Source organism: Bradysia coprophila, unplaced genomic scaffold (assembly GCF_014529535.1).
Source record: "Bradysia coprophila strain Holo2 unplaced genomic scaffold, BU_Bcop_v1 contig_94, whole genome shotgun sequence".
NCBI lineage: Eukaryota > Metazoa > Arthropoda > Insecta > Diptera > Sciaridae > Bradysia > Bradysia coprophila.
Window position 1 is genome coordinate 7,525,580 of NW_023504022.1, and position 130,604 is coordinate 7,656,183.

A 130,604-nucleotide genomic window follows, 5' to 3' on the forward strand; every position below is an offset into this window, starting at 1 on the left:
AGGTCAATTTTGGATAAAGTGAATTTCAGGCCAGGTCGATTTCGGATCAGGTCAATTTTGGATCAAGTCAATTCCAGATCAGGTCAATTTCGGATCAGGTCGATTTCAGATCAGATCAAATCTAATCTGAAACCTGAAATTGACCTGTTATAACATTAGAGATAAGTTTAGTTAAAATCACAAAATGACTAGCGGTTATCTTATATATAGATAAACGTCTGGAAAAATAAAGAAGTAGAAGATTTGATACCAAACACTGAAAGAAACTTGACTTGAAACAAAAGAAGTAATAGATGCAATCGTACATTATGGCATTTTGATGAAGTGTGAGAGTACAGTTTGTTGACTGTACCGATAGCTGAACACATTTTTATTTCAGTTTTGAATTTTTTCTATGACCGTCATCACCATCACTTTCGAGAATGAAGTCATTTATTCAAAATTGAATTAACATTTGAGAAGAATAAAATTGATTGCAAGCACAGATCACCAAAAAGTTCAATGCCACTTATTTGACGGTGTGGTAAAGAGACCGCTTGTTCATTATTAACATTAACTAAAATTTAACAGCTTTCGAGTTCAGCTAACAAGCTCAAAATGAAAATGCAAATTTTTGGGACGATTATGCATTGATTTTAGAGTGTTAATGATAATTGGAAAACTTGATATACCCGAATTCTAATTTGAAATACATATTTTTAGGTAAGATGTAGTTAAAGTGACTTTTGCACACAGGCGTGCACACTTATAAAAAACATGTGCTAAAACTGAAGTAAACACACGAGTGGCATACAGCTCTGTGTTACGCTTTAGCAACGGACCATCTCGAATACAAAAGTGTTGGAAATGATGGAATGTAGTGTGCTTGTGAACATGCAATTCGAAATAAAAAATTTGCACACAGGTTGGAGCAAGTTCGAAATGAAAAGGTGTGGTCATTATAAATGTGAGACCACACTCGCTCGTAACGAATTGAAAGATGCAAATTTTACTTGTGGGCGCTTTTAAAAGCTTATTCAACTAAGCTTTTGTTTTCTTTAAACTATTGCAGTTAAATACAACATCGAGTCGTCAATCTATCTCGATCATCTCGAAACAACGAATTTGACTTAGGGGTTATTCATAAATGACGTAATGCTAAAGTCTTCATTTTACTGTCATCAAATTTAGACTTACAAAAATTAGTATGTTCTGTCATGTACACCCTCTTGAGTTACGTAATTTATGAACGGCAGCTTAGTGAGTGCTGAATTTAAAATTGACGAAATCGACCGGCCGCTGTTCTACATTTAACATCCCTTTTAACCATCTGTTATCACTTCTCTGGAATTTACTGATAATTTTCAAGCTTTACGGCAACTTCTAATAAATTTAAGTGAAAATTGCAATCTCCAACAGCAGCATTGATTCGTAACTATCAACTACTAGCGACACCTATGTTCTAATAGAACAATCATACGATTTGATACAACGATACAAGAGGCTCATTTGCAGCTTAGGTGTTTGGAACAGTCAAGGTAAATATAGTGTGGAGGTTTTGTCATTCAGACGAGCGGTGTAGCACATAAGCTCGATGCCACTGTCAGTGGCACACTGTCATTTTTTTTTAAAGATTGACTATGATTTACTTGCATTTCACAAAATATTTTTGCTATCCCACAACAGATGGCACGAGTTTCTACTCCATTTTTTGACATGGACCGTCGCAGTTTCATTATTTCCTTTTTTAAGACTCTTATCGCCAAGCCGATATAAGGTCGATTTAAAAACTAATTACTGTTCCAGAGTCGTGAGGTCGTGTGCTATACGATGAAATTGTATTTGACTAAAATCCGTCGAATAAAAAATGAATTATTTTTCTGTTGACACAGGGTTTGTTGCAGCGACATCTTTCGAAAAATAGCGAACCGTTCTCTATCATCAGTGAGTGTTGAGAAAAGAGAACTGACTATCCCTTGCCTTCGGCTCTGGATACTTCCTCCTCCTCGTGAGCTTTCGTATATCGATGTTTAAGAAAGGTTAATGAGTATATCGGACAGACTCAGACAGAATTGGTATTGTAGATGATGCGAATGCGATCATTTATGAACCATTTATAGAAAATTTATTATCAAAAATATGTTTTGTATTGTCAATGGAATTGCACTAAATAATTTACAAGGTATGTACAATGCACGACACACGCTTTACGGATGATTTATTTTTATTATTTCTGTAAAGTAATTTTTTACGGAAAAATCCTGAACAATAAAATTATAAACGTTCAAAAAAGAAATAAATGTTTTCTTGTGCAAAACAAAAAAAATTGCAGAGATTTTATTTCATCTTGTAAAATAAATACCTCATCTTGACTAAAACGATTTTGCACAAAATGTGAACGTATGTCTTATGTGTTTATTTTATAATTTTATTGGTAATGTCACGTAAGTACCAACATTTTTAATTAACTTGTTTATTGTGAGGATTTTTTTTTCTTTCGTTCTTCAATTCGTATTAAATGCATTGGCTGAAGTAAATATTTTTTTTATATTACTTACATGCTCATGAGCTTTGCATAAGATAAAATTAAACTTTATGCTACATATAAAGATCATGAAAATTATTTATTGAATTTAAATTTGTACAAATGAAAAGATTTTATTATATTTTAAATAATATGAAGGCAATTTGCAATTATAAATAAGGTTAAGTGGTTATGGTGAGCCAGTACGGCATTTATAAAAGTGCAGAAAATTAATTTGTAAATTTACAAAATAAAAAATTGAAAAAATTACAAAGGAAAAACGTGTTTCAGCGCATTGTACACATATAGTAAGGATGGGAGACTCATTCGGTACGGCGACAGTGATATGATTAGTCAGAATTTAATTTGTTATGGAAATATTTACTTAATAAGAGAGGAGCATTGCACCAGTTTCTGCAAGGATAAATCTTCCACTTCAGATTGATCGATTTCGGTCATTTTTTTCTCATCATCACGTTGCTCCAATATTTGAAGCAGGGAAACTTAAGAATAAGCTGAATCTGACAGTTCGAAGTAAGATAACTTGAATGTTACACTTTGAAGTCAGGTAACATGAATCTGACACTTTGAAGTCAGGTAAATTGAATCTGACACTTTGAAGTTAGGTAAACTGAATCTGACAGTTCGAAGTCAGGTAACATGAATCTGACACTTTGAAGTCAGGTAAATTGAATCTGACACTTTGAAGTTAGGTAAACTGAATCTGACAGTTCGAAGTCAGGTAACATGAATCTGACACTTTGAAGTCAGGTAAATTGAATCTGACACTTTGAAGTCAGGTAAACTGAATCTGACAGTTCGAAGTAAGGTAACCTGAACCTGACACTTTGAAGTAAGGTAACATGAATCTGACACTTTGAAGTCAGGTAACCTGAATCTGACAGTTCGAAGTAAGGTAACCTGAACTTTGAAGGCAAGTAACCTCAATCTGACAGTTCGAAGTCAGATAACTTGAATATGACTTATTCAATTTTCACCTTAAACCTGACAAGTTTACATGAAAAACTGTGTGAAACTATCAGATACATCTGAAACCTGACCATGGCAATATTTTCGGAAATCAGATTCGGGCCATATCAGGTGTTCATTTCTAGAAAACTGAGTCCGTCCTGAATGAAATCTGGTGCGTCGTGTTCCGTTTCAGGTTAGGAAGAATCGCAAGACTCTGAAGAAGCTGTCGATTTTATTAAGTTCAACAAGTCATTAGTTCCTGAATTTCCCACCCTCGTACATTATTTAGTTTTAATCCAAAAAAAGCAGAGAGTGTTCCATAACTGGCCGAGTTCAATGATTATTTAAAAAAAAAATCTAATTTTAAGTTTTAAGGATCCCCGAGCAATTTTTGAGTTCACCATTTTTAACGTGTCAGGATTTTTCAAGCATTTATTGCGCAGAGCCCATTTCCGATGGGTACGATTACCCATAATGTATCGAGAAGTTATAGGCTACAATCAGGCCGTACAAAATTTACTTAATCGGCTGATAACGACTTAGGCAATAAATAGAACTACATAGTATTGGTAGTCGACATGAGAGGCATTGCTTGGTACATATTGATTCTGCAGTGTACAATAGGGAACGTATTCAAATTTAAGTCTCGTAAAATAGGTCATTTTCAGGTTCAACCTCGAATTAAGTTGTTCAGAGACTTTAGTATGAATACAATATGTTACCTACTGTAATACCAGTAGGTGCATCAGCTCTCTATTTTTCCTACACACTATTAATTTTGCACAGCCTGAATTTAACTTGTTCCGAACCTTATTTGGGATAACCCACTTGGTTTAAAAATGGCTGTTAAGTAAGAGCCTTATCCCAAGATAAAGTCATTGTCTTTGAATACCATTGGGTTTTTTTGCTTTTATTTCTTATTCATGTTTGAAATGTTCCGAGAATGCTGAAGGTGAAAATTGATACGAAAATAATTGATTCAAGAAATCTGACTGTGAATTAGTCCAAGGTGTTGCTAATAGTTTCTGTGTACTATCGACTCCACAAAAAGAAAACCACAGAATTGCCTTATACCGTAGAAGAGTTGATCAAGAAAAAAAAATTGTTTTTTTCATTTGGTTATGTCTAAGCGTAAATCGTAACATCGACTCTACAATTCTACATATATGAATAACTGATAATGATTTACAGATAAATGAGCAAGATATTTAAATTCTTATAATTTTTATATTTATTATCGGCTCTATCGCATGTTGCATCTCTAAAAATTAACATTTTTATGGATGTTTGGAGTATGTTTTTTCAACAAAATAATTTTTTTTTATTCGAAAACAAATTCGTAAAATTGATGGCGACAAATTTGGTTATCATAAATATAAATTTTGTGAAACAAAAACCGAATTAAACATTCATTTGACCAAAGAAGAAGAAGAAAATAACCGATTCACAAGAGAATATCGTATTATGCGCCTCACATATGTGAAGAAATCTACCGACATTCAAACATTGAAATTTTTATTTAGTAAAGACGCTAGTCTAATTAACGCATTCCAAGCGGTTTGATTAAATCAAAAAATGCAACAGCCCACAATTTCGGGTATTATTGTGTTGTGGAGCAGACAATGATAAATTAAAAATTAGTTTTTTCACTGCTATGAACGGGCTACGGTTACAATCTTTAATTCCAGAATTATTTGACCTGAATTTTTGTTACTCCAGTTCCAGTGAAAATTTGATAGCGAAACTAGATCCGGAAAATCTCATTGGCTAAGAAACTTGTTATGTTATCGAAATCTTATTCTTTTATCAAAATAATGTTAAAAGTGTTGAAGTAAAAGATTCCGTACTAACAAAATACTGAGATCAAAATAAGTAGTAGATTCGACTTTGCCGTTTTTTCAACATTGAAAAGGATGGCTTAGTGGTTACGTGATATAGTCTTCCACTAAAACGATCCGGGTTCATATGGATATGGAATATTTCTATCGCATCGATAACATCTTAAAGTTCACTCAAGCTTCATGATTTGGGTAGCTGCAGTGTGTTTGGAGGCTGTAACGATGTACACCCTAAATGACTTGTATGACCCAAATACGATGAATTTGTGTACATATGTCTAGCCTACATTTAGACGAGGTATCAATTAGTCCCTAACTTTTCTCAGAGAGTATTTGACATCTAGCTGTAGTTCGGAATTTAGATATTGTAAAAAGGCTGTTGTACGGGTGTTAAGGAGGTGTTAAGGAATCTCGCGCCGCGTCATTCACAATAATTCACAAAGTGACATCTTCCTTATACAAAATGTGTCAAAATGTGAATTATTGTGAATGACGCGGCGCGAGATTCCTAGCAGCCGTTGTACGTACCAAGGCTGTAAACTGTGGGGAGATCATGTCTAATACATAATACCTAATATCTAATAAAATAGCGATCTGCATGATATCCCCAAAGTTTACAGCCTTGGTACCCTTGCTACATATGGTCTATTTCTTCCATCGATCAAAATAATTTCAATCTGTTGATTTCAAATCTTGTACTTCAATTTATTTAAGATGAATTTTACGCATAAACGACCACATTACCCAAAGTTTGTCATTGTTTTTGTCGTCGTTATCGATAACAGATGAATAGCCGTATGTGACAGGATAAATTTAGATTAGGCCGTTCTTCCTTCGCAAACTTTCAAATTATCAACAATTTTGCATCGAACGTGTGTCCTATAACTCTTATTGAATGGAACGTTTTTCTAGTTGTAAAGAGGCCGCTACTCATAAAACTCACATAATTTTTCCAAATCTTTCTCTGTTGTTTATGGTTTTGTTCGAAACATGATTTTATTTATTTATTCTTTTGAGCCAAAAATTGAACCAAATTGAGTATATTTTGAGACCCTTCGGTAATTTGGTTTGTTTTTATTAACTCAAATAAAAGATGCAGAGCAGCATGAAATTTGTCCCTATAAGTCTTTACACCGAAATGATAAGCGCTTCTCAAAGCCATCCAATCTGAATTGGGCGAAATGCTTTATCGACAAATTATACAACGACAGAAATTTTGAAATGTATGTAGGCAGACGTGCAATGGATTATTATTACTTTCGTTGTTGATCACCAAATTCCTAAAACGTCGATACGAAATTTCATAACCAGTTCAACCATTTTCGCTCCCTCTCTCTCTCTCAATATATCGGTTGTAAAGGTTGGTCCCGATGTAGAATTTATTTGTTTAAGCAAATTTGTCGAAATTGTTTATTTTCTTTACTCAATATCCAAAGAAAAAAAATTATTAAGATTTCCGGTGCTTAGGCTTTACCTACAGAAACTCAATGGTAAATTGTTGGTAAGATATGGTATTCTCCAATATATTTCGTTATTAATTTCAAGTAAATCAAGTCCGTGCACATGTACATCTGTGTTACATTCATAGATGTGATCATAATAATGAAGACTGTTGAAATCTGTCTTGCGTGGATCGGGCTTAATACACACAAAAATGTTAGAAAAACCGAATCAACGTAAACTATTATCGTGGTAAAACGGCGGCTTTTTATCGTCTTTTCACTCGTTATGTTTACGAACATTCATTGGGATATTAAGTTAAATATTTAGTAATTGGAAATTAATGGAACAAGTTATTTTTTTGGTGAACGAAATGACCATTATTTTTGGAGATGACACCCATTCATATACGACACATTTGTCATCATATAGCCAGTTTGAAGAGCCAACACTCTTTGAAGGGATAAGCGATTTTTGATTTTTGTTTACCGAAAATCCTAATTTCTTTGAAATAAAATGCGTCTTCTTATTCATCGTAATTGTATTCATCTTCTGGTGCAGCAAAGGCATTATTGAATTGTCAATATTGGGATAGGATTATTTTAATTCTTTTCTAATTTCTTTATTTGCTCTCTTTTTACATTCTTCTCTTTCTGGATTGATATGACGTTTTAAAACATGATATAGTACTGTGGAAGGAAGCAAGCTATTATCACTACATTACTACACAGTACTAAAAGACAATTGGATCTTTGAACTATTCTTAGAGTAATTATACCAATTTCCTCTCTAGTTATAATTACTCTTAGGAACTATTGTCTTATTAATGGGCTTAAAAAAAATCTCGAATATAGCTACAATATTGCTGGCTCATAAATCTTTGTAACCTTTATGCAACTCGGCATCATAATGTGCAGAATCGTCACACGTTAGGTGTCTCTGTTGCATAAAATCGAGGGCAGGTATTTGTAAATTTCGTTGACAAAGGATTTTCAAAAATCCTTTCGTTTTCCAGGGATTTTTTTACTGATTCTTGATGGATTTTCCAAGGTTTTTTTTTATTTGAAGGATTATCTTCTTTTTATTTGATTTTCTTGAAAGGATTTTCTTTGATTTTGAGGATTTTCGATGGATTTTCATTCATAGTTTTTAAGGATTTTCTAAGGAAAGCCTTTGTCATAAAATGAAAATCCTTCAAACGTTTAAGAAAGAAAAACCTCAAATTCATAGAAAATTCATAGAAAGTCCGCAAAATCATAGAAAATCCTTTAAACGGCAGAAGAAAATCCTTGAATCGATAAAAAGTCCTCGGAAAATCCTTGGAAAACGATAAGAAAATCCTAAAAAATCCTTTGTCAACGAAATTTAGGAAGATTTTATCGTGTAATTTTCGCACGATGCCGCAGCACTTTGCACTTTGTGCGAGAAATCTTTATCGGATTTCTTTATCGGAGTGTCGGTCGGTGAATTATTAAATTGCAAAATTGCAAAAGTGAGAACAATCGCATTCAGAAGAACAATAGTGATATTTCAAAGTGAAATACGGTCGTACAAAGCTCATTAAGGATTGGAATGGCTCTACATATGGAACAAGTACAACAGAATTAGTCAAATTTCATGGCTAAGGAGTCGAAACATACCCATTATTTGCCAATTTTTCAATTTTTCGTTTTGTGAAAAACGTGGCAAAGTTTCAAAATGGCGTATCCTGTTATCAAAAGAAGCTCCGTAGCAGCGAGCGACGTGAATACCATTTCTTCGTTTCAATGTGGTGCGTTCGTCCAGCAATTGCTTTGCCTGTTTTCGGGTATTCAGAGTTACGAGGATTTTCATATCAACATGCTCGTATCGCATGAAGGGTCTACAGTTTTATATTTCAAGAGTGGCGGTCAATATTATTCGCATCGAGTATTTGAATCCAGAGAGAAAACGAGTGAAAAGTGCATCAGTGCATCCAGCGGTTTCGGAATTTTTATGGTTAAATCCAGCAGCGTCGCCTATGAGTCATGTCGTGGAACAGGTTTCGGTTTCAAAAAAGACTGTTCTATTTGCACCGATGTTTAATTTGGCCGATTCCGGATCTACCGCTGTTGGTGTAGAGTGTTTTGTGGACATTTTTATTTATCAAGAGTCGCGAATGTCTTCTCCATGCAATCATCAGGAATCGCGTAGAATGTTTACTCAAATCGTATTATTGGGCACAGCGACATCAAAGAGTTTTTATGTCGAATTTCACACATTGCTGAAAGTATCGCTACAAGTTGTGAGAATAATGCTGAAAGTATCGCTAAAGTTTAGCAGGACGAGTGACGAGCGTCAGTCGTCGGAGCCTATCCAGGGGCTGCACGATTTAAATGAAAGCCTGCATCATGGGAAGCTGAGAAAGTTAAATCCAAATTACGATCAGAAAGAAGGTGTCATCAGAATCGGAGGCCGCCTAACAAATGCTCACATTTCATACGGCCAAAAGTTCCCGATTGTTTTGCCGGAAGATGGTCATTTGACTCAGTTAATTATTGCCGACGCCCATCTCCATTCGTTGCATGGTAACGTTCAGCTGGTGTTACAATATTTGAGGCAACATTACTGGATTTTTGATTCACGACGAATCGTTCGGTCATTTATTACGAATCGATGCAACACGTGGATCAAATGGTCGTCTACGAAACAAAAACAACAAATGGCTCCATTGCCGCGTCCGAGAATTCAACCGTCGACATCTTTCACTTTTACTAGAGTGGATTTCGCTCGTGCTGTTTATATTAAAGACAAGGGACGTGGAAAGAATCAGCCAGTTGGATGTCAGAATTTAGTTTTGCACGAGGGGTAACCGACTGGCCAAAATGGTGGCAAATCAATTTCTAATTCTTTTCAATTCAGTTTAATTACTTCAATTACCGGACCAACTCGTCTAATTGCCGGATTCGCTCTATTTCCTTTCAATTCCGTTCAATTCCGTTCAATTCCCTTTCAATTCCCTTTCAATTTCTAAAGTTACTTCCTGTCAATTCCTTTTAATTGCTCTTAATTCCTTTTATTTCTTTAATTAACGGATTAACACCACTACTTGCCGGATTCGCCCTTCAATTCCTATAATTACAATCAATTCCTTCAATTCCACGAATTTTCGAAATAATTGCTCGATATTTTCAAATAGATTCAAATTTAAAGTCAAAGTTAAACCCTTAAGCATTTCGGAAAAAGAATCGTCAGACTATATCAAGATAAAATTTGGAACAACTATGTTGTCCTACATTTGAGACTCATTTTGTTAGAATCGTTAATTTTTACTCATACTTTTAGAAGAGATTTTTCAATTTCAATTTAGATTAAGCCGTACAATTGACTGCAGTTTTGTTTAAAATGATTTCACATCGCACGTCATTGTTTATTTTAGATAAATAGTATTTTTCGTACCAAGTCAGGAAATGACGAAAAACTTTTGTGCATCCGACAACTGAAATATGACATATTTTGCCATGATTTTTCATTAAGAAACGTCAGTTTTTCCCGAACTATATATCGTGCAGGAATAGTTATTTACGTATATGTTGTGTACGGTATATTTTAGGCAATTTCGCGGATTGTAGCGCGAACGAAGTGAGGGCGACAAGCGAAAGTGCCTAAAATAAATCGTCCACAACAGATGCGTATACAACTTTTCATGCTGAGGGCCTAAGTTACGAGAAAAATTCCGTAATTTATGTCCAAGCCATGAAAAAAAACTTCATGACTATACGACTGATTAATATGGTGAATGTGAAATGTGTATGTTTCAGTTGTCCGATGCACAAAACGTTGTTCGTACCTCGACAGGAAATGGATTTGTTAAGCACACGTCAGCAAAAGCCATAGCACTCAATTTTTTGTTTCGTTCAAGTGATCGACATCGTAAGATTTTAGGCTTTTGAAAAGTTGATGGAATAGATGATATTGTCGGTGATGCATTTTTTTGTAAATTTGGTTTGAAACTGGAGCATTTCGCATCGGCAATGCCCCAGCCTACCATTCCCCCGACGAATATTCACTTGTTTGTTGCGGATCAAACTCTTCCGTATCTGACTCACAAGAATCCTCTCAAGAAGAATCCTTCAGTGTGCATTCTTTGAACATAAAAGGACGTTGGACCTGTTCTAAAATGGAACTGATCAACACTGTACACTGTTATTTATTGTGCGGGAGCCTTTAAAATTAAAACAAAAAGGAAATAATGGGGTTTTGCATTCGCTGGCCCTTTTTTCCGATAATCACACTTATCAGCATTTACTCTCATTTACTTTCAATTCCTTACAATTCCACATATTTCCAGTCAATTCCTATCAATTCCGATCAATTCCGATCAATTCCTGCCAATTCCGGTCAATTCCGTCAATTCCAATTATTTACCGGATACTCCGGCAATTCCTTTCAGGGTGTGTAGTCAATTACCCGAGTCGGTTACCCCTCGGTTTTGCATTTTATGAGTAATTTTTCCGTTTCATTCATTTTATCTTCCGAGCCAATTTCATTTCATTTTGAATTTTTTGTGTTAGTTTTATTTGAAGACGATTTTCAATGTCTTGGCCGGGAGTATGTTCAGAATAATCTGAATGTTTTTTTCATGATAGTTGGTAGAGTCAACGACGTTCTTAAAGTCATGTAATCAATGCTTTGTACTGCTCTATTATTTTAGTTCGAAATATAACGTACAAACGAAAACACCGGTCTTTTTACTCGTAAAATAAAGGGAAGAAATAAAAGCGATAAATCTAAAATAAGAATTGATCACTTGAAAATAAAAATGATTGCAGGAAAATAAGAATGTGATCACAACCAGTTTTTCAAATATAACACTACGAAATAAGATTCTATCAACCTAAAATAAGAAGTGATCACAAGTAGTACCTACCACCCGCTAAATCAAATGTGATCACTAAAAATAAAGAATTTGATCACTAAAAGTCCGAACGAATACACATAAAAAGCGTTTTAACACGCCGGAGCGAAGCGGAGGGCCGCAATGCGAGCCGGGCGCCGGAACGGTGTTGGTAACTTAGGTGTTAATTTTTTTTCTCTCGCATCGTCTAATAATTAGTCTGTGTAATTCATTGCACATAAAAAGCGTTTTAACACGCCGAGCGATCCGGCCCATTGCCCCGTAGCGAAGCGGAGGGCCGCAATGCGAGCCGGGCGCCGGAACGGTGTTGGTAACTTAGGTGTTAATTTTTTTTTCTCTTGCATCGTCTAATAATCAAACAGAATAATAGATAGCATATCCTTATTTCTTGCAATCAAATTTTTTATTTTGCACGATCATTTCTTTATTTTTTGTAATCAAATTCGTATAATTGTAGATCATTTCTTATTTCGAGACGATCATATGTTAGTGGTAAAATTGCATATATTTAGTGATCAAATTCTTATTTTTTGGTGATCAAATTCTATTTTTATTGCTATCATAAAAAAATTGTGATCATTTCTCTTTTTCTAGTGATCATTTCCTATTTTCTTGTGATCATTTCTTATTAAATAGCTATCACTTTAATTACATGCCTAAAATAAATTAGCCCATGTTTACCCTAGACACTAGATAGTTATTTATACCATCGAGTGCAAAGGACTTTATTTGGCTTTAAAAAAATTAAAACTTTTATTTCACGAATTTATAAGAGTTTTTAAGGATTTTAACTGAAACTGGACCATTTTTGGCACTGTAAAAAAATTTGTAACGAATCTTCATACAAATTAGTACTCTATTTGGCAGCTGTCATTAGAAGCCCTTTGGCTTGAAGTGCGTTGGGTGCTTTTAAGAATGTCATTCCAAAAATCGGACATGACTCACAGACTCTTTTTTACACCCTAACTCTGACGAGTAACTTGAACTATATTTTTCTCTCCTCTTGATGTTTATTTGTATTCCCAAAGACTAACATCTCCATATGACGACCAGTATGTAATCTGAATCGTGTATTTACTAATTTTGAGTACGAGCTGTCGTATACACATATATTCACATTTCAGCTATCTATGCAAGCAATTTTTGTTGTTGTTGTCCTACATTCGTTTTAGATGAAATAATACATTTAAAGACAGACGTAGATTGTCGACAAGTTGTCTCACTGGTCTCAAGACGGTTTCTTATCATTTCTGCGAAATGAAAAAGCAATCTGCTTCTTTTATTAGTTTAACCTTCTTCATCGTGCGAACTTAAAGCAGGCGAAAAATAAAAATAAAAAAAAATTTACAAACATTTTATATCCATAAATTTAATTAAGACCTGATAATGACGATAACGCAATTCATTTCAATTTGTCAAAATAACTCCTCTAGACGGGGAAAAAAAAATTTGGTTTGTTTTTTGTTGCTGTTTATTATTTCATTGGCCATAAAAACACATTTAATTATTAAACCAAAAAATAAAAATTAACAAAACTGATAACAACACTGGTAATTCAATTAAAAATTTTCTGAACTTTTGTTTCGCTTCTTGGGTCAATTTGATAAAAATTAATGTGGCAAATCATAAGTTGTTTTTCTTCACATTTGCTTTTTTTTTTGTTGCGGTGTTGAATGAAATCATCCCATTGAAATAAAAATTCGCTCATCATTTTCGTTTATGTCAGAGACCGTGTCATTTTGATCGGTCAGAACAGTAATCATTCTGATGGGCTCAAAGTGCGGCACATGGAGTACACGAGACATCAATTTCATTTGATTTTTTTTTAAATTATTAATTTTAATTGAAAATCGCAATATAGATTGAAAGTCTTTCATAAGACATCCGCTAATGCAGAAGGTCTAAGGTGAACAGGGGTTATTCATCTGCCCTACAAGATTCTATCTACTCTAATTCCTCATAACAGTAACAGTCTGTGAAATTTAGACTTGAATTTATTTGCTTTAGCTGTTTTTTACCTTCCCAAAGAAAACAAAACTTCCGAAACGTCGTCCTACGGTTTTACCACTACCACGAAGCGTAACTATTACATCCGTAATGAGTATGAGTGGACCAGCTGAAAAACAATTGAAGCAAATTCATACCCAAATTTCACTAACATCAATTGTAACTCTTCCCAAACGCGGTAAACTTCCATTGATCCGCTTTATTGTTATGAAACTTTCGAGTAGTGCAGATTTTATAAAGTTTAAAATTTGATTCCCCATCAATTCGACTATAAGGACTGGAACTGTCGCTAATCTCTTGCAAAAACAGCAATCACTTCGCCAATATAGTTCTTGGGTCTACTACTTCCCTTGATAGAAATGTCAACAGACTGATCTTCTACTTCAGAGGGATTCTTTTGAAAAACAGAATCTTGAAATCCTACGCATTTTCCATTGGACTTTTTTATATGTGCATAGATTGGTATTGGTTCCTAGAACCAAAAACCACTTTCAAAAAAATTCTTCGAAGCTTGTGTAGCTGGTGGGAGGTGATCGAAAACTGAAAACATGGACTTTTCTTAAAGAAATTTCTCCAGGTACACGAGCCGTACAGGGACATGTGAGGTATCATATGAAAGGTAATTGCATGAACTTTCGGGCAAATAGGGTCTTTTTGGGTTTAAAATTCATCCACACTGAGATATGTGCAGTTGACGTTTTCAACCGAAAAAAGACTGAAAATTTAGAAGAGAGAAGAGAATAGAGAAGTCAGAAACGGAGAAGAACAACAGTAACAGACTAGACAAAAAATGTATTTTTTTACGTGGGCAAATCATTGAGAGGTGGTCAAAATACGACTTGTTTTCACTAAACAGCAAATTTCGCTGTTGTTCCAATGAAGCGACGTGCAAATAGACTTTTCTGTCTACTATTCAGCCTGACACTCGCTAAATCCATTTTGATATTAACTTATACTGCTTTAGAGTGAGCTAATCCATGTTAGAAAAATTCTTTCTTTTTTCCTTACTGAAGCATGACTGTTTCACATCGAGTTCCACTGGGCATCTACCTTGTTGGAAACTCAATTTTGAAGACAGTTGAAACGGTTTACTCCGATTAGGACTCCGTAAAAAAACGTAATTTTTAACTTTACTTTATTGCTTTCCAATTATAAATTCGATTTGACTTTTCGAAACGACCGCAAACAGAAACATAACAATCATTCAAGTTGTCCCACAAAATGTTAAACGAATTAAGTTACTTACGCCACGTGATTATATAAGGAAAAAAATCGACATTATGCTCGAATCTATCAGAGTGATGATACTAGTGATACACACAAAAATCGTATAAGTTAAAATATGCAAATGAAGTGGATAATGCCAAGACATAACTCGCGCATATCGAACGATTTAAAGAATTTATTTTGTCTCATCATCATCGCTTTGAATTATAATAATTTCCATAAAATGTTTTTTTTTTGTTCGTCTTCATTCTGTTTAGGCTTTTAAATTTTATTATGGATTTTTTTCCACCATTCGTCATTAAATTAATTCATTTCTATAAGGTTTTAATGTCCAAATATGGATTAAATTGTAACTGAAGATGTACCACATATATATTAGCACACAGATCTTTAACGTTTTTTTTATTATGGAATGATTAAGCGCCAAGCGTTTAGTTTACACGAAATCACGTCGTTTATCAATTCTACAAATGCTTGAGGCAAAGTCAATATTAAATTTCTGTATTTTTTTTCCACTCTCTGTTGTTTCGTGCTTTTGCATATTTTATTACAGGAAAAAAAAGCTGAATAAAAAAGTCAAGTTATGTTTATTATATGAAAATGTTTTTTTTTCTCTTCTGAATTAATTGAATATAAATTAATCAGGGCCAGATTATATTTGTCTCATTGGTTTTCATTGCTGCCTTGTTGGTCGTCGCGCGCTGTGTAGTATCAATTTCATATTCGCATACATCGTGTATTTTCAGCGATTATCTTGTTTTTATAATATGCGCAAAGACAATGATATCCAATGCGGTTGCTGTTGCTTTTAAATGTTTTTCCTTTTCTTTTGCTTCGTATGGACATTTTCTTTTGCGAATGAAAATTTGATTGGATGGGCGAAACAGAGAGTTTCCGAAAACGAGTTTTATCCAATAGGTTAACTTATAAGTTCGAATTTATGAGTTATAAGTCTTTCAATCATACGTTATAGGTCAGGTGGCTATAATATAACCATAAGTTATAAGTCGACTTCTTTCAAACCATATTTTATAACTTCATAAGTCTATATGTCACAAGTCTGTAAGTTGAATGATGTAGTGCTGATGAGATGTTTCAGCATGAGAATTGTCGAAATTTTAGGAACTGGCCTGAGCCCATCTTTTTAATCACTAGAGTCCAGTAAACAACCCAAAAAGAATCCCTAAAATTCCTCAGTTCTAGAGAAAAGAAGAAGTGGAAGCGTTTTGAGAAGAAACAACTTTTCGCCTCTCTTCCTCGTTAGATCTTAGGAAATCAGCTCATGGAAGAGATCTTTAAAATACCGTCGGAAAATGAGCTATAGCTGGAAACTGAATTAGAAACATCATTTATCTATGGAACTTCAAGGATTTTTGCATGAAAGGTTTTTCTGATGTCAAGTGACAGAGACAGGTGAAAAGAAATTTCTTCCCCAATCGCTCCCACCCGCCAACTAAAAATAATAAAATTCGATCGAAAAAACGTTATTTGGGGAATTTTAAAGTTCGAAGATTTTTCAAAATTTGATGGGTCGAGATACATTGTGAAAAATCAACTCCATTCCTATGTGGGACGGTGAGTATGGTCGAATGGAGTGTTAATGGATAGGGCGAGAAGTAATCTACAAAACTCCGGGTTAGAGCTTCCTGCTATCAACTTTTCCAACCGGTTTTTTCGATGTTTTTCACTTGTTGCTGCGGCTGGGTGGACCGAACATCGGCGTTTATTGGTCAATAATATTCAGCTCATCGACCTTCATAAATGTACACAATTTGACATTATTCACATTTTGCATGTTGGAGTAATTGATAAGAAACTATTATCGTGACCACTTCGGAGAAAATTTTTCTAAGGGCCATGACAGCCCAACAAATTTTTTTCGTGAAAAAAATTGTTCCACGATATTATCAGAATTGAACTACTCATTTGAGCCATAGCTCGTTTGGAGCGCCGTCGCCTTGAATCCCGATTCCACTAGAACATTTGCCCGAACTCTCTTATATGCTTAGATTTACAGAATCAATCATAGCCGAGCAATTATGAATAAAATTAAAAATTAAAAAAATTATTACGACAAATAATCATGCCACAGTGTCTTAGAAAAACCTTTGGGCGATGACAAGGAAATCAAAATCATCGTCCTCAGATCCATACAAAACGAAGAGTCATAATTCTTTTGGAGGTTGTGTAATCCTAGCTCCAAAATTTAGAAAAAAAATCCAATTGGATTTGGGAAACAGGGGGCAGATCGGTTTGCTTTGCCCACACGTCGGAATATATCGAAGGTCTGCAGGTAGATCAATCGCTGGAGAGGATTGCTTCTATAAATCCTATGAATGACCGTTATATTTTTCGTTGAACCCAACACTTTAAATGCTAATTTTATGGGTTTTTATTTATAAATTGTTTTCTGATTTCTGGTTTTAACATGATAAACGTCTTTTCGACTGACAAATGGTTCGTGAGAGATTAAGTCATATTAATAGGAATAATTATTAAAATCAATATTTAAAGTCTATCTCAAAACATTTCAAAATAAAAACAAAACAACCGAAAAAAAAACTCGAAAAAACCTACAATTTTTTGCCATCGTTTTTGAAGTATGTCTAAGCCATTTATTTATCCTCATACTGAATGAAGGAAAATATTTATGAATATTTATAAAGGAACTGTTGGCAGTGAAGAGTTACAACCAATGTAACCAATGAAAAATCTTGTATAATTAGAAAGGCGATGTTATGTAACGCGAAGCACTGATTTGCACATTTTTTGTAACATTTCGAATCATATTTGTCAAAAAGAAGCGTCTCTGACTAGAATCAATTAGTTTTACCAAATTTCACTGAAAATTTAGTGAATTCTTTAGTGAAATTTAGTAAAACCTTTCTCAATATTAGGCCATGGAGCAGAGTGAATGGACCATTGTTTTCGTAATTTATTTTTATTTCATCAAGTGACACGTTAACGTGAACTTATTTACAAGAATCTGAACACTTTTAGACGAAATTTTAGAATATTTTTAACATATTTACCACTTTTTAGCACTTTTTGCAAATAATTGTCTTCATTGATCTCAAATTTTATCATATTTCCAAGAGCTCGTCGAGACATTTCCTCTTTTAGATGAAGTTCGAGGAAATTTTCGTTCAAACTTATAATTATTTGTACCGCTTTATGTAGCACTGCAGCGCAACAAAAGTATTCAAATTTCATCCTATTTCTTAGAGCTTCTCTCTATACCTTTCCAACAAGCTATCGCACGTACAAATCGAAAAAAATTTAGATTCTTTCCAGATGTAGTACACCTAACTTCATTTCCTTATATCTCGATCTCGGAACAAGTGGTTCAATTGGCACCAAAGTTTGGAGTCCAAACTATTCATTTCCCTCACGAATTTACAAGAAAAATAAGGGAAAAAATCGGAAAATTTAGGAGAACATGAGATGCGAAAAGGTTTTCATAAAAATAGGGCCTGATTTTGAATGTTCTGGTGTGAGGGGTAAGCTAATTTTCAAGAACACGTTAATTGCTAAACATAGCACATTTTCCAAGAAGGAACGAATCCTAGGCGATTAATTATCAGCCCACTAAGAAACTAGGCCCCATCTTTTGGATGGGTCAGATCCTTTGACTGACTGACTACTTTTCTCAAGAAGATTTTTGTAATCCGAGCAAAAAAAAATCACTCTAAAAGTATATAAAAGTATACCAGGGTATGCGTACCCTACTTTCGATACAAAACACGTATATGAGAAATTCCAGCACTTGACCATTTACTGGGTCATAAGTATTTTCAGTACTTAAGAGGCATCGATGATTTGCTGAAAAGTATACATTTGGGTGATTTTTAAATACTGTCTTTTGGTGATATATTTCCACCAGATTCAAGTATGTACGACCGCAATAACGACCACGAATGTGTTAGCTTTCAACATAAAATGGATTTGGTTGTAGCAATTTGACCAACCCTGAGAAAACTGAGCAGTTTATGAAAATTTCGTTACACTGATCACTTTTTTCAGAGCTGGTCAAGTGACTACAACCAAATCTACTTTCTGTTGAAAGCTAATACATTCGTGTTCGTTATTGCGGTCGTGTGTTTTGAAAAAAAGGATTCTGATGAAAAGATACCATCAAAAAGGCATAAGTAGGCTACAATTTTAGCAAAGCATTGATGTCTCTTAAGTTTTATTGTCTTCTAGCAGACCCTGGAAAGAGGCGAATTTCTTGCTTACATATTGAATAAAAATGAAACTCGTGTGATTACAGTTCACACTCGTCCAAACTTTAATGTTTTTCTTATCATCGATATAAAGATATTCCACACACAAAATTTTGGAATAAATCCTAGAATATTACTCCAGTATATTCCATTAACGAGCTTAACCCAAAAATGTCTTTCTTAGTAGGATAATTGTCTTTTGTGGACCATTAAGAATTACTCAACTAATAATATCACGATAATATCACGGGACGATACAAAAATTCTTTTAGGAATATCTCTGAGATCCCCCGACCGTCATAGCCCAACTTTGAACTTATCCTCGGGAATGGAATTCCCCGTCGAATAAAAAAAGTTTTTGAAATCCGTTGAGGATTACGTCAAGTTATCGTGTTATCTAGGAACGAGACAAAAATTCTTTTGGGAATATCTCTAAGATCACCAGCCCGTTACGACCTAACTTCGAACGTAGCCTTCGAAATTTTATTCCCTGTCGATTAAAAAAAAGTTTTTGGAAATCCGTTGAGGATTACGTCAAGTTATCGTGTTATTAAGGAACGAGACAAAAATTCTTTTGGGAATATCTCTAAGATCACCAGCCCGTTACGACCCATCTTCAAACTTAGCCTCAGCAATTTAATTCCCCGTCGATTAAAAAAAAGTTTTTGGAAATCCGTTGAAAGCTACTCGAGTTATCGTGGAATCAAGCGACCAGACAAAAATTCTTTTGAGAATATCTCTAAGATCACCCGTCTGTTATAGTCCATCTTAGAACTTAACCTGAGGAATTTAATTCCCCGTAAAATAAAAAAAAGTTTTTGGAAATCCGTCGAAAACTACTCGAGTTATCGTGGAATCAAGGGACGAGACAAAAATTCTTTTGAGAATATCTCTAAGATAGTCCATCTTAGAACTTAACCTGAGGAATTTAATTCCCCGTAAAATAAAAAAAAGTTTTTGGAAATCCGTCGAAAACTACTCGAGTTATCGTGGAATCAAGCGACCAGACAAAAATTCTTTTGAGAATATCTCTAAGATCACCCGTCTGTTATAGTCCATCTTAGAACTTAACCTGAGGAATTTAATTCCCCGTAAAATAAAAAAAAGTTTTTGGAAATCCGTCGAAAACTACTCGAGTTATCGTGTTATCAAGGGACGAGACAAAAATTCTTTTGGGAATATCTCTAAGAACATCCGACCGTAATAGCCCATCTTCGAACTTAACCTCATTAATTCAATTCCCCGTCGATTAAAAAAAAGTTTTTGGAAATACGTTGAAAATTACTCAAGTTATCGTGTTATCAACGAATCATCAAAGTGTGACAAACATTTTCTGTATTTAAGGTTTTTGGTCATACATTCATGCATTTTCAATCATAGTAGTGATCATTGTGTGACAAACATTTTAGGGTGTCTATCATCCGTAAGACCCATGACTTTCAGTCAAGGGAATTAGCAGTTATTGTGTTCATAAATTCGAGATGCAGATTCGCAGCCTATGGCTACAAGTCTTGAAAACATAATATTCAACAATTTTAGGTAGAAAGTTCTCAGTAACCTTTTATAGAAGGCCAGCAAATCAGTAGTCCTACTATCGGATCTATTACTTCATTCTATCTAAATATTTTTAAGAGATTGATTTCAAATCTTTTACTTCATTTTTGTGAACATACTTTTTGCTTTATATATCTACACCAAGTCGTCATCGATTATAGATGTTAACCATCAGTAGCACGTCAAGGAGGGAACAGTTTTTACCTCACATTCCTTTGCCTAAAGCTTTGCCTTTGCCACTAATCAATACGAAAAGTTATTGTCAGTGGATATTTCCACATTCCTGACCACACACATTTTACATGAATTAATACACCAATGGAGTGGCGCCTACGTTTCTAAAGAGACGTGTGGCTAAAAATCTTATAAATTAATTGAATATTGACATCAAGTCAATTGAAATATTTACCAACAAATTAAACGCACATCAAATTTAAAAAAAACTATTTTCGTATGATGAACAGGTGAAGCGTGTGTTTCTCCAATGTTCCTTACTTTTGTTTTTGTATTTAATATTAACGATAAAGAAAACATTACCTTTCCGATATAGATAAGAAAGTATAATATTTCACTTTAGATAATTATTTGCAAATTTACTGCAGGAGCTTAATGGCTTTCGCAACACATCGTTTCCAGTAGAACCAGTAAAAATGTACGACAAAAAAAAAACCGTATATTCATTGATACAACCGATACACTGCCATTGTTTACATTAGATACGCTCCGATAAATATAGGAAGCGTTTCCAAAAAAAAATTATGGGAAATTATTTATTATTTGTCAATCGGTGTATTGTTTGTGCAAAACCCAAACATTATCACCGCCAAACGACAAAATCGAATTTCTTCGTCGATTTTTTTTTCTGTTCACTTCAAATTTCCATTCAACATTTTTCGGTACAAATGCATTGTCAGTGTGTAATATTGTTGCATTAGCCTTCGATATAGTGAGACAGCCATAAAAATTTAAAGGAGAAAAAAACCCATTTGGATTGGATACATATATAGTCGATATAATCGATCTGTGTTGATATATTGATTGATTTATGGGATACGGTTTTTCGATTTCGCATTTTTGTTCTCTTGCAAATTTTGCATGAAATAGCCAAAAAGCTAAATTAAAGAGGCCGGCAACCGTTTACAATTTGTTCCGATAAATAAATTATGGAAACAACATTTCTATACAAAAACGAGCTTTTGTTGAATTTTTATATTTTTATTATCTCTTCTGTGGTTCATTGACAAATAATCGGCAATTTGTTTGGGATAGAAAGAAAGAAAAAAAAACTTTTTAACAAATAAATTTTAAATGTGTCTCGAGCGAGGCATACACAATAATGCGAAATAAATTGAATTTGGATACGGCACAAGGCAATATGTGATTATATACGCGTTATGAGGACATCCGTTTTGACAAAAAGAAACTTTGTTAGTTATAATTTACTAGCGACACAGTAACGATTTACACATTTATCGAAATTGAGTTGTCTCGAACACAGACAAATGATTTTTTGCGTTTCTGTCCATTATGAGTTTCTATTGGAGAATCCTCTGTTTATTTGAATCGAAATATTTACTAATTCAGCTGGCATATGGAAGCATACGTGAGTCAAATCGGAAGATGGACACTAGGGCTAGACACTTACTCACTTCTGCGTAAATGCGTGAGACAAACGATATTTTCATGTGACTTTACATTTAAATCATTTAATACCAACCGGAAGCTCGTTCTCCGTCAATGACAGTCACTATCACCTTCTAAAGTTAATCCAAATTTTTGGTTTTTGATTCGAATATTCTTTCCGTGAATTTCTCACAACGGTTAAGGACATATACGATAACTATCCTCGCCCCGTATCCTCTGGATAGTACCTGTCCAATGAGCCCTCACACATGTGTGTCCATTTCGAGTTCTATAGTTTGGTGATCATAAGGTCCCTCACTTCACTTATATGAAGTTTCTATTAAAATTTCAAGCCGAATCTATTACTTCAATATGTTTATCGAATAATTTGCTATATGGAACTGCAGCTTAATCTTGTCGTTGTTAGCGGATGAATGGCCGATTTTAAACTGTTAATCCACAATATGTTGCTTGGGAGCGTCCAGAACCCTGTATGAGAGTTTTCATATTTTCACCGTCGCAAACATAATGACAGTTCAACTTGAGATGCAGGAACCATTTTTAATTTGAATATTTTTTAACCTTCTCGGGTAAGTATTTCATCGTTGTTGATGGCAGATGATTGCCGAATTTATTGTTTTATTAAGACAGTATTCTTTCGGCTCTAAATAAATGGACATTGCCTTCTCTAATTAGCAAAGTTTCTTTGAAAAATTGATTTACCTAGCTGCTCTTTGCATTTGTTCATTGAAGAATGTTCAAATAAAGAAAAGAATTTCTCTTCGATATTCGATTTTGTGTAGGAACAAAAAATGGTTCGATGGCATTACTTACCTGCAACATATTTGCCTTAAAATTGAATCTTTGAATCGAACTAAGCGATCAAACCTACGTTGTTAACCATTTTTTTTTTCATCAAATTGATGTTATTTCATGTTCATTCGTTCATGCATGCGTAACACTCTTCACGTACTTCAAATGTTTTTTTTTGCGCTAATAGCACACTACTCGTTAACCAGTCACATGCCTAGGACACCCACGCGCGAAACATTAAAACTATCGCTAGGCGCCACAGATTCTATGGAACTTTCATTTCGAAAATTGAAGAAAAAAATGGTATTTGTTGATCTCTTGTTAATGTATAGACTGGTGCGCTGTCGAGTCACGCCGCCGTGGATCAATAAAGTGAATACGGTATCTGGACACGCTTATGCTGTTTAGTGTATATGTTATCCGCTTATAAATCACTCACTCACCGATGAGGTCACCTTAACATTCAGACTTTCTGTTTCGACAAAAGCCTCTCTCCATAGCTGAAAGTTTTTCAAAACAATCATTGGTGGAAGGAGTAAAAATTTGACCGAAATATTGATGAGTGATGTGCTCCCATTTCCTCCATTTATTTGCTTTTCTTCTCCGATGAGACTGATAAAAAGAATAAGTTTTCTGTCATCAGGCCAATATCTTCTTCTAATATATTTGGAAAACGCATTGACAAACCATTAACCTTTCACCAGACGGCAAACATAACAGCATTTTTACTATTGAATCTATTACCTCATTTGATAAAATTATTTTCAAGAAATCGATTTCAAATCATTTACTTCACTTTTTTGAACTTGTCATTCATTTCTGAAGTCGTACCTCAGACTGACCGTCTCTCGCACACTCATTAAGGAAGGGTTAAACGTTAACAGAACGTTTTTAAATTCGGCCTAATATTGAACAGTGTCAATTTCTGTTATTAGAAATTTCTGAAGAAAATTATGTTTCGAATTTGCGTTGCAAAAACAGAAAGACCAACTTTTTTCGATAAAGAATGCTGTTCTAGAGCTTGTTGCGGCTATGATTTTATAATCCAGACAGTTGCAACAAACAATAAAGTTTCGGTTTGCCATTTATATTTTGATAAACCGCTTAGTTTTCCACAATTATTTGCTGATCACCACAGCTACTTCTAATAAAAGGTGGCGCACAGATCCCGACATGGATGGTACGAGTTTTTCGCTAGATAAAGAAATGATATTTAAAAGAAAAGAGCATTAAGATATAGGTGAAGTGATTTATTTAAGTTTTTATTTTTGTTTTTATTTTTTATACACAAAATGGATTTGCTTTTCAATCGAAAAAACAAATTGTCTAATAATCTATCGTAAATACTTAGTCGTATAAATATTTTAATGAAGAGGGGCGTGTTTGTTTTTTTTTTAGAAAAAATAATAATAAAATTAATAAATTGAAGTTTTACTAAATAATTTTAGGTGATTTCCTCCCACTTCTTTTTCGTTTTATTTAATTTAATTGATGACACATTTATTTAAAATTGTAATTATTTTAAGTTTTTAGTAATTCGTTAAATATAATAAGAGTAACATAAATAAAATAAAATTAAAAAATAAATTTTTTTCATAAAAAAAGAAATCATCGATACACATAAAAAAATGTCCTTAAGCATAATTTCCATTGATTTAAATTTAATTTGTGTGTTTGTGTGTGTGTTAAGAAGTTTGTCATTAAATTAAAATAACAAAAAAAGTTCTATAAAAAAATCGATCGATGGTCGCAGAATTCTATAAAATTGTCCATTTTGTATTATTCGTATAGTTCGCTTAATTTAAAAAATAATAATTTTACAGACAAGAATTGATATTTATGTACATTGCATTTACACACTGGAAACTAAAGACAAATTTAATTTGATAAAATTCTGCAAGCGTCCGACGAAACCATTCAATATTTTATATAATACATTGGTTATACAAATAAATTACATTTATAGTTTCTTGCTTTCTAGACTACATACAATTTGTAATCGAAAGTTTTGTTTTTATAGCCCATTTCAAAATGGATGTCATTTTACAAACTCTACATTCTACCAAAAAGACATAGTAGATGAGATTGGATGCTGCGAAAGTAATTCATTACATGAGGCACAAATTTTGTGATAGCAAACTAACAAGGTACTGTCGAGCAATAAGCTGCGGTAACTGTTTTTTCGATAAATGTAGACGAGGTATGCAACTACACTGGTCGAAAAACATTTGCCGAAGCAAGTTGCTCAAAAACACCCGAGTGACTTTGTCAGTATCACAAAATTGTTTCCGAATTAATGAATTACGTTGCAGCATCCAATGTGTTCCGTTTTGCTGTCAACCGCATACGAAAGTTGATTTTCACAAAAAAATTCACCAAAAATTAACCTAAAATATTCCACATGTAATCGATCATTTTCGTAGCGATCAAATTGCTTTGTAATGGTCAACTTTCTCATGGGGCAGGCAGTAAAACAATTTTCATTTATTGACAAGTTTTACGTTTATTGTCTAACATGATTTTTTATACTTCCAGCTATTCCATCTAAACGAAAAATATCGCTTACGAGCTTAGAAAGTAACAATAAAAACATTTACAACAATGTTATTTAATAAAAAAAAAGACAAAAGAATTTCATTTACCAGAAAGTAAAAAACTTTAACTCATCTTTCGTCATACAAAGTCCATTTTCTTTTCGTTTCTACTTAGTAATGTTAATTTTGAAGGAATGTCAGTTTATTCTTTGTTAAATGGAATATAATGATTATAGAAACTGGGCAACTTTTAATACGGAAATCGGTTAATTTTCTATTTGAACAGAAAAATACTATTTCGGCAAAATGTGCAATGTTTCCCCATCGGAAATATATTCATAAAAAGCTATAAATACAAATCAATTTGGGAGTTTTAAAAATACTGTCTGCGTGTCCTTAATTCATCCACACGTTTCTATTTTGGTCCTACATGTTGAGATTCTTCAAATTTTATTTTCCTTCTTTCTTTCTGCAAATACTGCAGCAAAGATAAGTACACACATCGTGAAAAATGCTTTGGAAAATTTATCTGATGCTGCTGTTGGGTGTGCAATTAAAATTGGTTTTCATTGTAACGGAATCATTAATACTTTTCCAGTTAGCCATCCACTTAGATTTCAAATAAAATCAATAAATTATGACTACAGATGGCGTGTTCTTTAAGTATTCGACTATTTGGAAAGTGATTGTTCCATGATGTGTGTACTGATCTTGAAATTTGTCGAAATTTGTAAATGCCTTTTTTATCTTAGAATGTTGCTGAACAAATAATCTGGGTACGATAACACATTTTCATTGTTTAGATGTGTGCATAATTAGAGACCCCACCGGTGTTTTCATTAAAAGAATGATGATGAAATGATTGACGAATCAGTTTCACGAAATTGAAATTGTTCAGGGAGCTGCTTGTGAATAGCAGAGTCTATTTTTGAGAAAATATTTTCTTAAATTTTAAGCTCTAAAATAGTTTCTGGAACATATCCAGTTTACCAGTTTACACTTGAATAGTCAAATGCAGAAACGGGATGTGTTTCATTAGCGAATTATAAGAAAAATGAAATTTCAATGATTTAGCTACGTTTTACATAGTAAGAGACGTGTAGCGTTGCTGCATTTAACTATTCACTTAGTTGAGCTTTAAGACCACACAAGAAACTGCACGATGCATTTGGTTGTCAATGTCATCTGTTATCATTTCGATGAACAACAAATTATAATTTTGTTCAATTTCAAGAGCAATTCCTGCATGTGAAAACAACAATTAGTATTAGATGTAGGTGTCTAGGTTGACTGTAATGACATACAACCAGAAATTGTCAGCAGAAAAACGTTCTTTGAAAATGATTTAAGCTTCACCGGAATTTTTCCTAATCGACATTCTTACGCCGTACTGCATTAACACTTAGTAATGCCGGTGTTCACCGAAATGTATACACATGCATATCAATTCGTAATAATTTATTCAAATCAAAGCCATTTCACTGAGTCACACATATTAAATACAAAATCATCTATTTTACAAAGTGAATTTGATACTATAATACAGAATCAAAAGACCGACGACGACGGACATTTTCCGTTTCACTTGCACTTAACAATTGGAACAAAATTCTTTTTTTTTTAATTTTATTTTTTTTTTTTGATAAAAAGATTTTTGTGTTCATGTAAATAAAACACCAAGAAAAGTTTCGGGTTTTATGATGTAGGTGTGTGTGATACGATTTCGTTTTAGTGTAACATTTGTATTTTATAAATGTGTGATAAAGTTATAGATTACAAAGTATTTAGGTCAATGATTCAGTTGTTGGGAGAGTACTGACAAACAAAATTGTCGCTGGGCATTGAAATAGATGTTGTGTTGTATGCACTGAAATGCGTATGATCGATGGATGACCAGATTGCTCTCATTTGAAGATCACAGAATTCCAAAATAAATTAGAAACATCTTGCAGAACATCTGTTATGGACAAAGACAACCAACACATACTATGTGTTATCCCTAGAGTTCTCTTATTATAGCAAAATTAATGTAGAACCAAATGAAGTAAAAGATTTCGCATCATCAAACACTAGATGATATTTTCAACGAGGGTCTGATATTGAGAAATATTTCACTAAAGTTCACCGAATTTCACCAAAAAATTAAACAAATTTTGTGAAGTTTGGTGATTTAGTTAGCTCAATATTACGCTTGGCGTTGGTAAACGGTTCGATCATTCGCTTCAGCAACATTCTGTTTCGTTGGAAATAAAAGCTCATCCAAAGACGATTCTAATTAAAAATGATTAGCTACACACGGATTCCATCAATAATATATTGATTTTGCGCATTTGATTATATTACCGAAGGCAACACCACTTATGCAACATCACTCGGATGTCTCCAAAACTGCTGAATCGATTTCGGTTGTTGTTTGAATTAGGTCGAATTTAAGCCCGATTTGAAAAAGTTTCAAAAATTTTCCATCTTTTTAATTTTGTACACACGAGAACAGGGCATGTTCTCATAAAATTGATTCCAGAAAATTTTGAAGAATTTCGTAAATTTTCATGAAGTTAATTAAATTCTTGAAATTCTCAATATTCTTGAAAATGGTCAAAACAGTGAGATTCAAGAATATTCGAGAATTTTGAAGAGTTTGAATTAAATTCCTAAAATTCTCAAAAATGCATGAAATTGTCGAAAATTCCTGATATTCTCGGAATTTCCTGAAATTCTTGAAAATTCTGAAAACCAATTTCTAAAAATAGGCCTTGCAAGAGATGGTCTAACACATGAAAATGGTATTCACAAAACAGGATTTTCTTTGTGCATTTCATTGAGTTTTTCGAACGATTATTTTCCTCTATTTTTGACTGGGAAAGGGCTTTCCATACGTTTATCTGTTATTATAAATGCCAAAGCCTTCCGTCAAATAACGTCAAATTTAACTTCATTTAGAAAGATCTGCAATTAAGTCGAATCGGTTTAGCAATTTCGGATGTGTTGCCCTGCTAGGTTATTAGTTTTGATTATTTTAGACACAATTTTCTTCTTGCAATAAATATATTTAAAAATGAAAAATTATTTCGAGAATTTATTGTCACAAAATACTGATTCGAATAAATAAAGTTGATTCTCGCCTTAAACGTTTACATTCTGTTGTTAACATTAATTAATTAATTATTATAGCTATTAATACACGGATTAATATTGTTACGATTGGATTATGATTTCTCCCATTTCATTAATTTAGTTTGTCATCTCTTTATTTAAGCCCAAAAATTGCTCCCATTTAAACACTCACTCTCAGTAATTGCCCTAACTTGTTGTGCTTGCAATCGGCCAAATAAAGTCTATACCTAGAGAGCTTTTTCATTTGCTTAACTGCTGTTTGACAACACTCAAACACAACACTCGAGGTTACTTCCATTATGGAATATCTTACAGTTTTAGTACTTTTTGTCAAATTTAGAACAAAAACAAAAATTTTTCGAAAGGATAGAACAGCCTGGACTATATGTACCACACTGCTTCCTGTGCGCGCACAAATTTTTCTTCTACATTTTATTGACGCTAGTCTGTCGAAATATTCGGAAAAACGAAACCTCTGGAGTAAAGAATGGTACTAGGTCAGTCAATAACGGCAGTATTTGGAGAATAATGCACCAAAAATGGATTTTAGAGACTCGACAAAGCATACGGTTCATTTCTCTGAATATTGCGCATACTAGCAAAGCTCACATTTTACCCCCAATGCACATTGTACAAGTTTCGACCTATCATTTGCCTGTAATCAACGAAGTACAAGACAAACGGAGAGCTCCCCTAAGAGAAAATTGTCTTAGTATTTTCAGGTCAAGGAGCGTGAACTTTGACAAACTTCTATAGATTCGTCATCCTGCATAACGAACGAATTCCGCTCTCATTTCATTTCATCGTCTAATTTGTGGGACTAGTGTTGCACTCTTGATATTTTATATGAATGTTATGTCATTACAGAATTTTATCGACTTTTTTAATAATCCTCCGTTGTGCATGTTGTGCATGACGAAATTTCGGCAATAAACCGCTATTGCTGTTGGTAACTTTTTTCGGTGTGGCTTTCGGCTTTTTCACAATATCGTCGTGCGTACAATTCGCATTCGGTTCGGTTTCTTGGACATTACTGTAGGAAAATCGTTTGGTTTGGGGTCCATGTCGTCGTCGTCCGGTCGGCCGATGATCTTGCATCCTCCGTGCCATTTCCTTTTTGCGGCGATTGGTTTGCATTTTATGACTTTTCGTTTCGTTTTGAACTACTTCCTCTTTTTGGAAATTATAACAATCCGTATTTATGTGGGGCGCCTTGTGACGCACCGGTTTACCGTTTTTGGTGAAACCCAAGAATATTTTGTCGTTCATGGCCGAACGATATCGGAACCAGCCGTTTTCCAGTGTTTCGTAAAAATAACACGATTCGTGAAGATTTTTCTGTAACAATAGAAAATGAAGTTGCAATTAGTCAGGTGACACAAATTGGTCGACAAGAATTTTTCAGACGAAATCCAAATTAATCTGGGAGCAGAGTCACTGGAAATTCATCCAATTCTTCATTATTGTAATCGTAAAATTATTAATTTCTTTACACATCCTGTCAGTTCACATTAAAACCACCAGAAAAGTGTGATTGATTAAATTGATCGAAAATTCGTCGTGTCGTCTATCTATTACATTCCATTGTCAGGGAAATTCTTCGCTCTTCTTCAGAAAACAATACAAATGAATACAAAAAAAAGAACTTATCACCTTGGTCAGAAACATTTTCCAGATAATAAAAGTAAATCACGGAAAAAATACCTTTTCGTCTGATAAATGTAATTTCGGTGATGCTGATAAGGCAAGTTTCATTCATTAAAAAAAAAAATCCGACCACATCACATTCAATTGATTGTTATTTTGGAACAGTTATCGGTATTCCCTATAGGTATTGATACGTGAAGCACAATAATGTTATGAAATTGGCCCAAAGGCTTAAACTTTATTTCGTCACAAACAACATAATTCCGAGCTATATCGTGGTCACTATTCGCCCCCGTTGACGAATAGTCAATATTCTCTGCGAGGTCTATTTTTCGAGTATAAATTAATAGTTTTGGCAAGTGTGGGAATTGCGGAACGAGTCGAAGGCGAGTGAAATTTCCCACAAGCTGAAACGATAATTTGCAGGCAATTGTAGGTCGAAAATCGTTCTTTTCATCGAATTTCATGCACTTTCGCTGACCATAAACTGCAAAATCCATAGCAAATCTCGGGATAAACGCGAAAATTACTTTTACATGACTAGGGATAAAAAGATGGAAAGTAGAGTTTTCGTGTGAATTTTGTTGATCCGAGGCGAAACCGAGGTCAATAAACACACGAAAACGAGACTTTTCATTTTTATACCGAGTTATGTAATGGATTTTACATGCTGAGGGCGTCGAATGAAGTGCTTAAAACATGAAAAGTACGGTTTTCGACGCATGTAGCATGTAAAATACTATTTCATACCTAGGGCCCGAAAAGTGCGACTTCGTCCAATATGAAAAATACTATTCGTACCACGGACTAAAAGTCTTTTTTAGCGTATTCGAATCCAGACCTCGCCTTCGGCTCTGTCTGGAAACTTCTCACACGTTAAAAAAGACTTTTAGTCCTAGGTACGAAATGTACTATTATGCAACTCGAGATCGCAGAGGTCAATAAACACACGAAAATGAAACTTTTCATTTTTATCCCGAGTTATGTAATATGGACTTTGTAACCTAAACCAATTTTCTTATTTTCCCTAGGTGTGTAATAAGCTACTTTCGACCCTAGGGAAAACAAAGGCAGATAAAAGATTATCGCCTTGTAGACAACAGAATCTACTTATCAAGTTCTACGTGTTCTTCTAAGGAACAAAATAATAATTGTTCAAATCAACCTACGACATTACGACTGATGACAGACACAGATATAATTGGTAAACCAGTACTATCTACTTCTATATCCATACAACAACTTTATTACACCTAACGAAAATTTAGGCGCTAATTTATAACTGGTCCGAACTGGTCCTAATTTCTTTCGTATTTTTTTATTCATTACATTCCAAGGCACACTTATATTCCAGAATGCGGAAGAATTGACGGAAGGAGTCAGATTAAAATTACATACCAAGGTAGTACATAAGCACCAATAAACGTAGTAAAAAAAAGAAGGTTTAACTGGGATCAAGACTCACTGAAGAATGTAAGGTCATTTGTAACATTCTTCATGTCGATGCCAGACAATTTATTGCCTGCCTAATATTGTGAGTGATATTGGAGAAAAACGTGTGCTACCTTCACAACGATTACAGGGCACAGAAACAAACACACCGAATTATGGTAGTGACATATGACGGAGTACTTCCATCAATTAGATAAAATATTTTACGAAAATCACAATAATAAAGTCTTATCATAATTTTGGTTTCAGATTCAAAGCAATGATATAACTGACTTCGTGTGTAGTGTGTCCATATGTACAACACAACAGAATTTTTTTTTTAAAGAGCGTAAGTAAATATTCATTATTTATCTTTATGCTGGTAAAGACGATTAACGCCGTTAACAGATTTAAATAATAAACCTATTCCGTCAAGGTACCGTAATGTTTCTCCTTGTGAGTGTGTGTGTTAGCGTTGGCTTGTTTGATAAGGTTTCGATTCGATTTTACCTGTTTTGAATAAATCATTTACCTCTCAGGATAAACTTTTTGATATAAAGTTGATAAGCGGACGAACTTTGAGCTCGAACCGGGCAGAAATCAAAAATCAAATATTTTATCGACACATGGATCTTCATTCAAGGTGGTTCGGTTATTATACCTCAAAATATCAATGTTAAAACTCTATGCTCAAACCGCAAACCATTCATGTATGATTTAACACACTTGTTGTTCATCCAAAAAAAATTTAAAAATCAATTAGCAGAGCTAGCTAATGGGTAATTGAGTCATTAGTACTTACAAAAAATCGTCCGAGTACGATTAAACTTTATTGCTGTTTTTACGCAGTTCCTATCAAATATTTAGTCGACAACAACGAGCTAAGATCAACTTAAAACTGCGCGTACGTAAATTGTAAACATGTTCAATATCGTTCAATTTGCTGCATCGGGCTGTGAAACACATTCAACAAATTCTAGTCAATTTACAGTGCGATTAAACCATATCATATCATACGCTCTCTACTTTTGGGATTTTTTTTTCTTCAAAAAAAAATCAAATAATTTGAGTACGAGGGTTGCCTTTTATATTTCTGGCCTATGGCACTTCTAGTGTTTTCATATGATTGTCACTATGCTAGCAGATAACTTTGGACCTTTTTAGGAAGAACTACATTTATGAGAGCCGTGAGATGTTTTTCGGTCTAGTCACAGGAGCCCTTCTGACAGAGGTCTTCACTTGATTGGGAATTTTGGGAAAAATGTGTAGCATCGGGTTTTTTAGTGTTTTTTGATGCTAGCAGATAACTCTGGACCTTTCTAAGAGAAACTGTCCCAAAGAGAACAATAAAATTTTATTTGGTCTAACCACAAAAGCCCTAATATCATAGCTCCTCTTCTATGGGAACCTCGGTTCAAATTTTCATATTGTCACCATTGGGACATGGATCGTGGTAGAATGTTGGTGTTTGGAGTGGTATTGACATAGTCTCCCTGTAGCACTATGTTTGGTTCCACCAAGCAACCCCGTATGACTGGAGTAAAGAAAAACATTTTTTGTGAAAATTGAAGAAAATTTGCGAGGGCCTATGGGAGAAGAGCTCCTGTGACTAGACGAAAGACACTTTTTTGTTGTCATTGTGGTAGTTTGCCCTGTCTGCTTGCACAGTAACTAGCATAGGAAAACGCTAGAAGAGAAAACCTCCAAAATCTGAGAAAACCAATTGTGGAAAATTGTTGAGTAAATGACAGAATCCAGCAAATTTAAATTATTTTCCCGGATTTTCTTCATTTTTTTGGCATCAAAAAAATTAATGAAAATTAAAGGAAATAAGGAAAATTCGGGATAATTCCAGAAAATCAAGTCGTGGTATCGTATCCTTTGAAGTATAAGAAATATGAACTGAAACTGAAACAATCTAGTCTTGATAGCTTTTCTGTGGACATTCAAAACAGTGACTTAAATCATATAAATAATGAGTCAGACTGGCAGTAAAAACTTTGCAAAAAAAAGCAATCTATTTGATAAACACAAACCTCTTCAACAGCGGCTACGTCTTTTATTTAGTTCCTTCATTTATTATGCCCGTACTTGTTCATTACTGATAATAAAGTACACTAAAACTTTCCGCAAATGGATTTGAATTTAAATAATTTAATAATGTAGTTGTCAAGGCTTATTGTTGGAAACTTTCGAGTCTTAATTCTCAAAACTCCGAAAACATTCCGAAAAATAATTTCAGAATTTTTTCGGAATTCACATTCCCAAAAATAGGCACTGCCAAAGTTCCATCCTTTCAGAACTTTAATAAAATTCCGGCTCTGAACCCCCTTCTGAAAATCCTGTCTAGCTACGTTCCTGCATCCTTTTCCCTTCATTTATAACTTGCATTCCGATTCAGTTCATCAAAGCATTGATAATCGAAGGCTGTTGAACTTCGAGCAAATGTATCCCGCCAAAAACTAAAGAAAGTCGGATAAGAACCAAGTAAATGCTGTGTCCCACTATATTACCTCGTCGGTTACCCCTAATCAATCGCTAATCGAAAATAATCAGTGGCGACATTCCCTACTGACAAGAAAAACAAAAAATGCGCAGACAATTTGACTAAGATGTCAGGGGTTACTTCCACATTATTGTGTATTACTATGGTAATCCGATAATATGGCCTGATAAGAACATTGATAAAGCTTAGTGTAACAATAACAAGACTTGTGTCCGCACACAAATGTTTTACACACGCGGTACTATGCGCCTATGGAACTTATACATGGGAGTGTCAGTGTATATATATACAAATTTAAAGAAACAAAAATCACAAAAGGTTTGAAAAGAATGAACAGAAAACTTTTTTTTTGTAATTAATTATATAGTTGTGCTTTTATGATTTGCCTTATCTATCTTATGGAAGAACTTTTATTATCATTTTACGCCTAGAATCGTAGAGCGCGTAAATACTATACATATCTCTACCATGAATGTATATATGTATCAACACTGCTCGACAAAAAATACATAATCATCATAATGGTCTCTGTGAACATTTTACAAACAAATAATAAAAAAAAAAAATTATAATTGATCGGTTTAACTTATGTTTGTAATCAGTTCGAAATAGCCAAGAAGATAATCGAAAAAGATAACAAAAAGTTGAACTAATTTAATAGTAATTGTTTATTGATACACATAAGCGCTATAGAGCGCGGTACACATTACATTAAGGTATGGTCGCTTATTTAACAGCTTATTTAACATCGACCGACGTATACATAATATTAAGGTGAGTTGTGCTGTTGAAACTAAAAGAAAATTGCTTGTTCCGATTGGAGAGGTGCATTCTACTGTGTGGAGTGGAGAAAACGAAAAAAAAAATTATTTTATCTTTCCAAGAAATGATTTTCGTTATTTCCTTTTAATCGCACTCGTTTCACAATTGTCTTTCAAAATTTTTGAAATATTTTTCTTATACGTCAATGTGGCCGGTGGCTCATTATAATTGTATGCCAAAGGTAAGCCTTTTTTCTTGGAACGCACTTTTAGGTCAGGTGAGTTTATTAGTACGCAAAAGAATTAGTATCCTCATCGTTTTGATACCCGATATATCTGGTATAAACGTTTTATATGGAAGTTTTCCCACATAGCAACGTTTTACCGACTTGAAATCTCGTCTTACGAGCGCACTAGAAGATAGTTTTATTATAAATTTATAAAATAAAGAATTCGCATTTGATTAGCAATAAACGAAGTAAAAATTACGCGCAAGTGGTTTGAGATGAAGATAAACCAATTACAGCGTAATAACCATTCGCTTATAGTGAGAGAATTGAAGGAAGAAAATAAAAAAAAAACTATTAACGCTGTCGTTAAAACTTTAACGGATAATTATATTGTAACAACTTTACGCTTTTTTATTATTAAATTTTGACCTGTCCTGGTCATGATCACAACGGACACTTTTAATCGAGAATTAGTTTTTTTTGTACTAAATGTACTAAATGTACTAAACCTCTGTGAAAAACATATGTCAAAGCTTTAAATGGCACAGTGACAATGGTTGTTTTGTAATCAAACATGCGATACGATTTGTAATTAGATGTCCTTTTTAAATCAGAACAAAATAGATCGCGCACTGAAATGTAGTAATAGCAGTGCTATTATAGCACTAGTTTCATCTTCATCTTTTTAAGCCATTTTTTGTAAGGCGGAATAAGCAAAGAGAGTAGACGAATATGCAATAAAAAATAGTATTGAAAAGTTCTGTTAGATCTACTAGTCATCTGTTAACGACAACAGAAACAAAATTAACCGATGAGAATTGTCGATTGTTGTCTTAAATGCAAAATTTATGGTGAAGCTATTGAAGTACAAGATTTTTTTACCAGATATTGTGCGTGTAAACGAAAGAAGTAACAGACTCATGACGTTTCAACCCAATGTTTGACTACTTTTTTTTAAATTTCTAAAATTTTACCAAATTTCACCAAATTTTAACAAATTTCACCAAATTCTACCAAAATTCATCAAATCCAAAAATTTAGCAAATTTTACGATAATTTACTGCATTTTACGAAAACTTACCAAATTTTAAAAAATTTATTTTTGGTAAATTTAAGAAAATTTTGCTCGACTGTGAAAAGTCTTGACCAAAATAGACTCTTTGTCAAATTCTAAATAAGGATGTATGGGTTTATAGTAGCTTTAAGCTGTAAAATAGATAAAAAATGAAATTGAAATGTAAGATCACCTTGCTTGGACAATTGACTTCCTCCACATTCATGAATTAAATGGACGGGTACTTAAAGTGGAAGCAAAATAAAATGATCGATTCTGAGTGTATACAGATTTCAAAACCAGTATAGTCTTACATAGCGCCCGTTTGAACTGTTTATGGTGCATTTGTTAGGTTTTTTATCTGTAAACAGTTACAATGCATACGCATAAGCTCGAGTTCGAAGTAGAAACGTGCTCGCTCAAGCTCAATACACCGAAAAAACATTGTGAATGTTATAAAAATCGACCGAAAGCTTGTTATTTAGATCTATACTCGTTTTCAAATCACAAAACTTAATAATCGATGATTTCAATTTAGGTCTAAACTTAAAACTTCCAATAGAACCAGCCGGAATCAACCGCTCTAGCTTGATCAAAAAAAAAGTCGAATGTATCTTATCTCAGTATACAGGTTTCGATGACACGGTAAATATTGCAATTAGCACTCGACCATGTTAAACAAATCCATAGACAAAAAATGTGCTCCACGCGCTTCATATTATGTAACCAACAAAAATTATTTAACATTCCAGCAAAAACCAATAGAATCCCAATTTATCTTTCAATATTAAAAAATCAAAAAAAAAAGATCTGAGATTGATGTTCGGTGTCAATTAATTTAAATAAGATTTCACTGGAATTTCTATTGTTTCAGTAAAAATCAAACAGAAGAATTTCGCAAAGATAAAGTGGTTTAGAGATAATTTTGAACAGAAAAAAAAATTATTTTTATTTCTTCTTCAGTGAAAAAACAGCTCATATATACCGATTTAAAAGTGAGGTGATGCGACCAATGTTATCTCAGAAAATATTGACCAACATGTTCGAGGAAAAAAAAAATTGAAATACCGATTGTGTGTACGCGTTGTTGAGGTAGAAATTGTTTTATTTTTCAATTTTTTTTTCTTCTCTTCTTCAATTTCAGCCGGAATGTTTCTTAAGATCTCTGAAAATATTTACTCAATTTAAATCATTCAAAATTGGATTCAAAGATCATATCGATACTTATATACATGGTTGATGCTTATTTTTGACTGATGGCATCATCAGAAATTGACGCCACCCTTATATATACACACACGTCAATATTGCCACTTACATTGCGAATTATCACGTTTTAAAAAAAAATTGAAACAAAAAATTGAGCTTCGTAACGATAGACACGACATATATCTCCATAATTTATAACCGTTTACCAGGAATCATCAAAAGGATCGGTTGTTGTTTTTTTTTTCGTTATTTTAACAAAGACAATTATGTGTGCAAGACGTACGGACAGGACATAAAATTATGTGACAAAAAAAGTTCTGTTTATTTTCGACCCTATTACATAAATATCAAATCCTAGATTATAAGTTCAAAAACATGCAATTAATAGCTTATTCTACCTGACGTTCTTTTTTTGGTTGGTTCGTTTACATGTCCATCCGAACGACATGTTACAGGAAAGAAGGAAAAAAACACACAACACACAAAAGTTGCATTCTGTGTTGTGTTCTTTTCGTTTCAATTAAGTTACACACATTTTATTTATGGGCGTACGCTTCACTTACCTATTATTTAACTTCTTTGTCAGCAAAAAAAAGGGACATTTATGGGGTAAATAGCAGCTATAAATATAGTTGCTAATCAGTGACTTTAATCTTCGTTTTGTCGCATGGTCATTGTTAATATTTTGTAATATTTATTCGGTATTACGTATGGAATGGTCGGATGGACAGTACTTAGACTATACTTTTTGTTTTGGATAAATTATGATATCTCGATGTTCGGCGATAAGTAAAATGTGTGTCCATGTCCACAGTTAACAATTTTTTTATTTGTTTTTTGCTACTTTTTTTGAGTGAAGGAAAGGTATACACTGTCCGCCCAAATTAAATGGAAAAGCCCTTGTGGTTTTTTTCAATTTCAACATGGAATTCTATGTGTTTGGAAAATGCCAGCAACTACTTAAAAAACAGAAAACAAAAGTAATTTGATCCCAACCATACTCGTAAATATAAACTGTTCTCATAAACGATTCCCTCAATGCTGAATGTGTATTTTCAATCTGATAAGATCAGTGTCGGCGATTACTACTAAGTCGATCGGAATGGAGGAAGGAAATAAAAATCCGATAAGAATGTTTATGGCAAAACTATAATCCGCGATACTTTCAAAACGGTTTTGGAAAAATTCTTTGATTACCGAGGGGAGAAAATAGGAAATGTTAACAAGAGCCCCGATTTCGCGTCAGTTGGAATTTACAGTTTTTCCCAGGGCCGCCAATTTTTAGAATTTTTTTTTGAATTTTTTTCCAAAATTTAAAAAAAAAACCAAAAACTGCGAAGTCCAAAAACCGTATTTTTCTATAATTTCGAATTGTTTTGGCAACTCCGGAGCTCAGCCTTATGTTTCAACCCGCTTTCAATGATTTATGTTTGATTATTGACGCTCTCGTCTTTCATATTAATCATGCTCGTAGTGTCAAGAAATAATCGAGAGTCAGTAAAACGCAAGGCTGATTCAGCAGTTGCCAAAACCGTACGAAATGGTGGAAAAATTTGGTTTTTGGACGTTCGCTGACGTTGGACGTTGAAAAAATTTCCAAAAAAATTCCGAAAATAGGCCTTGGTTTCTCCCAGAGGTGACAAAGTGACAGTTCAAGCGAGAAAAGTTCTGTTTCCTTCCCAAGCGGTGTTGCACTTTTCTCTTTAGAAATGTCATTCAACCAATCGTCATCAAATGTTGATTTTTTCAGCACTAGACCCAAGTTTTCCAAGGAAAATTGGGTCGTGTGCTGAAAAAAATCTCATTACAATACGTGTAACACATCATGCTTTGTGCCAACCGAGAATTGAAATAGACAAGAGCACAAAAAATCATAATTTTCATTGTAAACAATCACTCTTCAAATTTGATCGATCACATTGCTTTGCATTTTCTCAAACGAATGCTGTAACAACTCATACAAATTCCATATCAACACTGCTTTGAGTGTTGTAATATCACATCAAACAGGTGCTGAAATAAGTCACTTTACAACACTAAAATGAGTGCTGAAAAGAGTCGTATTTCAATCCTCGGTGGCACAAAAGGGATTTTTTGTGTGGGAAAAGTAGTAATGAAACGAGTGTGAAAATAATGTGCCAAATAAACATTTCTTTCACTCATTAGTTCAATGAACTGCAACTACCTAAGTGGTCAGCCTGATTAGTAAAATATTCATTTAACTAAAGAATGTATTGCACCAAACTAATTATGTCAGCGGCGCCTCTGTATTCAGTTATTAGCTACGCCAATGTAAAAAGTGTAGAATGAAAGAAAATATAATTACTTACCATTGTAACAAGACGCCACTTCTTTGTGAAGCATAAGTAGGTTTGATTTTTCTCTAAGAAAAGCGTTAATTTGAAGAACTGGTTTTCTGAACCAACATCGAATGAAAAAGAGTCCACATGGAGCGATATAGTTATGATCTCTGAAAAAAAAAATTAAAAAATTTAAATAATCAATTGGGGTGTGAATTCCTGTAGAGGTTTGTAAATTAAGAATTAGGTTTGCTATCCATCATAAAGCATTAAAGTAAATCCATCCGAAATTCATTTGTCTATTCTATTCAACTGTTAATAGACGGATTATTTTGATGATCTAAACTTGGATAACTTGCGTTCGATTCATAAATTTTATGTGGGAAAAAGATTCAAATCTTAAAACAAATAAAATGTACGAAAAGACACAAATGATTAAATAAGAAGACATTTTTTATCGTAGATTTTAACATAAACGTACTTGCTCAAATACTTATAAAGTACGGCATGCATTTATGTACTTTCTAAAATGAAAGCGCTGAAACAGCAAATTGTGGAATATAGTTATATCTAAGTCTCGTTTTAGTGCGCCTTTATTTACATTTTAACAAGAACGTGATGGATGTGTTGAAGTTGAATTAGGCAGATAAATTTAATTGTAAAAATAAAGTAAAAAAAATGTTCAACGAAAACCGAATCGTTTATTTAATTTACCCATTGTTGGCGATAACGACTTCCCATTGTGAACCGTAACCAAAACGTTTCCATTTCAGTTAAGTTAAGACAATAAAAAACCTCAAAATAAACTTCAATTGTTTCGATAAAATACGGGACAGAAATATTAGAATGTTCGCAGTGACTGAACTATCGGACATGATTCTATAAAATCTCTCAAAATTTGTTTTCATTATGGTCGAAAGGGGCTCATTCAACCCTTGGGATGTAAAAGACTTTGTTGCCTTGCAGCCAGAAAACGACTCATTACCGAGTAAATGAAAACAGTTTTTCGCATTTTCTGGCCGCAAGACAATAAAGTGCTGTACTGTCTCGCTGGGAATTTTTTGTTTCGACGTGTGAGATGTATTGTTTGCCTTTCGCGAAACAGTACTAATTGAAAGCTCAATATCAATGATTTTTGTTTTATTTCAAGAATTTATAGTCACGGCGTCGAATGTAACAAACGTTGTAGGATTAACTGAGAATCAGGGTGTATTACCTGAAACTGATTCACGACAGTTCACGAAACATTATAAAGTTTTCGAGAAAATATTTCCTAATCTTATGAGTTTTACATAAAATTCCGAATGTCCTGCAACAAATTATGAATCTGTCCACCCGAAAAGTTGTTAAAATCTTTTGAGAACAGAGAGAAAACCAACATTTTCAATTTCTCACTCGGTGCAACCGATGTTAACATCATTTTTATTTTGGCTGTTACAATGCCGCAATCACATTACACAATGTCTCCTCCTTTGATCATGATAAAATATGATACAAGAATGAGAAGTTTTTTCATTTTATTTATTTTTGATATTTTTTTTTGTATATCAAAAGATACCGATCGCAATGTTTGGTTTAATGGACGCACCAGAACGTAAAACAACCTGTCACTTACATAAAATATTACGTAGGTGTTCGATATTAAGCTGTAATATATAGCCCATCGATCTCTCATAACTTGGTGAAATTAAAAACTTAATGAAACGAAATGAAATGAGATATTATTTCGATTAAATATTTTTTCTAGAAGAATTATTTCAATAACCGTGGTGATGATCATGACTTTGTGGTAGTTGGTTTAACGTAATTGGTTGGCTTCGTGTCAATATAAACGACGGATATTACTTACTAAGGTATCAATCCCTTCAATATCCACAATAGTAAGAGAAAATTAAAAGTTTTAAAAGTTGTTCATCTGTTATTGACAACTACGATCAAAATGCGAGAAATTAGCCGAATTGTTAAATGAAATGAAGTACTAGATTTTGAACAAAAAACCTGGAAGAACATTAAATATCACATTCAATCTGATTTCCAAAAAAAAAGTTTAAACCTGTTCTGATGAACGTGACCCCCTTCTCCCATTTAAAACAATTTGTTTCTTCCAAAATATTACTCACGCTCTTGATTCAATTTATTACCAATCCCGAAGGGTTATCGAAAGTTTAATCAACTCTATTCCAACTAATTTCATGTGAATTACGTCCACAACACATATGGGGATAACATTTTATTATCTGTGACCTGTGCAGATAAAATCTAGATACACCACTGTGTACATCTTAGCCATCACGATTTTATTGTGATATAGTATCGGTATAACCAAGCAACAATAATCATCTATCACCTGATGGCTCTTCCTATTTTAATCGAGAGTCGTTTATAGTTTATTTACATCAATTTATCTTAAATCATTCCCATTTTAAGATTGTTCGAAATGCAATGCCAATTTAATTCGTACCATAAACTGCCAATGCTTAATAAATACAATGTAATGTTAAAAAGCCACAAAAGGTTGGCACTGTAAAGAGTCAATTTGTTTTAAAATTCAATTTAAATAATTTTAATTACACAGAATTTTCAATTTGAAATTCTTACGAGCCATCTCATCGTATTATATCGGTTTATATATAAATGCTATACGATACACCGAGAATCGTATAAAATCTAATATGAAATAATGTTTTGATATTATTATTAATAAATGTGTGTTCTTCTAAAAGGTACTTTAATAGGAAACTACAAGGTAGATAATCTAATATCTAATGGCGACAGATCGGTTGTATAATAAATCAATTTAGAACGAATAAATGAAGAAGGAAAGGAAGAGAAAAAAACGCTCAATGATTGTAATATTGTTGAGGTCTCGACTCGTAGGTGCTTCAGCTCATTCCAATATAATATTCAATATCAAATAACACAATTTTCTATTAAAATATTGAAAAGTCTTCTTCATGGTCATATGATTTACAATACCGGATATAAAATGTAACTACTGCAGCTGTACTGTATAACATTTAAAATACATTTTTCGTCCAAAGTCTACGGCTGGTGTTATACATATACTTATTCAACGTATGGACGGAATTTCAATTTGAACAAAAATACGATTTCCACTTTCATAATAACCATATATACCGTCGGAAAATCATAATTGGAAACGAAGGGTTATTGACACTTCAATACGAATACCAGCGGCAAGGGATGATTTTGGTTTGGTTGAGATAACTGTTTGTGCTGGGAAATATCACACTATAAAAACTTGATTCATTTTGAAGTTTATTTTGCTGGTGGTGGCGTTGGAGTGCAGTCTTGTTTTCATTAAGTTTTACTTCTTTTACTTCATTGATTACAATGTTCTATAACAGATGTCAATTGAACTGCGAGCTGATTAGCTATAAATATACAGTTAGGCAATGCCTTAGTTACGACAAGGCTATGTGAAGATTTAAATGACGAAACAAGACATGTCATGTTATAGCGATCTGTAAGAAAAATGAAATTTCATTCATTTAGCTCCATTTCGATGTTTTTTTATCTAAAAAAAAATTTGTTGACATCGTGCGCCAGTAGTTAAGTCAATGAAATTTCATTTTTCTTACAATTCACTAATGAGACACGTCTCTTTCTGCATTTAACTCTTCATATAACCCATCAATAATAATGTAACAGAAAGATTGATTTGCCAACTGTTGAGGTGATTGCTTAAGGACTTCCGGTAAAATTTTAAAGGATCCAATCGATTTCCAACGTTTGTACATTTATCAGTGAATTTCCCGTTCTGTTATCCTGAATTTCTAAGATGTGTAATCTCTATTGACATCGTCAGCCATATTTGAAATAGAGCTAAGTCAACGAAATTTCATTTTTCTTATAATTCACTAATGTGACACGTCCATTCCTCCATTTAACTCTGCACATAACTCAGTAACTGTTGAGGGGATTGTTTTAGGACTTCCATTAAAATAGGACTTTCCACTACACTTATCAGTGACTACGTCGGCTCTGCCAGCTACATTTTTAAGATGTGTAATGCATATCAGGTGCTTCGTTTAACCTAGACTCAACAATTTGTCCATGATTTTTATGATGTAGACACAGAAAAAGTAAATATTTCCGTTTACAGGTATGCATTGTAAATTGTTTTTCCCCTCCATTACACGCATAAAAAGCGAAAAAGTGTCAATCACAACAAATTCAACGAAATTGATTGCTTATTAAATAAACATTAAATATGTGATAACAACTCTCATGATATAGGCCATTAACCTTAAACGTTTTTTTTTCTCTAATCAAACAGAAGATAACTCGTAAAATACTATTTTATATATATAACAAAACTGGTAACCCACAAAAAAAGCAGATAGAAACCTGAAGCCACACACTTCTGCAATTAACACCCCACCTGCCAGTTTAAATATGTTCGAATCTGTAGGTAAAGATCACAATCTTCGATATAATATACACTTAATTGTAAAAAATAAAAACAAAAACCAAATACCAAAAACAGAAACCCATCATCTCCATCATTTTTTCCCCGGTAGATTTTTTTTTTCATTCTATATTTTAACATGGCATCAAATTGTCAGGTGAATGTTCACCTCGGAATCAATTATTTTTATTTTATTCGAAACTAGAGCCGATTGATCGTCTAGAGATCAAATTTTGTCTACCATGTTCACATAGATGTAAAGTTTGAAAAAAGAATTGTACATTTAATAACCAGGTTCTGATTAAAAGAAATTCAATTTTTTTTTCTTTGGTCTGGTTGGTCGACCGTTGTTATTATCAACTAAACATTTTTGTTCGAAATTTTATTCTGTTAGTGATTCGGTTTTCTGGTCAGTTGGATTGTTGGTTTTTTTTCCCTGACTTGTTTGAATTCTAAACACTGCTTCAATGACGCGTTCGAGCAGAGAGAATATTTTCTCAGACTAAGTGTGGAATACAATTTAAGAAAAAAAATACACAAATAATATAATGGAAGAAAAAAAAAAATCTCTCTCATATATTGAGATTGTAATGTACCTCTATATATAATAAAGAAAAATAAACACAACGTCCTTTGAAACCTACAGAACAAAAAAAGGTCTTCGAGACGTGGTTCAGTATATTTATATATATATTTTTCAAAAGACCGAAACACCGATGATCAGAGAGTTTGACCACCTATAATGAACATATCTTTTTAATATTTTTGAGACATTATTTACTTTTTAAATTAAACGAAGTAAATATTTTGTTTTTATTAGGTTTTTTTTTGCATTACAATCTCTGTTGAATAAACGTGTGGTATTTGTCAGCTTTACAATGAATGTACTGAACAAGACAAGACAGGTTATCGGATTCAGTAAATATCGGAAATTGAAATCGATCGAAAGTCTGCGGCTCTGTCTCATCAATTGTCACGAACAGTCTGTTCAATTGTAATGATTGTTCAGTGAACTTGAATTACTTCCTTCATAACGTTTGACAATGTTGACAATGGGGAAGTACTAGATTTTTATCGTAACAAAGTTATATCTAAAATTCGTCGGAGTGATCGAATTGCAGGCCTGTGTGAAAATAAAATAACGTTAAGGACCATTTATAGAAACGGCTGGTCGTCGGTTACCAACAGCAACATTCAAAAAAGGCGTTTTCTCATAAAGCAAAATGTATGCGAAAACCTCGGCGAAAACAAAATGAAGTAAGAGGTTCCAAACATCAGAATGTTCTTTTCAATTACAAGTGTCGAGAAACGATTATTAAAAATTGTAGGTACAACAGTAATCGTTCTTGATTAGCCTACGGTAACAATTGCCTTCTTTTTACCCGTAAGGAGGAAATATTTTTCTTTCCATTTGATGTAATTATCATGAACAAACGTATACGTGAGTGTGGAACATTTTGCCATTTCCCACTTATTGGAAATCGATTAAACTGTCACATACGGCTATTCATCTGTTATCGATAAAAACGACAAAAATATTGACAATCTCTGAGTAATATGGTCCTTTATATAGAAAAATACAAGTTAAACAAATTGAAGTACAAGATTTGAAATCAACAGATTGAAAATATTTTGATCTATGGAAGTAATAGACCAGATAATAATACTGGTCATATGCTTGCCGTTTATAAGAGGTTAAAAGTCGTAGTTCCGATATGAGGTAAATGTAAGGCATTTTTAAATGCTTTTGTTTTCCATAGAGTCGTAAGTCAAAAGAAATTTGATTTATGCCGGAATAAAAATGAAAAGTAGAGTTTTCGTGTGAATTTTGTTGATCAGAGGCGAAGGCGAGGTCTTTAAACTCACGAAAACGAGATTTTTCATTTTAATTCTTACATAATGTAATGGATTCACCTGACAATTTGTAAACCCCTGTTATGTAAATATTAACAACGGGAGTAGAAGATTTAACGATTTTATGATAAAACCTAAAATCGCTGGCTATTTGTACTTACTGTACTTACTTCTAAAGTGTACGATATACTTCGCCTGTGTGGCAAAGTTAAAAAATTTAAATATTTATTTAGTGGCGCTTACAACTTTTTTTTTGTTAATCTAAATCCACATGAGATCACTATCAATGATTTATACGAAGAAAATGTCAAAAATCAAGTTCTATATTTATCAACTGATAGTGAAGTTGGATACATTCAATTTTTTGTTAAATGAACGAACGGAACGTACACTAAAAGCTAAAAGCTCCACCACCTAACATATATCTTTTGGATGGATAGATATAATCGAAATAAAAATTTTTTTTCCTCCATTTCATTATTCGTTTCAATATTTAACTTGAGTTCACTATTTTTTTTTTCGTTCTTTCTTTCTGTATGTATGATAAATATATCAGTAATATTTGTTTTGCTGTCAGTAAATCTGTCTGACCCGTCAATCCTATTATGTTGTAACTTTACACACGACGTAAAATGAATCGATTAATCACATACAAAAAGGTATACACACGGTATGATAATCACAATATAGATCATAAAATTCTCAATGAATTTATTTTTTAATGCAGGCAATAAATCTGAATTATGATGTACTTTAATGAAAAAAAAAGGAAAATGAAAAAAATGAAGAAGAAAAAATAAAGTTTCAAGCCAAACACTTTCGGTTCTCGATACATAAAACGGAGAAAATTTTACAATAAAAATTAATCGCACCAATTAAACGACGTCGCCAAAAAAAATGTGTGAATAATATTTGAAATATCCGATCGATGGTATGGTACACATTTTCCCTTGAAAGAATATATTTGAACAGTTTGTGAAAATACAGCAAACAAATGTGCTAATCTTACGACGAAATATTTCGGTTACGTATTCCAGTTGCTGAATTTTTATTTTATTTTCTTCAAATACAATATGTAGTTCAATATTCAACAGCCTAATATTTATAGTGTTATTATCGTATTGTACCTTTGTCGTATTTTGTTTGTTTTCATTTTTGTTCTGCAAATTACTGACTATAAATTGAAGATGTTTTTCGTGAAAAATTAGTCAAGAATTTAGCATATGAGATGCGAAGACCCCCAAATTCGAACATTCGTTTACAATTATTCGATTACATCGGGTAATGTTATGCCTGTAATTGTTATGAGATATGTAGGGACTCAGTATGAAGGATCGTTCGTCATTCTTTTTGGTGGTCTAATTAGATTATGACAATGAGTTGTACAGAATTGCCTTTCGAAAAACGTCTTCTGCATCATATTCCTCCTTTCGTACCTCTTAATTCCTATCAAAATTTAGCTAAAATTATTTCATTTAGCTAACAGGTTAAGACTTTTCCCTGCCCAAAATTGGATCACGTTAAGTGATGTGATGATAAATCGACTATCAAACAGAGAACTGTTTCGAGGTGAGAACGTGGTTTGGTAGTCGAGCCAGATTCATTCGCTCAACGTGAAACATTTTTGGGCACGAAAGGAATCATGGGGTCCGGAAGATGTTTTTCGAAACACTCTAAATGTTACACTCAAAAATTCCTTCTTAAAATTCTGAGTGAATCGTAATTGCTTTGTGAATCACGGACGTGCAGAAGTCACAGTAAAATCGAAAATTCTGTAATAAGAGACCAACGGACGGGGCTTTTTCTTTGACAAATTACTCAAATTTCGAAGACACCAGGGGTGACTAAAAATGACTGGTATTTTTCGACCAATTATCACGCCGAATTTTAATGAGTTCATTGAATTGCTCAAATAGTTCAGAGCAAAAATATTTCTTTGAATTAATTTCATAGCAAAAAATTGTCCAAGACACTTCCAACAAATGATATGGCATGTCCATGTATCTTTCTTCGACTGTGTCTAATAACGAATAACTGGCAAAAGTCACGAAATAAACTCGGTCAAGAAACGGCAAAAGATTTTTCTGCTTACCTGAACGAAAAAAACGAAAAAAAAAACGTTTTTATGGCAAGGCAAGGTGCAAAACAATATAATATTTCTTTAAAACATTTAAATAACAACCAGATCTTCCGCAAAGGCGCCGAAATGCGGTGAGAAAATAAAAGTAAATAAATTATTTATTTGCCTTTGGATCTCTTATACAGCTATTTGTAGAAGAAGAAGAAGAATAAAAAAAAAATCAAGAAGAAAACTCTAGACTTCATTGGTCCCGTCCAATAAATCATTTAATGGAAAAATTATTATCAACAAAATATTATCCTTAAATATTATATTTTCGGATGAACACGTTTATAACTTCTAACACAGGGAATATTGTTGATTATTATTTTCGTCTTCTTCTCCTTTTTTTTTTGTTATTTGTTGAATTCTGCAGAATTTTTACCTTTCTCGGTTTCGAGAAGGTGTTCAACGTACTAAAACGGAAATAAAGATATTTTTATTTCGGTAACAATAACCAACAACAATCATAGTTAAACTGGTAAAAGTTTGTTAAAAAAAATTTGTTTACATAAAGCATAAATGTTCCTGATTTTCTTTTCCTTTTTTTCTGAATGAACGTGTGAAATTTTTATTGTTTTATTGCATGCCAAAAAAAGAGAGGAGAAATATAGTTTTATCAATGAACCGAAGTATCCGTTTGCCAGTTATGGTTCGGCTTCAAAAGAAAAAGCAAAATTTTTGCGCAGTCCATATACCCAGTTCAATATCTGTTAAAGGTGGAACACCAATCAGAACGAGAGATAATATTTTTTTTCCTATAAATTCCAAGTCAACCCTTCTTTTCTATCTACACAAAATATGTTTTAATTATGCCTCAAACCTAATCTACTTATACCGTTCCCCTTTTATGTTACACGGTAAATACGACAAGTCTATACAAAATACAAATATAATTCAAAGCCCATTCATCTGGTGAAATGCGTGTAAACCATTATTATTTCCATAGCCATAGAAAATGGAAGAGAAAGGAAATGCCAGAACCCTTTCACACACACAAGCTATCATCCTAATCTCCCATTTAAATGTGACTTAATCCGAATCAAATGGCTCTCGGTTTTTGTAAAGATTCCTTTATTATTGTACATTGAAAAGAGCAGAAAAAATAAATAAATTTTTTTTGTGTGTGTTTCATAAACGGATTAGGATGGAAGAAAGAATTCGAAATTTTATATTTCGAAAGTTCATTGCATTGGAAGTTCCTGTGATGATATAGTAGACCTTCCGAATACAAATAAGGTGCTCACTTCTTTCTTTGTCATTATTGTAACTCATTTATTAGGACACGAGACACAATAGAGACCAAAATACTAAAAATTGAATTAACTTTGAATATGGGACTTACTCATCGACTGGCAAGCAGTTTGATTTTTGATGCATTTAGCAGACTTTCGGCCTTTGGGCCGAGCAATACAATACACTTTTTGCACAGCGAAATGAATGTGATTTTCATCTGAATCTGAATGACTGTATTACGTTCCTCAACATCGGCATGCAAGCGCAAAGGAAGCGACGTAAAATTTGTTTACAATTTTTTTTTTGTCATAAAGATGATTGAGCACTCAGAAACGTTCGAGGAGAATTGGATTTTTATTCTTAACGTGTCGACAGTCATGTTAAATTCTTTTGTTGTATGGCAATATTGGCAGACATGTCCTTTTTTTGTGAATTGTGAATAGATCAATTCAAAACATATCTACGGAAAAAATAGAATGAAATCGAATTGTAATGGAGATGTATGAGATCGGATGGTTTTCATGGGTTTTATAGAAAATAGGAATATTGCAAACAGAAAATCTGAAATTCATATTTAAATTGGCATGATGAAATGGCATATTAACATTTCCTTTGCTTCTGATTTATCATAACCACTGAGTCATAGGAACTGTGTAACGGAAAAACCTTTGATTCTATTTACAATTTTGAAGTGATTTTTGCGCTTGACTCGATAAGTCTTTAGCAGAGAATGTCTTCACACTTAATCCCACTTCATGTAATATCAGCGAACGTTAAAAAAAGTTTGATTTTCACGTTTTCTCACTACGCAGAATTCATTCAGGAATTCATTTGAATACATACCGTTTCATAGAGAGCGCACTCGCTACTATGTAAATAAGCCTTACCAGTTGGGTGGGTCAGGTCGCTTAACTGAAAATTTTGTCAATAAAATTTAAAAAATTATATTTGATGTTGACGGGCCGGAAACCGTCATTTTTGTTGGTTCCATTCGCTATATTCGTCCAACATTTACATAAAAGAGTAGTGACTCTCTTCACATTTATTCTAAGGTTTCTTTTGTCCACTAAAAATCACTGAAACGATAGGGTAATTCTTGTAAAAAAAACTTTTGTGAATTACCGCCCTTGCTTCGCTCTGGCCACAAACTTCACACTCGTTAATGCTTACTGAAATTATCGAGAAAAGAGACAAAACTTCTTTCGGGAAATACTGTCAGATGTGTGACACTACATAGGCAAAATATTGATCCTAGCTTGAATCGATTTAAATCGATTCAGAATTACTCGAGTTATCGTGGTAACAGTTCGGACATTTGAAGTGATTTTCTCTCATAAGACCCTGACTTTTAGTCTATGGAATTAAGTTGACTAAGTTGAAGAGTTAAAAAAAAACTGAAATCAGTCAACGGCTAAGACATTTTCTGAATTAAAACGGATGTCGATATAACTAGACCAGACTTGACTCGCGTGGTGCCTTGTCATATCAACAATCGACTTTGGAAATAACGAAAAATGTCGCACTTTGATAATGACTTTCGCATTGATAATACACGACCAACCGTTGTCTCGGCTAGTTAGGATCGCGAACAGATTACAAGCTAAATTTATGGCTACCGTATTGTTGACTAATAAGTGCGACTAATTTATGAGTGGTGAGTAATTCGTTGGGAAATGATTTAATTTCAATATAAAACTAATTTGTTATGATTGTTTCCAAGATTCCGAAGTTTTTTTTTACAAATTTTTCTGAATATTTTAACATTTTGTAAAACCGAAACAAATTTTTTGCTATGAATTCTATTATTTATTTACCGTAGTCTGTCTTACAGCATCGTATTAAGTATATTTTGTATACTAACGTTATATTTATGAGATTTCATATTGAATTTATATGAATTTCCAGATCTAAACTCTGATCTGTTAGCTTCTCGCAACTAATGTTAAGGCACACCTTTTTGAACGAAGAAAAAATAAATACATAAACTTTGAACGATCAATGATGATGTTATACACAAAAAGTTATTGATATTCATATTCACAACTTATATGTATACGCGCCACGGATTATATTGAATATCATTTTAAAGAATTAAGAAGAAAAACGTTCGAATCATGAGATTCTAATCTTTCGATATAGAGAGCGAGAAAGACTTGTATCCGAGATATAGAAGGAAAAAAAAACGAAACCAATCTGTTCATTAATAATACATACGAAAATCAAATTAAGATGTTAATTTGCCGAAATTTTTTTATGTTTTTTTTCTCCAGGTCCATATGTCAGAAAACTCTTCTAATGGTCTTCCGCCCACCAATTAATGCTTAAATGCATAAAAAAGAAGTTTTTTTTTTCTTTCTTGTATAGATACCTATTCCTCCCAAAAAAGAGAAGAGCCAGTGATGTGCTGTAGGTAAATAATAAAAATTTGTTATAGATATAGAGAAAATGCATTATTATTAACTTATATGTTGTGTATCGAAAAGAGATTTGTTATGTTAAAAACCGAACATAAAATGCACGTTCACATATGTGTATTTAAATATTTTTATAAAAAAAAGACGACGAATCGAGAGATTGAATAATTTTTTTTTTTTAATTTTATTAGAAAAGATCTTTGGTGGTCGAATATTGTAAATTTTAACTGCATAATGCGGTTAAGCCGAAACCTTTTCGGGTTATACATTTTTTAATGTGTACTGTCGTATAAAGTGGAATAAAAGAGCGAAACGAAATGGTCACCAAAACAAACTTTACGATAACCGAAAGTGTTATGAACCATTACGGACAAAAAACAATAAAAACAAACTGTCACCGCAACAAAAAACGTTTTTTTTTTCATCTCGTACACACAGCTTGTTTCGGGGGGTGATAAGGAAAATTGAATGCAACTTATCGGAGCATGATGCATGCTTCATTGATGTTGTAATAAAACGAAGAATTTTAATGATTAACTCAGTATAAGATTCAGTAAAGTGACTAAGTCGAACTAAAGAAATATCCGTTCAGCTGTTGTATAAATTGATCAATGAATTGTAAGCGTTTTTCCACAGAAACCGTTTAAATGTCCACACTATAAGAAAGGGTGAATTATGTAATTTTATCATCTTGACGCAGAGTTTTTTAATTTCGGTTGACTAGTTTATTGGTTGATTTATTGCTGGTTAATACAAAAATAATTTATTTTATAAATTTCTCGCTCAATAAAAGCCATTATGTACAGTAGTGCGATCAAAGCAGTAAGTATAATATTTACGAACTAGTACGTAAAAGTGACGTTTGAGAGGGTCTCATTCCTGTGCAAAGAAATCAAAAATGCGCAATGAACTACGACTAGTTTTAAATAAGTAATGAATGTTAAACTAATGAAGTAAAAGATTTTTCTCATGTGCGGTGTAAATGATCTCATTTTCTTAATTCAAAAGGCCATAAGAAGAGAACGTTTTGTTGACGTTTCGTCTGATGACATTCGTTGACGTTTCGGTGGCGAAAATGTCTCTTTTTTCCCCTATCGTTTTCTTGTCACCTTTTTTTTGGCTTGAAAATGGTGTAACAAATTGATGGCTTAGTTTAGGGGAGAAAAACGGTTAATCACACATCGCAAATATGAAAAACGTTGTGTTCACGTCTGAAAGAAAATCTAGAAGAAAATAAGAAATTACAATTCGAGCGATTCATGGTCATCACTCCGACCTTATTGGAATTTCCTTTTTTTCTTTCTTTAATAAACAAATAACTATTGCGTCTCATCCTTTGCCGATGTGAATGTTAAACAATTGAAGTAATAGATTTCATGATTATGTGTAAATATGACTGCAAACTAAATCTCATACAAAAATACTATTTAAATGGAGAACAATGACTTAAGACACGATTTCTTTGTAACAAAAATATTTTCCTACAGACGTATCCACCTCAAGGATCTACAAGGCGTGAGTAATGAATGTTCCTCGCAGTTGAATTGTTTGTTCAGCAAAAATCCATAAAATCACAAACAATTCACATCCTATCTTACTGTTTCCGAAAGGATTGTAGTCATCATTATCGTTGATATTACTTATATCTCATAACATATATATATATATTGACGAAGTCGTCAAATAAAAGAGTGTGAATTTGAACCATTCGATTGTAAAAATAATGAGCACATCTTTGCGTATTAAAAACAAACGGTAGCATTGCTGGAACGGAAAAAAAAAGAATTATGCAACATTTTTGACGCGCCACCGATTATTTGCAGACAAATAAATACGAACACGATAACGACACACATCAGCGCAGTAAATTTGTTTCTTTATTTCGTCTATCGCGATGTTTTATTTATTTCAGAGATTCTGTTTTCATTTTCATGCATATTAAATCCTTCAATGAAAGTGAATATATTACTCTAAATGACTCACAATAAGTGAGAATCCATCGTGTATGGAAATAGTAACAGAACTTAAACGAGAGCAAATGGAGATCCTAAATATTATACAAGCTGACACGAGAGAAAAAAAAAATGAAATAAAAATTAAGTTGTGAAAGCACGAAACAATGCGCATTTCCTCACATATTTACAAAGGTGAACCATATATATCCATCCATATACAGAAAAAGGTAAGAAATTCATGGGTGGTTCATTTTATTAAATCACCCATTTAAGCAAAATGCATCTGTTTACTGTGTTAATAAATAACCAAAAAGGAGATTGCATTAGTTTAAAAAATTTGAAGAAGAAAAAAGAACTAGATGGACAACAAAAGAATTCCAGGATGACGACAATGTGCATCTTGTTTGTATAGAGTTTGTATATATTTTCTACAATGCATCGTATGCTCATTTCACATACTACACAAATATTTTCTATAACTCGAAACGTACTTGATGTCTGTTACAACAAAAAAAAAAGTTTAAAGAAATAAAGTTAAGTAAGAAATAAAAAGTTAACAGTCACCGCTTGAAGGCTGTTCAATAAGAGTGAAAAGTGGTTACAAATGATATTGTATATGACATGAACAAACAAATGATTGCAGTTTTACAAATATATAAGCAAAATGTTTAGGTACAAAAAATAAAAATTGAAGGAAAAAACGACCAGGTAGAGAGGTAATTAAAAATAAAAATCATTTATAAATATGACCTTGCTAGAATCCATGAGTTTCAGTTTCATAAAATATAAGAAACTCCTCCTCTTGCTCATATATTTATTAAATAAAAAAAAAGAAAAACTATAATATGCACTCGAGTCACGACGAGCATGTATGTATAAAGAGATAGGCAGGTGGGGCTATTAAAAAAAAAAATTAAAATTGTGAACATTTCCATCAGAAATGTCATTCATTTACGTGAACGAGAGGTTTTTATTGGCTCGGCATACAAATGAAATTTATATAAAAAATAAACGTTTTCCTCTTAAAATTGCATCATAATCAGCACACAACAATTTCCAGCGAAATTCGGTTTGCATACGAGCAGGGCCTATTATTGGTAAATTGATTTACCGTATTAAATGAAATTTATAGCAAATTTACCAAGAGTAACCGAATTTTACTGAAATTTTCCGAATATTTATTGAATTTATCAAAACATAATTTCGGTAAATATTTGGTAAATTTCGGTAAATTTTGGTAGATTTCGGTAAATATTTGGTAAATTTCGGTAAATTTTGGTAAATTTCGGTAAATATTTGGTAAATTTCGGTAAATTTTGGTAATATGCCCTGTATGAGAATCAGACTTAAACCTTTTGTTGCCTTTTCTTCGTTTACAAATTTCGTGGTGAGGTCTTCCTACACAAATAATAATGTCTGACGAACTGAAACCCAGTGCATCGTATATACGCACAACCTACCGCAGTGACTGAATTAAATTAAATTGATTTTCATCCCTTTTTTTCCATGAAATATGAACTTTCTCCATTCAATTCATAACGATTAGGATAACAATGTGGAAAGATATAAAGAGAGTGTTACCGATCATAGGGGTTTCAAGGAAGGAAAAAAAAACGTTATTGTTCATCCGTCCAAACTAGCACAAAATGCTGGATCCTATTTTCTCAATCAATCGTACAATAAATAAATTTGTTCAGTACGCAGCACAGGGCGCATTTTTTTGTTGTTTAATTATTTATTACCAACCGTACGAGCCAGAGCCATCCCTATCAATAATTGAATACACAGAACAACAACAAAAAAAAACTCCATTTCACCAACAGTTTGAGGTAAAAAGTACACATTTTCTGTTGAAAAGAAAGCTGGATCGACGTATGGTGTGCGTATGCATGTGTGTTATTTACACACCATCATTCAACAAAAAGCTAAACTCTCCGTCCAAAATTGATTGGGAAGGCGTTCATTTCATAAATTATGAGTGAACCGTTCAAATTAAGTGTTTAGATAAACATCTATCATAGAAACGAACAAGAACAATGGTGCAGAAGGCAGTTATAATATCGTTTTAAATGGAGGGATTTGATGGCGCGGTAGGTAGTAGCATGACCGGGAATTGAAAGTGAACGTAAATATTATTTCGATTTGAGTATATAACAATCGGTTAATCAATTTTTGTATTTTTATTGGCTTGGTTTTAGAAGGACTGTGCAAATGAATTATTTATAATTCATCCCTCTTTTCGTATAGTGTTATGAACAGCAGGACCAGTTAAGAATATACGTGTAGCACTGTAGCAGCAACAATCTTTTTTTTATTTCTTCTTCCATTCATTCAACCGGCTTCAGTCTGACTCACCGAATTATCGCACTAAATATATGGTTCGACTAGACGATCATAGCATCATTATTACACCTCTTTAAGTACGAAGCTGTTAACCGAAAAAAAAGAACTCAAATAACAGAGAGAGTTTATTAACAAGTTCGTTTACCAAACGAAAAAAAAAAGAACAAACCTGAAGTCAAACGTTCCAAATCAAAAGTTAAATTCTACACAACATTTTGTAACTTCACATACATGAAAATGCATCAAACGAACCGAACACGACGAACAGTTAATATTAATAAATGAATTCCAGCCAACCATCTACACACCATGAAGTGGACGAAGAAGAAAAAAAAACCGAAGAGATATTTAACACATCTCCAAGATTTCATTAAATACATAATCGGACCTTTTTATAATTTTTGACATCAACAGTGTTGGATTTCCAAGTACAAGGTGTTGTTTTTCGTCTTTTTTTTTTCTTCATCTCTAACTTTACCTCCATATCTATCTATATACTGTCTACGTAAATACGCTGGGATCGAATGCATGTTAATGATATCTAAACAAAACGGTATACGATTCTTAGCGCCTTCATAAGGGCTGTTTTAATCACAAATTATGTCCATTCCATCTTTTTATGACAACCGATGTGGGATGTTGATAAATGTGTATATAGTATCGTGTGCACAGTGTGTGAGTGTGCTATGTTGTTAAATGATTATGATGGTAATGCGATGTGATCCGATGGTAAGCAATATGGATGATAGACTTTCTGGTTGCCTTTCTGCATTTTTATGAAAAGTGAAGTCAAAGATGAGAATAATTTCGCACGAGAAAGATTTTCCTCAGGCATTTGGTGATTTTCTGTTCGAAAGCAGATATTTTTGAGAAATCACATTTTAAATGGAAACGGTTTTTGAAACGGGAAAATATTTTGCAGCAACAACATTTCTGGGTTTTCAAATGGAATTTTGGGCACTTTACCGTTATTTCACCTTATTTTGACCGATATCTTCCAAACATAAATGTCAACCAACTTCACTGCTAAGACAAATGGATGTTTACCAGAGTGAAGTTGTTTCACCAGAAAATCGAGCGCATAGAATAAATCACTGAATACGCCTCGACAGGCCAAAAGAGGCTTAAGATGGGTATGCAGTAATGATCTAATACTTTAGTTCTGGCCATCGGATTGTAGGATTTTCTCTTAATAGTACGATTGTCTTTAACAATAAATCTTATCACTTACCGTGTGGGCAATCTATACCAGTGTTGTCGTATGCTAATAGCTTTCCATCTGGAGTCATTCCAACATACCTGCTGGCACATTTCGAATAAAGATAAATTTGGTTTCTGTCGCATAATGCTCCCGCAACAACCACCTGTGAAGCAAACAGAAAAAGAGTTAACATTTTTAATTGAGCCACTCATTTCCATCAATTTTATTCATCAAGTTAACGTTTAATTGAAAATTTAGCGCATAAAACTGGACAGTAATTCACGCAATAAAAAAAAGAGGAAAAACCAACAAAAAAAACTTAACGATACCTGCTATCAGTTCATTATAGTTTCCATGTAATGTAATCTGGCACAAGCTCACATAAACGGTAGTTAAATTTCAACAGAATTAGAAGGCATATTTATATTTCAAATGCCTTCCAGCTACAGTCAACTTAATTTTCATATTATATTTACGTATGATAGACATAAGCTTCATAAAACGTTAATGTTCGCTATAGTCGCATTCACATCTCTCAGAATTGAACACTCATAACCACCTAGGTGAAGGCAGGCACATTACAACTCCGATTATAACATTAAAATAAAGATTTTGTTGATTGCATTACAAGATTAAAATAAATCGATATAAATATGTGTCGGCAGTTCGCGTGTTTCTTTTTTGTGAGTTGCACACTCTGGCATTATAGTATGGAAAGCCATTGAGATGCATTTTAACTCTTACAGAATGATCTCGAACGGATGGCCGGGGTATACAATATTATATTAGATTGAAATCAACTGAAACGATCTGTTGCAACAAGAAGTTAAGTGCAGAAGTGACTGAAGATTGTGCCAGATGAACAAATTGTTTCTTAATTTAGTTAACGACTTAATGTCTGCTTCGATTAAATTCCTTTGATGGATCAATTTCGATGGATTTTCTTTGTGGTTCATAAATTTTTGAACTGTATCGAACAGTGTGCATGTTCAAATCAATTGCACAACACTTTCAATGTACTTGTACACTTGAAGAAATTCTATGTTTTTACCAACTACAGTCAATTGCCTTTATGATTAGAAGGAATTTAGAAACTTTGGGGAAATGTTGGAATCAGAATTTACTGTTTATGTTTCGTCTAAGATGTTCGATAAACTCATGGAAGAGATTTGGTAAGAAATCGTTTCTAGAAATTTTTTGTTGTTGAGAATTAGGCTACATAAAATGGAAATCATTTAATACACTGATGCGGTCATCGAATCTGTTACTTCGTTTATTTAAAAAAACGAGTTTTGTTGAGAATTTGGCGATAGAATTGAAATCGTATTCGTTTAATTTACTGTGGTCATAGAATCTGTTACTTCGTTTGTTTAAAATATCATCTTTGAAACCCAATCTTGTACCTCATTAGTCTTACCAAGCATTATGCTATATATAGGGAACACTGATAAAATGCCATCGTGTATTACTGTCGCCGTTGACAATAGCAGATGTATAAAATGTCCGTCTCTTTCCTATTGGCTCTCTTGTTTTATTAACAGTTCACAAAACATTGTACAGTATGGTCACCTGTGTGAAACGGAAACTCGCAAAGCTCCAAGTGAGTAGTCTCATGACCTCAAAAGACAATAGGCTTAGGTTCGTGACACTAGATATTTCGAGCTCTGAAAAATCAACAGGGAAAGGAACATATTCTCACTGAATACGATAGTCAGTGCATTGTTTTCTCCGTGTACAATTCGAATTTCGAAACATTTTCCATGCTGTAAAAGTAATTGGCTACTGAACTAGTTTCCTTCTCAAAAAAAAATTATTTTAATTTAATAATTCAATTATTTTGCACTCTTGACAACCATATGGTCGCTGGTACGCTATAACTATCCGAATTGTCGTGACGAAATATTTTAAAAACAGTAGTCAGTAGCTCACTTCAACAAAAAAAGCACTTTATCGAACCAATTTTCATAACTCTTATTCATCATATATAACCGTCCAATCAATATACTTGATAAATGCACTTTGCCATAAATCTATAAAAGAAAAATACTCCAACCAAACAAAGATACTATTCAACTCTTAAAATAACACAAATTCCATCAAGCGCATTCAGTGTGTTGTTGGTTATTTTTTTCTTTTCCTTTTTTTTCTCTCGTTTCAAAGCTTTCATCTGACGATAATGTATTCCGTCACAAAACATATTTGCCTATATATATATATAACCACCATCACCATCCATACATGTACCACACATAAAATTCTGTAAAATGCTTAATAGGTACAGACACAAATATTTATGTTATTTTTATGAAACCGACGATTCTTGTTCATTTTTCTCAAATTGATTTAATAACGCAGCCAATAAAACATTTTTTAGTTATTTTGACATGGATGGTGTTGGATTGATATAGGTAAACTCACTTTAGGATGATAGTATAAAAAGCGCATATTAAAAAGAGTTTATGTTATTGGTTCGGCATTATATTATCCAACAAGTGTGTTGTGTATATTGTGTACGTATATAAATTCGACACAACCTACCAATGACTTAACATCGGAACATTAACACTTTATCGGACAATCATGATATGCAAATCACGCAACACGCGTCACATTTAATATAATACCTATATCCGATGTATATAATGCCTGACGGGGAGTTGCGGGAAATGTTAAAACTCAACTAAAAACAAGAATGATATATTCGTGCGAGCCCAAATAGGATAAAATTTACCTGATTCTATTATGTACTTTTACAACGTCCACTTCAAATTTCGTGATATTTCGCTAATTTTAATCAAATACTTGGAAGAATACTCTAAATTCTTTCTCCTGTTTACCATGACGATGACCCATGATCCGTTATGAGCAAACATGAATTTTGAAAAAATTCGATTTGAATCTGACTTTTAGACATTGCTAGAAGTGATTCAATTAAAAAATGCATTTCGTAAATGATTTTCAAAAAGTAATCTTTTTCTTTCGAACGTTGCAAGAATAAATACAAAGCCAATAAATAAAAATTCCATTTAATTATCTGCGCAATCATTGTTCGTTCATCAAAAAATAATTTCAAATTCGAATAGTCTATCCTTTCAAACAAAAGTGTTGTGTTTTTGTAAGATTTGTACACGAATCCTCAGAACGCTCTCACAAACACATTCACTTCACATGTGTTTCGCATGTGTTTCACATGTATTCCGCATTTGTTTCACATTCGGCGTTCAAATGTGAATTAAATGTACATCACATTTCGTTTAATCGTCACATTTGCACAATTAGCGATGAATTTCATCAAACTTTTGTCACATTCTAATACTTTGGACCCAAATGCACCGATATGTGCAATAAAATTGAATACATTGTGTTATTATAAGGCCAAATGTGCGGATCACATATGGGCAAATGTGTCATATCAGGCAAATTTGGCCATTTTGCATGCTCACATTCACCCAAATTAAAAATTATTTTTGTCAAAACTCAATTGCAACCTGATTCTACGTTCCTTAAACTATTTAGATGTGGCGTAGATGTGTCAAAATATTGAGTAGATTTGCTGTACGTGCTAATCAAACATTTTTTGTCGTCACATTTGATTCACAGGAGATGTACATTTGATGTACATTTGATGTACATGTGATTTACATTGTATGCCATATTAAACGAACATGTTTTGAGTGCGTTCAAAGAGGAGAGTGTTTAGTAACAAGTCGATATGAACGTCTACACTGATGTAATTGGCACAGAACTTTTGAACACTTTTATAAAAAACTTTCTTTCTGCATTTTTAGTGAAATTTTAAATTTTATTGATCGTTTACCAACGGCGACTTATTCGTTCGAATAAAATGATTTTTTTAAGCAGCAATTATGAAAACTAAATTTTTATTTTTATTTTGTTTGTATGTCGAAAAACGAGATTCATTGTGACTCTAGTTTATGTTCACTCATATTTTCATGGTTCCTGAGATCAGATTTTTGAAGAATAAAAAATCAATCAACGAGGATTTTTTTTAATGTTCTATTGTCGTTAATGCTAGATTTGTTGAATAAATGTTCTGGGTAAAATATTAAAGTAAACAAAATAAAAGTTAATTTGATCGAATTTGTTGCAAGCTACGAATACATTCTTGCCTTTAGATGGTAGTTAACATTTCCCGCAACTCCCGGGGATGTATTCAGATATTTATTATATGTAGGACATTGTAGGTTGAATTATTTATTGTTGATACGGATGAGTATTAACCGAATCAATTCAAAAGTGTTATAATTCTCCAATAAATGCAATATGAATCAACTCTTCATCATATATATAAACTTGATTGCATAATGATGCATTTATAATAAAAATAGACTTGGTGTTGGTCTTGTGCAGTGACTGATGCGTTTCTCTGTATAATTAAAATTAAATATTTTTGTGTCGCATTCAAGCGGTATGCAATGTTCTGTGTATTTTATTATTGATTTTGATTATACATTTCAACAGCCAGTTAAGTCAATATTTGCATTCCAGCACTTTACCTACTATACTATATGGGTATGTGATGATGCCTCACACCATTATTAAGGTTCTGTGTGATTGGAATTTAGTTTTGATTTAAATTTGATAGAAATAAAAATAAAATAAAAAATTTCGATTTTTAAATGGATTTCTTGATTAATTCGGATATATTCGACGATGTAAAAATCATTTTTCATTTCGGAACCTTTTTCGATTGAATTTTAAGAGCTTTTTGGGTTCGTTTCGAACGCGATTCTCTGCATACCAAATAAAATAAAAAAGGATCCCCCGTGCACTTCGTATGTATAGAGGCCGCTACACCATTTAAATTGAAAAAAAAAAATTCTCAAGTTTTGTATTCTGTGGTCATACTGAAGAATAGGAGGTAGACACATTGTCGGAAACCTTGGAAACTCAAGTGCATCATCATTAAATCTATTACTTCTTTTGATTAAAACATATCAGACTGTTGAGTGCAAAATCTTTTTCGTTATATGACCGAACGGAGACAGTTTTACACTAGAGGAAACTAGAGGCGCCACAATTTCTTTATTACTTTCTTCTTCAAATACCTTCACTCTGGTTAATATCAATTAAATATCTAGTGAAGCAGAGAACATTTAGCTCTTAAGAATCCCATAAAATTCCCAAAAATTGGCTCTGCAGTGAAGTTGGCTCACATAAAAGTTGATTGCTGACATTAGTAATTTTAAACAAAATTAAACAAAATCATTTTTGCTTTAGTTTCCGAACAACATTTCCCTAGACCTCCTAATCCTTCTCTCCAAGATGTATGACCTTAAGATGTGTCAGACTCCTCATTTTGGTAGATTCCTATTAATAGATGAATTTCGGATGAATCTCTAGATCTAATGTTTGTAACAATTTTTACAAATCGTTTGTGTTACGATCTGCTAGCAACAGACGCATTTATTGAATAAAGATCGTAACGCCAATTTTAAAAACAAATATCTCAATCAAACTCAGATCTTCCTCTATTTTTTCCACTAATTTCCAATGTCACTTCACAAAGGCGCAGCGTATAGAGACTGTGTAAACCTCAAAGGCAATTTAGATTCACACAAGAATATCTTGCGCATTGTATATTATAGACATTTAGATAAAAGAAGAAGAAAAAAATCTGTGCGTTACCTGATCAAATATACCAGCTCCAGCATAATGCATAAATGCCAATGTAATGTTGAATTACAATTTCATTATGTACACTGACTCAGTCATAAACTCAACATTGGCTAATAAATATAATTTAAAGGCAAAGGCAATAATGTAATATACCTTTTCAAACATTATTATAATTTATAAAAAGTTCAAGCACCTCCATCTCCATATGCAGACCTCACATATTATGTACGGTATACATATATGTATTATGTTCGGTCACATTACTTGAACAATTTTTTTTTGTTGTTTTGGTTTTAATTTCTATTCTGTTAGTTTTCAATTGAAAATAAGAACATTTTCTTGAGCTTCTATTAACTTCTACCATTACCTTTGGCTACAACTTTGTTTCTGTTGTTGATACATTTCAAAATAATAAAAAAAAAATAAGAAATTTGAGTAGCGTTACATTCCTTTTGATTTTATGCATTTTAAGTTTCATTTAATATTTTTATGTCGCTGTGTGTATACTATAATACTTGTGCTCTTTTGTGTGGATCAGTTCTAGCGTGGCGCACTATATGCTGCTTACAATTAAAATAAATCGGACATTGAAATGAGACGGATGGATTTCAAATAAAAGGAAATTGTCTAATAACAAGACCGATTAAAATTGCGTCTAACGACTATGTGTCGTTCCATCAGAATTTTCTATCCGTGAGGGATGTACGCTTTCTTTGTCGTTATCTCCAAAGTCAGGTCTGACCGAATTAATTGTAAGATCAACAAGGAATAAGTTAACCTCTATCTGACTCAGACATTGGTCTTTTATAGGACATCCATAAATGACGTCCAAAATTCAGTGTTGACATACAGGCCTTAAATCTTTAATATCTCCATAAATATGAATACCCCTTGAATAGCAGGTAGAACATAAATTTAACTTCCAAAGATGCGTATTTTTTTAGTTATGTTTCTGACTGGCAACACTGAATTTAGAACGTCCTTTATGGATGTTTTCTTAAGGGGATGTTCAAAAATGACGTAACGCTGTTTTACAGATTTTTCGATACTACTCTCCCCTATTCAGACGAAAAGATTCAAGATTATCCCAAACTTGTTAAAAAACTCAATCTGATGGCGTGAAGTCATTTGTGAACAGTCCCTAACAGCTTCATTAGCATGAATTAAACTTTAACCGGTAAAATTTCGTGTTCATTTTAAAAGACAATTCCCGGTCCTCTTATCTAAGACTCGTTGTGAGAAGTACAAAAGAACCACAAAAAAAAAGTTTTGCTCAAACCGATAAAGTCCCAACAGACAGACAACCAGTCTAGTTATTTTATCATATGTACACGTACACATGAAACTAGGTCATCTTCTCATTATGATGACATATCATTAAGTCTTCATATTTCATACCACACTGAACCGTTTTTCGAATAAGTCACCATTATTACATGCTCACGGAAATAACCCACATTTCGTTGTCAACTTAGATGGAAGCGTTGCGAAAATGTTCGAATTCGAATCACATAATGTCCCTTATCTAAACTTCATTTTGTAATGTCTTATGTTCCATTTATGTTCACAACGAAAAGAAAAAAAAAACTAAACGAAATTTTGTAGCACATTCTGCCGTAATAATGATGATATGGATGGGTTTTTGATTGTGAAATTTATGTAACTTTATTCAATAATAACGCCATATCCGTAAATCACAAAACACAGAGAAAAACCGTACCGTATTAACACATAAAATGTAAATTAATTTTGTATTTAGCAGAGAAGAGAAAAATATTTTTTATAAAAATTTTATAATAATTGTTATGCATAGAACATTCAAACAATATTATTTATGGCTATCTCTGGCTTAAATGAAATGCTTCGAAGATCTTTTAAATATCAATACGTTAAATAATAATATTTCTCATATTTATTACTGTCTGGTACATTATCTGTGAGTAGCGATTAGTTACATAAAGGCAGATTTAATTGCCAACAATTCGCAGTTGAACAGGAAATTTAAATAGCCATAGTCAAAGATAAATTGTTTTCTACACTTACTGTTTCTTAGAATATGCCACTAATTTTCGATCACGGTTCAGGCAACGGGTGTCATGCTAAAATCAACGTTTTTTTTATTCAAAAACCCTTTCCCCAAGTCATAAACGAAAAAGTACGAAATCTTAAACAAATCTTGCGAATGTCATGCCAAGCTAGACTCCTTTACTCTTGGATGCTCTGGATCATTGACGAACCGTTCACAAATTATTTAATGCCGGATTTTTTCTCTTTTTATCGTGAGCTCATTTACTCTAAATTTAAAAAATCTCTGAGTCATTATTTGTGAATCGACACCATTGAAGGGGTTGAGGGCAGGGCATGTTTTTAGAAATTTAATTTAAATTTATTTAAATTTCTGAATTTAGAAATTAAGGAATTTTTTAAAGAATTTTATGGAGTTTGTAAGAAATAAATTCTTAAAAAAAGCTCTAGTTGGAAGGGGTATCACATTAAGGAGGTGAGGAATGCCGATGAAGGCAATTTACTTATGAAGTCTAATACTTAATCAGGCTAGTGTTCAACAAAGAGTCAGTGCTTATCAAACTTTGAAGGTTAGAAGATTTATGTTTTATGTCTTAATATTATGACATGGTTGTTGTTAATGACTCAGATGTCTTTATTATCACAAACTTTAACCGTAAGGCAGAAGAAAAATTAAAGAAAACTTTAAATGAATTTAAAGAAACTATTTTGAAATAGTTTAGTTAAACAAACTCCTATCAAAGGAAGTAATAGATCCGATCAATGTAAAACCACTCCATATACCTGACCTATTAGTCAATGTATGCCACAGAGGTTCGTCTAAAAGTTTTTTTTATTCATTTTGTCGTAGCAAATACCACGGTCAATTGTTGAACTAACTGATACGAAAAGAAGTAGTAGATTCGTTCAATGTGAAACCAAACTAATCGATATACCTGACCTATTAGTCAATGTATGCCGCAAAGTTTCGTAAAAACAAAACTATTCATTTTGTCGTAGCCGAGATTGTTTGCAAATATCACCGGCAATTACCCTTTAATGTCGGCAAGATCGATTACATTAATCGGTAACAAAATAATTAAGAAAAACTAGTTGCGTATACGAAAAAAAAAATTAATTGTAAGTGGATACATTACGACCATTTACACTAACAATGTTGCAAAACTATCGATTCGCGCAACTTCGATTTATTATTTACCATACCAACCAGATATTTTTGAATATATATCCACAATCTATAATGAAAATAAATCAATTGAAAAATATATTTTCTTTTCGAGCGGAGTACATGGAAAAAACAACAAATAACATTTTAAAGTAGCGACCGGGCAATCAATGGAATGACGATTTTTTTTTTCTTTCGTTATTTATTTTGCAATGATATACACAATCGTAGTGTTATAATAGTAACATATAGCAGGATATGTGTATACACTATACATTGCACATTATATGTACTGAAATATGTTACTGCATAGTCCACTCAGTGCAATGGCATTTAGCAATATATATAGTCGCATTGTACAAAACATATAGTTTAATCAATGGAGAGCCATAACAAGTGATAAGATTTAATAAACACTCCACGCATAAACGGCATAAAACAAAAGGTATAGTGAACCCTTCCACACATTGAACAAAATATGTCGCATCATCGAAATTCATTGAATTCGAAATAATATTGAAAAATTAACAACAACAACAACAACAAAAAATATAATCAAATGCGATCGCACAAATTTGTTAAATCTCTCTCCACGTTACATACGAATTCATGCTGGGAGTCTGGTTGTGCGTGATGATTTTATGTTCGTTAACAACAGCCAACATTTATTCAAGTTATTGTTTTGAATGTTTTGGAATTGTGTTTTTTATCCAAAAAAAATTTACTTTTGTTTTTTTTTTATTTATTTGCATTTTTCCTTTTGAAACACACGAAAATTTGTTTTTTATTAAAAATGATTTCGTATGGCGCCGCAGACAGCGATTCCAATGTGTGATTGTTAATTAATTGCAGATCCATTCGGCGGAATAAAATATTATTTATTCGATTTTATTGTTTTTATTATTAGAATAAATTGAGGCATTTTATTCGAAAGATTAACAGAGTTAAAGAGTGTTGATTGGTAAGTGCAATTTTCGACATCTGGTTTTAACTTTTAATCAATTTGGATTTTTGGATTTTTTTATTTTTCGCTTTTTTTTTTGTTGTTTGTAAAAATTTCAATTCACAAAGCAAACATTTTTCGGGGGGGAAACGATTTATTAAAATTTAATTTATGCAAATGGTTTTGAGTATAATGTGGTTATGATGCGATAAAATCTTTCATTTTCAGATTTTGAGCACTTCAAAATTGTAAGATTTCTGTTTGAAAGTCATAAATGTTTACAAAGTAATTAATATCAAATTACATCGAACGAAAAAATATTATTTTTAATTAAATCGGCAGAGTATGACCCAATAAGCATGGTAATGTACTCAACCACAGTCATCCAACTGTAAATAGCGACATTTTTGCATTCTTTTTTATTATGAATTATTCAACTGAATCATTGATTTCTTGAGCTCGCTTAAGATTTTCGATACAGTGGACGTCCGTGAAATTTAGGCAAGAATTTGCTTCAGCTGATTCACTCATCCAAAGTACTTCTACTACTTGTTTATACGGGTGAAATAGTTACACACATGCTCACAAACCGTAAAAAGAAGGTTGATGCTATTTGCATCCGGGCAGGATGTAAATAGTCTGCAATATACTATTTGCACCCTGGTACAAATTGCTTAAAATACACTGTTTGCACCCAACTGTTGAAACATGCAGTTGTTCGGTCACTTTGTACAAGGAAGATTCCAGTTACATCTGACGAAGCACCCAATACTCAATTGTTAGGAAAGTTTGTACAAGGAAGGATAGAGGTTGCTTTGGACTAAACACTCAACTGTAAGGAAGGTTTGTACAAGGAAGATGTAAGTTGTTAAACAAGGCTAGTTTTTACAAGGAAAAATTAACTGTTGCAAGGCTCTATGGGTGCAAATAGTATTTTATAGTCTATTTACACCCGCAGGCAAATAGTGTATTAGAGGCTATTTGCATCCGGGTGCAAATAGTAACTTTGTGAAAAGAAGTAGAACCATTTTTTGTATGAGTGGACCAGCTGCAAAAAGGCTGAATTAGCAAACTTTGAAAAATCTTGACAAAAGAAGACTCAATTGGCTGTTTCTTCAAGGTACAACCAGATATAAAAATATTTTAAATCAATGCATTGATAAAACCTGAAATTTTAGTTACCATCAGCGTATTGCGACATCTACTACTTCATTTGTTTAAAGTATCGTCTGGTAATTAGCACAAAAATCTTTTACTTAATTTGTTTTAACATACTTTCTACCATATATAGGAAAACAGCAGTTATAAACTCGATGATTATTTTTGTCGCCGTTGTTGATAACAGATGATTACTCTTTTTCATATTAGTATCTATTACTGCAGTAGCCATATCTATTATTTCAGTAGCCATCCATGGAAGTTCCCGTGTCCATGAAAGGTGCACGGGATGTCTTGGATGATTTGGATAGCACTTGGTACCCTAAAAAAAGTTCGGGTGCCAAGCTGAAATCCTATCAATTTTCTGAATCTGAAGTGCACTATTCACGCCGTAAGTGCGGTCGAAATTCAAAATGGAAAGTGCGGAGGTCTTTCTAACATAGCGTCATTTTCATATAATGAAGCGTTGAAATGTATTTTTCGGTTCACTTTTTCGTCGAATCGTTCACTTTAAATTCAAATTTTACGCACACTTATGGCGTGAATTTCAGTTTTCGACCATTTTAATTTCAAACCAAAATATTTCATTTTCTTCGGCCTCTCAGTTTTACGCGAAATGTGACCCCCTCAGAGTCCGTTCCACTCGTTGTTTCCTTCCACTGACATTGCCATTAAAAGAATAATTCAGCCTATCAATTATTTATGGTCATTGTGAGGAGAAAAAGAAAAATATCCGATGCGTTTATGACCGATAGAGATCGCAAAAATTCCAACAGGTTTTTTTTTTCTACTTAGTTAATTCTTTGCACAAAATTGCAGGGTGTAGATGCAATTTGCGCATTATGAAAATACAAGTTGAAAAATTACCATGACTTAGTCTTCAGGTATGTGGTTTTATTGATTATGATTACGTATGCAAATATGACAAACAATCTAAGCAATGCTGTTATTTACATTTCAAATAATGCAAATGGAGAACACTAACACTCTAAACATTTATATAGCTGCAAAATATTAATAATTAAGAGGTCATGTTTATTTAAATTACAATTTTGCAACTTTTTTTTTTGTTGTGTTGTGACTTTTTTTTCCAACGTTAGTCGCATATACCTCGCTATATTTTAGTGTAAATAGTGTCTTAGACTACAAAATGTTTCGAACATTGTAAATTAAACGTTAATGTGAACAGCAATATACCTCACAAAGTGCGTTCTCTCCGTGTCTGCGACTAGAAAAATTCATAACGACATTTCGATCAGCTATTGACAGAACTAATTTACATGGTAAGGTATATCCAAGGCATATAATATAACATTAAACTATGGTTTCGGCTTGTAGGCTTGTTAGATTCTGAGAAACACATTCTCGTATTTCGATTTTGATATATTTACACAAATGATTATGCCGTTTTACGTCAGAAGTCGAAAACCACACAGTTTCAAGTTAATTTCGTACCCAATATGTATGATATTGTAGATCTACGGTGGATAGACTGGCTAGGTAGGTTAAAAATAAATGGCGTATCACGAAAACTAGGTCCTTTATCAGTGTAACGAACGCATTTGTCTACCGGACGGATGTGTGTTGTGTTTTCTGTTTGGGGGAATTACTGTGCAATCGATTGAAATCATGTAATTTCCTCAATTGTTGGATTTATTGTTTGTAAACTTTGTTTGATTGGCCCGCTGTCGTGTTAAGATTGATTTGATAGCAACGAGGTACACAGAACTGATTTGTTGTTATAAAAATTGCTTATTCTATCAGTTTTGATCGTAGACGTTTATTTTCGACAATCGTAGTACTACGTCGGTATCTATTTTTTAGCGCAGCAAATAAATAGGTACGTCAAACAAACTGTTGAAACTAAGGGGCTTGTCTTAAATTACACGTATACCAGGTGGAAACGGTCCGTCAGAACATTACATCATATATTGTAGGTATATGAATAGGAGCTATGATTGGGAGAATTAGGAACAGGATACAATGATGACCGGAAATAAAAAACAAAAAATCAAAAGATCTGTGTTTCGTGATCTTTGCTTATTGCTTCGAAACGCATCCGCATATAAGTCATAAAATCTGTCACTTCTTTTGTTCAAACCATCGCCTATTGGTTGATACAAAATCTATTACTTCATTCGTTAATGTGCATGTGAATGTATAACATCATGAACACCAGCTAGGTTCATAACTTATTTTTCTCGATTCTGTCGATAACAGATTAAAGTTACAAAAAGGCTATTATCTTCTATGTCTAATTAGCCATAAAAATTCCGTAATGTAAGACGAAAGACTCACACAAAAATTGTGAAAATATGTCAGACCACTACGGTGATAGAGATAGACATACTCTGGAGATTTAGTTTAAATTTAATTAAAACATTCAAATGCATCTTAAAAATCTAACCTAATCAAACGAACACTTTGCATGCGTGTGGAACGTGTAATTAAAAACAATTAAATAAAATAATTTCCACTAAGCATTTATACGTGTACAACGGCTCGGGCTGTGTATGCCAGTCTAATGTTTGATCATTAATTCGCATGGCGTATGTATATTAAAACTGTTTCTTTGGTGCGGATAATAGAATTGTAATCATTATTGTTATGAGGAATAAAATTGACAGAAAACTGAGAAAATTTTATTTTATTTATATGAAATTGCATAAAAGGTGTCACTTTGGAGCGTTTAAATATTATTAAAATATTAACTTTCTTTTCATCAAGTCCATGGAAATGATGCTGATGATGTTCGAACAATTTATAAATTAAGAGTCGTTTACAGTTACTTCGATTCACTTCTTAAGTGTATCTTCGTTTAATGTATACCACAAAGTCTTGCGGACATTATTCATAAAAAGATGGTAGTTAGAGAACGCGTGCATTCGAGACCGAGACAAAAAGTTTACGTTCTTTTTTCTTAGAAGAGAATAAACTATTTCATTCATGTCAATAAATCAAATAATTCAATTAAAATCCCTCTTGGGAGAAAATTGGGACTGGTTTTTCTGATATGCAACAACAACAACAAAACTGAAGAAAGAAAGAAACCAACGAACGACCCAACTAAACAAATTAAGATGTTCGAACTTGAAATAAACAAATTTCTACAATTAATTTCGTTTTTTTTTCTGAAATTTAATTATTTATGCCACACACTGTCGCTTCGAACACGCAATCTCGAATCCTGATTATTGTGTCCCACAAAAAAAAAAACAAAACAAATGTTTTACGAAATTATTTCATTCAATATGCACAACTACCATGCATCTTCACCGAGCGCCTAATTAAGTTTTTCACATTTTTACTTTTATTCTTTAACACTGGGCAATTGTATTGTGTTGTATTTTGGTATGATCAATCTGTCCAAATCATGCATATAAAATGCACAAAGAATGATAAAAACATATGGCCACAGACAAATTGAAATTTATGTGAAAGCTACACGCAATATCGTGCCAAAAACGTTTCGATATTATGGTCGGGGGAAACGTTTTTTTATTTATTTTACGCCGGTACATGAAGACGATTGAATTTGAAAGAATTTTAATTTTTAAGTTTACGGTGGCGAATTGAAAATTTTTGAAAGTGAATGACTGCATTTTCTTTCGCAATAAAATGCCATACATGCGAAATGGTCCTGACTGCAGTCCTTGTCCATGTATGAGCTGTACCAGTACAAAAAGTTTTAAAAATTATTTAAACATTTGGAAGTTGTTTCAATTAGCAAGCCATACTATGGCAGAGAACGCTCTCTTAGTGATTTTTTTAGGAATTTTAATTCCGAAAAAGTTTCAAAAAATTCAGAAATTTTCCTAAAAATAAGCTCTGAAAGAGAACCAATTTTTGGTGGAGTGGTGCCAGAAAGAGACGATAAGTCATCAGCTATTTAAAACATCGATAATAATAGACGATGAGCTACGTTCTCCTGCAGGGGTTATTTTTAGTAATTATAATTGAAAAATTCTCAAAACGTTCGGAAAAATTCCGAAAAAAAACCGAAGAATTCCGAAAAACTCCGAACTTTTCCGGCATTTTTCGGAACTTTTTGAGAATTTGAAAACTAAAACATAAGCCCTGTCTTATACACAGCAAAATACATAATTAAGTGAAATATTTGACAACAAACTTTATGTACTTAAATAAATGAAGTAATAGATTCAATGATCCGTTCATTGATCTGTGTTACAGGATATCTGAAACCTCAAAATCGAAACGTTCATCCATGTGTTATTTCCCTTTTCAGCTCTCTATAGTCTACATTCATGCTTCATTAAAATTAACACGAATTTTCCTATAAAACTTCGACTCAAAATGAGATAAATAATCGATAACAAAGGTCTGCATTAAAATAACCTCGAGTGGATGGTCGTTCCGACAGGATTTGACAATAATAATGGACTCCCGGCGTCGACACAATATTATGCTTCAATTCTTGACAGATGTTGAACAACAAAAAACATGTAAATCCAAAAAGACCGATAAGCAAGTCTTTTCATGGTATAAACGTTTTGTGGTTTGAACACGATGTTATATTAACATGTTTCGCATTAATTCCATTCTTCAATGCAAACGTCATAAAAAAATATGTTTTTCTTCTATTTTTTTGATACAGAAAAGGTGCGAAAAATTAAGTATTAAAAATAAAGGAGAGAAAACGAACGAAAAATAAAATTAACATTATTAGTGTCTACCGCCACAAAGTTGTGTATAAAACTCTTTGTCGGTTTGGGATACGTTTGATATTAAATGTGCAAAATAATAGAACAAAAATATAAATAAAATGCATAAAAGCTTTGCGCGCGTACACATAAATACAGACAATGTTTTTAAATGTAAAATATTATGATGCGATTCTGTGGTTTTTTGTTGATTATTTTTCGTGGTAATTTAATTTATTTTTATTATGATGAGATTGTCGAATAAAGTTTGACGATTTATTTGTCATTTCGATTAAATAAAATAAAAATGTTGTGCACATCTCGCATATCCAACACACACAGCACAGACATACAAAATATATAATAATAAACTGACGGAACTGTGACACAATCGTCGATTTCCAACGAAGAATTTTAATGACAATGTTTCAAAGAGACTTGTCTTTTTAATGTCTTTAAATTTATGTCTTATGTGTTATCAACTGTACAACAGAGTTGTCAGTCATCGGAGGAATTACTCTGTCACGGAAAAATTATTGTGGAAGATTATTTACTTCAATAAAATGACAAACTTTTATCTGAATCGATTTAATGTTCTTATTATTATGCGTGCGCGTAGAATATAGCGAAGAGCAGTCAAAAGCTATTATGGCAATTAAACTTTATAATAACTTTGAGGTATTCCTTTGAGGCGAAAATTTGATGGCGAATTTTAATGTAGATTCCAATGATAATGAACGGATGAGAATCTTTTACCACAAATACAATGAGCGCAGCGAGTTATTTTGTATTAAAATTTGATTGGGTCCTCGAGTCACTCGACTTGGATTTTTGATTCTTTTATGGATACGAACTGCACTGTATCTACCCCTCTCTTTGTGGTAGCTTAAACATAGACCGATCACGATTTAGCCAGTTTGTTGATAAGTTAAAATTTCATTTCTACTATGATTCGCTAGACTTGTTCGTGAGCCTGATGAGAAATATCATATTAATGCTAAACGTCTCTCAGATCGAAACCGAGGTCGAACGACTTGCAAAATGTATGTCAAAACGAATGAAGTAAAAGATTTTGTATCAAACAGTAGGCGATACGCTTCCCGTTTCTTAAAGTGCTTAATTAGCCTTTTCACCCAGCTGCAGAAACCTTCAAATTCAAGGATTGCAATAAGATTTGCAGGTGTGAAGAATATGACATTTTGAGTTCAACAGACTTTCAAAGAACACACCAGACCAAATTTATTGACCTCAATTCTACTTTCAGTTAATCTAATATTCAGAAATTTATACAAACGATTACAGTGGATTAAATGACAAATTACGAAACGAAAATGCCAATCACATACATAAAAAGGTGTCTTATCGTACGAATCAATTTACAGAAATTTCGATTTAACAAAAATAGAATTGTCCATCGGAGTCTCATTATCACCGCTCCGATTACGAAATGAGTTGTTGCTGCGTTCATTTAATAATTAAAAATAAGTATTCGAATTGCACAGGTCGTGCTTTCTCTCTCACGTCAACTCATTCACATATCTAGACGATGAGTAACAATCGAGAATAAAATGTAAAAATAATGAAATCGATTGTTGTTTTTTCTGTTCTATTATCCACTTATCCAGTGATTAAATTCCTTGGACATCTTCATATAAAATGAATTGATAACGTTAGTACGTATGAAAACGAGCACTTCAGCTGATGAGATTGTTTGTATAACATTCTTATTTCTTTAATCAGCTATGATAACGCTATGGTCATCTCTCAAGCATTCATTTCGACAAGCCATTCCAATGTTCGAGCACTGAATACACGTATTTGAAATTCTTTTTTTTTAGATAATCATACGAATTAGCGCAAATATTTTTATAACAAAACAATTGATATGCTTCCACGAAACCGACGTACAAAAACGGTTTCGTCTTTATCTTTTCGAAATTAATAATTTTCCATTTAGACTTCACTTCTTTTCCAGCAAATCTCATTTCCTTCAATTCAATACGGATGGCTTTCGGGTGGAATGTTGAAACGATTATCTTGCCTCTGATTCGATTAACAAAAAATTTTGATTGTGGTTCCGCTAAGTGGATCCATCTTATCGCTGAAATTCTCAGTTCAAGGTGATATCAAAAATTTGTCAGAAAATGTGTCGAGTCGATATTCCCAAAAGAGTTGTAGAAACTAAAAATATAACTCATGTTCCCCCGCACCGCAAAAAATGCTGTAATTACATAAGACTATCCGCGAATTTATCTAAATTGCATTGCTTTCAGTGCCGATTAATTACTTCGAGTACTTGTGGGAAATGACTGCAATTTGTTAGGAGCCACAAGTTAATCGATTATTTGTTGATAGAATTTGAACAAAAAAAATTTGTAATTAAAGATAAACGAATGGGTTTTCCCTTCAAATTTTGATTGCAGGTGGTTATTGCTGTTCGTCGAAAAGAGCGATACATACCTCAGATAATCGGACAACCACGCATCTTATCAGAACAAATTTTATTCAAATGCGAGTATAACTTAATCTATTCCATAATAGACGTGAATGATTAAAATGTTAAATTCCACCAGTGATCACAATAACCCCCATAGAAAAGGCATTGAGAGAAGCATTCCTTAACAACTAAATTTTATTGTCTTTGACGTGTCGATTTGCATAAAATGCAAAATTAGAATATTTTGTATTATAATAAAACGTTGTAGGATAATTTGAATTTCTTTTGTTGTTAGAGAATACCAAAAAAAAATAAAATAAAATAAAAATGTTGTGACTGGTTTCAAAGAATACAAACAAATTCTGTTACAAGAAAATTATATAGGAAAACACACGGATCAATCTTTTTCATACACACCATCTACCTACTTAGCTTACAAGCATATTAACCTTCAAAATAATAATAACAGAAATTTAGTGCCAATTTGAATATATAGTTTCACTGTGTTGAGGTGACTACTAAAACTTGCATGTTTTATTCAAATTTTCATTGTCAAGCGTATGTCTAAAAAGTATGACTAAATATTCTGTCTAATTACTTGTCTAACATTTGTAGATGAATTCAAGCCCCTGCCACAGTACTAATCGACATAAAAAACAAGGCATCAGAACAGTCGGAGCGTTTGCTGCGACTTAGCCCCGTACTACCCGTAATCCTATTTCGTCCGTAACCATAATACGTCCGTAGCCCTAATAAGCCCGGAACCCTAATACGTCTACAACCCTCTAATGCGTCTGTTACCAAAATGCAAGTCAAGTTGGGCATGGTCAAATTTACTGAAAGTGTTCATTTTTAAAATTGCGCATAGCGCAATTACGAAAGCCCGTACGAAGTACCTCTCAAATAAAACCAACAATTTACGACATTATTTTAGAAACCCAAAATTTTTTGCCAACTTTCTATTGGGTATTCAATTATCTCTCAACAAAAACTAGCAAAATCTGATGAGATTTACTCGATTTATGTGCAAAAAACACTTAGGGCCGAGTAGCGGCCTTAGTCCAAGGGCCCAAATTTGAAACTTTTTTTGCCATCATTCTGTTCGGCATTCAACTATCTCTCAAATGAAACAAAATCTAGCAAAATTGGATGAGATTTACTCGATTTATGTGCAAAAACACTTAGGGCCGAGTAGCGGCCTTAGTCCAAGGGCCCAAATTTGAAACTTTTTTTGCCATCATTCTGTTCGGCATTCAACTATCTCTCAAATGAAACAAAATCTAGCAAAATCGGATGAGATTTACTCGATTTTTGTGCAAAAAACACTTAGGGCCGAGTAGCGGCCTTAGTCCAAGGGCCCAAATTTGAAACTTTTTTCGACACGTTCTTTTCGGTATTCAATTATCTTCCATAAAAAACTAAATCTAGCAAAATCGGATGAGATTTACTCGATTTATGTGCAAAAAACACTTAGGGCCGAGTAACGACCTTTGATCCCTCCCAACAAGCTCGCGTTGCATCTTACCCAAAAAGAATGTTCAGCAACTTTGTTCTACTCGTCAGTACCTTTCATTTGATATATCACAAGCAGCTATTGCGTGCGTATTTCGGTAGATATCGTCGAAAGACTGAAAAACACCTATAGGGCCCTAGCTCTGGAGCCCATTTTCGAACTTGACCTTACTTTTGTCGATACCAATCGGGGAAAAAAAGAATTTTGAAAAAAGGTTGTGATTTGCTCACAGACGGACGGACGGACGGACATTTTTTTATTGCGGATTCGTCATCTATGAACACAACCAAATGCTTTGCCCTTACTGTCTGCTTCCAATTCGACGTGTTACAAACGCCATATTAATCTTATAAGCCCCCAGTACTTCGTACGGGGCTAAAAAGTTTACAAACAATAGGTCTGTTCTATTGTCTGGTTGGAGTCAATTCAGAGATTATTAATAGAATTTTATTCTTAAAAGTTCTGAAAATAAGAATTTTTCTCTAAAAAATATCTTAAAAATTCCTAAAAAATCTTAAAATCTCTTAGAAAATTCTTAATAATTTCCGGGTTTTGTAAGACTGCATTGCTGGTACATCGCAAAGCTTAAGTTGTTTTCCTAAAAGCTTTTAAAAAATGGCAGGAATCAGAAGTCTTAAAACCCGATCTGTTTATGGAGGACATAATTTTCGCGAGGTGACATCTGCTGAATGAGTTGCATGCAGAAGAGTTACAGGGGATTATCTGCGAAGAATTGTATGCTAGAAAACAGATTTGGGTCGAGCTATTAGCCCAAAAATTTTCGCTAGTTTCACTTTCGACAATATCTCTAATGTTGTTGGTCCAAATCATTCGAGTAAAAATGCTGTCGTATTGCCCATGACTTCAGTAATTTTTATCTCGTGGAAGCTTTTTTATTGAATTTGATAAAATGAGTTGCGGAGAGTTAAATTGCAGAAAAAAGAGTTGGAAATGAGTTGTACAAGAGTTGCAGATCAGTTGCTTTTCCCTCGAAATTTTCTGAAGCTTTCAAACAAAAAATTGAAGCATTTCCGCATGAAAAATTGTGTAAAAATGTCACCTCCATCTATTGTTGCAGTTCAGTATGAAACGCGTTTGATACTTTGCATTTGTCTGGTTTATCACAAAGAAAGCTTATGGGTCTGCTCAACCACATGCTTGAAATGAATATGAATAGGTTGCTATTGACCGCAACAAACAAATATCCGGATTAAAAGAAAAGAAGAAAAAAATCAATAGAAATTTCACACAAAAAAATGTGTCTAATAACAATCCACTACAAATAGTTTCGCACGTGTGTTCGCACTTTGATCGTAATTTCTTAAAAATACAACACAAAAAATATTTCGATCAGGAATTCTAATTCGTTTTAGGAAATTATGTCACCTCAGCTCGCATCAACCACATATGGTTTTGTGCCCATATTGTACATTCGAAAAAAAAAAGATTTTTTTTTCGCAGAAGTGAAAATATTCGACGAAGGTCAAACAAAGTGTAATCAAATACAAATGGCCATAATATATTACGATTATTGAGTGTGAATTGATTTTAAATTGATAATATTTCGCTAAATGGCGATGGCATATTTTTTTTATTCTCATCTCTCGTGTCTCGTTTTGTTAAAGGCCAAATATTTCATCGAATTGATTAGCTCCTCTATTTTGCTACGAAGAGAAGAAAAAAAAAACTCTCGAAAATTGTTGGTATTAAAAAACAGATTTTCATTGGCCATTTCATTGTGTGTGGCACCAAGCTCACTGGAGCCTCCGTCCATTGAAAGTTAGTCAATAACTTATCCGAATCTAACTCGTTACAAAAGATTTTCTGATTTCTAATATTGCTATTTTATGTTAAAACGGTAGAATCAATTGATTTCTTCAGATTGTCGTCATATGGGTATACCTACATCTCATTCTTGTTTTTATATAAACAAAAAGTAAAGCTAAATGGGCTAATAAATTTAGAAAATTCATTTAAATTTGAATAAATTTTGTTGTGACAACGGCCGTTGTCGTAAATTAAATTTGCAACGGTGGTGTAGATAGAGTTTCATTTAAAAAAAAATTGGTTGAAATGTACGGGACTGCACGAAGTAGATACATTTATTTGGATGGAATTTTTAGCTGAAACAATTCTTATGCAAACTCCGGTCGTAGAGATGTTATATAAGTCGTTTCTACTGCATCTCACAGGTTACATTACCCGTTATCACTCCTCACCCATCAGAATCATATATTTATGCAGATTCAGTCAAATTAGGAAGACATAATTTCTTAAATGAATAGATCGAATACAGAAGATTTTATCTCGTCAGGATATTAATATTTTGATTGGTTTCCCACCACGAAATGAGATTGGATTACGACGATCGATTCAATATTATAAATGACGAATGGAGAAGCACCAGTATCGTGTGTATAGGAATAGAAACTCGAGTAGAAGTCATATCAAATCCGAAAATAATTTATATTCAAAATCATTTGATATCGTGTGAGATATTCGGTGCAAAATATGTGAAAACTCACAGCGTATAGGTGCGCTTTCAATTTCAATGATAATACCAGTCAATGGATATTGATAAATGGAATGGGGAAAAATTGTATTTTAGCACATGAAAGGTCATTGACTAGCTGTGTCGGAAACAACCAAAAAAATAAGGAACTGGCTCATATCAAAACAAATGTTAAGACAAACAAAGTAAAAGATTTTCTATCAATACTATGTGATAACAAACGAAGTAATAGATTTGTTGAGGAATTGTTAACCTCTAGCTATAGTATTTATATAGTGTCGATATAACCATAAAATCTATTACCTCTTTTGTTATCACCAAGTTTTTGGTACCAACTCGCAAAGCAATACCAAACTCAATTACACAAAAATTAAACGAATTATCGAAATGTAATGAACCTCAAATTACGACGACGAATTTTTAATTATTTTGTTTTTTCTCAGTCCCAAAAATAATCACGAACATGTTCGGCCCACTTGTGAGACTTAATTTCAATATTGATAAGCATTTCTCATCACAGATGTTTGATTGTGTCGCAGGTGAAACGATATACATATTTTCTTACCGATCATACTATTTTCAGAAAATATTTTTCTATACCTACAAGTAGTTTAGTGTGCCAGAACCGCAGACAAGTCTTTCAATAAATGTTGAAAAAATTAATGGAAAAATTAAATATGCGAATTTGAAATCGAATTTCCTATGTCCCATATCGGAAACATAGCCCAGTAAATTTTCGTATGTGATAGAAATTACCGATCTCGTGTTACGTAACATCAAGCTAAAACTATGCTAAATATATTAAAAAAATGCTTATCCACTTACCATCAGGAGGTACAAAATCTTGGCATAGAAGGTTAGATGTGGTAACCTGAAATCAGAAAAGAGAAGAAAAAAAATTAAAATCAGATTCAAAATCGATCACTTTATTCGTGTGGTGTGGTGATCGGAACAAGTATAATGAACAGGTCTTTTCGAAATACATTTTTTTTTGCTTTGCATTAATTTGATTTATAATTTATTTCAATTATGTAAATAACAAATCGATGAAAACATCAATTTAAATTCTTAATTTTATGTGAGCAGAAGAAGAAGTAAAAAAAATGTTGTCCAATGAATTTCGCATTTTAATCGAAAATCGCACTTCCATCTAACTGTTGAGTAAATACAAATAACATTAAAAAGTGATTTAACATTAACTCTTTTTTTTGCTCGCGACGTGTAAAGGCAGACCGAGAGGCAAGAATGCTCGAACCTAATCAGTATGTATAATTTTTCAACACATATTGTTATGTATAAATGTATACACATCACACCCTATGGTGTTAGAATATAATACAAGAAAATACAAAACGCGACTGTCCAATATTCAAATTCCCACCATAAATCATTGCAATTTTTTTTTTGTATATATTTTGTCACGTTAAATATTGTCTACTTAAATTGTTTTTAAATAATACTGAAATGTTAAACCTACACAGTATTATTGGTGTGTGATCTAATTTGCATGCGTAATACAGCTGCAAACATTTACCATTATATTACTCTTTTAAATAAATTGTCACGGAATATGTCAAGAAGACAATACTTCGGTGTCAATAAAATAACAGCACGTGCTGTCATGTACTCAGAGTTTTCTTCTTTTTTTCGTGTTGTTGTTTTTTGTTTCAATTAAGATTAATTTTGTGTATCGTTGTATGTGTAGAGGGGATAATATGTAATGAGACTACGTGAAGTATTTATGCAAAAATGAAAATTTGAGCAATAGATCAAATTTGACAAATAGTTGGGAAATTTTGTCAAAATAATTGTTTCTCAAGAGGCAATAGTGTCACATTTTCCCATAATTTTGTAAGTTCTACCTAAATTTCCCAAAAATATATTTTTTTTAATTTAAGAAAAATGAAGGAAAATTTTGAAAAGTGTGAGAAAATGTAGGAAAACATGACAAAGCTTGGGAAAATATATGAAAACGTTTTACTACCTGTCCCATGCGAAAGTTGACCATTACATAGCAATTTTCCGGTTGCGAAAATGATCAATTACAAGTCAAATATTTTCGGTTCAGTTTTTAGTTTTACTATGTAAAAATCAACGTTTGCATGGGATTGATGGTAAGCCAGAATTACATTGGATGCTGCTTCGTACATCATTACTTCGGAAACATCTTTGTCATATTCGCAAACTTCATCTTTTATCACAGAATTGTAACTTCATGTAATGAATTACGTTCGCAGCATCCAATATAACCTCCATTTTCTTACATTTTATTTTCTATAATTTTTGCAAAAAAAAATGTTTTTTGGAAAATTTTTAGGAAAATTTGGAAAAATGACGGAAATGAAGGAAAATATCGGAAAATAAGTTTAGGAAAATGTTTGTCAACAATAGTCCCTGAGATAAGGCTACTTATGGATTGAACTATTTTTTCTACTTCAAATTCTTAAAGCAAAGTAACGTACAGATCAAAGGGTATTTTTCCGTAAAATCTTTCAGTGTTGACAAAAAGGTAAACGTAGAAAATTCTAATGACAATGAATTTGCTCTAGAGATAACCACAACATTTGATAAAAAGGGGCCTCCCACTCATATCAGAGACTTAAGGAATGTGATAATATTTGCAAAGTAACCGAAAAAAATTATTTCCACATGACAGACAGACAGACAGACAATTTTACTTACACTCAACTAACATTTTTGTGGACTATAGTCTGATGAAGCGAACATTAAAAAAATTGCTTACAACCAACTCGCATTGCAGTTTATATTTACAGAAAAAAATCCAACAACTATCCAATGGTTAATAACATTGATATCATATGATTCCAACTACACTCTATGCCGATTCATAAACGACTATCAATTTGCAACGTCTTGCGACACAACGTAAAACGAATGTGTTTACTAAAAGTGTCTGATTCAATTAATAATAAAAAGACGAAATTTGCCATAGAAGTGCTTGCATTAATAAATCAAATTGAAACCTTTTAACCCTTTCCATTGAACTATTCAGAAATTGATAAAGCACGTTACTCACATAATATATAATAAGAATCGTTTTTGTATTACGTTACACACATACGCTGCATATGGATGGTTACTTTCATAACTTATAAAAGAGTATAATATAAAAGGCGACTACATTATTGAATTTCTTCTATAGAATCATCATCATAACAATATTTTAATGTACACAATGTATATGTACGAACTTATCTTTACGATAGCATTAAAAATAAAATGACAAAATTTTGTAATATAATAATATTAACTCACTGGATGTTATGCCTGATTTTACTCGCAACAACTTTACGATGTAATCGACAATTGAAATTGTTCTATCAGAGTTTTTTTTGGCCATTCTTCAGCAGCCTAATTGATAAACTCATTAAGATGGTAACCTGGGTAAGTCAAATATCAGAATTCTCACATAACGTGCACAATTAAAAGAAAATTCGATGGGAAAACCTATAGAACTTACATGACCTATTTTGACCAAGGCATTATTTAAAAGAAGAAGAAGAAGAAATATTTAATAATTTTTTGATGGCAAATGTATCATCTTGCCTGTAAACCTCATTAAATGAAACCATAACCACCTTATTTGACGTAATTTGTAACTTTATTTCGCTTAAAATTGGAAGTAAAAAACCGCCTCAAAAATCTTTCGAGTAGGTCGACCTACCCACATATTTGACATCGTAAAGAATACAAGCCAGATAGCGAATAGGGCAAGTATGTTGTTTTTGGAAAGGTGCGGTCTCAGGCTAATTGATATAGTAGCAACTGAAGCTATACCCAGCAGTGGATGAGCTAGGCATGACCAGAAAGCTTCCCGATGGTGAAAAAATCAGTGAACGTTGTCCACATTCACAAACTAAAAGTGTTAAATTTCTTGTTAGTGCATATAACTGTTCGGTAGACCAGAGTCAACCAGTACACAGCAATTAATTTCATTTTTAGTCGAAATTTCCATACATTTCCATTAAAAAATCTCAGGAATCTGGGTACCAAAAAGATTAATTTTTAAGATTTTTTGAAAAGAATGAAAAGCCTTCTCCCAATTTCTTGATATGTTAAATGGGATGTGCTAGCCTTTATCTTAAGCCAATAAAATGAAAAATCGATTGGGGTGCTCATTGACAAAACCATAAAATTGTACTTTGATGCCTCACCCTGACTCACAGCTGCAATCTTTCGACCCGACGATACTTTTATTAGAATCGTCTGTCAATTCTCTACAAACTACCATCAGATCAAAACCGGCCGGGTCGTTTCATTTCGGGGAAAATTTTTCTGAAAAAGTCATGATTTTGAAATTTTCAAATTTTCTTATAGTCGCCCCGAGCCGGAGAGGTCGTTAAAAAAACAAACTTCTTCTACGAAATGATCACCTTGAAATTCCTTATCGATAGCACCATAAACGTCCGGAAACAAAAATGGTGTGTCCGATTCAAAACAATTTTCACCGTAAGCATATGACCAGTATCGGGTCTATTACTTCAATCGATCAATCGGTTGATTTCAAATCTTGTACTTCAATTTTTTTTAACTTGCATTTTACTATGTAAAGGACCACATTACCCAGAGCTTGTCATTATTTTTGTCGTCGTTATCGATAACAGATGAATAGCCGTGTATGACAGGTTATGCAACAGTCCTTAGCAAATTTTGTGTGCACACCTAGTCTTAACTTACACTAAGTGGAACTACAATTCTCAAATTCTAAAAAATTCTAAACAAATTCTGAAAGTTCTGAAAATTCCAAAATTTGAGAATTTTAAGAATTAATTCTCAAAATAAAAATTCCAAAAAAAAATTCAAAATTCTTAAATTTCCCAAAAAGTCTTAAAGTTTGTATAACCTTTCTATGCCCAACCGATTGAGATTTTCCATTTAAAAAAAACGAAATTTTATTGACAATTCTTTATGTTTTCGCACTTAAAATGTCATCAAAGTTATAATAAAAGAATTTATCGTCAAGATATTTTTATGCACTCGCCACGACTCTAATTAAAGAGTGTAATTTGAAAATTGAGTACCATCTATACCTCTTACAAAATTCAATCAAATTCGTTTTCCTGTTATATAACTTTAATCGTCAATTTGCAAAGGATATTTAAGATTTTATTATCAATGAATCAATCATTGAACATCAATCTAACTGTCCATAGGTAGAAACAGAAGCATAAAAGAATCCAATAATCTTTAGCATTATTAAAATGCGATGAGGCGCGTTAAAATAACGACTTTGCGTTTTATTTCAAATTAAACGCATACGAATCGCATCCGTTAACAGCAACTAAATTTGAAATTTTTTTGTTGTAGAAAATTATTTACGCAACGGAACGCAACTTTCTTCAAGTCAAATCAACATTAAAAAACGATTTTATTAAGTCGATTCGCGCCTATATTAGCACTTTATATCACTTTTATTATATTATGGATCTAATTTTCAGAATTCTATCGTTTATCTTGTCTTCACACCGGCATTTAATTGCCTTGTACAATTCACGTTCGTTCGTTCGTTTTTTTTTTTATTCTGTTCGTTTCATATCATTTTTCATTCGACGGATTTCTAATACATTTGTCAAAATAATAAATTTCATTTCTTTATTAAATGTCATAATATTTAACACAATAAAACTCTTTAAATTGTTGTTACAAGAGGTGCAAAAGCATTTTAGTTGCTTAAATAAAATTGAGTTTTCATTTACCACCTTTTATTGTTCATAAAATTGTTTATTTATTTTAAATTAGATATTAAATTCAATTGTGTAGTTAATTGATATTATGACTTCTACACATTTTATTGGTCTAGAAACTCTCCTCAGTGCATGGTGTGTTGGAGTATTTTTTTATGATTTTTTGATTTAATATTTTCCGTTCGTCTAATGGATTTCATATATAGTTATAAGTGCAATAAAACTGTGGTTGTTAACATTTTCACCATCTATTTGAAAGGAACGATGTTTATGATTCATTAAAAAAATATTTTAAAATTTAGATCATCGTCCGAAGAGAGGTAGATCATATTTGCAAATTAGGATCACTTTACAGCAAAAAGCTCACGTTTGTTTTCAGTAAACATTTTTGTGATGGATACATATATCATCATCTTGGTTGTACCGTCTGTATTAACAATAGACTTAGTATGAAAGTGTGAAATATTTTTTCGTGTAAAAAAAAACGGCCATAACATTAACCATCAATAACGCCATAGCTAATTTAGGAAATCAACATTTTCAAAAAAAGTAATAATTTTGATGATGACTTAACAATGTTAGCTTTTCTGTCCATATCTTCTTCGCCTGAAACGTTTATTATTATTATTTGCTGACCAATGTTCAATGTTGAAACCCGGTGACAGGTCAATATGTATATTCAAGTTGTAACAGTTTACAAGAAAAAAACGAATAAAGCTAACAGACGAGACGAATATATTGTACTCATGTGATTATTTTCGGTGGTATACGTCATATGATGGGTAAAGTTGGTCAGTTTACTCTTTGCGGGGACGTATCATCGATGCGAATTGTTTTTTTTTCTGTATTCGTTTTGTAGTTGTAGTTTTAAAGTTAATTTGTTTTCTTGGAAATGAGACACAAAGTTTTGTGTCTATCTATGGAACGAATATGTCATTGTTAAAATGTTTACGCCGTATAGTGATGACAAATTTTCAAATGAACGGGAAACGTGTGACCATTTAGCGAATTTCTTTCTTTATTTTTTCAGTTTCGAATTTTCTCTTACAGTTTTGGAGTTGATGAACTTATCTGTCTGTAACGTGCATACGTGTGGTTTTCTAACTGTAGTTTGTGCCTTGCATAAATAAGGGTTATTCTGTCTACAGACGGCTATGTCATCTGCTATCGACAACGACGACAATATAAGTGCTAAACTCTGACTAACCAAGTCTAACCAAGAATTTCACAGGCATAACTTATAGATCTACTACTTCTTTTGATCTAAGTAGTTTACGAAAGATTTACAGAAAATCTTTTACTTCATTTGTATTAACATGGTTTCTTTGCAATAAAGACTTGGTTAGTTAGAGTTTAGCACTTATATTGTCGTCGTTGTCGATAGCAAATGACTTTGTTCTAACAAATGGTAAAAGGAATTTTTTCTGGGAAATCAGTTCTTTCGAGTCGATATTCTAGATTCTGAACGATATTTTTCAGTAAAGGTGTCAGCGCACTTAGTCCGTTTTAGCTCTCCGTGTCGTTGAAACAATATAAAAGCGAGACAAAGTTGTCATTGTTTAAACAAACTGTCAACTAAACAGGAGAGCTAAAATCTATAAGCAAGACCTATTTTCGAGAATAGAAATTTCGACAATTCGTGAAAAAATTTTAAATCCTCGAAATGGAGTTTCAAGAAGGTTCAAGTAATTCAATTCTTGAAAAGAGGTAAAGAGTCCGATATTATCTCATTCAAACGAAGGACATTTTCTTTGCAGATCTTATTGCAATCACGTCATTCCTTCGAGTAAATTTCACAAAAACGTAAAACTCATACGCAAAACTATAAAATTCGAATTCCTGAAGCTGTCTGTTGAACGGAATCGCTTTTTATTTCGCAAATAAACTTACAAGCAAAGTGTCACTTATGATGTAAAGAAAAGATTTTAAAAACTGTGACAAATTGAGTGTATGATTGTCGTTTAGCAAACATTTTCAATTTTGAATACAAATATCTCATAACTGAGTGCTGTACGTCGTCGTCGTCGTCAACGTTGTCGTACACAAGAAGAATGGAAAGGGAGTTTTTTTTTCATTCTCCTTCATCTCTTCTTGTATTCTGTTAAAAACTCTTTTGAATCGTTGTTTACGTCAATATTATAAGCATTTAATTTTAATTAATTTAATATTTGAATCCACACGGTATAATACGTTATATGACTGAGGTAAGTGGGAAATATTTACATTTTTTGTTTCGTTCCCTGTTCGCTTCTATGATTCGTCTATGGCATCTAAGATAATTATAAATGATTGATATATACAACAACAGCTGAGGTGTATTATAACAATATTATTTCGAAAATATCTCTCTTGTCATCAATATTGTTTCTTAGGAAATAGTATAATGAAAAACAGCATAGTCATTGGGTAAAATCTTTGTATTATTGGATGTTTTCAATCGTACACATTCCGTAAGTGTTCAATAAGATATTTTTATAACTACCGGCATTTCTTCAGTTAAAAGTATCCCATTCTCTCTCTCGCTGGTCTTGTGTATAGATTCGTCATACTGTTTTTATTTTTGATGGTTATAGCTTAAACAATTTATTATTACATTATAAATGTTGGTATAAAATAATATTGACACGTCTCCTCTATTGAAATATATAGATTTTTATAGAAAAATGATTGAGTTGTTTATTAAATATGTCATGATTCAATTAAAATGGTTTTTTGTCCAAAGTTAAATAATTTATTCTAAAGACATGATAATTATGACGCTTTTCGAGACATGATTCGAACAATATTTTTTTTCTTCTTCGTTGTTTCTCTCCTACCCGGCTTTTGTTTTGCTTCTTTTGTGATTATAATTCGAATAAATGATGCAAATAAAATAATTTGCCGGCGCTTACGCAAATTATAGAAGATAATGGTGGGAATTACACTCTCTAAATGTCGAAATGAATGGTTTTTTTTTACAAAATTATTATTTGCAAAAGGGGATTATGTATATGTGTCACAATTTAGCAAATTGTAAAGAATATGAATTTTTCAAGATTCATTTTATTTGCCCAAAAGTTAAATAAGAAATTATGGCAGGCCATAAAGCTTTTATTCGTTCACAATTGAATTAAGAAAACGTTTTGGGTTTTTCTGTACGACAATCAGTCAAAGTCCATTTTTGCAACGATAAAAGCGTTCAAAAAAAATCGTGAAAAGAGGTTTCATCACAAGGTAAGCTAGTTTTGCGTAATCAATTGACCAATATTTTAGAAATATGACAAATATGACGAAATTACTCTGGCCTTATAGGAGAATGATGTTTAGAAACTAAGAAGAAATGTAATAGAGTTTTCCCATATTTTAGTACATTCTGTCACTCATGTCACTGCGCTTATTTTCATGTGAACCAACTTCATATGGTGACATTTGTTCTGTAATGACAAATGTGAAGTTGGTTCACATGAAAATAAGCCGCAGAGAATGAAGTATCATGAAAAAAATCTGGCGCCTCTACTGGTTAAACCCACTTGTCACATTATAGCAAAATATCTGTTAAAACTAGATAGAACTGTGAAGTACTAGATTTAATATCAGAGACCGGTATGTGCTATTAAGAAAAGAAGTATCAGATTCATCGCAATATTCTTGCAGTTTTAAAGGTTACTAAAACGGATTTGTGAAGATTTGTAATTTTTATTTGAGCCAACCGAAATCAACTAAATGTTCTTACAAGCAACAAAACTTTTTCCTGATTCACCTCAGCATGTTTAACCCACAAATATAGTCCACTTAATAAGTATTGGAATCAAATTACTGGACTTAGTTGAATGTCGCGCCTAATGTGAGCATTGTTTTAAGTAAATCCGACAATTTAAAGTTAACCAATATGTAATGTGACAAGTTTCTAGCGTAGTTTTTCTGGGCGTAACATTTCATTTAGTTAAAGTTTGGTCCCTGACGAAGTTCAGTGATTGGTTCTCGAAAGTTTAGAATTTAAAAGTACTAAAATCTTAGCCATAGATTGTAACCTTTTCAAATATGGCAGATCGATTTGGTAATATACGACATTATCTGCGCCTATATTTATTACAGAAATGAACGATAATTTTGTGTGACTAGCGTAGGCCCGGTTTTTAGGAATGCAATTCCTTAAATTTCGTAAACAGTCTTACAAAATCCCTAAATTCAAAAGTTCTTAGATTTAGGAATTTGTAAGAGTTTTTAGGAATTTTATTCAATAAAATTTCTAATAATATGCCATGGTACCAGGGGCTATTTAGTTGAATTAATTTGCAGAAATTCGCCAAAATTCGCCAAAATTCGTCGAAATTCGCCGAAATTCTCCCAAATTAAAAAATTCAAATTTTGAAAATTTTCTTCCAAATTTATGTTTTTTGAAATATTTTGCTAGTTTTGTGATATAGCATAACAAAAATATGCAAGAATCTACCAAATTCACAAATATATGTAAAATTCACAAAATTAGGACATTTTTCATCGTTTTTCCAAAAAAAAGCCATCATGGCTTCCCGGTTAAAAATAGATTTCTAGAATGTCTTGGCCAAAAATATGTAACTAAGTTCTACGATTCTTTGAAATTTCTTAAAAGCATGTATAAATTCACAAAAAATCGAGAAAATTCGTCAAAATTCGCCAAAATTCGTCAAATTCTCCAAATTCGCCAAAATTCGCTGAAAATTCAACTAAATAGCCCCTGCAATGCAGGGCCTGCATGGTACTGCAAGCAATTCAATTCTGTCTGATCATGCAACTCAACACACTACCTAAGTCCACGATTGGTTATCGAATGTGAAAAGGTGAAATGAAGACGGTTTTGTTTATATTCTAATTTTAATATTTGCCCTATAAATTGCATCCCTAATTCCTAAAATATTTTCATTTGGTCCTTATAATATCAGCAGAGAGTTTTCTCCCTTTTCTCTTCTCTCGAATAAAATATTTTAGAGGATTTCCCCTGGTTTGACATGAAAGGTAAAGTTATAAAAAAAATCTTCTGTAATTTTTCTTCAGCGAAAACGATCACTTGGAAAAAAAAACTTTTGGTTTTTATTTGGTGTAACAATTAGTTGGTTAATTATGGACAATGGTATCGAGTCTGTGTTTTTTCCCATGAAATTCGTCCTTTAACCATTTTAAAAACATTAAAAACCAATGAGAACAGCATTAAACTGAAGATCAACGGCTTCAACAAGCCTCTAAATTCACCACGAAAAACACTTAAAAATCGGTGAAAGATATTTTACTTGACCAAAAAAGAACTCAACTGAAAATTATGGTCCCTCATTTACCATCTGACCAACATAATAAACCTTTTATTGGTACAAGAATACGTAATAAAAAACTATAATTTTTCCCATTCACACATAATTCCATTTTACAATACAAAAACCTAAGTTACAAAAACAATAAAAAAAAACTCTTTTTAAACAGGAAATAATGACCAGTATAACCGTCGGATAAAACACCTTTTATCACTTCCAATTTAACTGCGCTCTGCGGTAAAAGCGACGAGGAGTAAAAATGATTGAACGAACATTGTTTGAATGGAACGGTGGAACATTTATTTAGTCGATTTTTTCTCATTTTTTTTTTCATCGTTCTCCATCAGTTTGTTTCATCAATTAAACTTAATAGACTCGACAACAATATTTGATACAGTTTCATTATTTTGATTACTTTTTTAGTACTCTCTCTCTCTCTTCATGTACATCTCTACAAAACTTAAATTTGTTTATCACATATGATCATGATGATGATGTCGGGTGTGATTTAGATATTATAAATATAGGAAAAGGTGTACTCACATCGTATTTATTTGGCCTCATTGTACCCATTTATTTTTTGTGTCACATTCGGGTACGGTGCTTTTTAAACCTATCCAAATTTCTGGAGCAATGCTTACACTTAATATGAACATATAATTTAGATCTGTGAACACCAATTCAATATAACAAAACAAAACAAAAATTGCAAAATTTTTGACGATTTTCTAATTTTCCTTTTTTTCTCTTTCTTTTCTTTTTTTGCACTAAGTATTTCACTTTCACAAATTTTCCACTTAATCCAAAAAAATACGTAAAGGGGTTTCAAGGACAATTCGTTCCCACTGTTTTATATCCACAACAATTTTCTTCTTCGCGTTGCTGCAGTATTGTTAACACTTCTGAATATTCTCAGTTGTAGGGGTTATTTGTTTCTCCCTCACTTAATTGCAATGCAGCTAATACTGAACGAAATTTCACAATTGAACAAGAAACTTTAGAAACAATTTTTACTAAAACGTAAAAAATGTTTTTCTATTTTATTTTCACTTTGTTACGATTTGCAAATTCGAAAGATGTTTTTTTCTCGAAAAGAATGCACAATTTTGCACGTCTATTCTTACTTAATTCAGAAATAACCCAATTAACACTACTTTACACTTTTAATTTCGCACGTTTTCATCATTAGTCGTTACAAAAAAAAACCGTTTACAACTCTGAGAAGATGTCGATACTGTTCTGTTGCTTACACTCGAACGTCTGATTCTTAAAGATTTTTCTTTTTCTGTAATTATTAAAGCAAAGTACGTTGAACCATTTTTTATTTTATTTATTTATTTCAATAAAGATCACTAGATATTTTATCCTGTTTTTGTGGTGTTACGGAAATTTTCACGAGTTTTTCGTTGCGTCAAAAGACTGTTTTGTTTTTTTAAATAACCGTTTTCCTATCTACCCGCTGCGTAAATATTTTGTTTAGTTCCTTACTCATGAAAATCATTATTTCGAAAATATTTACTTTTTATTGGATGATTAAACCTTTTGTTTCGAAATAGTATCATCACACCGGAACGACTACTTAATTTTATTATTATTTTTATTTTTTGTCATTCAATGCATCCAACGGAAAATATGTTTTTAAAAAAACCTTTTCTCTGATTAGTTATTTTCCACACAATGACCTGATATGTATTACCAGCTCAATTTTATTTTATATTTTCATTTGAAAAATTGTAACGACAATTTATTTACTATTTGATATCGATAAGAAAATCTTTGAACCACACACAAAAATTCAAAAAAAAAAAAATTTCTTTTATACGTTCGCTATAAACAAAATATTTTTTTTTATATTTCACGTAACACGAAGTTCACCATATGAGAAGTGATTTGATACTAAAAAATATTTCATCGTGAGCCTGTGGTGTTTCAGTCGGTTTCAGTAACCTCTATATTCTGGTGTGTATAATATATACAAACGATATATTATTATACACCAGTCTGGCCTATTAGTACAGAATCGATGTATTACAGTTTCGAGATAACGTTGTCGGCTCGGCAGCCGATGTCGCATAGAAAATAATTTTTATATATTGAATGTTATATCGTTTTTCGTCAAAACGATATTTTTCGTTGTTGTTGTTGTTATACCATAGTGTGTGGCAGATCTATCTAAACAATATGTAGTAAAATGTGAAACAGTCATCAGAGTCGAAAGGTAAAACGTTTGAATATATAGATACAGCACATATACGGGAGAAAAAAAGACTTAAGGAATAACACAATTTTTGTTGTTGTTGTTTTGTTAAATGTTGTTAAATGAAAGGCAGGCAATACGGTACACATAGAATGTATAACAACGTCGCAGTTTTTGACGTCATTGTTACATCTATATCGCTATTTTGTATTGTTATGTGAACATTGAACAATTTAAACGGAATGGTAGGTTTGCAGGAAATGTTACACAAGGTACAAACTGCAATTTACTGTGTATAATTGTTGGGAATAAGAATTCTAACAACTTTCGCTCATTAAAAACGTAAGGAATTTCAGTAGTATTGTTTTCCATGTCTACATGGAGTACAAAAGTATTCCTAATTTACAGCTATAATTTAACTCTTTTTGTTTCTCGGTTAAACTGTTATTGATTTTTATCATTAAGATTGTACTGATTTACATAAAACGAGTAATCATCTGTTATCGAGAACGATCAACACAATAAGTTATGAGTTCTCTTGTTTAGCTTGACGCAACAACATATTAAAACAAATGAAGGACAAGATTTTGAAGCAAACATTAGGCAATATACCTTTCGGTTAGTTACTTAGTTTCGGTTAGACCGTTGTTGATCATTAAGTTTTGGGTTGTATTAGGGTTTAGTGGCAAAATATCTAAAAGAAATGAAGTACTAGATTTGAAAACTGTATGCAACACTTTAAACAAAATATTAAACAGATTTAAGGCAGGTACATGTCGCACAAAGTACTATTAGACTTTATTTCACTAATCGCACTTTGTGCACGAATTGAGAATAGCCTTTTCGCAGATTTAATGGTTAGGTGGTACATAGATAGATAGATAGAATAAGTGGGTGGCTTTTACGCCTGCACCTAAGCCTCAGATGGGCCTGTTGTGCGTACCCACGGTCGTTTATATTCTTTTAGTCTTGTTTAGAAATTTGAGGATGTTTGATGGAGCGATACTCCATATCGAGGTGTACTTGGTTACGTATGAACCTAGATACTGTGATCGAGCCATAATGTATGCTGGGCATTCGCAAAGAAAGTGTTCTGTGCTTTCGATTTCACCACACTTTTCGCAGTGTGGATCGTCTGCCACCCCAATTGTGTGGAGATGTTTCTTTAGAGAATTGTGACCTGTAAGTATGCCGGCAAGTCTTCTGAGGTTATTCCGATCGAGTGACAGGCAGTATTTCGAATTTTTGTTGTTTATTCTGATCGATATTTTTGCCTGTCTGGCAAAGTCTAGGGTATTCCAATAATTATTGAATTCTTTGGTTTTACTGTTCAGAATGAGCCGATTAAGTGTTGAGAATGATAAGGCCATTGCTGGCTCAGGTCCTATGAAAGGTGTACTAGAAGCTAATCTTGCTAGTTCATCTGCTTTTTCGTTACCAGCGACATTCGTGTGCCCTGGAACCCAAATAAGTGACACTTGGTGTTTTCCAGATAGTTCTTCTAGAGTATCGCGACATTCAAGGACTATTGAAGATGAAAATTTAAAGCCGCTAATCGCTTTAATTGCACCTTGACTGTCTGAGCAAATATTTATGGGTGAGACATTAGCTTCGTGGTTATTAATTATTTCTCTGCAGCATTCCATGATTCCAGTAATTTCTGTAGTGAATACTGTTAAAAAATTTCCTAGTGACACGGATATTTCTTTAGCTATGCTAGGGCAAAATATTCCCGACCCGGTTAGATCGTCCTTTTTTGATCCATCAGTGAACCACGAGAAGTGATTGTGTGCAATTGCATTCGGGGTATCCCAGAAACTACGATCCGGTATATTTACTTTAAATGATTTTTCGAATCTGTAAGTTGGGATGATTAAGTCGCAGGGCATATTGACTTCAGGTATTTGTTGGGACATGGCTGACCACAACTTAGTGTGCCCGAAATTGGCATCATTGATCAAGAGTTCAGACTGTTTGAACCTTAAAAGGGACGACTTGGCAAGAGACTTGATGTGAATATGTAGCGGTTCTATGTTCAATAGTGCTTCGAGTGCTGCTGTTGGGGTAGTTTTCATGGCGGAAGTGATTCCAATTAATGCTAATCTTTGTAATTTACTCAGTTGGGTTTGAACAGATTTCACTTCGCATCTGGGCCACCAGACTACTGCTCCATAACATAGTCTTGGTCTTACTATGGCTGTGTAAATCCAATGGAGTACTTTGGGGCTAATCCCCCAGTCATTGCCAAATAATCTGCGACATTGCCATAGGGATGCTACCGCTTTTTTAATGACGTATTCTGAATGGATGATCCAGTATAGTTTTGAGTCTAATATGACGCCCAAAAATTTTACAAATTCGGAAAAATCGATTTCCTTGCCAAAAAATTTGGGTTTTTTGAGTCCTGTAACCTAGGTGGTACATACTATGCATGTCATATGAAAAAGGTTGAAAGAGATGACGTTACGATTACGATATCAAGGTAAATTTCAATAAAAAACGTATTCTATGTATGAGTGCAGCAGTGCAGCATATAACGATTTCGTCTAGTTAATAGTAAGAAAACCAGTATGTGATGGTAGTAACAGTTTTTTTCCTAACACATGCTAAAAGGCTTTTTTAGTGAATGAGAGGGTTCCAGCACGAGCCGAATCGAATTCGCTTTTATCCTTTTAGCATAAGTTAGGAGTAACGTTAAAGCGGGAAATATGCGATGAAGTCGCGATATTATAACTTAACACTAGTTATAGGAAAAATATGATGAAGATGAGTCCTTCATCCTGGCTTACTTCCTAAAAAAAAATCAATTGGAAATTTTAAATTTTAAGAGTAGCGGTTTGTGTTTCGGTCTTATTAAAGGGTGAAAAATTTTTTTAATCGGACACACCATTTTTGTTTCCGGACGTTTATGGTGCTATCGATAGGTAATTTCAAGGTGATCATTTCGTAGAAGAAGAATTTTTTTAAAACGACCTTTCCGGCTCGGGACGACTCTAAGAAAATTTCAAAATTTCAAAATCATGACTTTTTCAGAAAATTTTTCCCCGAAATGAAACGACCCGGCCGGTTTTGATCTGATGGTAGTTTGTAGAGAATTGACAGACGATTCTAATAAAAGTATCGTCGGGTCGAAAGGTTGTAGCTGTGAGTCAGAATGAGGCATCAAAGTCCAATTTTATGGTTTTGTCAATGAGCACCCCAACCGATTTTTCATTTTATTGGCTTAAAATGAAGGCTAGCACATCCCATTTAACATATCAAAAAATTGGGAGGGGGTTTTTCAATTTTTTCAACAAATCTTAAAAAACTTTCTTATGGGTGCCCACATTCTTGAGATTTTTTAATGGAAATGTATGGGAAGTTCTCCTAAAAATGAAATTAATTGCTATATACTGGTTGTCTCTGGTCTACCGAACAATTATATGCACTAACAAGAAATTTAACATTTTTACTTTGGGAATGTGGACAACTTTGACTGATTTTCTCACCATCGGGAAGCTTTCTGGTCATGTCTAGCTCATCCACTGCTGGGTATAGCTTCATTTGCTACTATATCGCATAGCCTGAGACCGCACCTTTCCAAAAATACCAAACTTGCCCTATTCGCAATCTGGCTTGTATTCTTTACGATGTCAAATATGTTGGTAAGTCGACCAACTCGAATGATTTTTAAGGCAGTTTTTTATTTCCAATTTTAACCGATATAAAGTAACAAATTTTGTCAAATAAGGTGTTTGTGGACTCATTTAATGAAGTTTTCATGCACGGTGATACATTCTGATATTTCCTAAAACTTTCAGCAGTCATTCAGTGACCAGAAGTACTCAATGATCTTTATGTCTATAGACCTGAACTTTGTCAAGAATATCAAAATGTATCACCTTGCATGTGAACTTCATTAAATGAGTCCATAACAACCTTATTTGACATAATTTGTAACTTTATTTCGGTTAAAATTGGAAATAACAAACTTCCTCAAAAATCATTCGAGTAGGTCGACTTACCAACATATTTGACATCGTAAAGAATACAAGCCAGATTGCGAATAGGGCAAGTTTGGTATTTTTGGAAAGGTGCGGTCTCAGGCTATGCGATATAGTAGCAAATGAAGCTATACCCAGCAGTGGATGAGCTAGACATGACCAGAAAGCTTCCCGATGGTGAGAAAATCAGTCAAAGTTGTCCACATTCCCAAAGTAAAAATGTTAAATTTCTTGTTAGTGCATATAATTGTTCGGTAGACCAGAGACAACCAGTATATAGCAATTAATTTCATTTTTAGGAGAACTTCCCATACATTTCCATTAAAAAATCTCAAGAATGTGGGCACCCATAAGAAAGTTTTTTAAGATTTGTTGAAAAAATTGAAAAACCCCCTCCCAATTTTTTGATATGTTAAATGGGATGTGCTAGCCTTCATTTTAAGCCAATAAAATGAAAAATCGGTTGGGGTGCTCATTGACAAAACCATAAAATTGGACTTTGATGCCTCATTCTGACTCACAGCTACAACCTTTCGACCCGACGATACTTTTATTAGAATCGTCTGTCAATTCTCTACAAACTACCATCAGATCAAAACCGGCCGGGTCGTTTCATTTCGGGGAAAAATTTTCTGAAAAAGTCATGATTTTGAAATTTTGAAATTTTCTTAGAGTCGTCCCGAGCCGGAAAGGTCGTTTTAAAAAAATTCTTCTTCTACGAAATGATCACCTTGAAATTACCTATCGATAGCACCATAAACGTCCGGAAACAAAAATGGTGTGTCCGATTCAAAAAAAATTTCACCAAAGAACAAGATCTGTTTGTTCTACTAATAATTCTTTTCGATGATATACATTCAAACGAAGAATGCAGTGATAAATTGGCAGCACTTCTGAAGGCATAGATTAGTCACAGTCAGGGCTTGTCGCTTATTCTTGTTGTGGTTGTCGATGGTATTAAAACTAGTCTTCGAGAAATTATAGATTTTAGATTAGATGAAACATTGGTTGAAGTATTTGATTTCTATTTATAGCAGGCTACATTTAACGCCAAACAAATCTGTGACGTAATTTACGTCAACTGGTCCACTCAAACAACTTCACCACCTTATACCAGTTTATACGAGTTCAATATCAATATGCGAGCGTGGAGGTAGTAAGAAAGTATAAACACGTACAAGGCAGTGAAGTATGAAAGACCCAGCTGAAAAACAGCTGAAGCAAATTACGTCACCAGTTTGATTGGAGCAAGGATTGGAGTTAACTGTAAATTAATCTGTCGATTCAATTCTCCACTCAAGACGTTTCTTAATAACAAGTCAAGTCAGAAGTGGCAAAACTCGTATAATACCCCTTCAGCTCTGTAACGTCTACCGTGATTACTTTGATGCATTCCAGAGACGACCTACACCAACAAAACTGTAGCATTCCTCTTCGAAATTTTCTTTGGAAACGCCATAACGCCTTTCATTAAATATTGTGTTCACAACTAACCGCATTTCACATTTCATTCCCATTAAATCTAATATATCATTCTTGTCACTTGTCTCATTTTCATTATAAACTTTACGAACAATTGAGACTATACACACCACACATAAGAGAACACACACTCACACACAGACACACAATGTGAATAAACATTCTCAGAATTTATTTTAATTAATTAATCTCCTCTATGAAAAGAAATTTCCAAAACGATATAGCTGCCACAGCCACAAAATCAAATAAAAGATGTCACATTAATTATAATAAAATTACACTCCACCGTACACACCGACCGACCGATCGAGCGAGATCGAAATCCAATACAATAACAAGATATAACAATATTTTACATTCAATAGTTCATTGGAATTTTAATTGAATAAAGGGAAAATGATTTAGTAAAGTAAATATTAAGATGTGGGTGAAAACGAACAATAAAAAAAATTGTAATATGGAATATGGCCGAGCGGTGTTTTGTTTTACATTTTTTAGTTATCGCTCTAACACTCGCCAACAACAAGGCATAATACCTTTTTTAGAGAAAGCTGCGTTCGGAGACGATGATACGACAATTTAAAACAAAACGACATTTTCGATAAAGTGGATTGGTTGTCGGAAGCAAAAAGGTTTTACATTTTAGAGTCCAAGATTACGGTTGTGCAGAAAGCATACTGAAAACTTTGCAATAGTTGTTTGTTCACCAAGGGGAAACAAATAGCTGGAAATTTCAACAAAAAATTACTGTTGCAACAAGTTGAGAAATTCGGTAGTTTTTGTTACAACCACAGCGTGTGACATAAACACCCAATTTGGTCTTTACTATTCACGAAGTATGGTCAGGGCAGTACTTTTATTTACAGTTAATGGTTCAAAAGGAGTGACAAATAGTCATTTACGTCGCAAGGACTGAAGTCCGAAAGTACTGATGTATATGAAAATCCTTTTCGTCACTCAATGACAAAGAGTGTTTATAAAAATCGAATACGTCGCTAATAACAGAAAGCAAAATATAGAAAAACGAAGAAAAAAGAGCATTCGAACGTCGTCCGAATGACGCAGTGCCGTTGCAGAAATAGTATGTTGTGTTACAAGTATTGTAATGTTGATTTTTTCAGCACTAGACCCAAGTTTTCCTTACGAGCGGAGCGAGTTAAGATCTTACCTGTATCAGGAAAACATCCATACAAAACTTCCAAGTAACCTGATAGGTCTGGTCAGGTTGGATAAAATTTGACAAACATCAAATGAAAGTCGCGATATAACATTACGAGTTCAAGCACAAAAATCATAAAGGACGTCCGCGATTCTTGTCAGCACTTTCCTGCTACAAAAATGTATAGCAGTCACACTTTGGCAGACTCTCCCTCCCTCCAAAGAGCAGATGTTTTTTTATAGATGGCCCCAAAGTGTTCTTTTGGAATCCTTTGTCAAGAAAGAAAAGAAATGTCTATGCAATAGAGAACAGGGGAATCGTCAATTTATAAACTGTACAGTGCTTCTTGTTTTATTGTAGAATTTTAATAGAAGGATCGTACATACTTAGTCTCTCTTATAAGTAAATTTTCAAAACATTCAGAAACTTCAACTTCAAAATTTGTTAGATTTTCTTATTTTCTTGTCGACATGTAAGGCTGCAGCTTCGTTTGTAGTCAACATTCAAAAGTGCTTTAAATATTACAAGAACAAGACTTCACATTGAAGAAAGTTCCTACCACGAAACCTTCAACCTCTACTGTGGACTACGAAGTTTTTCTACCAATTTTCGCTAGAAATTTTTACCTTCTACGTATTTATGTGCCAGTTGCTTTGAATACCTTATAGGCTAAATAAAAAAAGTACTTAGTCTAAGGTTAAGACTGTCACAAAAAATGTAATGAGAATCAGTCAATTTTACCTACCGCTCTTGTCTCTTTCCGTTGTGTCTCTTTCTGAAACTAAATTTTCATCACACGAACTACGAAAATTGTAATTTTCGGTTCCCAAACGGGAAGCGAAAGTAAAAAAATGCAAGTTATGTATCGAAATCGGTTAATACATAATGCGAAAGTCTATGTATATAATGCGAAAGTCGATGTACATAATGCGAAAGTCAAATCTTGTCAAGGTGTTTACTTTGATCAATATTGAAAAAACCGTGCGCCAGTGCTCTGATTAATGTTAGCATACAAAGTTGATGACGAATAATTCAAAGGATATTGTTGTTGTTTTTACGTCTGATTGTTGTGATGGTTGATAATGTTAATATTTTCTTATACCAGGGGGCTTGCCTTCGGCGCGGGCAGCAACTCTCGCACACGGTTGAATTTCTTTACTTTCGTCCCTTGTGATCCAAATAACTATTACAGCCCTGCCTGAAGTAAGGAACTTTTCAGCTTCAAATTTCTGTAAGTGCTGATTGACAGCATTGGAGTTTGAGTCCTGAGCTGGACAAACGTCTATAAAATTCATTGGATGCAATTTATCATTCACATGAAAATGTTTTGGTAAGTAGCAAAAACTGTTCGTATTGGTGAAATTAAAGTTATCTGCGTTTCTAGTGACTTGTGGCTTAGGCTTTATACCCAAGAAACTTACTAGTGCAATAACCTTTGACTTCGTATAAAATAGGGTATTGAAAAACGACCTACCGAAATCGGACACATTTTCAAGCGGACACTTTTATATGTGCCTAGATAGGTATTGGTCCCGAGCAGCCAAAAATATTTGTTTGAAAATTCGTCGATGCTTATACGCCTAACAAAAGGTGATCGAAAGTCGAAAACATGATCTTTTCTTACGGAAATTTCTCCGGCTACACGACACGTACAGGGTCGTGTTAGGTGTCATTAGAAAGGTAATTACATGTACTTTCGGTGCAAGTAGTTTTATATGGGGGGTAAAATACCGTGACGAGTTACGAGCAGTTGAAAGTATGGGTAAAAGTTTGATTACTTAGACGGACTTCTGACGGTTCCTGTGCATCCGAAGCCTTTGGGAAAAAGTTAAGCAGCAGCTGAAATTGCAGCAAAATTAAATATATTTTGATCAAATTTTCTCTACACTGAATTTTTCGAGTAGCGGAACTAGACCTTAAATTTAAACTTTAGAAAGCTACCAATAGCAATTAGGGGAAACAGTAGTTTGTTGTTTTCTTGGCATTTCGGATGCACATGAACCGTCAGAAGTTCGCCCTGATAATCAAACTTCTATCCATACTTTCAACTGCTCGTAACTCATCAGGGGTGCGTTTTACCTCCATATAAGACTATTTACCCCGAAAGTACATGCCATTACCCTAATTACACCTCACACGACCTTGTACATGTCGTACAGTCGGCGAAATTTCCAAAAGAAAAGTGCATGTTTTGACTTTCGACACCTTTTGGCGCATAAGCATCGACGAATTAAAAAAAATATATTTTGGCCTCTAGGAACCAATACCTATCTTGGCACATATAAAAAGGTTCGCTTGAAAATGCGTCCGATTTCGGCAGGTCGTTTTTCAAAAGAATCCCTCGGTGCAAAAGTTTCTTTTTGGCCAACTTTTTCATCATCAAATCAACTATTTCCAGCAACTATTTTCGCTACTTTTACTCACTTTTCCACTTTTTTAATTTAAATTTTCCTGTAGCCTCCATTTCGTTTTTGATTTACTGCCACCATGAAAAGAGACTGTTGGCGTAACCTTGGTAACCACAGCGGATCTCACTCAAACAGAGTGTGAGCTGTGTGGAACGTGTGGAATTCATTGATAACGTGGAATTCAGAACATTCTTGCGAACAGTTTGCGTTCTTGATTGATTTTACATTAAAATTATAACAAGCCTTGTACGAAAATTGAAAAGCTTACGAATATCTGAATCAAAATCCCCTCCACACGACTCGTAATACCGTCACAGCCCGTGTAAGATGCTATACTCACCAACACAATCATAAAAAAAATCGTTTTGGGAAACATGAAAATTAGAACAGTAGTACTCGTTCTTCCGCACAGGCTAAAAGTAAAAATCTAAGTCAACCATTCAACCGTTTCCTCGTCAAGCATTCAATTGAAGATGGATTTCAGGTAAATGTAGCTTTTATTTCGGAACTTTTTAAACCACTTAAAATCATGTGAAATAACGTAACGGCGACTGTGATACGTTCCGGCCATCCAGAACAATAAAATAAAATAAACGGCGTCAAAGATTTACCGGCCGTATCCGATAAGTGATCAAAATCAGTGCAAAACAAAAAAATCATTAGTGCAAATGTGGATTCAACATAAAGTCACAATCGACAATTTTGAGTGCAACAAGTGCAACGAAACTATCATCGAAATCGAACAAAGGAAGGTCACATCACATATCTTGGACACACATTGCTCTGGTCGAACAGAATGAAAATAAAGATCACCGAAACAAACTCATCAACGGCAACAAATGAAGATCGAATGCTGTGTATTAAACCGCGTTCTACTGATCCATTTTCTATTCGACATTGACCTATATCACCAGAGTTTACCATTATCGACCAAGGTCACACTTCAACATCGTCGATTTACAAACAACTGAAAACCACCTGAAATGCATGAAAAAAAAAAAAATCCGGAGTATCCATCTGTAGATGGATCATACATAGTGCAAGTGCATTACCGACAACTATTTTCATGTTATCACGTATAGGAAGTGCAATGTGCAAGTTTGATTTATTTTGATTGAAATTGGATCGCACAGTAAATTATAGCGGCACTTCGTATAGTCACAGATCGAGCGTATCAACGGTCTCGATTTATTCGACAATTGCAAATTTTCAATTAAATTTCGGCCGCACAGAAGGCAAGAACAATAGATCCGTTATAAATGCAAAAGTTCACTTTGATCATCGAACCGACATTTAATTTATTCCAAAACTTGAAACGGCCGTTTAATTTATTTGGTTTATTCACACAACACACGATATTAATCAACCACTAACCATCAAATCAATTTACGTTTACTGAACTTTGTCACAACACAAACAGTGATAAACAACCGATTGTCAGTCTATCAATAAGAAGCAGCTGAGTGATTCGTTTCAAATGTTCCAAGTTGTTTACCGATTGGTCAAATTGGACCATTCGATACTTGGTTTGCCGCGAAAACGAATTTAATCTAATTATTTAACGTAAACTTGAAATATTACTGAAGAGTTCGGACTAGTCGGTCCCGTCGACCTGCACTAGTTGTTCTCACTGCTGTGTTTGTTCTTATGTTTACAAATATTTCCAGGTTTATAAAATCCGCCTTGCGTTAGGCATAAATTTTCAAATCTAATTGCTGGAGTCTACAATGAATGTCATTGTAAAGGATATTTGTTGCCCTCTGTTAGCTTGGATTTGGATTAGTTTTTATCTATGTAACCGCGACCAAAATGTAATTCGCTCTCTTTATCTCGTGAATCGTTTGTTATACAATCTGCCTGTGTTTGCAGGTGTAGTACACCGATTTCACTGCATTTGTTTGAAGAAAAAAAATCATCAAAGAAACATCTTCAAACGCTAGTTACTGAATTACGTGTGATTCGTTTGCATGCATATAGCTTCTAATAGTGCCATCGATACTATTCGATGCAGACTTATTATTATGAAAAGATTATCCTGCTACGGTAATCTTGCCAATCCACTGAAAGGAATGTATCTCGCACGGACACATATTATTCTTTCGTTCATAAACCCATTTTATGAGACAACAATTATCGGTCTCACCACGAATCATTCTTGTCCAAGGACTGGTACGACTCTATGCCTTGTTGTAAAGGGCAATTTAGGCAATTCATCTGTTATCGACAAGCTCTTGATAATATGGTCATTTATATAGTAAAATACGTTGATCGATGGACCCGATAATAATACTGGTCATTATGTTTGCCGTCTTTAAAAGGTTATGATCGGTTTCATCGCTTTTCTAATCATTTCCGTGTGTAGCATATCTTAATGTATGTAACTGTTTCAATATCTGCCTGTGTTTACATCTAATTTCGGTTGTGTCCGTTTCACATCTCGGTGAATGTGTTCTTCCAGGGCCGTATTTAGATGGGGCGCAGGGGACGGCGGCAATCCTAGAGAGGTCTTTTTTCAATTTTTTTAATTTTTCCAATACAAAATATTTTTTTGGACCTTGCACCCCCTAGCGAACTTGGAGTTTGAAGTCTGGCTACGGCCCTGTGTTCTTCGCTATTTTCTTCGCATATTTTCCATTCGAATCCTTTATCTTTTATTCGACTGAATGAATGATTTGAGTGTTTACACTCAGCAGTTGTGCGTGCGCAATCTCCCCAAAAATTATGACTGTCAATATCATGGGGTGTTGTACTCGTACAGTGTTATTCACTAGTTTTCGTGGATTTTCACCTGCAACAACAACAAATACAATAATCGACGGTTCGTGCATTTTTATTTTATCTTTCTACTTGTGCGTATTACTCTTGAATTTGTATTAATTTTAATCGTCGATCAAATTCTGTACCGTTTCGTCATCCCATCCTTCTTAAATTGGCTATGGTATAAGCAAAGCATTGATTTATTTTCATATCTATCAGCGGAGTCTTTTTCCTGTGTTGTTCAATAGACGTCGGATCTGTATCAAATCTTTATGTTTATTTCGGAATACGAACAAAATTTAGTCGATAAATGTCGTATCCAACCAAAAAATCCCTTGAGTTCTTCAAATATTATTTTAAGTTTCTTTCGAATTACAGACAATTGCAATCGAGCCGGAAGCGCGCTGCTGGTGAGGAAGAAGGCCGAGACCGAGAGGAAAGGGAGGAACTGTTAAGGGCCTACGACACTGATTCCAGCAGTAGCAACGAGTAAGCCATTCCTAATATTTCTCTTGTTTTGCAATCTTTCTTTGATCGAAAGAAGTATTTAACCGATCCGATAATAATAGGGCTATACCTTTGCCGTCTGCAACAGGTTAAAAATAGTTTAGGACACTTTGATGAAAGATCAAATTAACGCGATACGCTTACGGTTTATTCATTCTCATCGGTTTTATAGTTCATGGTGATACCACTGATTTTACTGATAAGTTTTCAATTGATATGTTCGCTTGCCTAGTACTTATAGTAATGTTGTTTTGCCTTTAAGGTCAAAAATTTCATTTAACGTTTTTCTGATTTGTATCCAATCCACAGTATGGATCCGGTAGCGAAAAAGTTTAAGGCTGACGGTCTCGAAGACACGGACGATGTTAGAAACGACGAGGAGGAGCCATACCATGAAGAAATGTGAGTAAACATTTCCCTTTTTAAATACATAGGAACCAACACCAGGTAGCAATGTGTTTCGGTTAATATCAGAAAAGAAAGAAAATGTTGCGGAGCGTGGAGTAATGTTGATTCTGAACGATTGTTTGTAAAAGTAATGCCCTTAACGTTGCTCAAACTTTTCTTCATTTGTGCATACTGTATCATGACATTTCCTTAAATTTCTTTGCATTTTTAAGTGTTTTGTAATTAACTCGGAATCAGGTCCGATTGAGATATCGGTTACCTGAATGTGTTCTGACATTCGGAAAATATTGAAAAACTTTTAGCGAGTAAATGTGGTAGTGCAAATTTCTGAGGACCCATCCGACGAATAATTATTGGGAGCAACCTCTCGCATCTTATAGAACTGCGTTATAGCTGGCACCAGTAATTTAGTTTGAATTTTCAATTTTAAGGCTTGTACAAGAACTCAAGGGGCTATTCATCGAGAAACGCAAATTGTGTGCCCAAGAAGAGGATTTAGACCAAGAAATGGAAAAAAAATTCAAAGAAATGGAAAAAAAAATCAAAGAGATGGAAAAACAGCACCAGGCTGCACGCGATGATCTTAAAAGAAAGAAAGACGACATCGATAACCAAATCGCGATGAAACGTTCGCGAATGAAGCCACGCAAGTCACGTGAGTGTTTATGGAAACCGTTAATTGACTGGCATCTTGCATGTCGCGGGTGAACTAAACTTTCTGGGTCAAAGAACTTCTTTTTTTATTTAAAAATTAATTTCTAACAAAGTCAATCACAATGGATGCATGAAAAGTGAAACGTAGGATAAAATACTCCGTTGCGTCGTAATGCATTTCAGTAAAATGAAGCTTTCGAGCATTTAGTTATGATTGGAGACTTTTCCAACAACTTTTTCACGTTTGCGGTGAAAAAATTCTTATTTTAACTTCCTTGTCAGAATTTCCTATTTTTCGTCCCCACTGTAAGGCGGAAAACACACGAGCAATTTTGCATTGATGGGACCGACAATTATGCTGCGTTTTCCATTGTAATTCGATATTCACTACAGGCTTAACAATGAAAAACGCAGAATAATTGCCGATCCCATCTTTCGGTTGTGCTTTACTTATAAAATTTACAGAATTTGGAGCGATGAAACGTTTCTTATTCGATTGAAACGATCGACGTTCCATTATGTTTATGTAAATCGGAACATTTGAAGTGAAGCAACGCACTTCAAGCAAAAGTGCTTCGAGTGACTGCTGCCAAATAGAATACTATTTTGTGTGAACAGAACAGATTTTTTTACTTTTTACAGTGTCAAAACATGTTCGATACACTGTCCTGTTTCAGTACTCTATTTAGAGTACCACTTATGCTTGAAGAGCGTTGAGTGAAAAGTAAAATCGCATCTTTTCAATCTACTATTGAAGATACAATAGAACATAGCATTTTAGGAACTGTCCAGTGTCCACTGTTTATGTGTTTCTTATGTTTTTCTTATTTTTTTTAAATTTTGATTTTGTTTTTTTTATTATTTTCAAAATAACAGAACCGGATACGACTAGTGGAGCAAGTTCATCGTCGTCTGAAGATGCCAGAGATGATTTAGCCGGTGTATGTGAAAGTTTTTTTTTACACATTTTGTATAGTTGGGCAACTTTTTCGCAGTTCCATGTTGTACACTAGCAGAATTTTGATAACCGACACATTTTCTGTTTCGTGGTTTACTGGTTTTTAGTGAATTTTGCGTGTATTTTTATATGGAGAAATCAGAAACACAAGTAAAACGCAGAAACAGAAAATGTGTCGGTTTTCAAAATTCCGTGTGTGTGATAAATCGACTGTGATGAATTCTACGGAAAATTTTGAAGTAAATTTGAAGTTGTTTAAATCTCAAAATCGTCACGTAGTCAATTTTCTTTGATTTTTGAATTCTACGGAAAATTTTGAAGTAAATTTGAAGTTGTTTAAATCTCAAAATCGTCACGTAGTCAATTTTCTTTGATTTTTGCTTAAAATTTTTCTTTTGTGGTGGACAACCTGAGTTTGTTCAGATCAATTTTAAATTTTTGTTTCGGATTTTATGATTCTTCATCTGCCGTATGAAGGTAAAACACCGTATTGCGTTCTTTGTTTGTTTTGAAAGCTTTCGAAAGCTTTGAGCTACTTTTGGATTCCATTGGGAAACCGGAAACTGTTAGTGGAATACAAAAGCGGCTTAAAGCTCTCGATAAAACTCTTTAAAAGTGAAGAAACAAATGCGGTGCGGTGTTTTCGCGTTGCATTGTAGTATAGTATAATGGTCTTACTTCTTTTATTCGATTAAAAATTGGTTTTTTCTTTTACATTACAGGACCAACAGGATCAAGATGAAACGGCCACGGCATCGAAAAATTAAAATTTGATTGTTTATATTTAAAGCTCACTAGCCTTAGGTTTCAATTGATTTCATCATTTTTTTCTCGTTATATTTTGCTTTTTGTGAGTTTGTTGATGTGTTGATGTGTGTAATGGGAAATTTAAGTAAAAATGAGCTTTGTAGTTATTAATATTAAAATAAAAAAGGAACGACACCTTCTGTGGAACCAAAAATGGTATTTTATTTCACTTTTCCTGGTAAGAAAACGTCTTGTGGAATCTGCAATACGAGAAATATTCGAATAAAATAGTCCATGGATATAAAATATATTCAGTTCTACTCATACGGGGATACTAACAGGACGTGTAACTAGATTTGTGTCTCAAAAAGTAGTTATTTCGTCACTTAGTGACAGAAAGTGTAAATGAAAATTGGTTTTGTCACTAGTAACAGAAAGTAAAATCATGTCCGGAGCGATAGCGGAGGACTTGACGCAGTCTAACTTCCAAAAAAAGAACGAAGAAATTTTTTTGAGACGCGAAAACTATATATAGCCGAACATTTCAGTTTCTACCCTTTGGTTTAGATCACCACAAAACATATTTTATCATATTCTCGCTTCAAATACGAGCAAAACGAGCTATCACTCGACTATATAGGTTTAAAATTGCCAAAGATACATCGTTTTGAAATTGGTCACTTTTCATAGAAAATGCACCAAATTGACTTTTTCCAAACAATCAAAATCTTTCAACTTACTCTGTATGTTTCTATCTGTCTATCTATCTATCGACGGACGATCTCGGAAACTAGTCAGCCAATCTCCATGAAATTTTGCAGGAGTCTCAGGGTGGGCATAAAAATGAATATGTGATACGCCATTACCCCAGGAAAAACCACAATTTTATTTTATTGGCCTCGAAGTGGTTTCTGAGTGTGGTTTTCGAGGGTCGGGAACGCGTTTTCGGCTGTAGCTTAGCTGTATTGAAACCTACAGAGGCGTGCGACCCATCAAATGAAAGGTCTTCGCAACACGATTCGAACAACAAAATAATTTAAAAAATCAGGGCGGATTCGTTTGAGCTAGAGTGATTAGAGTGACCAAATTTTGAGCTACTCGAGCGTAGGATGAGAGGACTTATATTTTTGCGATTATGAGAGATAGAGAGTTACTTTCTTCGGCAAAGTCTCAGAGTTTTACGAGTAGAACAGAGGGGCATATGTGAAAAATGTCGAAAGTTGGAAATGGGTGGGTCAATTGGGGTGGGCCAAATTTTCGATTTTCGTCAAATTTTCTTTTTTCGTCAAATTTTCTATTTTCGTCAAATTTTCAAATTTCGTCAAATTTTCGATTTTCGTCAAATTTTCGAATTTCGTCAAATTTTCAATTTTCGTCAAATTTTTGATTTTCGTCAAATTTTTGATTTTCGTCAAATTTTCGATTTTCGTTAAATTATCGAATCTCTTCAAATTTTCAAATTTCGCCAAATTTTCAAATTTCGCCAAATTTTCGAATTTCTGTTATAAACTGTTATAAAAAGCAGTGTTGACTACACTTCTAAAACGACTAATATCCCAACAAAAATCTCTTCGAGAAAAGTGTGACGCAGTCTTATAATTTCTAAAATGAATGATATCGCTAGAGTTGACGCTTTCAGCTTCGTTACGCAAAAATTAAATTTTACACCCAATTAGTTCAAACAAGGTGGCTTAGTTTTTCTCATCATCTGCCAAATAATTTTTACAAAAAAAAATTTTAACTGGAAACAACCAAAATTTTACCAAAAAAATCTGCGTCGCAAAATGGCAAATGTTCAGGAACAGACCAGCAAGAAAATTTATCTGCCACATGCGGCGCAGATTTTTTTGGTAAAATTTTGGTTGTTTCCAGTCAAATTTTTTTTTGGTAAAAATTATTTGGCAGATAATGATGAAAACTAAGCCAGCTTGTTTGAACTAAAATTGGGTGTAAAATTTAATTTTTGCGTAACGAAGCTGAAAGCGTCAACTCTAGCGATATCATTCATTTTAGAAATTATAAGACTGCGTCACACTTTTCTCGAAGAGATTTTTGTTGGGATATAGAAAAACGGAGAAAAGAGACCATTCGAATGACGCATGAAGTCCACCTTTCGAAGCGCCGTTGCAGAAAAATCATTTTTATATGTGAGGTGTGATTCACCTTATTTTCTTTGAGTGGAGGCAATGAGAAAATTACGTTTTATTACGACAAAACGATGACAATTTGGGCAAAAAATGAACAACACAAGAGGGGACGTGTTGTTGATAGGGAATAAAATAGAACTTCTCTCCACGAGACTGTGATCTGTTGTATGACGTATTACGGCGGATCGACTGAGGGGATATGGTTTTATAATTTTTTGTAACAAATCGTCGTTTTGTTTCGCGTAGAAAAAGTTATTACACATCACACACTTGAAAAACGTTGTGTTCAACTCTGTAAGAAAAGAGCAAATTTAAACTCAAGTGATTCGCGATTCGCTCTAATTGAAGTTCCCTATTTTCTTCCTTCGATAAACGTATAACTATCACTAGGCAACAGAGGCTTCGCGGCCTGATGGTGACATAGTGCGTTAGATTGGCCTTGGTGATTAGACATAAGAGACTTGAAACTTGAATGAACGTGTGCTCTCGATATAGAAGTTATCAGTATGCACGACTTATTCAGTCCGAAAGCCACAAAACCAAACTCTCATTGCCCATATCCAACTCGGTTCCCAAAATTTTAATAACCGTAATCATCACAGCAAATGAAAACAATAATTAAATTACAACGATGTGCTCGTTTAAAGTGGAGAGATTCATCTTTTTTTTTCATTGATTTGCTTGTTTCAATAACACTGAAGCAAGAAATGCAACACAAAAATCATATAATACACACACCATAATCATCATTCAATATGCGGAACCTTTCCCGTGAAGATTATATCGTTACCAGTAAGCATGATGTTTATCATACAGTTAACTCTATATAAAACGTAACATCTTTTAACAAGAGATTACACACCGCGCAACACAGAGGTTTTACCTTTTAATATCAAAACAAAAAAAAAATGCCCCGAAGACCTGCTTTGCATATGAATAATCCTTGTTTTTGATACACATGGGCTGCATATATTGTCTGTGATGTATACATACCAATTTCAGCATAACGATTTCGGATATATCGAAAAGTTGAAAATTTACTTTATAATATGCTAATAATTGCATGGAAATTGTGTGAACTAGCCTGCAGTGGATGCTAATGCAGAGGAGATGATGCAACCATTTGAGCACAAAGCATATTCTCTTCCACTTGTTAATAGAATATTCATTGCTACGTAACAAGTTCTTCGGCTTTTATTGCACCTATTTTCAATGATGATATTGCATTCAATTCGGTAATTTGTTAAACAAAAACATTGAAAAAAAACAACGCCATTTGTAATGCAACGCAAAACTGCTGTATTGATATTGCTGCGACAATCATAAATTTTTACCTGACTGGTCTACGCAAATTATCATAATTTTTACCATTAACATGAACAATAACGATGTCTGTGTATATATAGGCCTACCTACTACTCACTCTTGACAGACCAATTGAAACAGACTTTCACTTAATCGGTGGTACTTGACTTAAATTTGTCATTGCAACTAAATAAGAGAAGCAAAAAAATAAATAAAATTAAATAAATTTAAACACACAAAATGAATAAATAAAATAAAAACTTATGAAACTAAAAGTTTAAGGGGCGGAGCGACAAACCGTACACAATTTATTGATAATTGTTTCTAAGTCGAATGGTTCGACGAAATTCTCGTTAAAAGTTAAAGTTGAATTTTCACATAATAATATTGAGTTTTCTACGTTGCAGGCAGGCTCATAATTTTGTTAATAGCTGCAAGTAAGATAATTATTACTGTAAAGGGAACATAGAATATAATTCAATTATTCATTTCGCTTCACTTGCACAATGTATGCACTGCATCAATTTACGGAATTGGCTGCACAAGAATGGTCAACCCATAAAAGCACGACCAACGTGAACGTTAGGAATCGTAGGAAGTATAGAGTAACTAATGTATGTGTCTTTCAGTTCATTTTATTGGTACAGTAGTAATTTCTGTGCCTCTTGAAAATACTTTGAGATCAATTGGACGTTTCGTCAATATTTTCGAAAAGAGAGGATCGGCCAATTGAAGATTGTCATCTGTAAAATCCTTTATATGGTAAAATGCATGTTAAAATAATTGAAGTACAAGATTTAAAATCAGCCGATTAAAAACGCTTTGATCGATGGAAGTAATAGACCCGATAATAATGCTGGTCATATGCTTGCCGTCTGTAACAAGTTAATTTTTATGGTCGGTTTCTCCGTTTTTCTTATCATTTCCTTGTGTGGTATATCATACTGTAGATTACTGTTCCAATATCTGTCTGTGTTTACATCTATTTTCGGTTATGTCGGCGAATGTGTTCTTCGCTCTGTTCTTCGCATATTTTCCACTCGAATCCTTTAACTTTTATTCGGCTGAATGAATGATTTAAGTGTTTACACCCATCAGTTGTGCGTGTGCGACCTACCAGAAAATTATGACTGTCAATAACACGAAATGTTATACTCGTACACTAGTTCTCGTGGATTTTAATCCTCAGCAACAACAAATACAATGATCTACGGCTACCCGGTTCGTTCATTTTAAATTCTATAGCGCTTGGCCATCCCCAACCTACTTAAATTGACTATGGTCATTGGTCACGGCAGAGAAAAATAAACCAGGCAGGAGCGGTTCATTTTTGAAACATCAAATATGTGACTCAATACACTATACGAAAATGAAATAATTTTATTAGTTAAATATTAGGCTACTAGGTAATTGAGGTCCCTAGTCAAATCATGCACTCCTACCTGGTTTACTTTACTCTGCCGTGCTACGGTACAACTGTTGATTTATTTTCACATCTATCAACGGAGTCTTCTTCCTTTGTTGTTCAATAGAAGTCGGATTTGTATCAAATCTTTATGTTTATTTCGGAATACGAATAAAATTTAGTCGTTAAATGTCGTATCCAACCAAAAAATCCCTTGAATTCTTCAAATTTAATTTCAAGTTTCTTTCGAATTACAGACAATTGCAATCGAACCGAAAGCGCGCTGCTGGTGAAGAAGAAGGCCGAGAGGAAAGGGAGAAACTGTTGAGGGCGTACGATACTGATTCGAACAACGACAGAAATAATAAATGACAAGGAATGGTTAATGAGGTCTTATATAGCAAAAAGCATGTTCAAAACAAATGAAGTAAAAGATTTCTGAAATAAATCTCTGAAAATCTTCGATCAACTGAAGTAATAGTTTGAATAGCAAAACTGTTTATATGTTTGCCGTCTGCGACGGGCTAATATTTCTATTGTTATGCATTTATGGATATGTTGTCATTGGTTGATGTAGTTTTCTAAAGCAATTATCAAAACAAACGAAATTCTCTGTAATTGCGGTCTTATAAATGCATGTTCAAACAATCGAAAGCAAAAAATGGAAATTTTTCTCTGATCGAAAAAGGTATTTAACCGATCCGATAATAATAGAGCAATACCTTTGCCGTCTGCAAGGTTAAAAATGCTTTGGGACACTTTAATGAAAGATGAAATTAACGCGATACACTCACCGTTTCCAAAAGGTTTAGTCATTCTCATCGTTTTTATGGTTCATGGTGATATCACTGATTTTACTATACGTTTCTAATTGCCATTTCGCCCATTTGGGAGTAGAAAGAAGCCTTTTCTGCTCCTTGTTAACACAACAACTGGAGTAATTCTCAACCGATTTAAAATAAATGTTTGGTGGAGAATGGAATTAATTCCTTAGGCTAGGTTCTAAGATAGATTATGTTGATCTAACGAACAAGCTGATGTTGCTAACAGAATTTTTGTATCTATTTCAATAGTATTTTTCTTGTTATGTGACTTTGCCTTGTAAACAAAACCGAATAAACAGAGCCAAAATGAAAGAGTGTTAAGTTTGCGGCCAGAGCGAAGCGAGGGCCGCAAATCACACGAGTTTAATTTTTATTGAAAACATACGTCATTTTTACCGGGACATTTTATTTACAAAGTTTCGAAGATTTTCAGTGAAACTGAAGAGAATTAAATCATCAATGAGAGATTTATTAGACCGTTATAGTGGTTCTCTTCGAAATGCGTTCCATTGTGGCCATCAACATACAAAATCACATTTCATTATAATAAATCATTGACAATAAAAATACTATTGAGAAGCTCAGACAAACAGTCAAGGGATCTGACCCACCCAACAGGTGGGACCTAGTATGACAACAATCGAACGAAAATCATGCCGAAAAGGTAATACGGATTTCATGAATACACCAATGCCTACTAAACGACTGTCATACGCGAATTAAATTTGTGAGTGGAAAAGTTTCGAAATTGCTTCGAACCTTTCATCTTAGACAATGCAAATACAACTTAGAGAATGCCTACACATTAAAGCACAGTACATCATACCAGCGGCACGTACATCGCAAATATCTCACACATGTAATTATTATTTCGATAGGAGAGCCTGCTGATCTATTACGTCCGATCTCTGATTACAAGAACGATTTTTCGGCTTTCGCATAAGTTAACCATATTTTTATCAACACAGCACGATATCACTAAATATACTTTGAACGACATTGTCATGATGTATACACTGGAGATCCAAAGAAGAATTATATGTACTCATACACCAAGACAAGGATTTTCTACAAGACTTCTAATATGAAAATCATGTAATTCTTTTTCGAACATTTTCAGATGTCGAAAGTTATATATTTGCGCCATGTATGGCTGTTGTTGCAGTGAAGAAAAAAAAATGCAAAAAACATTCGACAAGTTTTATTTCAACTTTATTTGTAACCCTTGTGTCTTTTTCGAAAATAAATTTTTGTGTGTTCTTCGGGTAAAAGTATCATCCGAATATCGAAAGTAGAATATCTACAGTAGATTACGAAATCAATGAAACGATTCTTGAAAGGTTTGAACAATGTTTAAAGGCACCCAGGACTAGGGCACTGATCATAACACGATGAAATTTGTATTACAATTTTAGATGACAAGAGATAAAAAAGTGAAAAGTCTAGTTTTCGAGGCGAAGCCGCGGTCAGCAATCGGACGAAAACATGACTTTTCATATTTTGTCTCGAGTTTTCTAATGAATTTTACATGCTTTTGAAGCTTAAACCAATTCTGGTTTCCTTAGGTGTGTAATAAGCCACTTTCCACTCTAGGGAAAATAAAATCATGTAAATAACTATCCAATGTCATGAAAACACCTATTACTCAAAGAGGGTTTCAAGGCGTTGTTGGCGTGCGGTAAAGTTGTGTTTACCTCACCTTATTGTGTGTTAAATTATACTTCTTGCTTTTTTTGCGTTGAGAAAATCTTCTTGAAAAATATCAAAATTTTAAATGTTAAATTAAAATTTCTAACATATAAATCACATCGTGATAGTTGCGTCAGATATAAAGTTATTATTATAATTTTTCCGCGATGCCGACATGCACAAACAGTCATCATATTTTTTGATATTATGTATTACATGTGTTGCGCGCAATAAACACACAAATTGTTACCTGACAGCATTTCATTCTTGAAATACTCGCTCAGAAAGGAAATTGTTTTAATTTGGTTTCAAAACGATTTTTTTTTGTTGCTCTCGCAATCTGAATGGATTTTAAATTAAATATTTTGATGTGGCCATTGAATTAAGCTCACGAATTCGGTTTTTCAGAAATGCTTCATTACCGAATATAATGTATGAATGCCTTGTGCAAATTAAAAGGCTGAGCATAATACGAATACCGTTGGTCCAAGTTTATTTTAAGTACAAATGCATCACAATGTTACTTAAACAATGTGTATTCTCAATTAAATTTTTGAAACCTTTTGCTTTAGCATTAAATGCTAAGCATTTTGTTGAAATATGAAATGAAAAGATAAATTGGAAAATTGGAAAAGAGAATTCGCCATTAAAACTTGTTACATTTCGCGTACGATTTGCTAAAGCTTAAGTCTAACATACTCAAATGATGTTCTATACGACGACATCTTTATTGAAATATTTGATTTTGAAAAGATCATTTTTTATTACAACTGTTACAACTGAAGCCTGGCTGTAAAACAGCTGAAGAAAATGCATGTCTAAATTTCACTGACGTCGACTGTAAAAAGAAAATTTGAATCAAATTGTTTCAATTCGAGCAAGCGCAGCTAAACGACAAGCAAGGTTAACCTGTTAACCTATCATCTGTTATCGACCATTACAGCAATAATAGGCGGCAAGCTCTGACTAATGAGGCTTTATATATATATATAGCAAAAAGCATGTTCAAAACAAATGAAGTAAAAGATTTCTGAAATCAATCTCTGAAAATCTTCGATCAAATGAAGTAATAGTCTGAACAGTAAAACTGTTTTGTGTAATATTACGGTGGTAAAGTAGCTGGTTGGTTTAAAAATAATGTTCTGGCCTCCTGACTAGTGTGACTAAAAATGTTTGGTTCGTACAAACGGTTGACTCGTCACAAGTAATTTTAGGCGAGTACGTAAATGATGGTGATAAATAAACTTCAAGAAGGAAATAGTTATATATGCCAACGATTTATGAATGTTTTTAAGACAATATATGACTAGATTGTCACTCTAGGTCGCAGTTTTAATAAAAAAAAAATTGTTTCTGCAACCGAGTGTCACAATACGACATATTCTGTAACTCATTTGAGTGTGGAAATGTAAAATTTTTCGTTAAATTTACGTACTGTTTCCGTCAGTTTACTAGAAAAGTAGTCATAATTCGAAATATTCCTCGAAATAAAATTCCTTGAATCTTCACGGGATTTGAACCCAATATACATCGAGTATATGAGCCACAAAAATGTAAACTCAATACTCTAGCAAACAAATTCTCTTAAAACATCGAATTAGTGTGTAAAATAAGTATGAGAAACTCTGCTTCTTCATAAAGCTTAAAGTGAACAGACTCACGAATCGTCAACAAGAGTTTTTCAAGCGTCGTTACCACCTTAATAAAAGTAGTAGTAAAAGTAGAGAGGGCATTGGTAAACTAAACGTACAGTACAACATGAATTGATTGCTTGATCTATTTTTCATTATTTTCTAATGATTTTTATGGAGTGATTTCACCCTCCAATCGTAAGGAAAATGTGGACTAGTGCTGAAAAAATAAGTGTTTCAAAACTGTGAGAACAAGATACTATTTCGCCTTTTTTGTAGCCAAAAACTTTATTATCATAAACTTCCTAACATAAACTTATCTCTGCCAATCAATTCACTTTAACTTTCTACCAATACATCGACTTATGCCTATGCGACGTATAGGCTACATATACCACATATACCACGATGTACTTATACTGTGATTAAAAAAAACGTTTATCAAAGATAGCTATTGATTAATATATCCCTCAATGACACACTCACGCTTTTTACAAGTGACATTCTCACCCTAATTATTACAACAACACATCCAAATTACATATCACAATCAGATATCCAGGTCAACTTATAAATGACAAATTGAAAACAGAGTTGGGATAAGTGTTTTATTGAAAATGGAATGTCCTGTGTGTTGTTGAGAGCAAAAAATCTTCCGCTTTAACAAATAAACAACGAAAAAAAATAATTTAATTCTTGTATCGCCAAGAACAGACATTTATATACTGTCGACAGCGGTTCATTACAATATTACGAGTTCGATATAAATTTTAATTATTTTTAAATTTTAATTGCACATTCCATATAAAATAAACATACGGCAAAACGATGAGAAACTTTCTACATATACGTACGGCATACACCGAAGATATCTACAAAAATTAAAAGCTATACCGAAAAGTCCAACACAATCTTCATTTCCAATAATAAATTTATAAATAATGAAATAACTGAGCATTATTATTGACCATTCACTGGACACTTCGATAAATATTTACAAAATTATATTTTACCGCATAATAATGTTCTTTAGAGTCACCAGTGGAAGAAGACGATGGAAGAAAAAAAAATCTTATGCATTTTTTCGATAAGAAAAATCCAATCGTTGCCTGTGTGCCTGTGGTAAGATGTAGAGTTTTTTTTTGGTCTTTCTTTTCGTCTCTCAAAAAATATATTACAAATATAGGCCTAAGATATGTAGTTGAAATGTTTATTTTGTATTTTCAATTTACAACTTGTTATGGTCAATATTTGCATTTTAAATATAAAAGAAGTAGAAAAATAATGTCTGACAATAAATAGTGTTAAGCAGCCACATATTTAAATCTTTCGATAATGATAAAAACTCTCAGTGAAATTTTTCATTTTTATTTTTCTTCGACTTCTTTCTTCAGAGTTCTGGGATAATCTCTTTTGATGATAGATACACCGGCAGAATGTGGTGATGATGTACAAAAAAAAATATGTAGAGAAAAAACCCGAACAAATAGTGCAAGTTACATAACACATATTCGAACGCGAGAATATGGATATATTGAACCGTTCACAGAAAATGTTCATGTCGAGGTTCATGTTCACATATAATATATTTAGAGGATTTATATATTTACCTGGAAAATATTAATTTCGATATTTTAGATGGCTTCATCAACCTAATTGTGTGCACTTACGATTCGAGCACTTATCATGCCGATATCATGCCGAAATAATCAATAACAACCCGAAATTTCGAACAACGCCTCTAAAAGGTAGATCTTCGTGTGGCGCTTCGGTCAGACATTAGAAGATTAATAGCAAAACTTGAAAATATTCTCTTGTTGGAAAGTGGTCGTTTCACATCGAATACACCATTTGATATTTTGGTCCGCTAATCTTGTTCCTACAATTTCCGTACAACATTCTAAAAAGGAAATTTATCTTTTTGCCATTTTAATCAATGTTTTTAGCCAGCCACCAGTAGACGAAAGGGCTTATTATTCAGAATTTCAATCCCTAAAACTTGTGGAAAATTCTTAAATTTGTGATTTTTAAGAATTAATTATCAAAAATTCTTTTTAGGAATTTTCCGAAATTTTAAGAATTGAATTCTTAAATTTCTTTGAAATTATAATAAAAATAAATTCAATGACAAGAAGCCCTGATAGATTGTTAATTTACTTTCCCCGGAAATGCTGTTTGGAAACTAAAACTCAAATGTAATAGATTTGTGTGTAATTCTACTTATTACATTTCTAGTACATTTCGTCATGAAATTACTAATGTCATTGTCACTGCTTTTTTTTGTGAACTAACTTCACAGCTATGACATTTCACGAATATTTTACCAGAGTGAAGTTATATCATGTGAAAGTAGAGCGCGAAGAATGAAGTACTGAAAAAATTTGTGACACTTCTACAGACCAATTGATGGTTGTTCATGTTTACTTAACTTGTTGCTAACATTTTCTTATTTTAACTTTAAATTTAAGTTGGCTAACTAACTCTTTATTTTTACTTAAGAGCACAGGTTGCAGGACACATGACTTGTAGTACAGCCATGCACATTTAGAATTACCGTCGTTTATAAATTTCTTATTTCTTCAACTTCTATCATTTCTCCATGCCTCAAGAGAAATATCGTGAAATGAGGGAAGTAAGCGAAATAAGAGAAATAAGAAATTTATAAAAATGACGGTACTCTTAAATGTGCATGGCTGTAACTACAAATAATTCCGTGAGGCTTGGTACCTAATGTTTTGAAAAAGGTGAGTAACCATGAACAGAAGATTATAATCGATGTTTTTTTTATTAAACGACGACACAATCGTTACATTCAACTTTAGAAAAGTCAAAACACCAAATCTTTAATATTCACTATTCACTTCATTTCAACGAAGAAATTCATAGACAAATTGGGTTCCTTAATGAAAAAAGCAACTGGTGAAGCTAAATCGAAAGACTATCTTTTACAAAGAATCTCAATCGCGATACAACGTGGAAATGCCGCTTGCATTTTGGGAACATTGGGGAAAAAGAAGATTGATGATTTTTATTTATTGTAATTCTTTTTTTTTATATGAAAAGATCGACTTTTTACTGGCTGCGCCACTATTGTGAGTAGTCTTTTTTGTCGCAAATATTTATTTAGTGAATAATAAAAAAACATAAATTTTCTGTAGGAAAAACAAAATAAATGGAAAGAATATTCAACTTCATTATGCCTTTTATGCCATCTGTTATCGACAAAAATGATACAACAAGCCACTTGCTATGGCTACTGTTGTCTTTTGTAGTGTATGACAAGGTGAATGAAGTAAAAGATTTTGTTTCAATACGTTGAACGATCCTAAATCAAAAGAAGTAATAGATTCGGCATTACTTGACGTCAGTAAAGAAAACAACAACGGACATTTGTTCATAGTACAAAAATGTAGATCATGTTGGCTTCTACATTTTTTACAATTGTACAAAAATGCGTCATTATGGTTTAACGGTAAAAATCAATGAAAGTGTGAAACAGGTATGGTCTATTGTCCGCCCGGAGGTCATAAAAATTTGATTTTCGTACTTAAACACACTCATTTTCATATTATTTTGACATAAAATGTGAGTGTGTTTAAGACGAATTCGCCAATCGACCATACCTGTTCTAGACTTTCATTGGTAAAAATAGATTTGAAGGATGTCTCCAATAATATGTTGCTACGTCTTTACATTGGATGATTGGTTACAAAACTAGAAATTGGCATGAAATACAACTTGCAGTGCATTATAATCAACGCACCAAGAACTTTTTGGAGTGCGTTGATTCAATTCAACAAAATCGATAGAATTTTTAATAATTTTTTTGATAAAATAAACCAGACAGGAGCGCTTGATGTGACTAGGGACATGAAATATCTAATAGACTTATATTTTGCGAATAAAATTAACTCAATTAATGTCATTGTTAATTTGAGTTCATTGTCTTACGGTGCATTAGGTTTGACGTTTCAAAAATGAACCGCTCCTGCCTGGTTTATTTTACTCTGCCGTGGTTTAAAGTCATCATCAAAAGTTGTAGCTTATGAAGAGTTTCTGATGTATTTTATTCCGATACAATTAAAATTGAGTTTGTGAAGCTTTGACAATTTCCGATTTTGTTTCAGATATTTACATAAAAATCTGCAAACATCGAAACACGCTCAAAACCACCACTGTTCTCCGCTGACGAGTACGTACGTATACTTATGTTTTGATATTACAATCACGATCGCCGTATATAAATGCCTAATTCAGTCACTGCATTCGACTTAATATCATAATTTATTATTTTGCGATCACAAATTGAGATAAGATGCTAATAAGTACTATGTGTATTGATGCCAATCTCCTGTCCGGTACGATAAAACAATTTTTTTCGCTACCCAAGTTAAATTTGAAATATTTTTTCCCATAAACGACATACGTGACTCGAATTGATAACCCTTTTCGGTTTAATAATTTAGATCATATAAGATGAACTCAAATTGATCATCGTTTTGTTGCTGAACTAAACCGTTTTGCAAATGGATAATACGATATTATGTGTTGTATACGTATAGATACAGGGACAGTGATATAGTGCGGCTTACTGACTAAACTTACGCCGCGCCGCTTGTATATATATACGCCAATATAATGACCATGCCGAGTAAAATTTTAATGAAATATCTCAATAAACGCAACATTTATTACAATATCTTTTGTTTATTTACATTCATAATAAGGAAATTTTAACCACATGAAATATGAATGAAATAATTTTTAATTAAGCATTCCAACTGGGATAGTATGTGTATAATTACAAGGCCAGAACTGCCAATTATATGCATATAAAAAATAATAAATAAAACAAAAAACAAAAAAAAAAATCTGCTGGGGTTTCAGCACTCTTCTAAGTTGAAGAAATATTAAACAAACATTAATATTAATTGTGTTAACTTTCGTTTTTCAATGGAATTTAGCGCAACGAATTCTCGGTAAATTTTTTTTTTTTAAATTTTAGTTTAGCTAACACTTTGTGCAATGGATGGGTTGTGAGTGTAATCGGCAATATTTGCGCTCGTTCTCATTTCTCACGATCATCTTCAAGTTTGAGTTGATTTTCAAGACAGCGGACCAGAGTATCCACTATTGCCTTGGCGTGGATATTTTTGTAAATTTCGTTGACAAAGTATTTTCGGCAAAATCAGGAAAACCTGAGAAAAGTTTTCATAGAAATTGGTTTTCTCTAGCGTTTTCACTGGACTTTCAAGAATTTCCATCGATTGTTAAGGATCCTTTCTTTACGTTTTGAGGAATTCCTTGGATTTCCTCAGAAAACTAACAGAAATTTTTCTGAGCATTTTCTGATCAAATGATTTCACTACCTGCCCCATGCAAAAGTTGACCTTTAGCAATTTTCCCCCTGCGAAAATGATCCTCATGGCGTAGGCGTATTTCCAGTTCATTTTTTTCATTTTCCTTTGTGGACATCAGCTTTCACATGCGGTAGGCAGTAGACCAGAATACATTGGATTCTGCTACATACTTCAATACTTCGAAAAGTTTGTTATACTCAATACAATTATATACAAACTCAATCGTGTGATTTTGAGCAACTTGCTTCGGTAACTGTTTTTCGAAAAGTGTGGAGTTTGTATATCCGAGCCGAGTCGAGTCGAGTCGAGTTACCAAAGCTTGTTGCTCAAAAACGTTTATCACAAAATTATTCATTCATGTAATGAATTACTTCCGCAGCTTCCAATATTCATTTACGTTCATCTGATCCTCAATTGTCTTCTCTCAACAGAACTTTCTTGTGGTATTGATCACGAAAATAGATTCTATAACCCACAAATAGTGCTGTATAAAACAGTAAAAGGGCAAGTTGTAAAAAATTATTCAATCAAGTAGCGATAACACTGTATTTGTTCCACGTTAAACGGAAATAGTAAAGTGCAGTTCTCTCTGAGCAATATTGTGTATGTGAGGGATTCTTTTGAAAAACAGACTACCGAAATCGGACGTATTTTCCAGTGGACTTTTTTATAAGTGCCTAGAAAGGTATTCGACCCTAGAAGCCAAAACCACTTTCAAAAATATTCTTCGAAGCTTGTGTGGCTGGTGAAAGGTGATCAAAAACCTAAAACTTGCACTTTTCTTACAAAAATTTCTCCAGTTACACGAGCCGTGTTACACGTGTGAATTGGCATTAGAAAGGTAATCACATGTACTATTGAGCCGAATAGTGACTTATTGGGTTTAAAATTCATCCAGACTGAAATATGTGCAGTTGAAGTTTTCAACCGAAGACTTACACTGTTATTACTGAAATTTCTCGGTGTACACAAAACGAACATGGTCGCGTGGGGTGTCATTTGAAAGGTAAGTTTCAGTGCTTTTGGGCTAAGTAGGTTCTTATGTCGTTTGGACGCATCTACGATGAAGTATTGCCCCAAAAGCACATTAAATTACCTTTCAAATGACACCCCACACGACCATGTACGTTTTGTGTACCTCGAGAAATTTCAGTAAGAACAGTGTAAGTCTTTGGTTGAAAACTTCAACTGCACATATTTCAGTGTCGATGAATTTTAAACCCAATAAGTCCCTATTCGGCTCAATAGTACTTGTGATTACCTTTCTAATGACACCCCACACGACCCTGTACGGCTCGTGTGACTGGAGAAATTTTTGTAAGAAAAGTGCAGGTTTTCGGTTTTTGATCACCTTTCACCAGCCACACAAACTTCGAAGAATTTTTTTGAAAGTGGTTTTGGCTTCTTGGATCAAGTACCTTTCTAGGCACATATAAAAAAGTCCACTGGAAAATACGTCCGATTTCGGTAGGCTGTTTTTCGGAAGAATCCCTCATGTCTCATTTATTTTTCACTTTCCGGTTTAATTGTAGTAGTCAATCGGATCGAATAAAAAACCATAAAGAAGTGAATACTAAGTGGACAAAAGACGAAACCAAATATTTACGTTTAAAAATTATTTTAACTTCTCTTATAGCTCTATTATCATTCTACACACACTAAAAGTTGTCTTTGTCGCTAGGTATATAGGTCTAGTATATTATAGTCATTGAATGTGTTACAAGTGTTCATATTAGTATTTCTGACATAAATAAAATCTTTCACTTCATTTGTTGTAAGTATACATCAACTAATATATAGTGGCTAGAGGTCAGTACGTATTTTTGTCGTGGTATGATATAGTTACCCGTAGTGTCAACCACAAATATTGTCGTTAAACAAAGCCTATTACTTGTGAAATTAGAATTCGTCAAATTTGACAAATTTCGTTAAATTTGACAAATTTCGTTAAATTTCACAAATTTCTCAAAATTTCACAAATTTCTCAAAATTTCACAAATTTCTCAAAATTTCACAAATTTCCCAAAAATAAATTTCTTGAAATTCTCTGCTGTTCGGTTAGGTTCCTAAAATTTCGTTAAATTTATCAAATAATAGGCGATGATAGCCAAAGCATATGGAGCATATCTTTTAGAAGTTCAATAACATATAATTACAAAGACAAGTTTCAATCCTTTCCACTAATGTTAAAAATAATGAAGTAAAAGATTTTGTATTTGTCTCTTGAAAATACTTAGGTCAAAAGAAGTAACAGATTCAATAATTAAGCTACCTGATATGTTTTCCGGTTGCAAAAGGTCAAAAGATCATAACAATAATTTTTACAAAAAAAAGAAATGCAAATATGCCCGTTCCAAACAGCAAATTGTTGAAAAAATGCTTGAATTCTTTGAGACGTCATCCAAATTTCCAACAGAACTTTTGAGAAATTACCTTTCAATTTAGCATCGATTATACTTAACAACACAAAAAAAGAAGAAGAAAACCAAGAAGAGTATTCTGTAAGTTATTTACAGTAGGCATCACATAAACAAAATTTTATCCATACCAAATGAGTTCCGTAAATGCAAATTAATTTTACAAATATTAACCTATTAGTTTAGTAAAATTATTGTGAAGTTAGGAGGTACATTAAATTACTTAATATGAGAGGAATGTTTATAAATAACGTTCTGTCATGTGTGTACCAAAGAATTTGTGATATTTCTTCAACAATAATTTTAAAATATAATATCGGTAACCGGTGTCGTCGTATTTTTTGTAAATTTATTACTTACGAGTATTGTGTATGATTTTTTTTATATTTTTTTCGTATTTAAGAAAGGTCAAGTCATTGTCTGTCATATGCGGATCTGGATATTAAGATTCAGTTTTATGGAGAATTAAAATTTTATTAATAAGTTTTATTGGCAAATTAAATTTGTAGAAAAAAAGCAAGGAATGACTATCCACCTACCGAACTAATCAGAGTATTATAAATAAAGATTTCGTAATAAAAATAGGTTCGTAGTTCTAGATAGAATAGAACGTAGTAGATAGAAGTAGACGTCAGTCAACAACGCGCAACAATACTTTACGAAAGAATGAACTTAAGTTTTAAATTGAAAATATTCAAACTTCTGGTGTCAACCGCTGGGGGTCGAGATTCACAGAATCATTTATTTTTGGAAGTTATTTCAAATTTAAATACTTCAGACTGTTGAAAAATACGCAGTCGTTATACGGCGAACAATAGAAAATGGCTAATCACCTGTTTATCGAAAGAAACGAGGAAAATAAACAACGATGGCTTACGGCTTATGGCCAATTTGTCTTACATTTTGTGTATCTCGTGATGAAGTAAAAGATTTTGTGTCAAACACTAAAGCTTTTAGAAGCTGCAAGCGTATCGTCCCTTATTTATCGATTAAATATTCCTCTGTTTAAACAAACCGATGAATATTTAATCGGTATATGACGGACGATACGATTGCAGCTTCTAAAAGGTTGAAGACAGAAACTGAGCACACTGCTCTTCTAAGTGTATCTCGCTACGCTCGGGTTACAGATTTCAAACTAACTCGTATCAATTTGCATCAGGTAATAAAGTTTTGGAGTCACCGGCAATTCTGAAGAATTTTAAGAATATTTTAGAATTTAATGAATTCTAAGGAGTTTTTCAGAATTTTAAAAATTAAATTAAAAAAATTCAGACTTTTTGTGAATTGTTAGGGATTTTCAGGAATTTGAACAATTTTAAGAATTAATTCTTGAAAATTGTTAAATTTCCTAGAATTCTGAAATTCAAATTTTCAGATATTTTAAGAATTTTTAACACAACACAATTTTCCTATTGGATATGTATCTCCCTGGAACATGACGAGAAATTCATCTCCTATAATTGAAAATAGAATTTTATTTGGAATCTCGATGTGAATGAACTTACGAAAATTAATCGAATATTGCAGTAGACAACGGCGGGTACATAAGACGCAGTCTAAACGCATTCTTTAAAATAACTCTTAAATTCGCGCACATAAAAACCAATCAAAACTTAAGATTAAGCAATTTCAATGGTTTTAGCAACACATAAAACCGTAAAATCCATTTCGAGATACACAAAAAAACGAAAATTTGTAACATAAAAATTCGTATGCGAAAGGAACCAGAACTTTTTTTTGTATCAAAATGCACCCAATTTTCAACCCCGGTGGCCCCACCATAAAAATAACAACAGATCTCATGATTATCACACTAATCTCTGCTAACATAATATTACTTCGGAAATAATGAATACATTTAGTAAGTAATAATTGCAGCAATTGATGTATTAAAGTGTCTGCTAATAATGATGGAATCATGAAATCATTTAAAATCGGCGCCTCAGGATTCGCTGTATCGTTGGTTGTTTATTTTTTCTTCAACATCTTACGTTGGTGTTTTGTTTTTTCGCCTGTGCGTGATTTTCGAGCACATCGTGAAAAGAATTAATAACGTCTTTTTTGGTGGATCGGTTTTTTCATGCTTTTGATTGAATTTATTTTTTTACACAAATCACAACAACCAGATTCCAATTCCATGACATCTCTATATTTAGTTGGAAAAATTGGTGATTTTTCGGCATATTTTTGTTTATTTGAGAATGTAGTGCTCCAGCGTATTTTTAATCTATCACAAACGGCTATTCATCTGTTATCGATAACGACGACACAAACTATGACAAGCTTCAGGTAATGATGTGATCGGTTATATAGTAAAATTCATGTTAAAGAAATTGAAGTACAAGATTTGACATCAACCGATTAAAAATACTTTGATCGTTGGAAGTAATAGACCCGATAATAATATGCTTGCCGTCTGTAACAGGTTGAAATCCATTCATTGTGGATTCAATTGAATTTAATAAATAAAAGATTTTGGTGTTATACCGTCTGAAAATTATCGATTAATTATAAATTCCTAATCTCCCCGGAATATCTTGACATTTTTCTACACTCTATGGGTATTCTGTCGGTGAAAATGTTTTCGAAACAGAAAAGATTAACGAAATCCTTAACGCCAAAATGATTGATATTTCTCTTGAAATACACAACAATTTGACAAATTAAACATCAAAATTCAAACAATAACAACCATCAAGGGGCACGTGTATTTGAAAAAAAAGGAGAGAAAAAAGTTGTGAAGTGAAGAAAACCATATATCAGATGAGTCGCAGGTTAACGTTGAATGCACAAACGGAACCCTCATCTATATTAGTGGATGGTAGAATATGGGCTGCGATTAATGCGGAGAGGATGTTTTAATTTTTATTTGATGTATCGTTTGTTTAGAAGTTGTTTTTTTTTCTAAATTAGGTATCGAAAATCATCATTTTAATCCTCGTTTTATTGGTCGTAGCATAATTTTTCATTAAAAATGAATTTTATTAATGGGGAAACATGCGAGAAGATTGATTGGTTGATTTCATTAGGCATTATTTGCTACGATATAAAAGCGGCTTATTTCTGTACATTATTTCCAAACTTATAGGATTTTCTATTTTTCATGAACTGTTAACCGTTATTTTCATTGTTCTCCTCAAGTAAAATTGTTAAACTACTCACGGTTTTTTAGAGAATCGCAATCCAAATCTCTTACATTTCGTATTACCGTCACTAGGTTCCACGCTTAAGGTAGGTCAGGTCCCTTCACTGTCTGATTTATTCTTTTATTTAAACAAAACTAGGTTTCAGAATAAACAAATGTAACTATAACTTTAACTTACAGGTACAAATGAGCGATGCTTAACACCTGTCTGCAAAAATGTGACCCCTTGAATAAAACTGAAACTCATGTGAATTATGGCTCTCGCTTTGATCTGGTCGCAAAGTTTACACTTGTTGACATTTTCTCGTCTTAAACTCGTTGGAATTAATTTTTACCTCCAAGATTATTACTCCGGTATTTTCCATTCCCGAACTGATCTTTCGGCTCATTCCTTCAGATTTCTGAAAATCTGTTGAAAATTGCTCGAGTTATGGTGTTATCAAGCGTATAGACAAGAATTCTTTTGAACTAAACCTTAAAAAAATTAATTACTCATCCAAAAAAACGCTTTTCTGAAATCCGATGGGAATTTCTCTAGTTGTCGTGTTATGAAGGAATAGATTAAGGTTAGCTCACTTAGTATGTGTTTATTATAGATGGTAGTATGGGTTTTCAGGTGGTATAATGTACCAATACATGTGTACCAACTTTTAAAAAAAATCCCACTGCTGACCGGTGGTGAACAAAGAACGTCAACTCTCATGAGAGGTGAGTTTGTTCATATGAAATCGCCATGTCCTTCGGTTTGTATGAACACTGAACAGACCATACCGTATAATGGTATAATTTGTATAATGTAATAATGTGAGAACAGATTCATTACTGTATTGACTAAGTGTGACCAACATTTTCATACATTTAAGGTTTTTGGATATAGATGTGTGCATTTTCAATCGTAGTGAACATTGTATCATCAAAATTTTCCTAACTAGTGTTGAAATATGGCGACCTCATCGTTTATTTCCCACGTCGTTTAGGAAAAATGTTGTTCAAAACTTATGCTAAAAAAGGTCTTTTCAGCCATTTCGAAACCTTTCATTCGCTAAAAAAACATTTTAACATGCGCTAGGAACTTTTTCGTGTGGTGTGTTTCTGTAAGACCCTGAACTCCAGACAAAAATGAGTGAACAACTTTAGCTGGTGTTGTTATATATAGCAAAACATATAATTATGTTAACAGTGAAAGATTTTGAGCCTGTTAAGAATAGTTACATCTAGACACTCTACGATGTAATTCACTCTAAAGTTGTATAGAAATTATATTAAAGAAAGAAGGCCAATTGAATGAAATGTGATCACAGAAACCAGGATTTGGCCCTTAAATACAGAAGAAAGTGTACAAAACAGCGCATTCAATAAAAGTAATTTGTACGGGGAGCTGCGGGGATTCGGTAAAATACCAATTTTGTGTAAAATTATTGAATTCACCGACGTTTAATTAGAATAATTAATTCTTTACTACTGTTACAATCAATTAATAAATTTCAAATCAAAAATAACCAAAATCCAATTTTAATCGTTAAATGACTGTAGTTTCCCGGGAAATAAATTTAAGTTCTTCGGTTTGAATACTTTTCTTTTGTCTTTTTTTGAACAAAAACAAAATGTTTCGGTTACCAAACACAATAATCGAAAACTAATTTCGACCAAATTATGATTTATGTTTTTACACACAATCGAATTACCAAATACTTAATTTTACATTGAACCCGAATACATTATTTCATCTGAGACGATTTCGTCTTTCGAAAATATTCAAACATTGCGCTAGTAGCCTTTGCCTCGTAAATCTAATCATAAATTGAGTATATTGAGAAACCTGAACCTAATTTGTAAACCATGTGCAAAACGACAATGTTGGCAACGTTGACAAAAATGAATTTCTTTTGTTTCTGTGAAATGACAAAATGTTTCAAATTGAAGTTTTCAGCGAATATGCTTATGGTTTAAATCATTGTTCAGGATATCGATCGGAACTTACACGTTTCGTCGATTTTCGCATAAAATTTATCAGCGTTCTGTCAGTAATTCGCAAAAAATATTGTTTGAAAACCTTGAATTCAGGTAGAATTCCGGCAGTAATTCAAGGTTTTCAAATAATATTTTTCGCGAATTACTGACAGAACGCTTATGCGAAACGTTTGATTTATAATCGATATCCAGAGCGATGTTTCGAAATATTTCCTTATTCGTTGCAAAACTCAATTTGAATTATGTTGTCACGGCAGAAACACGAAAGAAACGTTTCAAACGATTCTGCGACGTCTTGAATTTCGCATGGTTTACATTTTTTTTTCTCTCAATGCGTTCAATGCTCTCAAAATGTGCGAAGTGTGAATTTCTTACAGGACACATTGACTGCGAGCGCAATGTTTGAATGTTTATTTGAAAATGTTCATCTCACATCGCATTATCTTTTAGACTTTAAATTCAAAACAAAATTAAAGTATATTTTCATCGTGCATTAATTAATAGTTTCGTCGAAATTAATTTTCGATTATTATTTTGTGGTGATCTAGAAAGTAGATTTTTGTTTTGAAGAAATAAATCGAAGAAAATAAATTCAACAGAAGAACTTACATTTCTTTTTTTGACAACTGCTCAATTAACGATTAAAATTGGATTTCGTCTCTTTTTGATCTGAAATCCATCGATTAATAATTAAAGTAGTAAAACATAAATTATTTTTTCTGTATGTCCGTGAATTAAAAACTTTCACAAGAAATTGAAATTTTATCGAATTCCCGCGACACAAGTCCCAAAGTAAGATCTTTTATTTCAAGTAGAAATTCGGAACAGAGCCGATACTTTTTTAACAGAAGAGGTAGCAGATTATTGATTGTAACGTCTCGGCAATGAGAAAATCATATAAAATAATGTCGCTGTGGACTTAATATAAGATAACAATTGTTAAGATAAGTCGATTGCAGCTCTTTTATTTGAGAAATGTCTTTTTGTGACAGTTAGCGCATAACTCTC

General features: G+C 33.1%; 2 protein-coding genes across 4 annotated transcripts; one reads left to right on the top strand and one right to left on the bottom strand.

The window, feature by feature from the left end:
* Positions 1-25,778: 25,778 nt before the first annotated feature.
* LOC119085216 lies at positions 25,779-92,341 on the bottom strand. Its single transcript, XM_037195526.1, has 5 exons — positions 90,983-92,341; positions 80,296-80,341; positions 57,447-57,579; positions 39,893-40,032; positions 25,779-30,062 (listed from the first exon to the last, which is right to left on the bottom strand). Coding segments are annotated over exons 1-5 (798 nt in total). The 5' UTR covers positions 90,985-92,341; the 3' UTR covers positions 25,779-29,585.
* Positions 92,342-101,987: 9,646 nt separating this feature from the next.
* LOC119085217 (stress response protein NST1-like) lies at positions 101,988-107,905 on the top strand. Of its 3 annotated transcripts, none has more exons than XM_037195529.1 (6): positions 101,988-102,152; positions 104,804-104,914; positions 105,242-105,334; positions 105,772-105,995; positions 106,871-106,935; positions 107,675-107,905. In XM_037195529.1, the coding sequence occupies exons 1-6, from the start codon at positions 102,142-102,144 to the stop codon at positions 107,717-107,719; spliced, it is 549 nt and encodes a 182-aa protein (XP_037051424.1). In that variant the 5' UTR covers positions 101,988-102,141; the 3' UTR covers positions 107,720-107,905. The 3 variants fall into 3 exon arrangements, with proteins under 3 accessions (XP_037051424.1, XP_037051422.1, XP_037051423.1); XM_037195527.1 differs by lacking the exon at positions 101,988-102,152 and adding an exon at positions 104,311-104,517; XM_037195528.1 differs by lacking the exons at positions 101,988-102,152; positions 106,871-106,935 and adding an exon at positions 104,313-104,517.
* Positions 107,906-130,604: the final 22,699 nt, after the last annotated feature.

Excerpts from the sequence above, each read along its gene's own strand:
- LOC119085216 (XM_037195526.1), bottom strand. Across the intron at positions 57,580-80,295 it reads AGATTTTGTACCTCCTGATG|GTGGTTGTTGCGGGAGCATT; the intron begins GTAAGTGGATAA and ends TTTGCTTCACAG. Across the intron at positions 30,063-39,892 it reads AGTGGCGTCTTGTTACAATG|AAAAATCTTCACGAATCGTG; the intron begins GTAAGTAATTAT and ends CTATTGTTACAG.
- LOC119085217 (XM_037195527.1), top strand. The coding sequence starts at position 104,390 with ATGACTGTCAATATCATGGGGTGTTGTACTCGTACAGTGTTATTCACT. Across the intron at positions 104,518-104,803 it reads TTTATTTTATCTTTCTACTT|ACAATTGCAATCGAGCCGGA; the intron begins GTGCGTATTACT and ends TTCGAATTACAG. Across the intron at positions 106,936-107,674 it reads CCAGAGATGATTTAGCCGGT|GACCAACAGGATCAAGATGA; the intron begins GTATGTGAAAGT and ends TTTACATTACAG.